The sequence below is a fragment of the Haemaphysalis longicornis genome, unplaced genomic scaffold (assembly GCF_048455015.1).
Source record: "Haemaphysalis longicornis isolate Haplotype H1 unplaced genomic scaffold, Haemaphysalis longicornis Haplotype H1 scaffold_2, whole genome shotgun sequence".
NCBI lineage: Eukaryota > Metazoa > Arthropoda > Arachnida > Ixodida > Ixodidae > Haemaphysalis > Haemaphysalis longicornis.
In genome coordinates this window covers 234,084,717-234,228,895 of record NW_027526295.1, presented here as the reverse complement: position 1 = coordinate 234,228,895, position 144,179 = coordinate 234,084,717, and positions in this window count along the sequence as shown.

Below are 144,179 nucleotides of genomic sequence, written 5' to 3'. Positions count from 1 at the left end.
CGCGCACCGCGAGCGCAGCAAGGTGCTTTTTGCGGGACCAGTAGATTACCCTTAAGTCATATTCCTGCAGCCGCATATCGCAGCGTCCGAGGCGTCCTGAGAGATTTTTAGTGATTGCAACCAGCATAGAGCCTGGTGGTCTATCCGCACTGCAAAGTGACCCTTTTAGAGGTATGGTCGACATTTATGAAGCGCCCCCACAACAGCGAGGTACTGTTGCTCTGAGATCGTGTAGTTCCCAGCTTTACTGAGGGAGGGGGTGGCGTACGAAACAACCCTTTTTCAGTGTTGGTCATCGAACTGCAAGAGAACAGCACCATTGCCATGACTGGCGTCCGTGTAAAGAATAGCCGGGCGGGACTCATGAAAGTGGCACAAGACTGGACCAAAATTATTGTTTTCTTCAAGTCATGAAAGACGTCCTCACACTCCTCTGACCACGCAAAGGGTGATCCAGTGTGCAAAAGCTTGTTGAGAGGTGCAGCAACAGTAGAGAAGTTCCGGAGAAAGCACCGGAAGTACGAGGCCATACCCAGAAAACTGCGCAGATTCTTTTGCTTCAATGGCCGGTGAAACTCGGTGACCGCAGCAATCTTGTCACGCTCGAGCAGAATTCCGTCCTTGCTCACTACGTGCCCCAAAACCTCAATATTTCGACTAGCTAAATGGCATTTATTAGTGTTGAGCTGGTGGCCTGCATTGGCAAGATACCTGAGCATTTCATCCAGGCGCTTCACGGACTCAGGGAAATTCGAGGGAAATATTACAACGTCATCGAGATAACATAAGCAATTTTTCCCCTTAAGCCCTCGGATAACAGTATCAATCGTTCTCTTGGACGTAGCCGGGGCGTTTCAAAGCCCAACGGAAGCACGTTGAAGTTGTAAAATTTTCCGGGAGTGGCGAACGCCGTCTTTTCCTTATCAGCCTCATGCATGTGGATTTGACCATACCCTGAGCGCAGATGGCTTGAAAAATATTCAGCGCTTTGTAAGCAACCCAGGGAATCATGAATACGTGGCATCGGCCATACACCTTTTCGTAAATATTGTCCAATTCATGGTAGTTGGCACAAAATTCCCCCGAACCGTCCTTTTTCCGCACTGAACGACGGGAGACGACCAGGGACTGGTGGAGGGGCGAATAATTTTCCGTTCAAGCATCTCGGCGACATTTTCACTAATCACTTTCCGTTCTGAAGCGGATACGCGGTAAGGGCGGCAGTAAATGGTTCGAGACCCATTGGTTCAATACGCTGCGTTGCCACAGATGTTTGGCCTAGGGAGGTACAGTGGGCGTTGAATAAAGAATTGTGCTTGTGCAGAAGCTCCAGTAACGAGTCGGTCTCACCAGAGGAGAGGTCAGAACTGGTTGTGGCGGTAAGGACGGAGTCACCAGGTTTAGAATCCAAACAACTTGAAGGAGATCACATGACACAGAGAAGAAAAACCCGCCTTGCTTCAGAGTCGGCAACGACTGTGCTTGTTGTGCGTTGATGTAGAACGATTGGTTCACAAGTGGTGTTAACGGCGATCAGAAAAGCAGTTCAATTTGAAAAGCACGCAAGACTTGTGGCCATTATGAGATCTTTGGGTAGAAAGCGAGGATAGGGAATGATGAGGGCGTCCCCATCAAAAAACCGATCGCAAGTAACGGAGATTATTCTTTCGCATATAGAGTTGAGGACGTAATACGAGGTTGCTAGCAAGTGTGGCTTTGGGGCCTCAGACAGGCTTGAGTGATGTTTTTCCGTTATTTGTATGACGGGGTCGTCAGAAGAGATAATGGCGGATGCTCCAGCCTAAATGAGTTGATGGGCACAATGCGATACGACCGCGCACAGTACGTGGTACCGAATTCCATCCATAAAACACGCACTGTGCAATATCCGGCTGGTTTGATGGCACCTTAGATACCGCTGCATTAAGGGGGTCCAACGTACGGAGTTTTTATTTTTCCCTGCTATGAACATAAATCCTCTTCACTAACTGAAATACTGGCTCTTGTGTCAACATGCGCATCCCCGGTAGTACCTTATACTTCAACTGATAAAGTGTTCGACAGTCTTTCCGGGCGAGTTTCTGGCTTTCCCAATACTGCCGTTTTCCCTACAAAACTGCAGGAGCTTGTTTTCAGGGTTCTGGTCAGTAGCTTGAGAGGCTAAACTCAGAGGCGACAACAAACGACGGGACGGCGAGGGCGATCGGCTGCGTACTTGACGATCAACAGAGAGGAGGATCAAGCAAGGCAGAGGGCGACGATGGGTGCCACGCAGGCGAGCATATCCGGGGCACTGATATCCGCAGGGAAAGTGGGTGTAGCCGCGTTCAAACGGGACGTAACGTCTTCGCTGGTATTGCTGACTCCGACGGCAGAAACGAAAAATGGGCCCCGAATTCCACCACAGAAGCATACGGGGCCATCGCTTATTAAACATTGTCGGCCGGGCTGCATGGAAGAGTAATAGGCAAGCGGAGGAGCAGCAGCGGCGATCGCTATAATATGGGCCTGTGTTGGCGGTGTTTCCGCGTTGAAAGGGGGTCTTGCCGCAATAGCCAAGTAGGACGGCGTGAAGATGGCGGCGAAATGAGAGGACGTGGGTACATATCCTCTCACCGACGTGAACTCCTTCCTGGCAATGTCACGCTGACCAGGCGGGCTAGGGTTGAAGTAATCACGTGGTGAATGAGGCGAGTCATGGTGTTTCAGCTCTTCCCGGATGAAAGTGCCTATCAGAGTACGCGGGTCCGAGTCCCATCGTACCTGAGCGGCCCAAGTCTCCTGGGGCAGACAAGTGAACTCGACGCGAGCTCGACGCACGTCGCTAACGGTGGCAGGATTCGGAACAGCCAGAGTTTTGAAGGCAAAAGGTGGGGTGCTTTCAGAATGCGGCGCATCCTATTATGCTCGGGCATGTTTTCATTCCCGTGGTGGCGCAGAGTGAGGACGTCCTCAATGTAAAAGGCATCGTTTTTGACAGGAGGTTGCAGGCGAGAATCCAGATTTTTTTAGCGCCATCGGAGCGAGCTGATGGGGTGCCAAAAATCTGGCGCAGCTGAGCAGTAAAGGTGGTCCAGTCCTTGAGGTTTTCCTCGTGGTTGAAGAACCACGTTTCTGCTACGGGATCCAGGGAGAATGCCGCATTTTGCAGCTTGAAAACATCGTTCCGCCTGTTAAATCTGCTCATGTGATTATACTGGTTGAGGCGATCCTCGGCGTATTCGCAGCGAAGACAAGCGAAAACAGAAGGGTCGCGCTGGCGGCTTGGGAGCATAAATGCGGAGGGCGAGGAAGCGGTGGGTTCCGACCTGCTTTCTCTTTGCATCGGTGGATTTTGTAGCTGGATACGTCTACCGGAATAAAGCTTATTGGGTGTAACTTCTAGCAAAAGAGGACGGGACCGAGCGGCAACTCTACCACTTGAGGGACGCACCAAAGGCAGGACGGCAGACGCCTCGGAGACGGTGGACAAAGGGTGTTAATTCGGAGCGGAGCAGAGAGCACAAACCCAAGGAATTATGACGTGGATGCTTAGCAGGAGCAGATGAGGTATAACATGACGGCGAGAATGGTTATTATAAAAAGATGAAGTGCCAGAAGATGTACGCACAGGGTAACAGATTGTTGCTCACAATATATACAAGTTTTGTCCCAGAATACTTGCCCTAAAAATGCCGCCCCAACGATCGCTTTATTGTCCCTTGCCACTATAGTATCTTTGGTGTTCTCGACATTTGAAGAATAAAGCTCAAGTTCACAAGCAACAGGTAAATTACTTCAGCATTACCGTGTATTTTCGAGTACAAACTGAATATATGAGATGTATGCAGAGAGATTATGAGTCCTCCCGATTGTGTTCCAAGCACGAAAGCTGCAATTAAACTTTGTTGTTGTAAGGACAAGATTTTGTTTTTCGCTGCTACAACATTGCATTGTGCGGTCAAGACGTTACTTTTCATGATGTGAGGGCGAGATACACCTTTTTCAAGTAACCATGCCCTGCTCAATTTTTTTTTCTCTTAGCCTTTTAAGTACGCCTAAATTCTGCCTGCATGCCTATTAGCTTGCTTATTTCAGAGTTGCTTATTTGTCAGAGTGCCCGCCTCATCCAGCTTCTTTCGATAGAGACGCTAATAATCCTTCATTCATTGGTTGTTCATACCTCAGTCATTTTAATCCACTCAAGACCTTAGAAGGAAATTAGAAACCCTGCTATTAGGAAATCTGGTGTTTTCGGCTTTCTTTATGTATTTCTATGACACATTTTCTTGGCGTTTGCATTCCCCGTAATAAGGAAATGGACGTAAAGTGCGCCGCTTCATACTACGGCTTCTGCGCGAAATTTAGGGTGACCGAGACGTGGTGTTGGCGGAACAGTATCGGTTTTATCTATTCTCTTCGTTGTACCCCATCAGGCAAGCATAGTCCTCGGGTAAAAAAAAAATACGGCGTAATTTCCACGTCGTTCGAACCAGCTGTTCAGCGGAAATTCATTTTTTTTTCGGGGAGGGGGGGTTGCAATTAGAGATGCGCTGCCTGTGGTAGTGGAGGAACTGAAATTCTTTGTGCCCGTTGCTTAATTTAGAGGTGCGTGTGGCGTTCTTGCACAATGAACAAATGTCAGTCATTTTCGGAAATTTTCGCGCGAGGTTTTCTCTATAGTGCCCTCCACATTTCGGGAAAAGACGTTGCGCGAGGGTGCTATGCTTGTGGTAAGAATAATTCAATGGAGACGGCGGCCTGAAAACTAAAGCGAGAACGGGATCCGAATACGCCGGTTGGTGGGGTGCGAATGATTTTAAATCTAACGAAAGAATTTTAGCACCTGCGTTTCGCATTTCGTAATGTATCCAGACGATTCATTGTACGTCGTATGAGGTAGGTTTTCCAACGGCCACCTCGAGATCATATTTTATCAGGCTCAAAATTGTTATCTGCGTGTCAAATGACAGCTTGAATACAATTTGTCTTGATAATGTCTGTGCGTGGCGGCTCACATCACTATTATCAACGTAGATTTAAAGGAGAAGAGGAAAGAAGAGGAGGAGGAGGAATAGGTGGTGATTGTTGGGTTTGAAAATCTTGCCCATTTGTGAGGATGTCAACTGGTCTTGGTATGGCTGGAATGAGTTCGGAAATGCAAACGTCGGTACGCTTACTTGACCCAGAAGGAGGGACAGACTGGGGAGCGCACGCAGACGGGAAACGTTCTTCTTAAAGGCGATAGTAGTTCTTGGGCTACTTGAACGCGATCATTTTGATCTGTCTGTCTGTCTGTCTGTCTGTCTGTCTGTCCGTCTGTCCGTCTGTCTGTCTGTCTGTCTGTCTGTCTGTCTGTCTGTCTCTCTGTCTGTCCGTCCGTCCGTCCGTCCGTCCGTCCGTCCATCCGTCCGTCTGTCTGTCTGTCTGTCTGTCTGTCTGTCTGTCTGTCTGTCTGTCTGTCTGTCTGTCTGTCTGTCTGTCTGTCCCTTGATTCAGCCACCCGGCCAAAGTGAAAGATATGGTGCACAATTGGTTTATATACGTATTATACCGGTGTCGCTTAGGTATCATAACCGCAATTTTAGGGCTAGGCGTTGCTGAGAACAAAAACGTCAGGGCGCTAAAATGGTTTTTAGAATCACTGGTCCTTGCGTAGACGCTATGCGTGAAAGGTTGTGTAGTAAGGGTTAAGAAAGGGACGGGTGAAGTGAAGACTGAGACTGGAGGCCCCGGTTCCCAGCTGCTACCTCTTCTTTCTCTAACTACTCCATTATCTTCTTCTACAGCAAGCTTGGTCTAGCTAGAGTCCTTGTAAGCAGTGCAGTGGAGCTAAACATGCTCGATTGGGTCTTCCGGTGCACATTTTTATTGCACTTGAAATCAGGTGATAGTCAAAATCAAAAACGGTAACAGTTGGTTTACGCTGCATTGGGTCGGAGTCGATGAAATAATGCTTCAAGGTGACGGGGGAGCCGATGAGAAAGTCTTGGTAACAACTGAGTTTTAAGGGCGTAGATAAATTTAAGGTGGTGAGTAGGATGTGACCAGATTCCGTTTCTCTCTGTAAGGGCATAGCGTGTGGCCAAGGTGGAAGCATCGTGTTTGGTAAAAATATCCTTCGTACATTTCGGCAGGTGTTGCCTGCAGAGGCACAGCCATATCTAAACGACTCGCAGTGTTCATAGTTGTCAACAGTGTTGAGTCAAAACAAAACATTACGCTTATCTGGGGCAAGAAATCAACACATAAGGGATATTCGCAGTTTTCTTTATTAAAAATACACGGACGGTTGATGTAATTCAGTATACGTCCAGAAAAATATAAAAACGGTCGCCCGCATTTCCCTGGCGGCATTTTAAACTTCAAACGGCAACAGTAACGATAGGTTCCACTAGATAGTTTTCACATTCCGCTTCGAATGCACGTACCTCGATTCACGAGCGAGTGCCTCGAGTGCCTCGAATTAGGATAGCTCGATTCGCGAGCGCCTCCGCTGTACGGCAGCGCTGGCATCGAGGCTTTCGGCGTGGAGCAGTGGTACGCGGCAAATTTAAACTGGCTTGAGCAAACCTCTAGCGTGCTTATCTGGCGAGGAGCGAGACAGGAAAGGAACAGCATGGCAAGTGAGTGGGAAAGAGGAGGTAGACAATTACTTGGCAAGGGCGCCATGTGACTATCGTCTTTCGTCGAAATTTGAAAGGAAGGGAGCAGATACGCGGCCAAGTTTTTAGGGGAAAAGCCCCTCAGGGGCTTGTGTTGTCGGCGTCTCCTGTCGTTGTCGTCATTTCATGTAGTCACGCTACTAAAACCCCGGAACACTCGTTTTCCAACGCCCCTTACCAGAACGTAACGCATATTGAAGGAACACACCGGGACATTCATTTTACAACGCCACGCGCTAGAACGTTTCATTTCCGCGGGCAAAAACGGGTACTAAAAGAAGAAACCGGGGCACTCGTTTCCCGATGCCTCGCTGTAGAACGCTTCGTGCTTCAAAAACACGAGACATTTAGAGCAAAGGAGTATACCCCTACCCCCGACAGTTCCATCTCCGTTGGTAAAAATGCCAAGGCGCCAAAAATACACGTGCACACTGCATGCTTCGCCCTTCCCCAGGTTTCGCGTTAGTGGAGATGGCCCGGTTTTTTGTTGTTGTTGTTGTTGTTGTTCTGTTGGAAGCATCTTGTGCCAGCGTTTTTATTTTAGTGTTCTCTTCTATCTCAGCTCTCTGCAACAATGTTTAACCCCCCCCCCCCCTTTTTTTGTCTAGTAGCCGGGTAATCCAGCCCTAAAATAGATGCCTTATTTCTTGAAGGTGGCCGCTGTGCACTGGAACTTGCAATAGCATTTGAATTGCAAAATACGTTATAGGCGCTTTTCTTAACGCCATCCTGGTGTAGTTGGGACGCATCGTACATAGGCAAGACAACCAAAAGGTCGTCACGCGCACAACACACACGACGTAAAATTCGAAATCTGTACCTCTTCTGTTTGGACACCCTCAACGCTTTTGCGGTGATGAACCAGACTTCAGCTTTTATCATCGTCCGCTTTCTAGACTCGATGAGAACAAGCGGTTTAGGTATGAAAGAAAGTAATGACGTCCCCTAAAAAGATACATAGAAGCAAAAAAAAAGAATAACTGCAATGACTCTAATGTGTATTGTAAATCCAGCATCAGCTGAAGGTCACACAGATATCTACGATCGTATAATGTACGGCGTAGATGCGGGTGTGTGGTTTGGATGTTAGAATTTCCTGAAAGCTGCCTCTCTCCCCACTTTCTAGTGACAGAAAGTAAAAAACGGACTTCATGTTGCTAATATCAAGATGTCCTCGGCCATGGTGCAAAGAGAACAAAGATAAAGAAATAAAAAAACCACGAAAAAACGAAAAGAAAGGGGTGTTTCTTACGGGCACGTATAAGATATAACAAAAAAAGGCAATGTGGGCTCGTTTTCGCCCACGCCCACACGGACTGAGTCAGTTAAGGCGTGCTGCTCACAGGGATCCGAGCGCTGTTTGCAATTCGTCAGAGGGACATCCGCATCTAAGGCAGGCGCCGCTTGTGCCGGGCGCCGAACCGGAAACGTTCCCGGCCCACTCGACAAACGGTATTAGACTAGTCTGCAGCACCACACGTGCCCATCCGATCCCATCCTTCCTAATTTGTTCCCGCCGAATCAATAACTAATTTTCGGTCACTCTTCGTCTATTCAAGCTGTTTTCTACCCTCTTTCCCTCTTCTTCCCCCCTTTCCCTTTCACATGTTAAGACTAAAAGCCGGGCTCTGAGCACGGCAGGTATGACAACCAATTAGCACGCGACACGGCTAAACCCTAAGCCATTAAGACTGATTGTCGGCCAACGCATTCGCTAGCGAGAGTTGCTGGTTGATTGGACTTTTTGTGGGTTTCGTTGAACAAATTCCCCGATCACACGGCACCACCGCTGGCTGGAACGTGGCGCTTGATTCGTACGCCCGCAATTGCTTCAATGACTGCACATGTCCAGCACCGCCCGCTGATGGCCTGAGAAAACAAGATGGAGTGGGGTTATAATACCTGAAAGTGAAGCCGATGAAAAAAATCCCGGGCCATCTTCACTAACGTGAAACCTGGAAGTGGCGAAGCTAGCAGTGTATAAGTGTATTCTTGGCAACTTGGAATTTTAGCTTCCGTAGATGAAACCGTTGGGGATAGAGGTATACCGCTTTTCTGTAACATTCTCGTGTGTTTGAAGCACAAAGCATCCTAGCGCGAAGCGTACACGAGTGAGTGTCCCGGGTTTGTTTTAGTACGCGTTACGAAGTGTTCCAGCACGAGACGTAAACGAGTGTCCCGCTCTTTTTTAGTACGCGTTAAGAAGCGTTCCAGCGCGAGGCGTAAATGAGTGTCCCAGTGTTTTTTTAGTACGCGTTACATTCTAGCGCGAGGCGTAAACGTGTGTCCCGGTGATTTAGTTCCGTGACTACATGAGACGACGCTTAGGACGACTACAGGAGACGCCAACAGCCCGAGCCCCTAAGGGCGCTTCGCCCCTTAAAAAATTTTGCCTTAAGCATTGAAAAAAAAAAAAAAAGACGTGAATAAACAAGTTACGAGTCCGCCAAATTTTCTCCTATGTTGACAAAATGCGTGAGCATCACATATATAGTTTAACCGCCGCGGTTTCTCACTGGCTAAAGCGTGTGCTGCCGATCCTAAAAAGGCGGGATTGATTCCTGGCCGCAGCGGCCGCTTTTCTGATCGAGGCGAAAAGCGGCAACGCCCGTGGGTTCCAGCCTTCGGTGCGCGTTAAAGATACCCGCGTGGTCTAAATTAATCTGGTGCCCTCCACTACGGCGCGCCTCATAGCTCGGGTGCAGCTTCGGCGGGTTAAACATCACGATCAATTGATCAGTTATATAGGTGAGTTATAAAAGCATTTGTGCTGGTTCGCATGTTGCGTCGCCGTCATGGGGAATTGTGAATCGGTCATTTTAATCGGGCGGCTGCTCTCGTGGTCACTGACCAATAACCCTGAATGGATATTTGTGAGAATTGGGAGAATTGTAGGTTGGCACGTTGACATCGCAGTCAACTGAAAATTGGTGAATCGGCTGCGAGCTTCTGATGGCTACCCATCGTCATTGGTCAATCCAACTATGTTGGGATACTGTAGGCCTTTATTCAGCAGTAACATTGGGTGACCTTAGCGTTGAGTCTAATTGCGGAACAGGTAACGTCAAACTTACAGTACGTGAAGGTACGGGTATCCGTTGACGGCGTTAGACCTCAAAACGTGACGTTAAGTCTAACGTAGGGCATCGCATACGCTATGGGGATGTAGGGCTGCCGCACACTCCCGTTCGTAGCAAGTGGACAATTTCGGTCAGAGGTGGGCAACCGGCTACAGGCACCCAGTGGAAATTTTGATGACTCGTTCTGGCATCGTGCCATCAACAGTGATGAGTGATGCGCGAGTGATTCTCCCTCATTAAAAGAGCACCACAAGACGAGGGTGCAGGGTTAGGGATGCGCTGTCGTCCTTTTCGTTTACACACTTGTTTCTTAAGTTTAGGCGCTTTCTACTTCTGCTATGCAGCACCAACCAGCCCTCACTCATACCTTATTACCGTTACGTATAAAGCACTTACCTGTTCGCTCTTTGCCTCGCGCGTGCCTTTTCGTCTTTTCAATAACGCAAGCAACAATGCGCCATCGTGTTTTGTTATTCATAATTGCTCACTCCCCTTTTTCAAAATTTTAGGCACTTTTCTACCATCAATATGCAGCAACAGTTAGCCTCCACTGATTTATTGTATGCAAGGTCCCACCCGTTATGCGTGTCACTGGTCAGTTTTACGTCAAAGCACCGTTAACCTTCGTTACGTCGTCGAGGCCAACATCCAGCTGACGATTGCATTAGGGAAGCATTGAGAGAAAAGTTGGGAGGGATTGCCGCTGGCAACAAACGCCCGGGATAACTTTCGTGCCAATTTTTCAGGTTGAAAGGCAAGCTGCCATTCCGAAAGGCACAAAAGCGGCCGTGCTTTTATGCCTCCTCCAAGACATATACGGAACTTTGTACACATTTCATCGGTGCTATAGCTGGCATATTGATCTTATATCTTCTTTGTCAACTGTCAAACACCGAAAATAAAGAAACAGCAAAGGTGTTGGAATTATCGACGCAAGAAAAAAACCCATGATTTTTACGCAAAAACCAAGGGCTGCAGTGACCTGTAAGGTGATGCCGTCCGGCCAGACAGAGCGTCAAAAGGGTCGCGTCAGGAAAAGCTGTTTTAGCAAGTGGCACTTACAAACAAACAAATGCCACAGCGACGACTGGGCCTTTTAATCTGGATGGCACGTGGCGATGAGAACGAATCGATTCGGACCGTGTATTTGTGCCGCTCTTGCAGTTTCTTTTTCTTTTCAATTGGCCTTTTTTTCTTCTCTGACGACGCTTTGCGTATTTCCTGTCCCCTTCTCCATTTCTTTTGCAGTTAGAACGGACATACACAGAGAAAACTTATTACGGTTTGAATAAGTGTTCTCGGACATAACGTTGGGTCTCAGATGAAAAAGCTCCGGCTTCGTCTCTTTAAACCATAAACAAGCTTCCCAAAATTTGCCCATTCTTTTTTTTTTATGTCAGTTCCTTCGCCCTTTCACATTCGACTTTGAAATGACTCGAATTTGAATTTTTCGCCACCATCTAGGAGCTTGTTGGTCTAATGGGCGTTCTAACACGCGGTCTGTGGGGCTTAGGTCGGTGTCGCTGTTCGAGTATAGCGAAGAGAAGCTTTGCAAACGACCATACTGAACCCAGCCAGTTAAACTGATTTCTCTTTAAGACGACAGTCTTTCTTTTTTGCTCTAATTAAACGCGAAAATTTTGGTCTGTCTGCCTGTCCGTCGATTTAGCCATGCGGCCAAAAAATAAAATATTTTGAATCGAGAAGTTTATTTAGGAAAAACATTTCACAAACACTAAATCTGGCGCCATACTTCATACTTGTCCCCATTGTTCAGCAAAAAAAAAAATCATTAGGCATATTCGAGGCAAAACATCAAATGATAATTTGATGTTTTGATCAAATAAGGCAAATGATATTTTCAGCGTGGTTTTATTTGAAAATACATTTGCGCATGATACTCGCGATAGCAAATAAAAAAATACGAGTTTAAAACGACGTTTTAACCAAAACTACAAAAAGAGCTCTCACCTGAGCCTAGATCTCGTGGCGGCATTCCAAGTCCAACAGTAACGACATGTTCCAATAGATGGCGTGCAAGAAGGGGAACGCGGGACAACTGAATTGACTTGAGAGCCTCCACAGTGTTTATCGTGGAAGGAGCGGGGCACGAGGAGGAGAGCGTAAGAGGAGGGCGTGGACAGAAGAGATGCACTTAGGCGGCAGGGACGGACGAAGACTCGTCTTTCGACGACATTCGAAGCGAAGTGAGCAGATACGCGGCCGATTTTCTTTTACTTTAAAATACTTTACAAGTTAGTTCATGGTATTCAGCCATTTCGGGTTGTTGCGAAAAGTGGGATCGTGATAGCAAAGTCAAAGATCTATTTTATTCGGAAGGTCGTACGCAGTGGCTAAGATTACCGATGTTTATAACGGAGTTTAAGCCGAAACTCTGTTTATTCATTTGCTAGAAAAGATTATTAAAATAGTACGGCGTACCGAAACACAGTAATACGGCGTACCGAAGTAGACCACATCCACGGAATGTTTCGGTACTTTGCGTGAAAAATAAACACAGAAGAATAAGGTGGAAGCAACTGATTCATAAATGAACAAACTAAGAATATTATAAAAATTCCAACTTTAAATTTTACTCTAAATGAAACTTACGCTACCGTAGAAGGCAGAGAGCCATCCAAAAATGTCTCTCCATCAATGAGAAAACAACATAAATTAGCAGATTGAATCCGTTCACTCAAGAACGTGACCCCTCCCTGTTACCACAGGAGGCGAGTGGCACTGTCGGAGCTTAGGGTGAAAGCGGTGAAGTCCCTGAACCCAAAGGTAGAAATCGTGTGGACGGCCACCCACGCCTCCATTCAGGGCAATGATTTTGGGCTCCAGCATGCCCGAGAAGTATCCCACCCGCTTGAGGAGAACGTGGAGGAGCCGTGCCCACTCGTAACAAGCCAGCGCAAATTGTCTATCATTACAAGTTAAATAGGAAGTTATTTTATCTCGCTCGCCGAAAACTAACGAAGATGCAGGGGACGACCCCCGCACTCATTCTGTCAGCACAATTCCCGCACCCCACTCGTACAGAGTTCATATTTGCCGAACAGTATTCAGCACAATGCAAATACTGCCAAGTGCCGGGTACACTCCGATGCAAGAGAGCACGTGGAGGGCACAATTTTACCTCGCCGCCTCTTTATGACCTTCCTGCTCCCCCCCCCCCCCCTTCCAAATGGCAACGGGGTGACCTCCATCGCTGCCTGCTCGACCCTTTCAGCTAAGCTTGTTCTCGTCGGAAGGACGTACGGAGCGAAGGAAGCATTCTGTTAGGCTGGAGCAGGGTGACACGAACCAAGGTTGATGATGACGGGATGAAGATTTATGGATGTGTGGTCATATTAGACCGAGCCCGAGGCAATGTACCACCTGCTTGCTTCGTCGACTTCTATTACGATAAAGGCGCGGGGCGTCACTGTTCATTACTTTAACAATATTGATTCCCGTCAATGAGGTCCAGTGGTCACGAGGTGTTGTTATGTAGGTGCTCAACAAAAGTTTCTTCTCTCTTTCTCTCGCGCCGGACAATCGGTGGGCTCATTCATAACGGACTTCTCTGTTCCCCTTAGTATAGGTACGAACTGAACTAGCTGTTCTTCCTTCAGATAATCAAATTTGAGAACTTCGCCAATGCGCCATTTGCTCGTCCACTCCTGCGCTTTCATATTCCCGCGGTTCTCATTTTCTTCGATTCTGGATATGGTTGACGAGTTTCTTTTCAAGAGTCTCGCCCTCCTGTGCTAATGCTGACTTTGTAATTATCTTACAAAGTCATTCACTTTACTTACGCTATTTTCCCCCTCTCTGTACAACGCCGCGAATTAGTTCTCAAGGGTTAGTCTGTACCGTTTTAAAGACGATGAAGCTTTCGGGGTCACTTCAACGCAAAAATGTTCGTCAGTCTGTCGGTGCGTGTCCCCGCGATACGTATGTGGTGCGGGTTGGGCTGTTATTTTATTCTATAGCCCTTTACCTTTGTCGGTGCGTGTATGTATGCCTGTCTGTCCCTCGATTCAACTACCCGGCCAAAAGTTGAAATGAATTGTTGAACGAGCAATTTACACACGCAAATCTTTTCCATACCATTAAATCTGAAAATGCACTTCATGCGTGTCAACATTGCAAGCAAAAAAAAGGCACATTTAGGCAAAACACCAATATATAGGTGATATTTCTAGTATGCTTTCAACTAAAAATACACGATTGCTTAATTTTTTCGAGAGAAAAAAAAATATTCGTGGAAAACAATGTTTTGGCCCCAAAATAACAAAATCGCTCGCGCTCGACGCGACACGCGGCGGAATTCTAAGAAGTCCAACAGGTAACGAAAGGTTCTAGTAGATGTAGCGCGAATGGTGTGACGCGGTGAAATTGAAATGAATTCATCAAACCTCCACCTTGTTTGTCGTAGGAGAAACGAGACGGGAGGGCAAGGGCGTGAAAAGCTGGCGAGGAGCCAAAAGAGGCATTACGTGCAGGGGTGGCAAAAGACTATCGTTTTTCGACGACATTTGCAGCGAAGGGAGCAGATACGGTGTCAATCATTTGCCCTGCAGACTCAAGATGACTAATGGGAATGCCGTTTCCCAAGCCACTATGGCGAAAGCTGTTCGTTTTAAACAACAATGAAGAACGGTGCTTCAAAAAACTGAAGCTTAAACGTGAGGTGAGATGTGGGCACGGTAAGGAAAGCTGATCGTGGCGGCTGCAAAACTGGTAACCGAGAATCGCCGCAACACGAACCCGGATAAACATAATTAATTCACCAGTTTTAAAAGCGCGGATAATGGTTCGACGGCGAAAGCTCTCACGTAAGGATACGCTCAAACCGCGATAACGTTTTTTGAACGAAGTAAAGAAGCAGAAAGGAGGAAAGTGTTTAGATTTTAAAAAGTATTGGAACGAAAAGAGGAGTCTGTTTTCAGAACAGCGTTTACCCGGAACCACAAGAGCGCGAAAACGGCGCCGCATCGGAGGCAGGCAGTGAAGTAGTTTTTTTGGTACTTGACGGGTCGACCACAGGGGCGTATTAATAAGGGAAAGAGAGAACGAGAAGGATATGAAGTTGAAGCAGCAGCAAAGCGGGGTAGAAGCAGATACCGTCAATGTAACGAAAGTGTGAAAGGAAAGCGCATATTTCGTGTAGAGCATGGCACTTGTCCTCGCTTTCCCCTTGTATAAGAACTCATCCCCCATAGCTGGCTTCAAGTTGTGCCTATACGCGAAGTGGTTTTCCAGCATGAGCCCTGATATCCATGTAATGTATCCCGATCATCGTTTTTGGTGGTAGGTGCTTACAACTTTGGCTTCCACAAGGAGTCAGAAGCCAAGCAGCCTAACCGCACCTTTTACTTTCTGAGAATGTAGCGAATAAATTATGTTTGCTTGATAATAAAATCCATACACGAGGTAAGGCATACGCAGCACAGGCTGTTGGGATCATTTAGGAAATGGCGGCCGCCATGCTACGTACAGGCCAAGCAATGACTTTGTTAACCAATACGGAACTGTATTAGTCTATTATACGCACAGAACGTAGCAATAATACGGGGGAGTGCACATTCTAACAACGAGTAGTAGGAAGCCATTAGCTGAGCTATTCATAAGACATACATGCGAGTAGCGAAGCAGGAGAAAATTGTTTTCTCAAAATTTGTGGCGCTTTCGTCGTAGCAGAGGCTTAATCAGACTTCAGATTTCCGTGTCGGAAAACAGTTTTATTTTGACTTTGAATTTTGACTTTTGAAATTGGACTTTTGAGCGTCTTCAGTAAATTATTCTACATTCACCGCAAAAGCGAAATGCTTTATCGATGCCCATACCCTTAATGATTGGCGTATCATGTTCGTACTTTTGCTTGCATAACGGGACACGTGCGGAGCACGCCGTTGCTCGATTGCTTCCTATGGGAAGGTCTGAGACGAGAGCCTCTGTTGTGTGCAGCAAGGCCCCAGGCGGGTCCCGACCGATACGGTCGGCTCCACAAGAAACGCACGCCGCGGGGTCCGCTTGCGATAGATTGCCCTACGGCATAACAGGGACGTTTAAAGGCACAACATTGCACCAGTTGCATGCACAAAGCCAAAAAGAGACCGGAACTGGTGTCCCCTTATCCAACGCTTAAGATCGGGGGGTCTCCCAGGATGGAGTCCAGTGCCTCGGAGGTGTTGAATTCTGGCGTTCCTAAGACTACCCGTCCTTCTTCCGCGCTGTCGCTATTAATGACCGCAAGTCTTTCCAAAAACACTTTTCTTGCAACAATTTCATACGGGCTCGGTGCCAACAGATTGATGGTGGATTCTTAGAATGGCATTCGCCCTCTCTTCTATGTTTTTGCCCAGTGCGTGCTATTGTAGCCGTTGCAATGTCTTCGCAACATATACAGCCAAACGCCGCTACAACGGACGATTGTATTATAAAATAGCATGCACAACAAAGCATCCAATATGGCCTGACCAGATTCCTATGCGTCCTGTGTATTGTGGGGTGTAGCCCGAAAGAACCCATTCCCGTTTGACCCCTTCCTGTTAGAACCCATTCCCGAAACGCCCTTCCCGCTTGACCCAACCCGTGTGCGCCCGTTCCCGAAACGACCTTCTCGTTTGGGCGCTTCCTGCTTCAGCCCGTTCCCAAAACGCCCTTCCCGTTACAACCCGCTCCCAAAGCGCCCTTCTCATTTGAACCCGCATCGTTCCAACCCATTTGAATTTTTGAAAATATGCGTTACCGTCTTCGAAACTGTTCCCCAAAATGTGCTTACAAGCAACGGGTCATGTACTAAAAACTTGTATGCACCAAATTTTCCGGAATCGACCGATATTTCCAGCCGATAAAAGTTTCCGAATGCCTTAGGCCGGTCCTGCCCTCTTGACACAAAACTTGTAGCGGCGAAAGTGTACTATAAGGATATCCAATATCTTGAGGAATGCACGCATTGGATTTTTCTGCAGTTGGTGTTCGTACGTGCGGCTGAAATGTACTTATCAGCCGCTCTTATGCTCATTGTTTGGAGCGTAGCTTTGTCTTCGGGTTCGTGAGATCTACAGATGAAAGATGTCCGTAGGAGAGACTTTAAAAAAGGCAAAAACATGTGCAGAAATCTGAGAATTGGCTACAAATGCCTTTCCTAAGTGAGTAATGGGCAGATGTTTTTATTTATTTACTGATACTTTACGGCCTGGTCGGGCTCATGCAGGAGTGCACATAAAAGCACATCAGGATTGGTTGGCGTAGTTTAAAAACGCCCCACAGAAATAAGTAAAAGACATAACTATGTAATAGACGCAAAGGGGTCCGAGCAAGGATATTCATTCGTAATGTATTCCAATTTTAAAATACGACGATTCAACCAGAACACATATTTACAATACGTGGGGAAAAATCTTCTAACGATACCGAGTTCACTGTTTGTTCAGTTAACTTATTCCAGTAAGAAATTGCACGAGGAAACAAAGAGAACTTTGGAATGGTAATTCAGCTGATTGGCTGCCTAATAGTCTTACTATGATGTCTTCTTGCTGAACGTCTGAAAGGCCCTTGGGGGTAGTATTCCCGCGACAATTTTAAGTTTCTGTAGTAAAGAAAATTTAGGCTAGAGACGACCCTGCGCTGTTTCAGTTTTTGAAGGTTTGCCCTATTATGCAAATTAAGTACGCTAGAGTGACGGAAATAAACAGAATCAATAAAACGCAAAGCTAAGTTTATAATTTTCGCCGCTTCTCATAACTGCGATTTTTTATAGCCAGATGTATGTATCCAGATACTTAGGGTTACTTAATTTTTATACGTCTTTTTATTTTTTATAGTTTTCTTCTCTTTCTTTTCGACATTGATGTACAGTCGGTAAAACGCTTGTCTATAACAGCGATTTCAACTTCAACCAGCTACATCCGAAAACCGCCGAAACATACTCGTTCCAAACATGTCGGAGGCAAAAGCGAAGGGCCAAGTCTTCAGAATTCCGCAGTAGTTTTATTCAAATCCCGCTCCGGTTGGGCAGGATAGGGCTGAAAGTACGAAAGCTCTGTTATAGACAAGCCTTTTACCGGCTGTACACTTGCTCTATTATAACAATTAAATGTGTTAGTCCGCCAAATACGATTTCTTTCAAAGTGTGTTTTTGAAGTGTGTTTCAAAGGGTGTTTTTGCGATTTTTTATTTCTGCTTCCGCGGCACTTTTCTGGGCTTTTTGATTTTATCATTTTTTGGTTTGTTAATGTAAAAGACTTGTTTGTTAATTTAAAAGATTTGTTTATTAATTTGTTAATTGTTAATTTGTTTGTTAGGCTTTGTTAATTTAAAAGATTTTTTAATTGGTATGACCAATTGTAACCAAATGTCGTCGTCTCTAGATTCAAAAAGTGAAGCCCAGGTTTGAAAAGCAGTCAAGGACTCTGGATGTACTGAGCATGCTATCGCAGCGGCTGTGAACAAACGGAAATAAATGAAAAACATTGCAATATGAAAATGTTTTTTATAACGTTTCATAAACTGGGTACGTTATTCCGGGAACGAGCTAAATAGGAAAATACGAATCGGGAAGGTTCTTTCGCCCCGGGTTGAAATGGGAAGGAACAAACGGGAAGGTTTAAATGGGAACGGGTTCAAACGGGAACGGGCCAAGTGGGAAAGGGCGAAACGGGAAGGTCGTTTTGCGCCGGGTTGAAACGGGACGGAACAAGCGGGAAGGGTGAAATGGGAATGGGTTCAAACGGGAACCTCCCGTATTGTGAACGCCACTACAGCGAAGACACCCCCAACAAATTTACCTTTTAAAGACGATAGTCTTTCTTGGGCTACTTAAACCCAGAAATTTTGGTCTGTCTGTATGTCTGTCTGTCTATCTGTCTGTGACTCGATTCAGCCACCCGGCCAAAATAAAATTGATATTGCGCAATAGTCTTATATACTCACATCCACATGTAAGCGTCTAAGCCCGGTTTATATGTTCCTACTTCTCAACTTTGTTGAAAAAGAACAAGACATTACGCAAATATAAGACAGGAAATTAGTACACAAGGGATATTTACAGTGTTCCTTTATTTAAAAAAAATATGGATGCTTGGTTTTTCGATAGCAAATGATATTCTACATCTACTGCCGAAAACCGCCGCCTCCTGGCGGCATATGAAAAATCAGGCGGCAGCAGCAACGAAAGGTTCCACTAGCTAGGTTCCACTAGCTAGGTTCCACGTTCTGCTTGGAAAGCACGTCAAGCACGGCCACGCGGCTCTATAAATCTTCTAGTCGGCCGCCTCCATTCACGCGCGTCTCCGCCGTACTGCAGCGCTGGCATCGAGGAACCCGGCCTGTAGCAGTGGAACGCGGTAAATTCAAATCGCCTTATGCAAACCTATAGCGTGTTTTCCTTGAAATCAGCGCGACGGTACAGGAACAGCATGAGAGGTGAGCGGGGAAGCAAAGGGTGGAATTTCCTTGGCAAATGTCTACAGATTATGTATCGCCTTTTGATGACACTTGCAACGAAATAAGCAGATACGCGGCCAATTTTTAACTTAGAAACTCATGCGTTCGCAATCACTAAAATTGTTGTTTGATGACGAATACGCTTAGCCGCACACGTGGTAACGCGCATCTCATAGGTAAGCCGGCCACGTTGAGTCATCTGGTGTTACCACGGAGCTCCAGAAATCGATAAACGCGTACAGTGCGTATGACGACGCAGCATCGGTTCTGACGGCTTACGATTACGTCTCAGTGGACGACCAGGTCCTGGTTTGCTGTGACCTGACAATTGACGACATCGTGGAGGGCATCAAAGAGAAAAAGGACGGCACAAATGATCAGGCGAGCACTCATGAAGAGCATGCAGAGGAGTCAAGCGTTATGACTACCCGAAAGGCAGTAGCGGCATTTGACGCACTGCAGGTACATATCTCGTCCCTCCATGACCTCGCGCCACAGCACGCCGCGAAACTCGACGGCATCAGGTCGGTGGTGGTTGAGCATTCAGTACGTAAAACTAGTGTGCAGAAGAAAATTGGTGACTTGAGGTCGCCGCCGTGGCTCTGTGGTTAAAATTGGTGACTTTTTTTCGGCTATTGCAGTTGAAATCTGATGATTCTCTCAGCTTGATTATCTGCTTTTAAGGGGTCAGTGAAGTGTTCGACGCATATAACGAAGTGATGTGTATAAAGGACAATTATCTCGGTTGGACATGCTTCGTTTTACAGGCGTTTGATGGTATAGCGTTACGGCAACGTAGCATGCTCGTGGTTATCGACACAATTCACTATATACAGGGTGGTACGATGATAATTGGAACACTTTAAAAATTGTTCCTGGGTGAACCGCCGCTCTAGTCGCGGTCAAACTTCACACGAAGCTCGCATTTTTTAGTCTATTATGTTTAACACCGGGAACAACTATGATACTTACCTGTTTATTCTGACCAAAAAAAAAAACGATTTTCGCCTAAGGGAAAATGGCGGCCGATTTGGACGTGCGAGCCAGTGTACGCTGACCTTTGAAGGATGGCGCCACCTGGGGTATGCAGAGCGAAGCCTGCGATCTCGATTCCCTCTCCTTCAACGGCAGGAAGAAGCCAGATGCGGTAGCAGACGATCAGAAAATGTGGAAGCAGGTGAGAAAACAAATGCAACGTTTAGTGGGAACGATGAACCGTGGGAATATTTTATTGTGGCTGGTATCAGCTGTTATGCAACTATATCTGATCATCGTAAACTAGGTACGAAAGAGATTTTTTTATCATCTGCTGCCTCATTTGGCTCCTTCCTACCGCAAATCGCTATCGTCCGCTTCGCTTTGCGTACCCCAGATGGCGCCGTCGTTCCAAGATCGGCTTGCACTGGCTCGCAAGTCAAAATCGGCCGCCATTTTCTCATAGGTGAAAGTAATTTTAATTTTTTTTTTTCGAAATAAACAGGTAAGTACCGTCGTTGTTCCCGGTGTCAAACAAAATAGACCACAAAATGCGAGAGTGAGTGAGTGAGTGAGTGAGTGAGTGAGTGAGTGAGTGAGTGAGTGAGTGAGTGAGTGAGTGAGTGAGTGAGTGAGTGAGTGAGTGAGTGAGTGAGAAACGTTTCATTGAGCCAGTGAGGTGTGAGTGGTTTCCTATTCCAGGAAGCCATGTGATGACCCGGCAGCCTCTGATGTGTGAGGTTTGAGCGAGAACAGAGCGGCGATTCGCTCAGGAAAAAAGTTTGAGGCGTTATAATTTTCGTCTTACCATCCTGTATAAGTTTGTGCAACAGATTTGTTTTATCTCAAGCACCTCCGTAACCAAAAAGTCACCTGCAAAATATCCTCCCGTTTACACGAGTAGACGTCGGCATTACTTTTTCTTCCCTGGTCTTGGAGATTGATCACACGCACGCCCACAGATATGTTCACAGTTAGCGTATGTATGTATGTATGTATGTATGTATGTATGTATGTATGTATGTATGTATGTATGTATGTATGTATGTATGTATGTATGTATGTATGTATGTATGTATGTATGTATGTATGTGTGCATGTATGTATGCAAGCATGCATGTAGGTATGTATGTATGCATGTATGTATATTTCTTCTTTCTTTATTACATGGCGAAAATATAGGAGAGGTTGACGCCTTATATGAGCGCCGGCTACTCCTCCTCGTGTAAGGTAATGTTCTTAGAAGACATTTCGATACACGCAAACTCACTGCCCAGTTCGGTAAAGGTGGGTTATTCGGATCAAGTTCTTGCAATGTTCATGGAGTCAAGTAGACCGCACACCATACACTGCAAACACAAATTTGTCCTCGGTGTCCCTTAATGGAAGTCAGTCATTATGCTCGTCACTTGATGCGGGTCAGGGGAAATTCACATAAAACAACAGATCACAAATCACACAGTCGATCACAAACAGATCACACACTAGAGAAGTGACGATATACAGTACAGAATGGAGAAGGGAAAAAAACTGCACAACGACAAACGCAATAAAAAGTAAAGGTGGCTAGTCATGTTTGTAAAGTCTAAGGGGCATTAATACCGAAGGTAGAGTTACATTTCAGACTAATAAACTTCTAATAAAGTCCCAATAAAGCAGCCTCTAGAAAGAGTTTAAGTGCAAAAAACGAACACCGTCGCTGACTCGGTGTTGGACATGGTCCGAGAACTTTGGCGAGCTTAAACGGCCGATTGCCTAAAGACATGAGCACACATTTAAAGTGCCTCCTCGCATCGTCATGACGGGGACATTCTAAAATGACATGACTAATCGTTTCATCAGGATGACCACATAAACAGCTTGCACTTGCCGATTTTGTGGAGAAACTTCTTTGTGTAAGCAGAGCCAGTACGCAGGCGGTGTATAAGCGTCTCTAAGACTTTGGGAATTTGGAATCGCAATAAGGGATCAACCTCGAAGAACAGGCTGCTATGTGACCGTCCGTCAAGCCACGTAGTATGACAAAGGCTGTCCCAAGCTCTTGTTAGAATATGTCGCAAGTCTTAAATGTATAGGGGCAATATGCCTGTGGTTGCAAATTAATGCGCTTGGCGAGCACCCACATCTGCCTCTGCATTGCCGGGAATATTACAGTGGCCAGGAATCCATTGAAACACAATATGGTGCACCTCAGCGGCTCTAGTGAATGCTTTTAAACTTTCATGTGATAACCAATCATTGAAAGCACTGCTAGTATGTTTCATAGATGCTAGTGCTGCTTGGAAGTCAGAAAGAATTAACCGATTTTGAGGAAGTGCCACAGTGCAGATAAACCGCCGGGCCAAGAGAACAGCGTAAAGTTATGCCGTAGTTAAGAAAGTGTAATGGGACAGTATAATGTAGTATTTTTATTGCAGTCTCGGTATTACAAATGCAAACGTAGAGGAGATTTGGAGGCAACACCCATCTGTTTAGACATGTGTGAAGCCAGGGTAGTGCGTTTATATTTGACAGAGACAGTTGCTGCGCGGTGACAGCAGGTAAGCACCCTTTTCGGAATCGACCCTGCACAGACAACTGAATAGTAGAACTTGAAAGAAGCCATGGAGAATACGCAGAGTTACCTGGCCAAACCTGGTACACAGGTAAAATGCTTTTATTGGCCTCAAGCGTCCTGTGCATCCTACAACCTTTCCTTTCTAAAAGAGCTTGTTTAAGATGATGGCGGGAATGCTGGGTTGATATTCGAAAAAAAGTGCTGACACGTTTCTACACTTCGCATCACTGGGAGAGGGGAGGCTGATGAGGTTCAAGAATTATAAGAGGACTTGACGATAGTCTAGGAACGCCTAAACAAACAAGCAGACTCCTAGCCAACAGCTCTTGAAGTCTTTCCTTAGCAATGTTGGAAATGTGCCCGTAAGCCTACGAAGAATATTAATACTTCCATTGACATTTCTTTCAAGCACCTTGATGTGTGGAGCCCACGAAGTTCCCGATCTAATGTAACGCCAAGGAAGCGATGTTCTTTTACAGTTTTAATTCGTTGACCTTCAAGGAAGCGAATGAAAGTTTTTAGTTGCTTTCTCGTGAAAGGCAACACGGCTGTTTTTGCGTATGATAATGTCATCTCACACTCTTTTAGGAAGTTTCGCACGCTAGTTAAACCTTCCTGTAAGATGGATTGAAGGACGAGAGCATTGGCACCCTACGCCCATATGCAGACATCGTCGGCGTAAATGGAAGGCTGCAAGTCTGTTGGCAATCTGCGCGGTAATTTGACCAAGACACAATTAAACAGGAAAGAACTGAGGACACTACCCTGTGGTACTCCCTGTGAAGGAACGTGCTCGGTACTACGACCATTAGTTGTTTCCATAAAAACTCTTCCGTCAGTAAGGAATTCTTTTATCCATCTCAGTGCTCGCCCGTGTATGCCCATCTGCAACATACTGTGCAGAATATGAATGTGACTAGCAGTGTCAAACGCACGCTTTATGTCCAAAAAACCACAATTTTTATATTGCCACGACTCCGCCCATGCTCGACCCATGTCACAATGTCAAGTACTGCGTCAATCGAGGAACGATTCCTTCGAAATTCCGACATTAATTCAGGGAACACTTGCGTCACATCACCATGTATGTATTTATGTATGTATGTACGCATGTATGTATGTATGTATGTATGTATGTATGTATGTATGTATGTATGTATGTATGTATGTATGTATGTATGTATGTATGTATGTATGTATGTATGTATGTATGTATGTATGTATGTATGTATGTATGTATGTATGTATTGTAAAGGGGAATAGCAGTCACAATGGTAGTTGATCGTGTGGGTTTATTTGAGGCGTAGCGTAAGGCAACGGGCCGAGCGTAGGTCCAGCCGGTATCAGCACGTGAGCGTGAACGTCCGAGTCGGGCCTTCGTCGTCTTCATGATAATCCTCAGGGCATACCCGATCGGGCAAATGGCGCTTCGGCATCTAATATTGTTGTGCAGCGTGAACTCTTCTCGTTACAATTGCCCCCGGTGCAAAAGGAGCCATCCTGGCTACTCAAGGGCCCGACAAAACTAGAGGGTCGTAGTATGGCTTTAACCGATCCACGTGGACAATTTCACGCCCTCGGCGGCGATTATCTGTAGTTTGTGCAACTGGTTCCACAAGGTAATTGACGGGCGAAGTCCGCTCAATGACTCTGTACGGGCCATGGTACTTGGTGGTAAGTTTTGGCGAGAGACCGGGTGTTGAGCAGGGCACCCAAAGCCACACAAGGGAGCCGGGATCAAAACTGCGATCTTTGACCCATTCGTCGTGACGATGCTTTTGGCGCTGCTAATCGGTCGATGTAAACGAACGGGCCAGTCGACGGCATTCCTCGGCGCGACGAGCAAGGTATGAAATCGGCGTAAATTCTGTTGCGTCGGGCTTGTAGGGGAGGATCGTGTCGATTGTGCAGGACGGCTCTCGTCCATACAACAAGAAAAACGGCGAGAATCCCGTGGTCGTCTGCGTTGCCGTATTGTAAGCAAATGTTACAAACGGGAGTGCGAGGTCCCACTTCGATTGGTTGGCAGACACGTACATGGAGAGCATGTCACCAAGGGTGCGATTGAAGCGTTCCGTGATCCCGTTCGTTTGTGGATGGTATGATGTCGTAGTCCGATGAACGACGTGGCACTCAGAGAGCAGTGCTTCAATAACCTCAGACAAGAAAACCCGCCCTCGGTCACTGAGAAGCTCCTGAGGTGCCCCGTGTCGAAGAACAAAGCGGCGAAGCAGGAAAGACGCTACGTCGCGAGCCGTGGCGGCCGGAAGAGCATCTGTTTCGGCGTACCGAGTAAGGTGATCCACGGCGACAATGATCCATCGGTTTCCGGCTGCAGTAGACGGAAGTGGGCCATACAGGTCGATGCCCACACGTTCGAATGGCTTTGCTGGGCATGGTAGTGGCTGCAAAGGACCGGCGAGGCGGGGCGGCGGCGATTTTCGGCGTTGACATTCAGAGCAAGAGCGCACGTACTTGCGCACGAAGGTATACATGCCACGCCAGTAGTATCGCAGGCGAAGACGCTCATAGGTCTTTAGTACGCCAGCATGACCGCAACTTGGATCAGCGTGAAATGAGGTGCATATGTCGCTGCGCAAATGACGGGGTATCACCAGCAGCCACTTTCGGCCGTCGGAGCAGTAGTTGCGGCGGTAGAGTAGCTCGTCACGGAGGGCAAAGTGAGAAACCTGCCGGCGTAGGGCCCGAGATCCCCCGGCAGGCGATGTACCGGAGAGCATCTCAATAAGAGAAGTAATCCACGGGTCCTTGCGTTGCTCGGTTGACATGTTGCTGACTGCAAGAGGCGACAGACGTAAGTCACTGCCACTTGAGGCAAGGCAGGAAACTTCAGCAGGCACTGGTGAGCGTGAAAGAGCATCAGCGTCAGAGTGCTTGCGACCTGAACGGTAAATGACCCGGATGTCGTATTCTTGCAGTCGAAGAGCCCACCGACCAAGACGACCCGATGGATCCTTGAGGGAGGAGAGCCAACAGAGCGCATGATGATCGGTGACGACATCGAATGGGCGACCATATAAGTACGGGCGGAACTTGCCCAGTGCCCAAATTATCGCCAAGCACTCCTTCTCTGTTACAGAGTAGTTCGACTCGGCTTTCGTCAGCGTACGGCTCGCGTATGCTACGACGTACTCGTCAAAACCGGGCTTTCGTTGGGCAAGCACGGCACCGAGGCCGATCCCACTAGCATCAGTGTGGACCTCGGTTGGGGCGGACGGGTCGAAGTGCCGCAGTATCGGCGGGGATGTGAGTAGGCGCCGTAGCGTCGCAAATGCTTCGTCGCAGGAGGGTGACCATGCAGATATGTCACTGGCACCACCGAGGAGCTGAGTTAAAGGCGAAATTATGCTGGCGAAGTTGCGTACGAAGCGTCTAAAATACGAGCAAAGACCGATAAAGCTCCGAAGCGCCTTTATAGAGGTCGGCTTCGGAAATTCGGCTACGGCTCTCAGCTTCGTATCATCTGGGAGGATGCCGTCCTCCGAAACGACGTGTCCCAGGATCGTCAGTTTCCGCGCAGCAAAACGACACTTTTTCAGATTCAGCTGCAGCCCAGCTCTTGCAAGGCAGGTCAAAACTTGCCGCAGGCGGCCGATGTGCGTTTTGAAGTCCGAAGAGAAAACAACGACGTCGTCCAGATAGCAAAGACACGTCTTCCACTTTAGTCCGCTCAAAATACTGTCCATCATTCGCTCGAAGGTGGCAGGAGCATTGCAAAGCCCGAACGGCAATACATTAAATTCATAAAGACCGTCAGGGGTAACAAAAGCAGTTTTCTCTCGATCTGCTTCCGCCATCGGGACCTGCCAGTACCCGGAGCGAAGGTCTAGCGACGAGAAGTATTCTGCTCCCTGTAAACAGTCGAGGGCGTCGTCGATGCGGGGGAGGGGATACACGTCCTTGCGGGTTATGGTGTTCAAACGGCGGTAGTCGACGCAAAACCGAATGTACCCATCCTTCTTTTTCACAAGAACCACGGGTGACGCCCAGGGACTCTTGGAGGGACGAATAATGTCACGCTGAAGCATGTCATTCACGTGGTCTTCAATGGTGCGTCGCTCTGCCGGTGATACACGATACGGCCGTTGTCGAAGCGGGGCATGCGAGCCAGTATCGATGGCGTGGCTCACAACGGACGTACGGCCAAGAGAACTTTGCCCACTATCGAAAGACGAAGAAAACTGGCTCAGAAGTGCAGTAAGCTGCGCTCGTTGGGTGGCGTCCAAATTTTCGTCGATTGAGCGGCAGAAAATCTCGGGACATGTTTCGTCCCGTGTGCATGGCGTAGTAGCGCTCAGCTCGTCGACTTGGAGATGGGGCGCATCATCAAGAAGCTCCGTAACAAGACGGGGATCGACCGGCTCTACAAAGCCGAGTGTTTCGCCTTGTAAAAGGGCGTACGAAGTCGTCGACTGGTTCGTAATCATCATTGCACTCGCGCCATTGCGAATCGTCAAAAGGGCGAGGGGTAGCGGAACACATCTGCGGCGGAAGAAAATGTCGGACGGCGTAAAAAGCACCGTGGCCTCAGGAATAGATGTGCAGCAAAGAGGAACAAGAACGGAAGAACGGGGTTGGACGAGAGTGTCTTCGGCGATGACCACCTTGGCGTTAGGAGCACAGAAAGAATCTTCCAAGAGAGGCGAAAACTCGACTTCGGCAGGTGCACACCGTATGACGGCATGATGGCGCGACAAAAAGTCCCAACCCAGGATGACATCATGAGAGCAAGACGGCAACACGACAAATTCAACGGTGTAGAGAATATTCTGAATAACGACACGGGCCGTGCATGCTGCTATGGGCATAACCTGTTGTGCACTGGCGGTGCGCAAGGATAGTCCGGAAAGTGGCGTCAGAACCTTTCGAATTGAGCGGCATAGGTCGGCGTGAACGACAGAAACAGCAGCCCCAGTGTCGATTAGGGCAGTAGTGGGGATACCTTCAACAAATACATCAATAACATTTTCGGGCGGAACGTGAGGACTTTTAGCTTTCGAGGGCGACGCAGCTCTTGCCTCGGGAACTGCGGCTGTTAGTTTTCCTCCCCAGTGCTGGCAGAGCGGCGCCGCATAGGCGACAGCGAGCGACGACGTGGAGAAGGAGATCGGCGGTTGGTGGACGTAGTAGAGCGGTCAGGCGGCAGCGACGTCAGCGGCGGATCAGAGGCGACTGGATACATTGGCTGCGGAACAATATACGGCTGGGCGTAAGCGGGGTCGTAGTACGGAGCCTGTTGGAAGGTGTTCGGAGGCGGCGTACGACGGCGGCAGTAGCGAGCTACATGTCCAGCGATTCCGCATACAAAGCATATAGGACGATTGTCCTGCGTACGCCACGTGCGCGTGGGAGGAGGGCTACCCACAGCCGTTTGAAGACGACTCGCCGGCACGACATTCGGAATCAGAGTGGTCTGCAACGGACGCAGTGGCACACCAGGCTGGGCTGGTGGAGCAGGCGGGTGCATCACTCGAGGGTTGACCGAAGCAGCAGGCCGCAGAGGTGACCTCCATGCAGCTTCGGCGTACGTTATGGGACCGGCGACCGGCGCCTGGTAGTGGGCAGTTGGTAGCGCCTCAGCGACCTCTTCTTGTACCACGTGCCTCAGTGCAGGAGCTAGAGGGGACGACAGTTCCGTGGTGTACGGCAGGAGGGACACCTGGCGAGCCACCTCTTCCCGAATAAAATCCTTTATCCGGGTGAACAGCGTCGGGTCGTTTGTGTAGGTCGCAGCCAAACTCGACAGGGGCTCGGCTTGAGCGCAAGCTTGCCGAGTTAGGGCCCGTTGCTTTCGAAGCTCGTCAAAGCTCTGACACAAACGTACGACGTCGGCTATCGTTTGGGGATCCTTGGACAGCAGCATCTGGAACGCGTCATCGTCCACTCCTTTAAGGACGTGCCTGACCTTGTCCGTTTCCGTCATCGACGGGTCGACCCGCTTGCACAAGTCAACCACGTCCTCGATGTAGCTGGTGAATGTTTCCCCAGCTTGTTGGCCGCGTACACGCAACTGCTGCTCGGCATGGAGCTGGCGTACAGCTGGGCGGCCGAATGCTGCCACAAAGCGGGTGTTGAAGGCAGACCAGGTAGAAATGTCTGATTCATTGTTCGCGTACCACCGCCGGGCGAGCTTATCGAGGGCGTAAAACACGTTATGCAGCTTAGTCGGATCATTCCATTTGTTGTAGGCACTCACACGCTCATAGGACGACAGCCAGTCTTCGGCATCAGTGTCGTCCTCGCCAGTGAATATGGTTGGGTCCCGCTGTCGCATCGCGCAAGAGCAGATCACGGGTGCGCCCGACGGCGCAGGGTGCTGGCTGGTCTCTCGGTGGTTCATCTCGGGCAGTGTCCGGTTGCGAAGCTCCAGTGTGGAACCGAGACCCTTGACCTCCACCACTTGTAAAGGGGAATAGCAGTCACAATGGTAGTTGATCGTGTGGGTTTATTTGAGGCGTAGCGTAAGGCAACGGGCCGAGCGTAGGTCCAGCCGGTATCAGCACGTGAGCGTGAACGTCCGAGTCGGGCCTTCGTCGTCTTCATGATAATCCTCAGGGCATACCCGATCGGGCAAATGGCGCTTCGGCATCTAATATTGTTGTGCAGCGTTAACTCTTCTCGTTACAGTATGTATGTATGTATGTATGTATGTATGTATGTATGTATGTATGTATGTATGTATGTATGTATGTATGTATGTATGTATGTATGTATGTATGTATGTATGTACGCATGTATGTATGTATGTATGTATGTATGTACGCATGTATGTATGTATGTATGTATGTATGTATGTATGTATGTATGTATGTATGTATGTATGTATGTATGTATGTATGTATGTTTGTTTGTTTGTATGTATGTATGCAGAGATAATTAGAAGAATAAGAATGGGGTGGAGTGCATTTGGCAGGCATTCTCATGTAGTGAATGGCAGCCTACCAATTTCACCTAAAGAAGAAACTGTAGGACAGCTGCATCTTACCGGTACCTACCTACGGTGCAGAAACTTGGAGGCTCACTAAAAGGGTTCAACTTAAATTGAAGACGACTCAGCGAGCAGTGGTACGGAAGATGATAGGTATAACGCTAACGTTAAGGGACAACAAGAGAGTGGAGTGGGTCAGGGAACAAACGCGAGTTAACGACATATCAGTAGAAATGAAGAAGAAATGGGTGTTGGCTGGGCATGTATTGCGAAGTCAAGATAACCGTTGGTCATTAAGGGTAACAGAGCGGATCTCTAGAGAAGGCAAGCATGGCAGGGTGCAGAACAAAGTTAGATGGGGAGATCAGATCAAGAATTTAGCGGATATAAATCGGTCGCAGTTAGCACAGGACCGGAATAATTGGAGATTAAAGAGAGGCCTGTGCCCTGCAGTGGGCATCGATAGGGTGATGAGGATGATGTATGTATGTATGTATGTATGTGTGTGTGTGTATGTATGTATGTATGTATGTATGTATGTATGTATGTATGTATGTATGTATGTATGTATGTGTGTGTGTGTGTACGTATGTATGTATGTATGTATGTATGTATGTATGTATGTATGTATGTATGTATGTATGTATGTATGTATGTAAATATAATCGTATGCGTGTTCACACACACACACGTGGGCGCTTTTATACTTCTAACAGCATTTCGTCCGCGGTAAATCCCTCCCATTTCCCCCTCCTGGCGTTGGACGCCTCTTTTTATGGGAATGCGTTTGCAGCAAAGGAAGCGTAACTCTCCCTTTAGCGGATGCCAGTAGTATTGGAAAACGGATGTAAAAATTACCGTGATTGTAAAAATTACCGTGACTGCGGCTGCTCAACGCTGCTTGTTATCTGTATACAATGCCTACTTGTGCCGAACTTGCTAAAAGAATTAGGCGCTTGAATCCGAGTTTAAAGAGCAATTAGAAACTGCAGTTAAAGAGGTCAAGGCAAAGGCTAAGAACAGACTGGATGACGGAGGCCTTGAAGAGCATGCGAAACTATGTGAGAGCGTTAAGTTCCTCAGTGCTCAGTACGATAGTATGCGTATGAAGCAGGATGAGCTCATTGCAGAAAATAAAGCGCTGGGGGCCCATAACGAGACTCTTGAAACCTGGCTTGCTGAACCTGACCAATATCCTCGACAAAACAATATAGAAATTAAAGGTGTGCCAACGACTAAAGGCGAGGACTGTACTGGCATTCGAAAGTGCATGGGTGATGCAATCGGATGTACTGTTACACCTGTTGACATAGACACACTGCATCGCGTTCCCACGAAATCAGCAGAGAACAACATCATTGCGCGGTTTTGCAGTCGTGACAAAAAAATGACTTGATCCGCAAAGCTCGCAAGGCTCCGCTTCGCACTAGCAACATTGGCTTTTCTGAAGCTTCCAACAAGGCTGTTTACACGAATGACCACCTGACTTCTGAAAATGAGAAGCTATTTTCCAGGGCACTGGCTCTCAAGAAAGAGCACCAGCGGAAATTTCTCTGGACAGAGAACTGTCGCATCCTGGCACGCAAGTCTATATACCAGGGTCTTTCGAATAAATACCGCCTCTGACCTTTCGATTTTCACTTAAGTGACGCCTTACATCCACTGCATCGGCTACTCAGGTTTTCTTTTCTTTTATTTTTATGTCTTCTATCACTGTCTCAAACATTCGCTAATTCATTTTAATGCTCGCAGCATCCGTACGAACTATGACGCGATTACCACTTTTCTTTCTCTACTGCACCAGCAGTTTTTTTTAATCCGCCTTTCGGAAACGTGCCTTTGCGACGCAGACCGTAACATGTATTCTTTTCCGCAGTATCAGGCAGAGTATTGTCACCGATCTTCTGATGCGCATGGTGGGGCTGCAATCTATGTTTCCAGTGGGGTTTCGTACACGCGCAGGTTTTATCTTTCTTTCACCTTACCACTGTGTGAATCTGTGTGGATCTAATGTGGCAAGTCATTCCTAAACAACTGAAAAAAAAAAATCATTGGCAGTGTGTATCAGTCTCCTTCATCTCCTTTTCTGGAATTTCTGTCAAACCTCGATAAATTACAAGTTTTTTTTTTTCGAAAATAAGCAAGTTGTGCTAGCAGGGGACATCAACATGAACTTATTAGATATGGAATCTAGTGTCTACTCGGCTTACACGAACTGCTTCAGTGGCTTCGGCTATGAATCGCTTATTACTGCTCCTACAAGATGTGGACATCAGGGTTCACAATCTCTTTTAGATCATGTCTTATGCAATTTTCCCCCGCCCCTGAGGCTGGCGTAGTTGACACACACATTACAGATCACTTCCCCGTTTACATAGCAATTAATGCTAGACGCCCCAGTGTCGACAGCTATTTTTATACAGCTGTGCTAATCATGGCAAATTTACCGATGCTGTAGCTGCAACTGACTGGTCACTGGTTAATTCTGACAATCTTGATAGTTCTGATCTCGACGCAGATGCTATGCAACAGAAATTTTGCGCTTTATTTTTGAAAACCGTAACATCTAGTACAACTGCTAAATGCAAAAAAGGGTATAAATTTCCCCACAATCCATGGATGAGCAATGGCTTATTGACAAGTGTTCGTAAAAAGGATAACCTTTACAACAAAAACAAAAAGACAGCCTTTTAATGGTTCGCTCGCCTGCCGATACAGGAAATATTGCAATAATTTGACAGTTTTGCTCCGAGAAGCAAAAAAGCGCTATTATGAAAATGAGTTGACTAAACACCGGGGGAACCCTAAAAAACAATGAAACCTTTTAAACAACTTTTTCAACGAATCATCTGGAAGTTCCCCTATATCTGAAATAATATACTATAATGATATTTCTTTGCGACAGCCAACTTCTATGCGAATGCTCTCATCAAATTTTATTTCTAGCATCCCTACTTCACAATCGGTCATTCCAGAATGTTCCTTTTATCGGGTCAATTATTCATTTTTTCTTTTCTCGGTAACCCCTGACAAAGTCTGCTCAGTTCTCTTCGATCTAAAAAATATATGCTCGGGTCTAGACAATATTTCTGCGTATAACTTAAATCTTGTTGCTCGTAATATTTCTGGGATACTTAGTGATATCATTAACCTGATGTTTGAGCAAGGCGTATTTTCTAAACATAAAAAAAATCTAAAATAGTTCCGGCGTTGTAGAAGGGGTACAAAAGAACAATTTCTAATTATCGGCCCATTTACATTCTTTCTTCCCTCAGCAAAGTTATTAAAAAATTGTTCGTTGATCGTTTAAGTAATAACCTAAGCTAATTTAATATACTTCATCCCTGTCAATTTGGCTTTCATTCTGGCAGTTCGACAAGCCTAGCACAAAGTTTCCTTGATTTATTACTTTGAAAAATCAATTGACTTTGGTAAATTTGTTGGATCTGTATTCCTAGATTCCACCAAGGCATTTGACACCATCAATCATGCCACCTTGTTTAACAAATTGGAAGCTTATGGTATACCTGGAGCTCCATTGACTTTTCTGAAAAATTATCTGCATAATAGGGAATACTCGGTGTACGTATCAGGTGGTTATTCTGAAACTAGGCTTATTAATCAAGGTGTGCCCCAGGGATCTATTGTGGGTCCTTTATTATTTACGTAATGATCTTGTAGATATAATTAAATCAACTCACTGCGTGTTATACGCAGATGACACGATTATATTTGCCGCGGATGACTCTCTAACTGCTCTTACTTTACATTTGAATAACACACTTCTAGATATTACTAAATGGTGCTACGAGAACCAACTTATTAACACAGCCAAAAGCCAGTTTATGATTTTTAGGTCTGCTCAAAAATCATTGACTTTTCATCAACCCTTAAACCTAGGTCCTCGCTCGGTATCCGCCTGTGATACTGTTATTTTACTTGGTGTACATTTTGACTGCCATTTGAAGTTTATTCTGCACACTGATCACCTCAGAAAGAAAACTGCCTTCGGAATTCGATCTATAATAAAAGCTCGTCAAATGTTTCATATAAATGTACTTATGTCTCGATGTTTCACCTTCATTCATTCCCATATCATGTACGGTATTGCTGCCTGGGGAAACACGCATGACTGTCATCTATCACCCATTCAGAACATACAAAATCAAGCGATCCGCATTGTCACTAATAGCTCACCTTACTCCAGTGCAGGTGATCTACTCCAAGACAATAAAATCCAACCTGTTCGTAAGTTATTTTTTATAGCATAGCCGCTCTTTTGTTTCAATCGCGAAATGCACAGCTACCGTTTGAGTTTATAGATCCTGTTTTCTTAGGAAACAACAATGTGACCAGATTTGGAACCAACCTTAACTTTTTGCTACCCGCCTCGCGCACAAATTATGGAAAAATGACCTCTGCCTTTGCGGCCAATTCTTTATGGTATGACATGCCTTTTTCTGTTAAATCGATGTCTACTTTGTCATCATTAAAAAAGTCGTTTAAAAGTTTTCTAATAAATCATTAGCTGCCTGTTCATGGGCTTTTTTTTTTGGGGGGGGGGGGGGGGGGCGGAGGGGGGCTTCGGATTTTTGGTTATGCAATTCAAACAATTGTATTTTGATTGACAATGTCCGCCGTTAAACTAGAAGGAATTTTTTTCTTTTTTCGTTTTGTTCTTTTTTTTTTCTTTCTTTGCGTTGGTTTTCGTTGCCTGATGTGTCACTTAGCTTATAATGATTGCTCACCCCAATATATTGTATAATTGACTGCCATTCACCCGTATTCCATGTTGCTTATTTACTTGATTTATTTTATTGTTTGTTGTAATTCATCGAGGGTCCCGTTACAGTTTTTAACTTTGGGACCCTCGTCTGTATAATACTATTACTGTACTACTTTTTTGGAATGAATAATAATAATAAAGCTATTAACCACTGACGGCTTTTACCTTCTCCAATAAAGGACTGACTTGATTCAACGCTTTCAAACACCGCATCCGTGGTCGTTGCAAGCCAGTGGCGTTCCAAGAACGGCCATAACGTTACCGGCGATCTCAGTACCAAGCGCAACAACACCAAAAGAGAGAAATACGGTAGCTAGCTAGGACCTATATGTTCATATACAATAGCGCCGTACTGGTCAGAAATGGGGAAAACAGCGGGGTGATGAAGAGAAACAATAGACACACAAAAAAGGTAGAGACGAGTGGACAGGAAAAGAGGCGCAGGCGAAACATTTTGCGGCTTCGTGACGACTTGAGACACCTCGCTACTGATCACAGCGGCCAGCTGATACTCGGAAGTGGCATTTCTCGGCCAGACGGCCGTACTTTGACGGGCGATGGCTTTCCTTATTATCTTCTGCAACGTTATTTCTTAGCAGTTTCTTGTGTTTTTGTTTCCCCTTGACGTTGCCGGCATGGATTGCTGGTGGCCCCGCCATAGCCCTGCTTCTCAGGAACTCATAAGAGCACTCTTGGCGGCGTACGTTCAGGCAGGCGGTGGCCGATGCTCCATGCGCCAATTGGTTTTACGCTCCTGTCAGAATGAGGTGTGCCTTCGTGTGTTTTCACTCTTCGCTTGGCCTCGCTTGGCTTCGCTTAGAATGTGGCCGCATATAGTGGGCGCCGATGGCCTTCTTTGCCGTATATAGAGTGTCTGTTCTGCGCCCCACTTGGAACACAGCACCATTTGGGAGCTCTACCAAATGACGGGAAGAGCTCGACAAGGAGAAAATAAGGATGCACTGATTTGTCGAGATGCGTGGTCGGTTAGCGACGGAGAGCGTATAAGTTGTGCGACCGCGCCTTTACGCGTACCCTTAATGCCTCGAATGCCACTTTTCTTTTATTTGATAGCAAAGCACTAGGGATAGAAAATGGCTCTTTTGTGTTTTGTTTCTTCTTTCTCAGTTATTCCGCCGACTATCGCAGTGCTACCCCTTAGCAGGCAGTTAACTACAAATACACCCTTCTTGGCTCCCCCTTCTTCCTATCGAGACGATTTTCTGCGTTTGGCTCTGTGCGCCCTACTTTGTGTGCCTTGATATAAAGAAATCTCCAATTACTGTAAAAAATTGCCGCGTATGTGCTCCTTTTGTTGCAAATGTCGTCAACAGACGATAGTTTTTGTAGACCTTTGCCAAGGAAATGCACCCATTTGCTTTCCCGCTCACCTCTCATGCTGTTCCTGTACCGTCGCGCTCATCCCAAGGTAAACACACTATAGGTTTGCATAAGGCAATTTCAATTTACCGCGTTCCACTGCTACAGGCCGGGTTCCTCGATGCCACCACAGCAGTACGGCGGAGACGCGCGTGATTCGAGGCGGCCGATTGCAAGGTTCATAGAACCGCGTGGCCGTGTTCCACGTGCGTTACAAGCAGGACGTGGAACTTAGCTAGTGGAACTTTTCGTTGCTGTTGCCGCGTGATCTTTCATATGCCACCAGGAGGTGGCGCGGGCAACAGCAAGCGGCGGTTTTCCGCAGTAGATGTAGAATATCATTTGCTATCGAAAAACCAAGCATCAATGATTTTTTAAATAAAGGAACATTGTAAATATCCCTTGTGTATTAATTTTCGGTCTTATATTTGCGTAATGTCTTGTTCATGTTCAACAAAGTTGACAAGTATGAACATATAAACCGGGCTTAGACACTCATTTGTCTGTGAGTATATAATACTATTGCGCAGCATACATTTTACTTTGGCCGGGTGGCTGGATCGAGTCACAGACAGACAGACGGACAGACACACAGACAGACCAAAATTTCTGGGTTTAAGTAACCCGAGAAAGACTATCGTCTTTAAAAACCGCTTCCCGTGGCCGGAATTGAACCTGGGTCCCTCGCGTTAAGCCGGCGTCTATCCGACTGCTCCATTTCGACATGGTCGATGCGAACGCCAAGCAGCAGCCGTACACCCCAAACCCGAACGTTGGGCCTACGGACTGCAAACCAGAGAGTTGCTGTGGGTATTCTAGAAAACTGGTGCGAACCTCTAGAGCAGCACATACTCGCAGTGTGCGATCCGACAAGCAAAGAATCCATCACGTGGAACCTTCGCGTTCAACCGTCGTCGTCGTTAGATGGAGGGGTGTACGATTTTTTGTTCCCGCCACGTCCGCTCTAAGTCGTGAATCGGCTGCGGCAAGTCAGTGTATAATAAACAAGACTGCTTATTTTTCAATTTATCCCCATGCTGTGTTTTTGTTGTAACTGCCTTTAACAAAAACCTCACCCCGACTACAAGTCGGCCTGGGACGTCACTTGTCGATAATGGTAGCCTAGCCGGGCTGCCACCTTCATTAGCAATGAGCCTGGCTTTTTACCACAGTCCAAGGACGAGGAGACACTCGATCAAATTTTGTTTGAATAGTATTCGCCAAACTTGCCGAGTACCGACGTCGTGTCGGAGGACTTTCGGCGGGTTGAGGCTTCCGCGTGTGTTTTGTTTTGCATTCCCTGCTTTAGCCGAGGTAAACGACGCGAGAAGGAGAAGCTCCCAGGACTTTCGAGTACAACAAAACGAGTTCGTTCCCTTGAAGTCTGTTATTTTGTTCCCTCCTCCTCTCTCTCCCTTCGTCTCTTTCTTCTCCGCTTTCTCTGTCTTTCTTTCTTTCTCTCATTTTACCTCAGCGCGCAAGCCGGCAATGGTACTTCTGCGTTTGCACAGCCCGCTATTAAAATATGCACGCACGACCCACGTTCCGTCACCCCGCAAGGTCGACCTTTCGGCTGGCTGCACGGCAAGCACATAAGAACGGACGAGTTTATATTCACAGGCAGCCGTCAGCCCTGTTGGGACACTCTACACTGTAACTAAGGGCCTGTAGCGAGCATCATTTTAGGTTTCGTAATGCCGCGAGCGCCAGACCTTGCTTCTCGTTCGTTGGTCGTGCAGGGCCTGCCTTCGGTACTTTTGTACTTTCGCATATTTTCTTCTGCAGAGTTGCGTTGACGTTCCGCTGGCGTCAAACAAGTGTCACTATAATGAGTAACCCTGAAAGATTAAAAACCAGAATAACTAGCAATATAACAAGACCGAAAGAGAGAGAGGAATTTTATTGAAATGAAAAAACACAGATAGGTCGGCCTGGTGGTAGTATATCTGGCGAGCTATTCTTTATGTGGGAAGGGAAAGGGGAGAAAAGAGCGTGGATAGAGGACGAGAGAGATGAAGATGGCGTAGAAATAAATAAATGGCTATGTATAGAAGATGCCTATACCGATACTGTGCATGTGTTAAAGTTAAGCCGGACGGGCGTCAACTACAGTGTCTCTGAGAGGCCGCTGCTGCGCAGAAATGTCACCACAGGTTTAAATGCCTTGTGGGAACGCTTCGCGTCTGGCCAAGGTCCCAGCAGCACTTCCTCTGACACCACACGACAGTCCAAACGGGCCAATGTTCTCGCTAATTGTTCTCGAGGATGCGCATAGCGTGGACAGTGACAGAGAACATGCGAAATAGTCTCTGGTACATGGCATGTCTCACAGTCGGGGTCACTCGTAAAGCCAATGAGGTGCGTGTAGCGACGGGTAAAGGCTACGCGAAGCCGTAGTTGGTGAAACAGCGTGGCGTGGTTTCGCTGAATACCAGGAGGTAACCGAAACTTGCATTCGGGGTCCAGGCGGTGTAGTCTTCTATGACGATTGTCCGGGTGGGACCAGTGACTCGCCGAGGCGTGGCGGAGATTGGTAGACAGAAGGGCGGTCGTGTCCGTCCTTGCGAAGGGCAGACGTACAACATCGGCATTTGCAGAAACCTTCTTTGCCTCCTGGTCAGCCCAATCGTTACCAGCTAGCCCGCAATGGCCTGAGACCCACTGAAGGTGAGGGCATGTCCTTGTTGCAGTGTCAATGAGCCTAATTCGATTACTTCCGCAGCAAGGGCATAATAAGGTCCTTGCCTCATAACTCCGTTGAGGACCTGGAGTGCTGGCTTGAAATCACAAAACAGGGTCCAAGCTTGAGGAGATTAACTGAAGACTAAACGAATCGCCTCCCGTATGGCAACCAACTCAGTGGCAGTAGAAGTTGTCTTGTGGTCTAGTGTGAATCCTCTGGTAACGCATAGGCTTGGAATTACCCCAGTCGCGGTAGACCGGGATGCAGTCACAGAGCCATCAGTATATACATGTACAGTATATACATGTACAACAAGACAGGTGTTGAGAAAAAGAAGGTGGTGCGAAGTTTCGAATAACCTGATGAAAGGTAAATGATGACTGGAGCCAGAAAAAGCATTCAATAAACTAATTTAAGCAGTATTGAGATTTTGTTTTCGTTTATTTCGTAGCCTCGAAGCTTAAAGGAGCCATGAAGAGAAAACACAAATTTGGTTCATTCGAAAGATTGCTTTGTTAGAACCATAACTTCACCACCTATAACGCAAACTTCGCTCAAATAAGCTACATAATTAGAAAAAAGGAAATGACCATGCGACCCACCAGCTCATTTTCCGCAACAGAACCTATGATGTCACTCGAGAATGCTCTGCGATTGGCGGAAGCCGGCAAAAGCAAATGCGTGTTAGGCAGGGCTTACAGTTTGCATAGCGAGCTAAATGCCCGTGAAACATACTGCACATTCTTTTTATGACAAAGAATGGTGGAGTAAACGGTTGAAATTCCGAACGAACACGCAAGCGTGTATGCCATGCGTACGAAACTACGGCCAGGCGAACTCGACATCTCGCCGTCGCCACCGTCGCGCAGACGAATTTTCGGGTACAAGGCTCTTCGGGGCCAACGAACCGTCCCAGCACGCACAGCTGCGACCTTGCTTGGTATCGTAATCCCTTCACAGGAGGTTGGCCGTCATATCGCCAACCAGCAAAGGCAAAAATAGAAACAAGGGGAGTAAGGAACACAGAGCAGCAACGAGATAGTGCGACTCGTCGCACAGGTTTCGGTATGGAGGTCGTGTTGGCTTGCTGCTGTCGTTACGAGCTCGTTTACAGTTTACAACCACTGAAAACTTCAGTTTGTTCGAGTACTTTACAATGAAATTTCGTTACTGTGTTTTGAAATGCCCATGTAGTACGGGCAAATCGTCGAGGGAGTGCGACATCCCCGCCGGTGAGATCTTCTTTCATGTGCTGCCCAACGACGAACCTCGGCGAAGCAAGTGGCTACGTTTTGTGAACTTTGCAAACGGAGGAGAAAGAGAGCTAAAGAAAGCACGAGTGTGCTCGCTTCATTTCCGAGGAAGTGATTACGACAGGGACCCGGACATGCTGGCGCTCGTCGCCGACTTCGTCAAATCGCTGTCAAAGCGCTCTGACCTTGGGGAAAAAATTGCCGTACACACCGCGCATTGACTCTCAAATCTTTCTGGTCGGAGCAGAGAGCTCGAGCGAACGGCTTTCCATACACGACACCGGCCAACTGGCATAAGCGATACTGCTACTGAAATTGAAAATACGGCACATACGTACCAGTCTGTATTCGTCCGTCGCGACGGGGCTGACGAGGCAGCGGTGCCGACGGCTGGGCGTTCGTCTGTTGTGGCTATCGCGGAATGGTCGCTTTCCCGTTTACCGCGTATCCCACAACTCTTGCCGCTCGTGCACTTAGAAGCATTGAGCGTTTTCGTGGTGTGAGGTTGTTAAATGCAAGCCCGAGCTCCTCGGCGAGAGTTTTGTTCTCCGGATCAGGCGATTCCATGACTAGGGCTGCGGGTGCAGTAGGTTTTACTAGTATTTTTAAAATGGCCGCTGTCTCGGTCGACTCCCGCGTGTGGGTGCTATATGGAGTCGACATACTAAGTATCTGTTTCATGGAGCGGTTCGTATGACGCCATTGTTCACGTGACGAAATGTGCAATTTTAGCGGGAGATTTAAAATTTTGGCTTAAATTGCCTTATTTCTCAGTGAATAAAGCATCATTTGCTTCCGGGAAAGCGCTTGGGATACTATGAAACACCTAATCTTTCGAATAAAACAAACTTTTGTTTTCTCTTCATGGCTCCTTTAAAGGATACGTAGCGAGTTCAAGTTATATAAAAAAAGCTAGTTTAGCAACCCGGATGTAGTATAGCAAGAAGCTGTAGGCAGGACCATGAAGCCACCGACGGTAGTGAGTGTCTTGATGCAAATTTAGGCCTGCCACCGTCACATGTTTTCCTGGAGCGTCCTTGATTCGAGGGCATGTGCATAATGGATGGGGAAGGTCTTCCAGAGTCGCCACATCCGAGTAGGTTGGGCATTTCTCATGTCCGCGGTAGTTCGCTTTCCATCTGTGGCTAGAATAAGCGCCACCCCCAACAGGATCCTTCGTAGTACAAACACATCCATCCAGTCGAGGTCGAGAGGGCGAAGAACCATGACCGCACCACATCCTGGTGAGGTCAAGGGGGAGAAGAACTGAAGACGGACTTGTAAAAATACGCGTTTGTCTCTGAAGGTCCTCTTTTGCAGCCATTCGTGCGGTTCATGGGTCACTTGGCAGCACCTTTGATGGCAAGCACCTTTGATGGCATTTTGATGGCATTTTGATGAACAAGCACCTTTGATGGCATTTTGCTCTAGAGCAGGTGGATTCGTTGGCAGATGATGGAAGTCTGCAAAGCCTGTTTGAGATAAACAATCACCTGCGCAGAGTCTGTACGAAAATTTATAATGGGCAAGGCTGCCTGTATTGGATTGCTGGAAACCGCAGAGTGTCGCGTATAGCCTGAAATACTAGCAGGGTTGGGGTGCATGTAGCAGAGGCGTAGGCAGTACAGCCTTCAATGCTGGGATGAGTGGAGCTGGTGCACGCTGTGGCTCCACATGTTCCTGTGAAGGCGGCGTCGGTGTGCAAGAGACAGATCATCTGGTCCCGGGATATTTGAGAGGAGGCAGAGCTGTGCTTCACTCTTCTCAGTCTGCCCTTTCTGCAAATTGCTTGTTTTGTTGGCGCTTATAATCGAATAACGCCAGGCTGGAAGGTCATCCTGAGTTTCCGGAGGAGCCAAGATGCCCGGATTGAAGTTACCGTACACTGCATGGCTGCTTTGCAGACATAACTGCTATGAAAATCAAAGAGCTCGGCATTGAGCTATGATCTCGTCAATCGTATTGAGCTGAGCTTGTTCTTGGAGGGCTGGTACCGGGGTGATGCGAGGGAGACCAGTGATGGCTCACATGGCTCCCCGATTTGTAGCTTCCAGTTTAGCATGTGGGGAAATGGTGAGGCACTGAAACTGGGCATCATAGGCTAATCGAGCTTGGAGCACACTGCACCCCAGCCTCCAAGCGACTGCAGTTCTTGCACCACATGCTTTTGGTGCAATGCGGCGGAATAGACGAATGGTATTCGCCGTCTTTTGCCTCTCGGCTTTCAGCTATCATTTAGCAGTACCAGCCTGCTGAATCTGCAGGCTGTTGCGAACCGCGGTAGTGTGGTCGAAGTTCACCGTGGTTGGTGTCGTGTCGGAGAAGTCATAACGAAGAAGTTGAAGGAGAAGAAAACTTTATGTACAAGTATTTACATCTCGATCTTAGAGAACAGGCAGTGCACTCCTGCGCGCGAGCGATTAAATAGGCGGGTGGGTCCGTTCCCTTTCACCCTTTTTCTCGGCTGACGTCAGGACGCACCAATCACAATTCAAGGCGCTTATTCGCTCTTTCCAGCGACGCTAGTGACGCCGCGCGGAATTTGTCCGAAGCCGGGAGATGGTGATCGGCGGACCGGTCGCTCCGACGGAGGCGGCCGGCGGCATTCGTGCGGGCTCGCAGAAGTGAAAGGAAAATTGTAATTCCACGTATTACTAGTACTCGACAATACCGTATAAATAATGGGAAAATATAGGCTGAACGAGCGTTCATATTCTCTCAACTTTCGTAAAGCTATATATGCTGCATGTAAACGAAAGAGTTTTGGGACTCATCGGTGTCTGCTGCGGAGAAAAATGGAAGTCCTTCGGACGCACGCGTGCGTACGTGGGGCCTTAATTATTCTTTAATGAATTACGGCTGCCCCATCTAATAATTATTTGCGGTGAGGACGCTGATTTTGTAGGCGTCCTGTATAACCTTGTGATAAACTTTTTCGGGTACTATTTACATTCACTGCCGCATAATATGTCAACCGATCTTCGCTTATCTGTTGTTAAATTGGCTCAATTCCACTGCTTCCAAACATAAAAGCAGCAGAGGCTGTCCATTTCGCTTGCTTTTATTTCAATAAAGAAACAACTTAAAATTTTTTGCACACGAAGGCGAGAAGCAAACGTGGGTAGGCGTTTATTGATTAATGACTGAATATCGAAATAAGTGTGTCTAAGCGAGATGTTTTAGAAATGGCAATACTGTAACTGAGTCTGGTAGTTCAAATGCGAGCTCTTAAATGCATTTGGTAGCCCCCGTTTTTGTTTTGGTAATAAGGCACTTAAAATTCTTACCGGCAGTCTAATCAACAGAACGTAATTTCAGCCGTAAATTAGTTTTTAACGTAAATTAGTTATCACAAGCCAGAAGCACACCTGTAAAGTACTGCCTGTAGTTTAACAGTGTACGCTTCAATATCACACGCCAGTGTATGCTACATGCACGCGTAAATACGTGGGCTTACAATATTGTTTTCATACAATGCTAACAGCCTCTTTTTCGCCGTTTGACTACTCAATGTCGTAACTAGGTTTTACTACACCCAAACAAAACACCGCAATACGCACATATCGCCCGCGCATGGTGCGCACGGGCTTCTGCTTATTGTCTACGCACAGAAACGAACACGCCTAAAGTAAAACGTACACTGATGGGCGTAGACTGCAATAATGTCCCAAAACCTAGCGTTGCACATTCTGTAGCAGGTTGTTGGCCCAATAAGGCGGGGTTGTTCTCAAACCACTTCCGTGCGGCCTGAGCCATGTAGAGCGGATTGCCTCGCACACAGCGCTTTTTACACCGCAGCAGACACCCTGAAACGAATCGAATGTTGTCTCGCGATCAGCAACGTATGCATGCATTTATTTTTCAAGAAAGTAGTTGGTTCAAGCGGAGCAATGGGCTTTCAGGCCGCTACTGATGCTGGCACGCATGTTGCTAAGGGGGCCCTATCACCGTCTCGTCCGCCATTGCCGTTTTCCGCAGCGCCACCTGTAGGGGCTGGAAAGAGCGGATAGTAGCGCCCCCCCCCCCCACACACACACACACGCACACACACACACACACGCTCGCGCGCGGGCGCACACACACACGCACGCACGCGCACGCACGCACCACAAAACATGCTCCTCTCTTGCGCAGGTGAGCGTTAGGTTGCCACCGCCGTGGCAATCTGCCTGGGGTCGGAGTCCCTTTGTCCTTTCGATGTTGAACCGCCGAAGAGACTTTTTTGCGTTCCTCTTTCATGATATTCGTCGGGTGGCTCGTTGAAGACATCTCCAGCGTCGTCACACAAGCCACATTATGCACAGGCACGCCACCGGAGCTTGCCGTGCGGGGCGCCAAGCGATGTTATTGTCAGCACCACCCCTGGCTGGTTGGCGCTTGAGGGGGCACGAGGTCGCTGAAAGGGGTATTGTCCAGCAGCAGCATAGTTCGCCATTGTGGACACGCCGGGTCGTCGAACGTGGATTAGGGAAGACTGACGGCAGATTTTTGGTGGTTGTCCCGAGCGCAGCACCGCAACAAGGCCCAGGATGCGGAGCTCTGTTGTTTCTACAAGCTGATGAGGTCTTCTGTGCATAGATGGCGAGCTTCTTTCGGCCAGCTTCGTTGTCTTCTCGGCGGAGGAAGTGGCTCCAACATTCGCTGCATAATACCTGGAAAACTTCTAGGGCCGTGCCAGCATTATTAAAGCGAACCTTTATTGTCCTAACTGACTCGCAAATAAAGATTTATCAATCAATCAATCAATCCTCACTGATGCCGTTCAACGCCAATACGCTTTGTAGGAAAGCCTACTTTCTCTGCGAGTGATGATGATGAATGATCGTAGGTGAAGTAAAAGTAAAAACGCGTCCTGTAGCAGGAATCGAACCTGGGTCCCTCGCGTTATGAAGCCGGCGTCTATCCGATTGGTCCATTTCGATATGGCCGAAGGGAACGCCAACCAGCAGGTGCCGATTCGCTCCGTACACCCCAAACGCAAATGTTAGGGCTACGGAGTGCACATCCGAAAGTTGCTGGGGGTATTCTAGAAAAGTGGTGCGTACCTCAAGAGTAGAGTAGCCCATACTTGCAGTGTGGGATTCGCCAACAAAGGAATCCATCGCGAGAAAGTTTCGCGTTCAATTATCGTCGTCGTTAGATGGAGGGGTGCATGATTTTATTAGCGTCAACATATCTCGCACAATTCTTAAGCAACCTTGTGATTTTACATAAGATCTGGAGGAGCTAACTTAGGTCATAAACGATTGGATGACGTTGCTGTCATTGATACACACGTATAATTAGTGCGGAAAATTAAAGATGTGCAAAAAATAAAAAAAATCACGCCATATCCACGGAATGAATGATGATAAGTGGGGCGAAGCTCGAGAGGGGGAGATCATCGGTAACCGTAACTCTCCCGTGAAAGTTCGCCCATTACATCATTACGAAAGACGTAAGACTGTGTGCGTACATTGTACAAATCAACTTTTATTTTCGGAGTCAATGCTCCCAGGCCCAGACCTGGTGAAAGACCCCGCGCCATGGAGGACTACCCCGCACCTCTACCACAATTTGTCACGTAGGATGGGACACAACGGTAAAGAAAGAACTTTTATTTAGGGCGAACTTGTGCCCGAACAAGACGAGAGGAAACGAGCAAAGGTCCTTGCGTCTCGTTCGATCTCCGAGAACGACTGCCTGCGTTCGTGGCGTGATCTCTTGCGTGATCTCCCCCTCGCCGTGCACGTGCGCTCGCGCCTCCGTTGGCGAACACAGACAAGCTCGCGCTCCCGGTGCCGAGTTTGCGCTGCCGGTTGCAGCCGGTTCTTGCGCGTGCAACGCGGCCCACTTTGCGACATCTCCGAAAGCATGCGGCGGTCACGTACCACGAGACACAAGGGATGGACAGACCCATGACTTAAGGAGCTTCGCCCCTAAAAAAATGTATTGGTGGGTATGAAAAGCTGAAATTATGAGGGGGTGTCAAGAAGAATAGACTGCAATGAGGCAGTTTTCGTGCTTTTGAAATAAACGCGCGAAGTGCACTTAATATGAACTTTGACCATTTTAGGTAAGCGCATGAGAAGTGTGCATCACCGGTCAATATAAGCTGTTTGAAGAGCCCATTAGATGGCAACATCGCAGCGTGATGTGACGCCAACCCGCCGCCTAGCTGCGGCTATAGCTTAGTTCCGTTTAATCCCAGAAATAAGGCAAAACCAACTTTCTGGATCAAGTCCTTTTACCGGTTGGAAAGGTGGGCGGGCACAACACCTTTTATGAAAGAAGCAAACTATCCCGTCATATCTGGTCGTAAAAAAAGAGAATTTGTGTACAAATGTCCCAGTCAGCGTGCTCATTCCCAGTTAGACAACTGTGCTGGAGATCCACTGTAGGAGAATGTTATGGGTATGCAGTCGGGCGAACGTGTGCACTCCATTTAAAGGGACTGTGCAACACTTCCAATAACCGCTTTTACTCTTTCCTTCACGACTGGAAGCATTGTGGAAGCTATATTATTTATCGCGCCAGCACGGAGCGGAACTGCGTGATTTGCTCGTCGCTGTAGACATGCATTCCAGTACTGCTTTGCTTTTGTGGCTTTCTTTGAAAACGTGGCTGTTGAATTCGTTCCCTGCTGCAACTGAAGGCGAGCCGGCTAGGAGCCGCAGCACCGGTGTACTCACGTAATTTCAGCGGTCGAAGAATGCCAAGACTGGGAAAGAGAGGAAAATTGTTTGGGCAAGTTTCTGAGTTACGTGATGGGCATAGAGACAATTTTTGGCTGAGGTACTTTGCAACCCCGTAATCTAAGTTCCCGATGTGTTGGTTGACTACGTTCTGCGAGCACTCAAGATTTTGAAAAAAAAAAACTTTGAAAAAGGTGTCCCAAGGTTCCTTTATAAAAAGTGTGCGTTAAAATTGGTGGCACTGTTTTTTTGGCACGGCCGTCTTTGTAAAAAATTTATTTGTCTTCATGGTCCCTTTAAGAGGAGGTTTTAATGTAATCTTGCGCAGGGTCGTTCGCGTTATCATGCAAAATGGCTGGCACATCCCTATGCAATTACGCTAACTGTTTTACAACTTACTGCTGACCCTTAAAGTTCCAGTTCTTTTGTTGCCCATTCACTTGCTGTTGGACGATTATGTTCTAAAGTATTTTAATAATAACATTCCTAAATTTTCTTGGCTTATTCGGCAAATCTAAGGCATCCATATTGTGTAAAAGTGGAGGCGAGATCGTATCCGCCGGTCTGGCACAAATGTTCGATCAGTTCCCGGCAGACGCAGAAAAGTAGCAGCGAGCATACAATTCGTTCAAGAAAAAACGAGTCCGGGTAAAGTATTTCATGCACAAAACAGATTGAAAAAAAGGCATTGTTGCCTTGCTAATGTCTCCAAGGTTATTATTTTGTTTACAAGCACCCAAGCTAATTCCCTTCTATACAGCATTGCAAGCCACCCGGGATAGCCAAGACTGGAGTTCCGCGATGGTTTCCCGGGAGGCAGGCCCCGGAACAGAATAAATAATAGGTGCTGGTCAATGAAGGTGTTGGGAATCCCGAATTTCCCTCGGGTTTGCTGCTGCGTTGGCTAATTGCATGCATCACTGACCGTGTGCAGTGCGGCACATAAAAACAGCTTTTTTACTCGGAAGTTGCCAATGGCTTGGGTGAAAATGAGCGCATGCACAGGCACAAGCACTCACGCTGAACGAAAAAAAGAAAGCCTGGCAATTACTTGCCTTGCGAGCAGACTGTTTAAGCCCACGCTACTGAGCACAAGATAGGGAGTCTGCTTCCTTCCAAAGCGGCTATTTTTAAATTGGCGGAAAGCTCGAAGCGCCTATGTCTCGAGATTTCCTTGATGGACGCCGCATGTTCGTTTTAATCAGTCCCACGTTTTTCACTGCACCGACGTACACGTATACATTTGGTTAGAGCTCTAGTAAGCGAAACCAAAAACAATATTTTCGCCTGAGAAATATGAAAGTAACATCCGCCCGAGTCGGATAGCATGTAAAGGCTTGCAAACGCTAGTTCTAGCAGTGAAATTTCTCAATTTAACGAAGAAATCAAAGCCCCTTTCGTTACAGAAAGATGGTCGCGACTCTTTCTCCCATGCAACGTGAGTCAATGTTGAAGTCTGAAACACAAATTGCTTCGATATTGTCGGAATGGCGCAATCGGATAGACGTCGCCCTACTAACGCAAGGGCCACAGTTTCGATTCCGACCGCGGGAAGCGATTTTTTCTGGAGGTGCTTGATGTGCCTTCGCTCATCGCCGTCACCATCGTCGTCGTCGTCGTCGTTTTGTGAAAGCTATTGTGTGAAGTTGGCTTTCCCGCAGTGCGTTTTGCGGCGACATCGAACGCCATCAACGAGGCATAGAAAGCTTCGATTCAAAATTCGTGCGATTATTCGAAGGATTCAAGCAGACTTCTGCATGGCTTTTGGATACACTGGTGGAAAATCTAGTATTTCTATGTATTGAATTACGCTGTCACGTTAAGATTTTCCCCACACCCGCTGCGGTGGCTCAGTGGCTAAAATGCTGCCCTGCTGAGCCCAGGGACGCGGGTTCAATTCCCGGCCGCGGCGGCTGCTTTTCAGGTGGAGGCGAAAAACGAAAAACGTCAGTGCGTCGAAATTTCGGCACAGGTTAAAGATCCCCAGGTGGTCAAAATTAATCCTCAACCCTCCGCTACGACGCGCCTCATATCCCAGGTGTAGCTGAAATGTGATAAAAACCCCAAATATGAGATTCCCCCCCCCCCCTTTGTTGTGTTTCTGCTATGGCTCAGAATTAGCGCGTTTTCCAGCTACAATCCTCTTTCCTCCAGTCCTGTAAAGATAATAGAGCGACTGCCTTAAGCAGACCCAAGACAACAACAATGTGTTCGTTAGATGTGGAAATGGCGGGGTTGGAACGTTAAAATTTAAGGTACCAGGCAGGTAAAGCTGCAAATTAAAGTTGCCAGTGACGTATGCCGTCCCGCGAGAAAGCGGTTTGCGTCATAGCCAACTTCATAGCAACACCAGCAATGTGCGGCAACCTGCGTATGAATAACCGGTATAAATAACAGCACGCGACGAAAGGGCACGCGACAGAAGAGCACCGCCATAACAGCACAGCGTCAAAAGAGCACGCGACAATACAGCACGCGTCAGAACAGCACAGCGTCAGAAGGGCACAGCGTCAAAAGCGCACACGACAGAAAAGCACAGCGACAAAATAGCCCAGCGACAAAAGCGACAATTCTAAACAATTGCCCAGTTAGGCATTCTATAAAATCGTGCCCTTCTGTCGCTGTGCTGTTTTGACGCTGTGCTGTTTTGTCGGTGTGCTCTTCCGTCGCGTGCGCTTTTGACGCCGTGCTGTTTCGTCGCGTGCTGTTTTGTCGCATGCCCTTTTGACGCCGTGCTGTTATGTCGGTGCTCTTCTGTCGCGTGCCCTTTCGTCGTGTGCTGTTTTGACGGCGCCCCGAATAACCATTGCGAACGTTGAGGAAATGTGGACAAGGCTGCCCTATTCCAGGCATTCACATCAACTGTCTGGGGCACGTGCGGGGGCCCGAATTTTTGTTCCTGGAAGCCTGTTTCTCTTTCGTCGAGAGTCGTGTGTCTGTATACTAATGTATCAGGTATCTGACGCAGACAAAACAAAATATTGTTGCGGACGTAGCTCTAGAAATATTCACACAGCATTCAGATGAACTGAAGCCCTCTCGATAAATTTGAGCTTGGAGCGTTACCCTCTTTTGAGAAACCAAGGAGTCATCCGATTCCCTCACAAAGGAAGAGCTTGAAAAAAAAGTAACACGTTGGCTGAAAATACAAATAGATGATGTGGCAACAAGCGCAAAACTACAAATCTCGTCTAGAAGCCGCTATTGTGCACCCGGGACATTTGGGACCTGACCCGTTTGTCTCTAATCGCTCACACGCTGCGTTGCATTTCAGAACACGCTCGACTAAAGCCTTTGGAAGTTCCTCACTTCTGGCGAGTTGGGGAAGGGAGGAAAAAAGAACAAAGCACAACGAAACTTCCTTTGTTTACGTCCCGCAGTTCTGCAGAGGTGGCTCTGGCACAGATTGTCGGAGCTGTGTGCGGGCACAACTAAGAGGATTTGGCCGGAAGGGAGAATTCTCGCCGCGCCAAGCGCAGCACTCTAACGCCGCCCCAATTCCGCTCAACGTCGTCGTAAGGTCGTGTCGTGGATGAGCGCAGTAGAGCACCGAAACTACCACCACCGGTAGGATAAACGCGAAAGTCTGGCGTTGCTACGCGAAGGCGTGGTAATAGGCCAGTGCCCAAAAGACAGACATTCGCAAATAAAAGGCAGAGCAATGCAGGCACAGCTACACATTTAATCGTATACGGCGAAAGTATGTTTCCCTGCAATTAGTACCGACTTGGTCCTTGCTGCAAGAAACTCATAGGAAAGAGGTCGCTATACTTTGGAACCAGCTTTATTTATCAGTGAAGCGACATTTTCGTCTGAGGCATCTAATGCGTTCACGACTGTTACAAAAAAGACAACAGACGACCGGTGTACTTGAGTATGTTGCGTAGATATGAAAGGAATTCGTTTTTCTAAAGTAAATGCGAGTGGGGCTGGGGTTATTCCACACAAGCGCTATTCCAACCACGCGCCGCTTGGTTATTTTTGGTTGTGTTCCTTTGTTAAGTTTGCTCAGCCATCACGTACGTCACAGCGGACGTTGTTTACGCTGTTGTTTACGCTGTTGTTCTTATAGACGAGCGCGACGCTCAGCAACACTATCGGTCAGGTATTTGGCCTGCACACACTACTGCAAGACGTTCAAAGCTTTAGGTGCGACACTCAGTAGTGTGTCCAGGAAAGCTATAGGTGCGATATGAAAGGCACAACAACAACAACAACAACAACAACAACAACAATAGGCTGTTTTGCCATAACTGCTCTGCGAATTCTTCGCTTTTTCTGTATGTTACGCTTTCAGTGCCGTCTTCTACTACGCTGTCTCCTCCCAACGTTACAGCGATTCCCAGGAGGCGGGCCCACCGCGTCAAGCGGCTCTCCCAGAGCAGTGAGCGGACTCGGTGGCACAACGGGGTACCGCCATCATCTCCGCCCCAGCCGCCATAATAGAAAACCTCCACTGAAGCGTGCCACACCAGTCTTCATCTGCTATGTCATGCAACATCCCTGCGGACCCTCAATGCCCGCCAGCCTCGAAAAAGCTTGCCGTTGACCCAGCTCCAATGGACTCTGCCAATTCTCCTGACGATTGATTGATTGATTTTAGGGTTTAACGCGCCGACGCAACGCAGGCGATGAGGCGCGCCGTAGTGGAGGGCTCCGGATTAATTTTGACCACCTGGGGATCTTTAACGTGCGCCGAAATCTCGTACACACGGGCGTTTTTGCTTTTCGCCTCCATCAGAAAAGCGGCCGCCGCGGCCGGGAATCGAACCCGCGACCTCGTGGTCAGAAGCGCAACGCCTTAGCCACTGACCCACCGCGGCGGGTCAATTCTCCTGACGACGTGGTTTAAATGGACCAGGTAGCGTTCACTCCTGTCACGTACAAGAAAAAACGAAACGCCGGAATTCCGGTTGTCTTTCAACCTACAGCCGTAGGATGCTCATTCTGGAGAGTCAACCCTAACATTTTCGCAGCGGAGGTAGTGGCAGCCGCCCAGGAAAAAGTCTTGACTCATCATTTGAACAAAGACGGCAACCTTATGGTCACCGTATCGTATCTTGCTGCTGTGATCCGTCTTCAACAGATCTCCAGCCTCGCTGGTATAACCATCGAAACTCGTGTATCTCACTCCTACATGGCGACTTACGGGAGAATCCAAGGTATGCCCCTCGAGTACACGGACGAGGATCTTTTAGGAACTACCTAAGTAGCCAAGATGTAAAATCTGCCCGCAGGAAAGTTTCTTACCGGCCTACTAACGACAGCGTTGTAAGTGAATCACACCGACGATTTGTGATCCTATAGTTTAAATCTGGCTCACCACTGCCAGAACGAGTGTTTCTCGGCTTCTGCAGCTTTCCTGTGACAGAATACATGGGATTTGACAGGCAATGTTTCAAATGCCTGTGGCATGGTCACATCGCCAGGAACTGCAGAGGACCAGTGCGATGTAAAATATGCGCTAGGGATCAATCGCCCAAGGACTGTACCTCCAGGACCCAACCTCACTGCGCGAACTGCGGAGGCCCTCACCCCGCGTCCTATGGAGCTTGACCAAGAAAAAGGCTGCCACTCTTGCTCGCAGAGTCGAGCAAATCCAGGGAAAAGCTCTCAACCGACGTGAACCTCGCCAAACCCTGAGGTTCTGTTTACGTTGGTGACGTCCTCATCGAATAACCCACCGCTTCGAAGTTCACTACCTCCGAATAAGTCCTATGCAAAAGCAGCCCAAGAAAGGACACCACCCAAAACTTCTCAGAACACGCCAGACGCTTTTAAATGATCAACCCCGACGCCGCAGCAACGTCCCCGTAAAGAACATGACAAGACGGCCCACCAGTCTACCCAAGAAGATGTAAGTTTTGTCATTCCTATGCTATTTGCTGCTATCAAGGCCCTGCTTCGAGCTAGCCCCTCTTCTAAAAGTTTTCCTGAGGTCGAGGCGGTCTTGGCTCTGGATCTCCTTGTGTCGTCCTCCTTCGAAACGCCGCAGCGTGGTTTTGAGACACAGCAATGAAGTCTTAATTGGCGACCACCTCTCCAATAGTGTCTTTGAATGCCAACCTCCAGAATTGCACAATATTTCAATGGAATTCCCGTGGCTTGCGCTCAAAACTTGCCGATTTTCATCAGCTCGTAAGACATATCAATGCCGTTTATTGTAAACTCTGAGTCCCACGTTGACCATCAACTGCGTCTCAAAAAAAAGGGCCCATCTCCCCGCGAGGGGGACTCGAGTAAATGCGCCGCATAGGGGGTGGGTGTATTGCGTTAACGTTTAGTGTTTGGGGAGTTGGTGGTAGTGAATGCGTTGTATCAGCAGCTTCTTGACGTAGTTTGAATGAGTCAAGGATATAAGGCGCGTTCGTAGCCTTCCATTCTGTGTCGGCTTTGTGGCGCAGTGGGTAGATCACCCTGTACCTTGCATTCCGCCCGCAGGGTCGTGGGATTGAAACCAGGCCCGTAAGTATTATTTTTTATATAGTGTAGGGGGAGGGGTGCGGACCTGTTGTTGAGAGCGAGGATGGTAGCGTGATGCGGGAGAGGAGGAGTGGGGGAGAGGGCGCGCCTGCGCGCTGAGCTGTTGCGGACGCACGGCGGACGCTACATGTGAGTTAAAGAAATGCTCTGCATTTAAAAATTACTATTTTCTGCATTCGCAAAGCTTGACAGGGGTTAGCTGCCTGCTGATAGGTTTTCGCAAAGATATACAGGCTGCAGCGGTTCTCGTGTCACCTTACGACAGTAAGGAATATGGTTGTGCCTGTCGCGGACGCGAGAGAGAGACGAGCTGAGACATGTGTAAACGCTATGGCGTGCACCCAGAAACTGGGGCCCCGTTTTATTCCACGCTCGTGGCGTTCTAGGCTGCTTGCGCACCGGCGACGCGTGGCCCGCTCTCATTGGTTGTCACTCAGCCCCAGCGCCATCGCCGCTGGAGCGCCGCCACATAGCCCCCTCCCCTTGAGACGGAGTCTGGAGGAGGAATCCGTGTAGGGAGCGGTACAGCAAAATGCACAGTCTTTGCGTTGCGACGTTCACGGGCGGTGGTGCGAACGGAAGGGAGAGTAGTGGTGTTGAGGGCGGAATGGTGGGTGGGGGAGTGGAACGCAGGCAGGGCAGCTTCGGTGAATGCGGGCTTGAGGCGATAGATGGAAACGACGGTGTTGCGGCCGTTGACGCGAACTGTAAACGTCTTGTCAGAGCGTGAAATCACGAGATGAGGGCCGGTACTGTCGACACGGATGAAAACGTATTGGCTGTCCGAAAGGTTTGGATGAATAAAAGTGTGCTTGGTGGAACACGGCCGTGGTGGTTGAGGACGGATATAGCTGAAAGACCTGGTTAAATCGTTTACGTAGGACAGTCCAGGGGACGAAAGGTTGTCTTGCGGCTGGGGAGGAACCAGGAAGTCTGCCGGTAAGCGCAAAGACGTGCCATAGACCATTTGAGAGGCGGCACAACCAAGACCTTCTTTGATGACAGTGCGTAATCCTAGCAGCACAAGAGGAAGCTGAGCTGTCCACTGTTCAGGTGACTCGTGAGCCATCAATGAGGCCTTTAGCTGACGATGAAACCTCTAGACCATGCCGTTTGCTTGAGGATGGTAGGCCGTTGTTTTTAGGTGCGTTACACCGAGTAGGCATGTCAAAAGGTGAAAGAGCGTAGACTCAAATTGGCGGCAACGGTCTGTTATAATTTCCGACGGCACGCCAAAACGGGCGATCCACGTGGACATAAGTGTGGAGGCAACAGTCTCAGCCGTTATATCGTCGATTGGAACCGCCTCCGGCCAGCGAGTAAAACGATCGATCACTGTCAAGATGTAACGGTAGCCCTTAGATGGTGGTAGCGGGCCAACGAGGTCGACGTGAATTGTGGAGAACCTAGAGTCCGGCAAGCGAAAATGGGCCAGAGGTGATGTGGTATGATGAGAGACCTTGCATTGCTGGCAGGCGAGGCAGGGACGAGCCCATGCACGTACGTCAGAATTTATGCCAGGCCAGACGTATTTCTCGGCAACCAAACGCCGTGAAGCACGAACTCCAGGATGAGAGAGATGGTGAATAGAGTTGAAAGCAATGCGCCTGAGAGAAGCAGGAAGGTACGGTCGTCTGCGGCCTGAAATCGCATCAATGTCGCAAACGATGCTGAGTCCCGAATCAGGGCAGATAATGTCCTGGAGTTGCAGAGAGGAACGGTTTGAAGAACGCAGAGTTCGGAGCTCCTCGTCATCTCGTTGGGCTGTAGTGAACTCCTGAGTTCTGAAACCGGAGCGTTGTATGGCCGAAATACGGCTAAGGGCGTCGGCTGGGATGTTGTTAACTCCCTTGACATGCTGAATGTCCGTCGTGAACTCTGCAAGATACGCCAAGTGCCGCGTCTCTCGGGGAGAATATGTAGTCTTCGATGACTTGAAGGCGTTCGTAAGAGGCTTGTGATCGGTGAAGATCACGAAGCTGCGGCCCTCAAGGAAAAAACAGAAATGCTTAACAGCGAGATATGCCGCCAGGAGCTCCCGCCCGAAGGTGGTGTAGCGGTGCTCAGTTGGAGAAAGCTTCTTCGAAAAGAAATCGAGCGGGTGCCAGGTGCCACGGATGTGTTGCTGAAGTACACCTCCAACCGCACAGTGGGAAGCGTCTACCATCAGGCTCGTGGGACTGTTGTGGCGCGGGTGCACAAGGAGCGTAGCAGAAGCCAGGTGCTCCTTGATGGCAGTGAATGCGCGATCGGCAGTTTCAGGCCATTCAAGCTTGCACTCGGTAGACTTGGAAGCTTGAAGGGAAATTTCGAGAGGATGCAAAACGGCCGCACAGTTTGGGATGAACCGTCGGTAATAATTCACCAGTCCTAGGAAACGGCGCTGTTGGCGTAAGGACTCAGGCCGAGGGAAATCGATTATGGCCTTCACTTTGTCTGGTAGGATCGAATTCCATTGTGGTCAACGAGGTGACCGAGAAACTCCAATGACGGCAACCCGAATACACATTTTTCGCTGTTAAGGATGAGGCCATGCTCTGCTAGGCGTTCGAAAACTATCCGCAGATGGTGCAGATGCTCAGATAACGACGAACTGGCGACAAGAACGTCATCTATGTAGGCGAAAACAAAAGTCAAGCCACGGAGGACATCTATGAAGCGTTGAAAAGTCTGAGCTGCGTTGCGCAACCAGAAAGGTATCCGAGTGAATTTGAAGAGGCCGAACGGTGTAATGATGGCAGTTTTCTTGACGTCATCCGGGGCTACAGGGATTTGGTGGTAGGCTTTTTGGAGGTCAAGCTTTGAAAATGTGGTACATCCGCTGAGGTTAGTGGTGAAGTCCTGTATATTAGATAGGGGGTACCTGCCGGGTAAAGTGGCCACGTTCACGGAGCGGTAATCACCGCAGGGTCTCCAGTCACCAGATTTCTTCGGGACCATGTGTAACGACGAGGACCAGTTGCTCGAGGACGGGCGAGCAATGCCAATCTCAACCATGTGATGAAATTCTTGCTCCGCGATTTTACTTTTCTCCGGAGCAAGGCGACGCGCCACGGCATGCGTAGGGAAACCGGTTGTAATGATCTGGTGAACGATGTCATGCTTCACTGGCTTTGTCCAGTCAGGAGGTGCAGTCAAGGAAGGAAACTCATTCAGCAACTCCCGGTACGGAGAAGGTAGGTCGCAAAGAAGCGTAAAGGCGAACGGGAAGACGGTAGACGATAGGCCTGTGACAGAAAGGCCGGTTGCGGCGTCCAGGATTTTTTTTCGGGCCATGTCAACCAGGAGGCGAAAGCTCGAAAGGAAATCGGCTCCTAGAATGGCGTGACTCACGTTGGCCACGAGGAAAATCCAGCGGAACGCACGGGGTAGGCCGATGTTTACCATCAGGGATTTTTTTCTTTACACGGGGATTCTGGACTTGTTGATAGCTTGGAGATGGAACAGTGGTGGTTGAGTGCGGTCTTAGCAATTAGCGGGGAGCACACTCACTTCAGCACCAGTGTCAACTAGAAAACGCTGACCAGTCGTTGCATCTGTGATGTAGAAGAGGCGGCTGTCGCTGGCTGGGGAATCGGTCGGTCGCCGCCGCTAACGATCCCTCTTCGCGTTTCCCGACCAGCCACAAGGACGGGTGCAATGTTGCGCGGCTGCACCGAAGCGGCGATGGTACCAGCACGAGGAATCAGTGTGATGGGGCTGCTGGCGTGTTGTGTACTCCTGACGGTAAAAGTGCGGCGACGAGGGACGGGGAGAACGGTGAAACCGACGAGTGTTGCACCCTTGCGACGAGCGGTAACCAGCAGACGCGACAAGCTCCTCCAGGGTTTGCATGCGCTCTTGTAGAGCGGTGACGTCGTTGGACGCCGGTGAGGGCAAGGTGGTAGCTCCCACGGTGGTATGTTCGGGAGATCGAGCGGATGCCACCGTGGGTGGAGACGAAGGTAATGTGGCGACTTCCATTATCTTGTCGGCCTGCGCGGCCAATTGTGGCAAGGGAAGGTCAGAAGCCGTCGCGAGGATCATTTGCACAGACGAGGGAAGCCGTTGTAGGAAAAGTTCCTTCAGCAAGCGGGAGTCCGTGGCGGAAGGTGTGTCGCCGAAGAGGATTAACAGTTCGCGAAGGAGCTGCGAAGGTCGACGATCACCCAACTCCTCCGCCGAAAGCAGCCGCCGGAAACGCTGCCGTTCCGAAGGCCTCGTGCGGCTCAAGATGGCAGCCTTCAATGTGTCGTAAGGGTTCGTGGTAGGTGGGTTGCGAGGATGTCGCGAACTTGGACCGCGATCTCAATAGGTAGTGACTGTTGGAGATGGTTGAAGCGGGTCTCTTGCGACGTCATGTGGCTCATTCGAAAACTTGCCTCGGCTTGAAGGAACCACACGTCGGGGTGCTCGGCGCTGAAGGTGGGCAAACGGCAAGCCATGGCGTAGATGCCATGTGAAGAGGCAGCGGAGGACGCAGAATTGCCGCCGGTGTCGCGAGGAGGGTTCATTCTGGCTCCTTGACTCCGCTGCAGCGTCCGGGTCACCAATGTCGCGAACGCGACAGAGAGACGAGCTGAGACACGTCTGAACGCTATGCCATGCACCCAGAAACTGGGGCCCCGTTTTATTCCACGCTCGTGGCGTTCGTGGCTGCTTGCGCACCGGCGACGCGTGGCCCGCTCTAATTGGTTGTCACTCAGCCCCAGCGCCATCGCCGCTGGAGCGCCGCCACATGCCAATACCGTTATTGGGACTCAACGGTTTACGTTAATTGCCACTTACCTAGAACCAGGTGCAGCCTTTGATGTTTGCAGGTTTGAAAATGTTATCGCAAGTACATCCCCACCCCATATATTCTGTGGAGACTTTCACGCACACAATGAAATATGGGGCGTACGAACAAATTCTCGTGGAGCGAGGCTTGCGGATCTACTTATAAAAAGGGGTATTGAACCCCTAAATCACGGCAGCATTACTTATCTGAAAAATCCCACACTCAGCAGCTGCATCGATCTTTCGTTTGCCTCCAACAGCTTCATCCCGAAGTTTTCTTGGTATACTGATCTGGAGGCAAGAGGCAGCGATCACTTCCCAATTTTAATGTCCTACCATGACGTGGCTGTGTCTGGACGTAAAATAAAATTAAGCGCACAGATTGGAAAGCTTTCAAAAACCGTGTCGACGAGGAGGTCACCGCCGCAACTTCCGACAAAGACCTCATATTAACGATGTCTAGAAGGCTGAAAGAGTCCTCGAGAGTCGTGAGGAGGCGATTAGATGTTAAAAAAGATGAAGAATATGAACGGCTACGTGCTATCCGTAGGCGCGCTGCGGGGAAGGCTCGCCGTACAAAAGAATTCGAGGATCTGAGGCAGGCTCGCAAAGCTCAAAGACTTGTAAGACGCTACTTGAAAAAGTTAACTCGACAACGGTGGCGCGATTTCTGCGCTGAATTAGATGTGCGCCAGCCTCTCTCCCGGATATGGCGGGTCATAAAGGCATGCGGAACGACAGCCAGCAGCTACATCCATTCATGGCGCTGTCATTACACGATGGAATTTCCCAGAAAGAAGCGGCTGAAGGGTATTGTAGGCTCCTGTCTACGATTTCTAGTCCTCAAGTGTCCCCTCAGCGTGTTCCTGACGCAGCGCCACCAACCTCTCTGCCCACCCTGGACTTTCCATTTTCGATAGGCGAGCTGAACGCGGCCATCTCAGATGTGAAGAAACGGTCTTCTTCAGGTTACGACGGCATAACATATGAAGCAATTTCCCACCTCTCTCATTACTCCCCCTGACGCATTCTGGAGTATTACAACTCAACATGGCAGCGTGGTACTGTACCAGAAGGATGCTAAACAGCCAAAATTACAGCCATCCTAAAACCCGGAAAACACCAACTCGATACGAATCGTTTCGTCCCAGAGCCCTACTAAGATGTATCGAAAAAATAATGGAAACAAATACCTTTCAAAAATGACCTGGTACATCGAAAGCAGGCAGCTTTAACCGCCTGAAATGAATGGCTTTCGTGAAAACCGGTCTGCCGTCGATAGCATCCTTGCTCTTGTGGCGTCACTACAAGAACAATTACACTCTGGGCAAATACCAACTGTTGTCTTTTGAGAGATAAAGGCGGCATTTGATTCGGTTTTTCTTACAGACATTCTTGAGTCCCCTGCTGGTCTTGGTTTTGGTAGGAGGTTGTATTCATGGATATCAAGCTACCTGGAACGACGAGAACTTTTTGTGAGCACACCGGAAAGCACTACTTCGTGTCCCATTATCGAGAAAGGAGTACCTCAAGGAACAATTTTGAGCCCTCTGCTGTCCAACATTGCGCTAATCAACTTAAAGCGTGCCCTTCCTTCTGGCGTGAAAGTTACAATTTACGCCGATGACATTTGCATTTGGAGTGCAGCAAGGTCTCATCGCCATACACAAAAGAGGCTCCAGAAAGCTCTAAAAATATATCTGACTACCTTATGCCCAAGGGTCTCCGTCTCTCGCCTGAAAAAAACGTAGCCATGGCATTCACCCGCAAGCGGATGACTCAATTCCCTTTAATCCTTGGTGGTCATCGGCATGCATTATGTGCGCACCCAAAGGTACCCCGGGATAACTCTGGACAGGAACCTCTCGTTGGCCCCTGAGGTTCACAGACTGCGTACTTGAGTGTCTACAGTGTCGCAAGTTATTGGGTACCTTGCCGGCAGTCGCTGGGGCAGTGACTGTCGATCGATGGTGCTGCTCTGCAAGACTTATGTCTATGGCTTGCTACGTTACAGCCTACCTGTTTTACAGCGGCTGTTGACTTCAAGCAGAAAGAAGCTTGACGGACAAGAAATAATTGTCTGAGCACCTGTCTTGGTCTGCCTAACCGCACTTCGTGCACTGGTACAGTTGCGGAGGCTGATTACTTGCCCTTGGATGTTCTCCGGCTGCAGGAAACAGTTCGAATATACCTGAGACATCGGTTGCATTCACTAACTAATTTCTTGACCCGTAGTGTACAGCGCAACGAAAATTCCAGCTTCGCAGAAACGATAAATCTATAAACATTTCTGTACCCCCTCAAGCACGACAAACCATGCCGTCTGATTTCCCTCCCTGGACTTTCTCACCCCTGTGAATAAACATTAGCATACCTGGTCTCAACTCCAAAAGAAAAACTCTGCCAAAATTTTGCCTCCAGCAACTCGCGCTTGCCCACATCAATGCCCGGTATTTACATATGGCCCACATTTTTACTGACGGCTCAACTACGCCTCACGGTAGTTCATCAGGCGTCTTCAACGTCGACCGGAAAAGCCTTGTCCTACCGGCTGGAACGAACAACCTCATCCACGTCTGCCGAGCTCCATGTACTTAAACAAGCCCTGCGCTACATTCTTCGTCAGCCACCAGCAGAATGGGCTATATTCACGGACTCGAAGGCAGCGTTGCAAACCTTACCGCATGCCAGCTGCTTCAGCCTTCACGAGCACGTATCTCGTGACGTCACGTACCTGCACCATCTCACCTACGTCGGTGGTCACCGAGTGACCCTACAATGAATGCCTGCACATTGCGGCATTCTCGCAGAATGAGGCTACCAGAGTGAATTCCACGTAAGCTTGAAACTCTTTACCACCGGTTGCGTCTCAACGCAGCACTCACGAACTCTTAGCGCCACCGCCTTGGTCTAACTGCAACCCCTATTCCGATAACTGTGGATTGCCAGAAACAGTATAGCACGTCCTACTAGAGTGTCCGGCATACATCTAAGCAAGAAATCACCTCGCAGGAAAGATTGAGTGCCTCAACTACGCATCTATATCTTTGAAAGGTCTCCTTAAGCCCTGGCCCTCTCCATCATCCCATAGACAAATGTTGGTTGTCTTATTTGACTATTTACACGAAATCGGCATCGTAGAGACAATTTAGAACTTTACCTGGGAGATCGTGTAGACTTTTACGTCACGAACCAAAGCTTCGTGTTCACTTTTTCTTTTAATCTCTTCTTTTTCTTCCTTTCATCTGCCCTACTTCTTTTAGGGCCTTTACTCCATTCTCCTGATCCCTGCAGAGTAGCTTGTAGGCGGAAACATGCCGGCGAACCTCTCTGTTTTCATTGAATAAAGAGCTGTCTCTCCCTGTAGGTGCGATACGCTGCACAAGTACCAGGAGATGAAGCCTCGTAAGCCAGCCAGGTATATAAACACGGTAACATACTTTCCATGCTGTAGTCATCTCTGTATCCCGTGCAACTACTCTGGTCTTCATCGGCCCATAAAAGCAGCCGCTGCGCCTAGCATGGCCACTGAATTGAATGAAACTTTATTAACGATACGGGGGGCTTGGGAGCCTAGTTGGGGAAGAGGTAAGAAGGGAAAGGGAGCAGGATGGCCGTCAGAGTCGCACGGTCACGTCTGCCGCTCGCACGAACTCCCACAAGGAAAGGATCGGGCTGGCTGCGTCCGAGTGCGGGGATGGGGTTGTCCATTCCTCCAAAGAGGAAACGCCGGCACCCTTGTGCCTGTTCATCAGCGGTGAAAGGCCGGCGGAGCAGTCCCACAGTAGGTGCCGTAACGTTGGAGACGCACCGGTATTGCACGTGCAGCACGTCGCAGTGGCTGCCTGGTCGCCCTCTTTGTTCTGATCGGTGATGTCCGCCTGTGGGTCACCGCCATGCGTTCTTTTAGGTGCGGAGCACCTTAGGACCTCACAATGTCCATCCACGTCCGTGCGCATAGCATTTACAATCGCAAAAAATCACACAGGCACCGGCATGATTCGAGCCTGTGTCTAGTAGACCAGAGCTAGTGTCAGTCGTCTTACCCATTGTGCTACGAGCGTGAGTTAGTACAAGAGAAAAAAAGTCAGACGACTTACTGCCTCGCCTGTAACGGTGCGGAGTACATGAGGACCTCCCAATGTCCGTCCGCGTCCCTCCGTGCGCACACCCCCATCAAACGAAAATCTGTGCGGAAACTACCTAAAATTGTACATGAACCCTGCAAAACACTCGAAAACTGGCACAAACATAACCTAGCAACGAGAAAACGTGCAAAACCACCGGTGTAGTCAGGTTGTGATCAAGTTGTAATACACAGTGACTGCATCGAACTACGCTAGACGGCGCTAGGCGTAAACATGAGATGGCGCCGCGGAGCACCGCGTATATAAGCAGGTTGCGGAAATCACACACCCTCTTCCCGTCATGGACGGAAACGACCGTAAGAAGCGTCACGCTGCTGCTCAACGTCTACGAAAACGACGAGGTTCCCCGAATACGAAAGCGCGGCAAGCGGAGATAAAGTGACTAAAATCGAATGACGGCCGGGGCGCAAATCGGATGTCACTCGGGGTGCAACTTGGATGTCATTTCGAGTCCCCGTACTCCGCACCCTCGCCATCATCCACGGAGTGGAGATGCTGCCATTTTTTGATGCAGCATGTGCTCGCCACTTTCCCAGAACATATTCCGCAAGGGCACCACCTGTCCTAGCCTTGTAGATTAGCACTTCCGCAACGCGAAGAAGCCCTTTGGGAAGTGGGTGGGGATTGTGCAGCACCTTCGCCCTCAGTTCTCGTCTGGCTTGCACCTTTATCCGCTCGCGTTCCTCCTCCGGGTCAAAAAGCAGTGAGCCTGAAAGACTACGTCAAGGGGGGAAGAGCGGAAACGTACCAGCTTGCTCGCCGCATCATGGGCGGCGCCTTACCGATGCTGCCCGCATGCCCCCGGACCCAGTTCACCCGCACCGTCACGCCGTAGAGCTCGTGAAGGATTGCGCAAGCAACTTTCACGTTGTGCGCCAAGGTGCCGGCTCTATGTGTCATCGTCAGAATTTTGAGGGCGTAAAAGAGTCGGTAAAAACGGTGAAGGTTTGTCCTCGCACAGAAAGCGGGCTGGTCCTTGCCCATTCAGTCAACTTCTTTAGTGCATAAAAGATGGCCTGCAGTTCAAGTGACCTCACAGGTTGCTTTTGGCAGTATTGAAAGGCCTGGGCATCCCGATGCTGTCCTCGGACGGCAGCGACCGCTCGCGTTAAGGTATCTGGATCCCAGGCGGCGTCCGTGAAGATGGCGTTGTCCTGAAGTCATCCCTTTCAGCTAGGGCGGTTCCTTGGGCCGTGTGATCGCCTTTCGTGCGTCGGCGCGTGACTGGCTTCGTGACACGAACCTGGACGTCGACCCAGAAAGCGATCGCGCGGAGCACTTCTATGTGTTCACCCAGCTGTTCCCCGTCCAGCTTGCCATTAAATTAGTCGCATGCCGGGTTGAGGGGCAACGGTGGACTGAACGCGTGCTTGGAACTCCCGCCGGTAGCGGAGGAGAGTTTTGCCTATATATAGCACAGCCCAGCGTTTGTGGTCGTGCGATAATCTTTCGCTCCTCGACTTTGATTTTGAGCTCTCGGGAGCGAAGCAACAATAATGAGCCGTTCCACTCGGGGAACGTGAATGACCAACGAAACGTAAAGTGGCAGAGGACATAAAAGTGGCACAGAATTTGGGTAAAATGTACGAGCAAATTCCGTTTCTCTTGGGCGTTAACAGCGGCCTTAGGTTCGAACGGCACATACATACACGTACACACTTTCACTTTTACTACTGACTGGAAAACCGTGCCTATTGATATTTAATCCCATCCAAACGCATATGCAAGTGCTCTGTACATCATGTTTTAAACGGGGTGTGACTCAAATTGTGACCGCATGGTAATGGCATTCACACGGAAGCGTTTATTTTTCAACGCCTCGCGCTATAGATTGCCTCATGCTTAACAGACACGTGGAGCCTCAGGAGTTTCCGTTCGCGGACGTGAAAAATACATGAAACCCTTCCCTTAAAGAGCCACGTTGGAAGTCTCGGAGGCGTATAAAATGAATGGATCCCTGATGCATATGCAGATTTTGTGCAGGGATACCTAAGCTTGGAGGTCCTGGAGCTACGGAGTCTTCCCTGCGAGGAGATAAAAGCAACAATCGTGACTTGTGGTGTAACGTTGTCTTGGTAGGCGGTTCCATATCCTGTTGGGAAATCAAATATAAGTCGGATACTCGCAAGCAGTGTATAACGTTACGGCAATGGACGCTTTTTCGGCAACACGTATTTTACCTCTTTGCGGATCCAGGATATTTAATACGCTTTTGCGTTATTGTATTAAAAAAGATAACCTTTCTCCGTCTACTTAAACGCACAGATTTTGGTATGTCTGTCTGTCTGTCTGTCTGTCTGCCTGTCTGTCTGTCTGTCTGTCTGTCTGTCACTCGATTCACCCACCCGGCCACAGGGAAACAGAAGCTGCGCAATAGTCTTATATACCCACAGCCAAATCTAAACGTCTAATTCCAGTGACAATGTTCCCACTTGCAAACATTTTTGAACAAGAACAAGACATTACACAAATATGAGACACGAAATCATTACATAAGTGATATTAGCAGTGTTCTTTTATTAAAGAATTCATGGATGCTTGGTTTTGCGATAGCAAATGAAATACTATAACAACCGGAGATAACCTTCGCCTGATGTGCCCGTGCTCTTGGCGACAAAAGAAGAAATCAAACGGAAACAGTAACGAAAGGTTCCACTAGATAAGTTCCTCGTTCCGTTTGGAATACTCGTGGAGTAGGGCAACGTGCTTTTATAAACGTTGTAGTAGGGTGCCTCGATTCACACGGGTCTCCGGCGTACTGCAGCGCTGGAATCGAGGCACCCTACTTGGAGCAGTGGAACGCGGTAAATTTAAAATGATTTCAGGAAACCTCTAGCGTGTTATCTTGGGAGAAACGAGACGGGAGCGGAACAGCGTGAGATGTGAGCGGGAAAGACAAGGGAGGCATTTACTTGGCAGGGGTTCCAGTCAACAATCTTCTTTCGTCGACATTAGCAACGAAAGGAGCAGATACGCGACCACTTTTTATTCGTTTTACCATTTCTTTGCACACACACATGCCCGCGCATGTGTGTGTGTGTGTGTGTGTGTGTGTGTGTGTGTGTGTGTGTGTGTGTGTGTGTGTGTGTGTGCGTGTGTGTGTGTGTGTGTGTGTGTGTGTGTGTGCGTGCGCGTGGTCGTGCGTGCGTGCGTGTGTGTGTGCATATGCGTGTGCGTGCGCGTAGGCGAGTGCGTGCGTGTGTGCGTGTTGTTTCGTTCGGTGCAGCCAAGAAGAAAAAGCATAGACAGGCTTTCGTTTTTTCCTTGTATAAATCTGATCGCACGTACATTTCCAGTAATAAATAAGATACGCCTTTGTTACGAACGTTTGCTCTAGGCGTAGGGAATTCAAGGAAAGCGTTTAGCATGTTAAATCCAAATTATTTGGCGGCTTTGTCCGACATCGCAGCCGGAAGTAATGCTCATGCTTGCTCTTTAGGCCTGCATTGTTCTTTTTTTTTTGCTTTTGGCTGTGCTACCCTGAATGCATCGTTTACTGACCGCTACTCCGAATTTCTCGCCGAAAATTAAAACTAACCGATGCAGCATTGGCGGAACAACACCGATATTTTGGTAAGCTCAGCATCAGTATTTTTCCCTTCGTTTTCCCAATTTTACGTGTTCTCTCGGGGTGGTAGATTCTGCCCACATACACGTAAAGAACCACACCAAGCCTGAAGGTTCCCTAGCGTGGTAGTTGTTATCGCCAATCAGCCTTCACTGACAGCGTCACTCCAAGCTAGACCGAAAAAAAGCGAAGCCCGAACTGACGCCGTAGCTCCAGGGATTAACGAGCTCCTGTCCTGGCATCTTTCAAGCGAGAAATTGAGTGTCACGATGTGATTGAGTGCCAGGAGTTATTTTCTTTTTTATCTTAAAATGTGACACCTAGGACATCGGCCGCTTACGACTTCCCCCTCATGAAGGTAGTGGAGAAGCTCGTAGACAAACAAGCATCGGCTGCCAATACTTATTTAGATGTCTTGTATCATTCGCAATTCGAAAAGCTTTACCGCTGTGAATAGCACCTAGGTTGGCTTTGACGGTCACCAGAACTTAAACATCTGGCTGTTATTTCATGTCACACAAGCAACGGTTTCTGAGAAAGTTTCCTCTTGAGTGATTGTCGGCGAAGAATTTCGCAGCCGACACATTTTCTCTAATCTTAGTCTGCTGAATTGCCGACGCGATCCCACCTGAAGTTTTTCTTCCTGCTTACTGCGTTATTAGAATTGATTTTTTGACATCTGCACCCCTGATACACGGAGTACAATTAAGAGAATTATTTCTTGGACGGTGTACGTGCGTATATAGGTATAATGCATTTTAAACCGAAAGCTTTCTAAGTGATGCACTTTCCCACAGACCGGTTCGTCGACCGGAAAGCTCTGATAAGATCTCTGGACGCACGGTGTGTGCGTTAAACCAGGCTTCCATTGGGTCAAAATGGTTGGTTGAAAATCGCGAAAAAGATAAGGTTCCAGATAAGACAGCACCCGCATCGATCATAAATAAGGAGTACAATATTATACCTTTGTCTTATAAACCACGCAATGGTATACATTACGTCGGTCGTAGGTGCGTTTCCTCAGTGCGTGAAAAATCTTCGCATGGGTTTTCCTAGTTTTTGAGAACTGGCCCTTGAAGGTTTGACGAGCGATTGGATGCACTTTCAGCAAAAGATGGACACACTTTTAGCAAAGGTTCCTACGTACGTGTGACGCAGTTTTGATGTTAAAAAGCTTTCGCTCTTCTCTAAACTTATGGTGAAGTTTTTTTTGCTAATGCGGTCACTATATATCCCGCGTATCTGAAATTAGAAACGCACGAATCCTTTTGCAACCATGCTATTGAATAAATTTTATTGAAGACAATGTAATACTCGGTGTGGTACAGGCGAAGCAACCTATAAACTCTCTTTAAGATACGTGTATGAGATAACGAGTTGCAGTTGTTTACAGTGGTGGAATTTATTTTTTTTCCTGGAAACCGCTGGAGGATGGGCACCTGAGGTGGTCTAACAGCCACCAGTGTGACGAGCGTCATTTGTAACCACAAGAGTTCCTTGTTAACAAGTTATATGGCTAGCTACCAGCATATTTGCACACAGCAGCCAAAGCAATCATGTGTAATTTTCGAAGATACGAATGCCATTATGCCGCCGCTTTGTTTTTTTGACAGAATCACCATTACCGCAAACATGAGTTTCTTTGCTCTTAACGCATCTTTGCGATTTACACACAGCAAAGAAGTCAGATTTAGCTATAAACTATACTTTTTTACAAACAGGAATTGGATTTGGTAAGCATTGCTTGATTTTGTAATCCTTTAGAAGTTTGTTGGACTCAACGCAGATGATTTTCTCTAAAAGAACAGTCGTGCATAAGTCATGACAACGCGCCCAACCACGAAATGTTCTGAAGTGCTTCAACGCAAATTGTCTGTCAGCCCATTGTTTTCCGTACCAGCCATAATTTATATTACCTTTGCAGATTTCCTTCCCAACGTTAGTCGACGTTCTTTGTAGCCTCCTTGCTGATTAATTTGTGTTTGGATTGCTCGAATATTTATTGCTGCTTGAGCAGCCAGAATATATTTTCTCGGTGCCGTGCCACTGTGATAAAGTAATAGTGAGGTTTTTGTCTTGATTCTTTTATCGGGGTGTAAGTACATGCTCGTAAAAAGTGCCTTGAAATATTGACTTTCTCTTGGCAAGGATGGAGCACCTACCTCATCCAGGACCCAAGAAAAAATGAAAAACCATTTTTTCCCTAGGTTGCCTCTGCATTTAACTATGCACAATGCTTGCAGTAATAATCGGCTACTCCTATAAATAATCCCTTACTTTTCAAACAGTTCGGTACAAGAATATCCTTCGTATTGAAATTGTTTCCATGAGACCAAAATATTTGTTTTCCCACGCAATGTTTGCGAACATGGTTTGAGTGTTGTAGTTTTTATTTTTGTGATAGCCCTTGGCTGATATGCTTTTTGAGGTCCGTTAAAGGAGCCATGAAGAGAAAACACAAGTTTGGTTCATTCAAAAGATTGTCTCGTTAGAATCATACTGACACCACTTTTAACGTAAACTTCGCTCAAATAAGCTACATAATTAGGAAAAACGGGAATGGTCATGCGACCCACCAGCTCATTTCCCGCAACAGAACCTATGATGTCACATGAGCTAACCTCTGCTATTGGCGGAGGCTGGCAGAAGCAGACGCAAATTAGGTAGAGCTTACAAACTAGACGAACGAGCGATTTGCGCTTAAATTTAGGGCACATTCTTTACAAAGCAATAAGAATGATGGGACAAACAGTGGAAGTTACGAAAGCACATGTAAACATAGAAGTACTGATGCGTTCTGCTGTTCGTACTGCGCACAGCATGCTTGGTTTAGCTGCACAGCACTACGGGGCTTGGGGTTGTCTCAGACGACACTGGCCGATTGACGCAAGCAACGGTGTCTTACGTGACCCCATTTGTCGAGCGAGCACTGTTTCAGGGAACGAATATTTTCTCTCAGAACAAAAACAAGCCAGGTTTAAATGCGGGCAAAAACGAACCAAACGCTTGCCACGGTATGGTGGCGCCATCTAGGTTACGGAACGTAAAGAAACGCGGGAACAAACCAACACCACTGTACAGGGAGGAGACAACCTTTGAACGGTCCCGTGCCGCCGCAATTGGGCCAACGGGCTCAACGCGTTATTCTTTTCGTTTCCCACGAGACCTAGCAACGCGAAACAGACAATATGATTCAAACTTCTTCAGTAAGCCGCGTTGCGGCGATAATTTTAGCGCGGTTTTGACACAATGACTTGCTTCGGCGGCGAGCGAGCAACCGAAAATGGCGGCGCCAGCGTATACGTGTCTCTACCCTGTACGGCGGATGCGTGAATGAAGGTATTCTAATCTGCAGAGCGGTCGGTTCCTGTGGTGTCATTTGGGACCACGAAAACGCACGATTGAGCGGGAAAATCAAAATTTTAACCTAAATTGTTTAATTTCTCAGTGAATAAAGCACCGTTTGTATCCGTACAAGCGCTGGGGGTACTATAAAACACGAAATCTTTCGAATAAAACCAATTTGCATTTTCTCTTCATGGCTCCTTTAAAAAGTAAACAACAGATAAAATACATTGCGATAGAGCATCTAGAAAATACAATTTTATTTTATACGTGTCGAGGAGCTTTGTTTTCCGGGGGTTGTTACAGGACTAACACCTTAGTTTGAGTTCAACAGCGGTTGGATGATGCAAAGTACGCTGCAAACAAATAAAAGGCCGCCGGTAGCTCCAATCGACCGGCATCTCGCGGGCCCTGCGCCGCAATTCTTGAGGCTCAGGAAGCATCTTGCAAACGCTCATGAATTACGCTTCCGAACATGCATGGTCGGCGTCATTTCAATCCAGGCGTCAAATAAAATTGGTTGTTCCCTCTATAAGAAGTCCCCGTACTGCGTCTTTACCACAGTGCTCCAGAACGACCAATCGAAGTGCCTAGTGTGCACATTGCGCGAATGACGAGGGCAAGCATTAAATTTGAGTGAAACGGGCACCTCCACAGGGACATTGTGCAATGAAAAACGCTACTCGTACCTTGCGTGTTCGTGCGCACATACTCTTTTTTATTAAATCGTATGTTGTGCTTCATCATTCGCCGAATTTGTCCACTTGATCTCTTCAACTGGTCCGTCTGGAGCGCTGTGGTGACGACGACCTACCGGAACTTCGTAGAATGTCGGGCCCCGGGATTTAAATGATGGCCTGTAGAGACGAGAAACGAAACGTAGCACCACCCTATGACTGCTCTATAAACTCCCTGAATGAGTTCTACATAATTCTGTGTGGAAGTTTTGTAACCAAAGCTTTTTCTTTCCTAAATTTAGGCCTGGTAGCAAGAAAGTGCTCCTCCGGCTTTTCACATGTTAGGTGACTCGGAAGCACACATGGACATTTATCTAAAGTAAAAAGGATAAACGAAGCGTTAACAAACTCGCTGCTGCTGCTGATGATGATGATTGCTTGTGTTATCCCCTTTGTAACGATGTAATGACGTGTCATCTTACCAAAAAAACTAATATATTTATGTTTTGTACTCCTCGTTTAATACTAGCTCTGCTCTTAGGGCAAGCACAAAATACTTATTTTTTGTGCTGCAGGTGTTATCTGTCCTATAGGCAATATTCCCCTCTGCTTTTCGTCTACCAGCATTGTAATCTTCTTTTCGTCACCTCGACAGCCTTGATGTACCACATCTGTGCTACCCTTAAATCCTATGGCTTCTGGAAGCCGAATATTTCCCTCGTGTACATTTCGGTGGATGATGATGATGATGATGATGATGATGATGATGATGTTAGGATTTCTTGGCGCAAGGGCATCAAGGAAAAAGAGTGCCACTACTATGATGAGGATTATTCGAGTGGGAATATGAAGTACAGAATATATAATAGAAGATATATAAAATTTCTGTTAAAAGAAAAAAAGGGCAACATTATTAAAATGGGTGTGGAGCGCCAAGTAAAAACCATTGTCACAATGACATAAATTTTCTACGCGTGCCCCATGCCACCGTTTTTGCGGCTGCAAGGAGGGACCCTACCGGGATCAAGCGTGCTATGTGGCTGGGCTCACGGGTGATATGATACATAGTTTTAAAATTTTACATCTGAGAGGTACTTAAAAGCACGGTTAACAGAAAAAAATGGCACGTCTGATAAAAACGGCAATGAGTGTTGAGGTATCATGCGTGTCTACAATTCTGAAAAAATTGCGTTTTCTTTGTGGTTCAAGTATTTTGCATTCCACTAGTACGTGAATGACTGATAACGGCCATCCACACCTCGAGCAGCGTGCCTGTTCTGTTTTTTTTTAATAGGTACGCATGTGTAGCATGAGTATGGCCTATGTGCAGTCTACAGAGAGTAACCTCTGTGATTCTGTCCCGTTTCTCAGCGATCGATCTACCTAATTTGGGTTATACCATGTGCAATTTGTTTGCTGCTTGCCCATTCCAATCTTCCTGCCATTGCTCGCGGAGACTCTTTCGCACGTACGCTTTAAGATCTTCGTAGGGGACGCTTTGAATATCCAGGTCACTCCGGAGAGCAGAAGCTACAGCATTCCTGTCTGTTTGCTCATTTCCGGCTTTGCCGCAGTGACCTGTGACCCAACAGATCTTGATTTCAAGTTTTTGTTTGTGTGCTGAGCACAGCAGTTTTAGCAGTTGATTAAAGACTGGATGTTTTTGTAACTTTCCTGACGCAAAGCCTGCACTGCACTTTGATAATCACTGAATATCACGGACTTTTAGACAGTGCTCTGAATTATATATTCTACAGCCATTACATGACCGTGTGTTTCAGCAGTGAAGGCTGGTGTAGCTTTCGGCATAGTCTTTGACATAGAAAAGTTTGGACCGTTTGCAGCACATGATACTGCAGCTGTGAACTTCGAGGCATCTGTGTAGAACTCAGGATCTCTGTATTTGTTTTGGAGGTGCAAAAAGTGCTGCTAATTATTTCTCTCTGAGCTGTTTGTTTATCAACCTCCATAAAAAGAAAATCACAAGAGATAGGGCATAGATCCCATGGAGGAACAGAGTCAGCAAAGGTGGTTTCCTGGACGTCAGCGAAAGATATTTCGAGGTCTGAAGCCACTGCACTTACTGTCAAAAGAAATGGCTCGGCCATTGCAGGTTGGTTTTTAAAAACCTTGAAAGCCTGGTTGCTTAGGGTGCTGTTGTTTGGATGCACTGTCAAAGATGCTACCTAGAGAGGATAATTCAGCCCAGTGTACTTCCGCTGGGTATCGACAGCCCACTCTTTCGCTTCAACATACAGGCTTAAGACAGGGCTTGTCCGGAAAGCACCGGTAGCCAGACGGAGGCCAAGGTGGTAGACTGGGTCTAACATCTTTAGTGCTGTTCTTGCAGCAGACTGATAAACAAGGCAACCATAGATGCGTGACCTCACAAAGCTGTGGAACAAGGCCAATAGACACTTCGTGTCAGTACCAATGACTAGTGTGCGAGGAAGTTCAGAATCTTCAGTGCGTCCAAGCATTTCATTCGTAGGCTCTTGAGATGTGGTAAGAATGAGAGTTTGTCATCAGGCACGACAACCAAGAACTTTCGCTGCATTTTTACAGCACCATGTGCTATACTGAGAGGAATGACGGGATTAGGGCGAATACCACGCAGCCTAGAGAAAACGACGCATGTGCTTTTGTCCGAATTAAAACAGAAACCATTCCCATCTGCCCATCTCGCAAGTCTGTTTACACCAAGTTGAATCTGCCTCTCACATATGGACATACTGCTTGACTTAAAAACAAAATGTACATCGTCTACATAAAGTGAGTAGGAAATTGAAGGAGGAAGTGCACTTCCTACAGAATTCATCTTCATAATGAAGAGAGTGCCGCTGAGCACGCCACCCCGTTGTACTCAATTTCTTAGATGAACTTTTTCGATAAGACATTTCCAACTCCAACCTGAAAGCTACGCTCCGAGAGGTAGTGTCTTAAGCACGTCAGCATGTTCCCACCAACAACAATACGCTGCAGATCCCGAAGAATACTATAATGCCATGCTGTCTCATAGGCTTTCTGCAGATCAAAGAAAATGGGTAAACAATGCTGCTTGTGTACAAACGCATCTCTGATATAGGATTCAAGAGCTACCAGATGGCCCGTTGTGGATCTCCCAGAGCGAAACCCCGCATTGCGATTGTTTATAATACCATTGTACTCAAGGAAGTACATGACACGGCGGTTAATCATTTTTTCCAAGACTTTCCATAAGCAACTGGCCAAAGCGACTGGCTTAATCTTGATGCAGGTGCTGGGTCTTTCCCCTCCTTTAGAATTGGCAGCACAGTAGCTTCTTCCATGCTTTTGGAAACTGTCCTTCGTGCCACATCTTGTTAAACAACCGCAGAAGTGCTTCAAGTGGGGCATGGTAAAGGTGCTTAATCATGCTATATGTTATTCGGTCTGCACCTCGTGCTGATTCCCTGCAATTGGCAAGGGCAGCTTTCAGGTCCTGCATGGTAAAGGTGCAATTATACCCGACATCAGATTGCTTTTTGTCACGTATGATCTCTTGTTCTAACTTTTTGTGTCTCAGGAGAGAGAGAGAGAGAGAGAGAGAGAATAAATGTTTATTGAAAAGGAGAAGAGGTCGGCCTGAGAAATTGATCTTGGGCCTGCTACTTCCCTCTGGGGGAAGGGTACTGGGGACAGAAAGAGAAAGGAATGAATACGGAAGGTATAGGAATTGACAATAAAAGCGACAAATGAACTATGTACAAGCAGTAAAACCAATAAACGTCTCACGTACAACGGGGCGCTGAATCGGATGACTACAGTTCACTTTTCAGGCCATGACTATCATCCATGAAAAAAAAAGAAACTGCTCAGACATTCTTTCGCAGTCTGTTCAATTTTGCCGCAACCTAGAGGCGAGAATCCAAAGAGGAGTCACCAAGAAATGTAAGCAGGGCTTTAACGGCTAGGCTTTGCTTCCCATTGTCAGCCCACGTGCCCAAAATCGTTTGTTCGGACAGAGCGCGAGTGTCCAAGCGAAGTAAAGTTGTCTCAAGGTTCATTCGCTCACTTGAGTACTTTGGACAAGCGCTAATCAAATGTTCGATAGTCTCAGGACAACCGCACAGAAAGCAGTCTGGGCTGTCCCCTCGTTCGATTGTGGGAAGACACTTCCGAGTTAATGCTACTCCAAGACGCAGCCTGTGTAACAATGTCTCTTGACTTCGGCGAAGACGAGGAACATGACTTACCCAGAACTTGTGCTCTGGATCGAGCTTGTGAAGGCGTTCATGTCGATTCTGCGGGTCCGACGAAGGCAAGGCTGCAGTTTGTTTACGTGCTCCGTAGAGTATCCTGTTAGCATCCGGCCTTGTGATCGGTATAGACAGGAGAGTTTCATTGTGGTGTGCCTGCTGTGCTTCTGCATCCGCCAACTCATTTCCACCGATGCCACAGTGACTTGGTATCCACTGAAACACCACCGTGTGGCCCTTTTCATTCAACTTTTTAAACAGGATAGCGACATCAGTAGTCAGCTGATCGTACGCGCCTCGCTTCATTGGGTACATCAGTACCTGCAGCGCTGGTTTGCAGTCACAAAAGATAATCCACTTCTGTGGCCTTTCACAAGAAATGGTGCGGAGCGCTTCGCGTAAATTGACCAGTTCTGCTGCGGTAGACGGCGTCCAGTAAGCTATCTTGAAACGTTGGGTCAGGTCCTTCCCAGGCATAACCACTGCCGTTGCCAACGAAGACGCCGTGACCGAGCCGTCAACAAAAACATGCGACGCCTCTCCGTACATTTCACTGATGTAAAATTGCGAAAGTTGTCTTAAGACCGAAGACGCCATGTGGGATTTTTGACCGATTCCAGGAATTGACAACCGCACCTGTAGATCAGGTACAACCCATAGAGGCACTTCTGATATTTTGGCGTCTGCAAATCTGAAGGGCATCAAATATTGCTGCGCCGAAATACTTCAGGGGTAGTTTGAATTCGGCTGCTCCCTGAAAACACTCGACAGTGGATGGCACTCATGTCTTGTCACGTGTCGGAGGTGCACACGAAGAGGTTCTTCAGCAAGGTAGACTTGAATTGGGCAGACTCGCGCTTCTGCGATCGTTCTTCGTGTAGATGTGCATCGAGGCAACCCCAACCAGATTCGTAGGGCTTGTACCTGTTCACTTTGAAGCACGCGTAATGACGATCACCGAAGGTTACACAGTATAGGGCCACTGTATTGCAAATAGCCAATAAAGAGCGCCTGGTAAAGGCGCAACAGCGATGAAACTGATGGTCCCAATGATTTCCATGCCATATGTTGAAGTACGCGGGTGAAACTTTGTAATTTCCTTCTTAGTGCCGAGACATGTTTTGACCATGACAGATCTCTACCAGTTGTCATGCCGAGAAATTTATGATGCGTATCACGTGGTATAACAACTCCTTCGATCTTTACCGGGTAGCATATCATGGGTTTCGGGAAATGCCAATGTTGTAATTTTTGATGTTGAAATTTGAAGTCCTTGGCGGCGTAGGTACGTCAAAGTGGCAGATACTGCTTTCTGAAGCTGTGCTTGCACGTGAAGTCGTGTTACACCTGAAGTCCAAATACAGATATCATCCGCGTAGGCAGATACTGACACTTTTTTAGGGAGCACTTTAGTGATTCCTATGAGAGCCAGGGTAAATAGCGTAAGGCTGAGGACTCCCCCTTCTGGCTCGCCGCGCGTGACGGGGTGATCGGATGTCACGCCATCAAGTGTGGACATAAAAACCATCCTTCCGCAGAGATAGCTCGCTATACACTGATGTAACCGTCCTCCAATACCAATGGACTCAAGGGCATCCAGAATGGCATCATAGGAGACATTATCAAACGCTCCCTTAATGTCCAGGAACACGGCAGCTGTAAGACGACGGCAATGTTTCTCATTCTCGACGGTAGTGACAAGGTCAATAACGGAGTCTATTGAAGAACGACCTTTGCGAAAGCCTATCATGGCGTCTGGGTACAAGCCACACTTCTCCAGAAACCATTCCAGACGAGCGAGGACCATACGCTCCATCACTTTGCTTACACAGCTAGCCAATGCCACTGGCCTGTAGGACGAAATGTCTCGTGGAGACTTGCCAGGCTTCAGGACAGTCACTAAACGACTTCTTTTCCGGTGATTTGGGACAGACCCAGAACACCAATAGAAGTTGTAGAGGTCCAACAGAGCTTTGTTTCCTTGCGTGCCGAGATGGCAAAGTGCACGGTACGTTATTCCATCAGGCCCAGGAGCTGTAGAACGATCCGAAGCAGAGAGCGCTACAATGAGCTCGTGGAGCGTAAAAGGCACGTCTAGGCGGCTATACGCAGTTGGAGGAGCACAGCGATGTAATGGAGCCATGCCTGCAGCATTTTCCCTTGCCACTTGAATGCAGTAGTCTTCTGCAACATATGTGTCCATGCGGTTCTGGTATACGGCCAGAGCTCGGAATTGATGCTGCGCGCACTTATCGCTACGGCGGCGCCGTCCTCGCCTTCCGCCGCCAGGTGAGGGCACGGGCCACGCGCGCTTCTCCGTTCCCCCTTCAAACAAAAACAGCGCTCAAGACGGGACAGAAAGAAGGAGCGCTGTTTTTGTTTGAAGTATGAACCAACGAGCCCAAACACTCCAATTGCTTCCGTTCCCCCCTCGCCTATCTCTCCCCGCCATCTGGCGCTGCTCCAATCAGGGCCTTGCTGAAGTGGCTGTGGTTTGACCTCTATCTCTCAAGGTCAAAACTGGTCACCGCGCGAATACTGCCCGAGGTAGCGTACTGTAGCTTTCGTTACAAAAAATTCCCGCGTATCTGCTCGCTTCGTTGCAAATGTCGTCGAAAGTCGACCCGTGGCTACCGCATAGGGGGGTTCCCGTTTGAACCCATTCTCATTTCGCCCTTCCCGCTTGTTCTCTCCCGTTTCAACCCGGGCCGAAACGACCTTCCTGTTTCCCCTTTCCCACTTGGCCCATTCCCATTTGAACCCATTCACATTTCAACCTTCCCGTTTGTTCCTTTCCATTTAAAACGGGGGCGAAAGAACCTTCCCGTTTCCTATTTTCCTACTTAGCCCGTTCCCGGAATAACGTACCCAGTTTATGAAACGTTATAAAAACATTTTCATATTGTTTTTCATTTATTCCCGTTTTTCACAGCCGCTGCGATAGCATGCTCAGTACATCCAGAGTCCTTGACTGCTTTTCAAACCTGGGCTTCATTTTTTGGAATCTAGAGACGATGACATTTGGTTACAATTCGTCATACAATAAACAAATCTTTTAAATTAACAAACAAATCTCTTAAATTAACAAACCAAAAAACGATAAAATCAAAAAGCCCAGAAAAGTGCCGCGAAAACAAATAAGAAATCGCGAAAACACCCTCACTTAGAAAGAAATCATATTTGGTGGACTAACACATTTAATCGTTATAATAGCGCAAGTGTACTTCAATGTCGAAAAGAAACAGATTAAAACTATAAAAGATAAAAATATGTATAAAAATAAAGTAACCCTATGTATCTGGATACATATGCCACATCGGGCTATAAAAAATCGCAGTCATGAGAAGCGGCGAAAATATAAACTTAGCTTTGCATTTTATTGATTCTGTTTATTCCCGTCACTCTAGCGTACTCAATTTGCATAATAGGGCAAACCTTCAGAAACTTAAGCAGCGCAGGGTCGTCTCTAGCCTAAATTTTCTTTACTACAGAAACTTAAAATTGTCGCGGGAATACTACCTCCAAGGGCCTTTCAGACGTTCAGCGAGAAGACATCATAGTAAGACTATTAGGCAGCCAATCAGCTGAATTACTATTCTAAAGTTCTCTTTGTTTCCTCGTGCAATTTCTTACTGGAATAAGTTAACTGAACGCACAGTGAACTCAGTATCGTTAGAAGAATTTTCCCCACGTATTGTAAATATGTGTTCTGGTGGAATCGTCGTACTTTAAAATTGGAATACATTACGAATGCATATCCTTGTTCAACCCCTTTGCGTCTATTACATATTTATGTCTTTTACTTATTTGTGTGGGGCGTTTTTAAACTACGCCAATCAATACTGATGTGTTTTTATGTTCACTCCTGCATGAGCCCGACCAGGCCGTAAAGTAGCGGTAAATAAATAAAAATATCTGCCCATTAGTCACGTAGTGAAGGCATTAGTAGCCAATTCTCAGGTTTCTGCGCATGTTTTTGCCTTTTTTAAAGTATCTTTTACGGACATCTTTGATCTATAGATCTCTCGAACCCAAAGACGAAGCTACGCTCCAAACAATGAGCATAAAAGCGGCCGATAAATAAATTTCAGCCTCACGTACGAACACCAACTGCAGAAAAATCCAATGTGTGCATTACTCAAGATATTGGGTATCTTTATGTACACTTTCGCCGCTACAAATTTTTTGTCAAGAGGGCAGTATCGGCCTAACACATTCGGAAACTTTTATCGGCCGGAAATATCGGTCGGTTCCGGAAAATTTTGTGCATACAAGTTTTAGTGCATGACCCGTTACTTGTAAGCACATTTTGGGGGAGAGTTTCGAAGACGGTAACGCATATTTTCAGAAATTCAAATGGGTTGCAACGATGCGGGTTCAAATCAGAAGGGCGCTTTGGGAGCGGATTGTAACGGGAAGGATGTTTTGGGAACGGGCTGAAACAGGAAGTGCCCAAACGGGAAGGTCGTTTCGGGAACGGGCGCACACGGGACGGGTCAAGCGGGAAGGGCGTTTCGGGATTGGGTTTAAACAGGAAGGGGTCAAACGGGAATGGGTTCTTTCGGGCTACATCTGCCGCATAACTGCTTCTCCTTCCTCCCCCGGCCACCTCTCGGGGAGGTTCCCGTTTGAACCCATTCCCATTTCATCCTTCCCGCTTGTTCCCTCCCGTTTCAACCCGGCGCAAAACGATCTTCCCCTTTCGCCCTTTCCCATTTCGCCTGTTCATATTTGAACCCGTTCCCATTTTAACCTTATCGTTTGTTCCGTGCCGCTTCAACCTGGTACAAAACGCCCTTCCCGTTTCGTGTTTTCCCATTTAGCCCCTTCCCGGAATAACGAACCCAGCTTCGACTCGGGTGACCCGGACCGAGGCGTGCGATTTTTGAAATTATACTTACGCCCGACTGTATTTTAACCTCATAAAAAAAACGTTACGGCTATCGGAGCCAAAGTATGCAGATGCCCTATTAACCTGCAACCTTTTCGCAATGGTCCGTTTTACGATACGCGGCGCCAATTAAAAAACAACACGTATGTTGCTGCGTTACGTCAGACCCCTTACAGCGTTGGTGAATTACGTACAGCTGAAGCCACACCCTCCCGTCTGCTTCTGCGTTGATCAAGTGGTCTGGAACGTGTTGCTCGCATGCGCACTCCGCGGCAGCGGTGACAGTTCCAGCCCCTACGGTTGCATATACGAATGCACATGCACACCACATACAAAAAAAGAAAGGACGAGAATTGACAAAATAGAACCTTTCCGCGGTCGCAGTGGCAGTTTGTAGCGTCCGGACCTCATGCCGACAATGAAGTTGGGTGTTTTAACAAATGCAACTATTAACTTATTAGGGGTAGTACAGAGATACTGTTTTATTTCTACGCAGGAAAAATATCTTGCGAAATTTAATTACCATATCTAACAAACTACAGAAAAAAACGTATTTTATGAAAGCGGAACTATTATGGACCAAGACATAGGTACGGTCAATTTTAAAGTGTGGCCAAGGGTCACTGTAAAAGAATAACCATTACGTCTAAACCTGAAATTTTTTCATGGAGGAAATGATTCGCACAAATGTTTCTTCCAGGCGTTAAGAACATCCCAAGCTGTATTCTATTGCGTGTACCTTTTACGGAAAATACATGGGTGGGCACGCAGTACACGGAAAAGCAAAAGCAAACATTTAGGTAGTTATCCGTCCTTAATAGAGAGTTTTAGCATATCGTTACCGTGTTTGCGTCAACATTTACCGTGTTACCGGTTAGCACACCGTTTGCGGTTTGTGTATTCCGGCCGCCGAGGCGCAAGTAGCGACATCTGATGAATTAGTTTCAAAGCAAGTCACGCATAATTTTGTTGCTGTAGTTCACAATAACTGTTGTTCCTTTGAGAATACTGTAGCCATCGCCTGTAGAGCTATAAAAAGAAACCGTGTCGGTGGCGCCATCTACCGAGTAGAGGTAGAGTCAACACCAACTTGCAGCCAAATGAAAAACACAAGAAAAAGACACCAACACACCAGGCGCAAACACGAAAAAGGTAAACAAAACTTAACTATATGCCTTCTTAACATTCAAGGAAACGATACGCTGAAATGGGAAGAAATCCAAAACCAAATGACGAAACAGCACATTCACCTATATGCATTGGCAGAAACCCATCTGAGGGAACAAGAGGAACCAAATTTGGCAGAATAATTCAAATGGCACGGTCAAAACAGGACCAAGGGAGAAAAGAGAGGAGGGGGAGTCGGCTTTATATGCCGTACCCCAAACCTAGAGCACGCCCCCAACAAATGTAAGGAACACACATGGGTAAAAATATATCTGGCAGATTGCTGCCTACATGTATGTGTTATTTACATGGATACAAGCCAAGAAGACCCACAGTGGAACGACGACATCTAGGACTGTATCGTGAAAGATATCGAAGATGAGCGCCACGGCCAGCCTGTGCTCCTGCTCGGAGACTTTAACTGTCATATAGCAGAACTAGAAGGTAAAGACAAGAATGCCTCAGGCTTTCGTAACTTAATTGAACGCTGCAACCTACGAATTGCCAATTTGGTTGAAGCGAGCCAAGGAACGTACACGTGGTCAAGAAATACTCAAAAAACAGCTATTGACTACGCCCTCTATAACAACCTTGCAGTCCAACACAATATAAATATTACGTCACTACATATAGACGAGGAGAAGCTAGAGAGTTGCGGTAGTGACCACAACCGGATAAAGATCTGCCTAGAAGCAGATCGACCTCGACAAACAGAGAAGAAATGCAACCGCACAGGGACAACAACTGCACACTGGAAAACACAAGATAAGGATGCACTGACAGCCTTTGCATCCCAGCTAGAAACAGAACTGGACGAATATTGCACATATGAGGATTTTATTGAAAAATGCATCAAGACAGCAGAGGCAACCATTGGACGAAAGAAGAAGCACTTGTTCCACAGAGCCACTCCATGGTTCGATATGAAGGTCAAAAAGCAAATAGCAGAAAGAAAAAGACTCTCCAAAAAACACCGTCATATACAGCAACATGACGCAACAGCTAAGGAAGTAGCCTGGAAGGACTACATAGAACAAAAAGAAAAAAGTAAAACGATTGGTTGCAGAAAAAAATCGACGAGATCCAGAAAAAACAAGAGATCAACATCACGCAAGAGCGCAAACACCTGAGCAAAAGATTCTGGTAGTACATCCGTTCCTTAGGCCCCAAAGAAACAACACAGAAAGCGACAAGCCTAAAAACAGCAACCAGTATTGTTCTTCAATGCGAAGACAAAATAGAAGCATATATGATAGAGTTCTTCAACAACCTTCAAAAAGAGGTGCAGAGAGAGGAGCGCCCACAAGCGGATAGGTCTCACACAATGCAAAACAGACCAGGAGAATCTCTGCTCCAAGAAATCTCACCTGCAGAGCTGACGCCATATCAGCTACCTAAAAAATCAGAAAGCGGCCGGCCTGGATGAAATTCCCAATGAATTCAAACAAGCAATGCAATCAAAAGCACGCGAAGCACTCCTTCACTACTTAAACAAACCTCTGGAAACCCTGCAGGTGCCACAAAAATTGAAGAAGGCACGGATAAAACTTCTACACAAGGGCAAAGGAAAACCCATTGATGAACTTGAGTCGTACCGACCAATAGCTGTTCTCAGCACAGTGCTGAAGCTCTTATGCAGCGTAATAAATTGCAGAATTCAAAAATATTGTGAGGACAACGGCAAGTTAGCAGATGCCCAAATTGGTTTTCGCCCTAACCGAAGAACAAGTGACCACATCTTCACGTTAACCCAAGCCATAGAAATGAAACATAAATACAAATCACAACTATTCCTGGCATTTCTTGACATGGAAAAGGCATACGACACTGTGCCCCATGCAAAGCTGTGGGACAAACTTGAAAAACTAAACCTAGAAGATGGGCTGATTGAACTAATAAAGGAGATGTGCAAAGACTGCACTGCCATATACGAATTGGACGAATACAAGTCACAGGAAGTCAATATTGTCGCGACAGCGACAGAGAGGAGTGAAGACACACGTCTGCACGCTACAGCGCCGTGGACCCAAACTGGGGTCCCCGCTTTATTCCACGCTCGTGCCCAGCGCGCACCGCCAGCGCGTGGTCAGCACTCGCCACTCGTGGCTCAGCCCCAGCGTCATCGTTCCTGGAGCGTGCCCGTTTGCGGCCGCAGACGACGCAAGCTGCTGGGGCGCCGCCACATAGCCCCCCCCTCTTCAGACGGAGTGTCGGCAAAACGGACAGTCTTTGCGCTGGGATGTTCACGGGTGGGGCTGCGAACGGAGGGGAGAGTGGTGGTGTTCAGGGTGGAGTGGTGGATGGTGGTGTCGAAGGCAGGCGGTTCGGCCTCGGTGAAAGCGGGCTTGAGGCGATCGATGGAAACGACAGTGTCGCGGCCGTTAACGCGAACTGTAAACGTCTTTTCGCCGCGTGAAATGACGAGATGAGGGCCGGTGTAGGGCGGTTGAAGTGGCCGGCGGGCACTGTCGACACGGATGAAAACGTATTGGCTGACAGAAAGACTTGGGTGAATAAAAGTGGGTTTTGCGGAACACGGCCGTGGCGGTTGGGGACGGATATAGCTGAAAAACCGGGTTAAATCCTTTACGTAGGATGGGCCAGGAGAGGAAGGGTTGTCTTGAGGCTGTGGAGGGACCAGGAAGTCTGCCGGTAATCGCAAAGACGTGCCGTAGACCATTTGGGATGCGGCACAACCAAGATCATCTTTGATGACAGTGCGCAATCCTAGCAGCACAAGAGGAAGGTGATCAGCCCACTGCTCAGGTGATTCGTGAGCCATCAGCGAGGCCTTGAGCTGACGATGAAACCTCTCGACCATGCCGTTGGCTTGAGGATGATAGGCCGTTGTTTTTAGGTGAGTAACACCGAGTAGGCATGTCAAGCGGCGAAAGAGTGTGGACTCAAATTGGCGGCCACGGTCTGTGATAATCTCCGACGGCACGCCAAAACGGGCGATCCACGTCGACATAAGCGTAGAAGCAACAGTCTCAGCCGTAATATCGCCGATTGGAGAAGCCTCCGGCCAGCGGGTAAAACGGTCGATCACTGTCAAGATGTAGCGGCAGCCCTTAGATGGTGGTAGTGGGCCAACAAGGTCCACGTGAATTGTGGAAAACCTTGAGTCCGGTAGTGGGAAAGTAGCCAGAGGCGATGTGGTATGCCGAGAGACCTTGCATTGTTGGCAGGCGAGGCAGGAACGGGCCCAGGCGCGTACGTCAGTATTCATGCCCGGCCAGACGTATCTCTCGGCAATCAAGCGCCGTGAGGCACGAACTCCAGGATGAGAGAGACGGTGGATAGAGTTGAAGGCAATGCGCCTGAGAGACGCAGGAAGGTACGGCCGTCTGCGGCCTGAGACCGGGTCAATGTCGCAAACGATGGTGATTCCCGAATCAGGGCATAGAATGTCCTCGAGTTGCAGAGAGGAGCTGTTTGAAGAACGTAGAGTTCGGAGCTCCTCGTCATCGCTTTGGGCTTGGGCCAACTCCTGAGAAGTGAAACCGGAGCGCTGTATGGCGGAAATACGGCTAAGGGCGTCGGCTGGAATGTTGTTAACTCCCTTGACATGCCGAATGTCCGTCGTGAACTCTGCAAGATACGCCAAGTGTCGCGTCTCTCGGGGAGAATATGTAGTCTTCGATGACTTGAAAGCGTTCGTAAGAGGCTTGTGATCGGTGAAGATCACGAAGCTGCGGCCTTCGAGGAAAAAGCGGAAATGCTTCACAGCGAGGTATGCCGCCAGGAGTTCCCGTCCGAAAGTGCTGTACCGTTGCTCAGTGGGAGAAAGCTTCTTCGAAAAAAAACCGAGCGGGTGCCAGCTGCCGCGGATGTGCTGCTGAAGTACACCTCCAATCGCACAGTGGGAAGCATCTACCATCAGGCTTGTGGGAGCGTTGTGGCGCGGGTGCACGAGGAGGGTAGAAGAGGCCAGGCGCTCCTTGATGGTAGTGAATGCGCGATCAGCGGCTTCAGACCATTCAAGACTGCACTCGGGAGACTTGGGAGTTTGAAGGAAAGTTTCGAGAGGTTGAACAATGGCCGCACATTCCGGGATGAACCGTCGGTAATAATTCACCAGCCCTAGGAAACGGCGCAGTTGGCGCAAGGACTCAGGTCGGGGAAAGTCGACTATGGCCTTCACTTTGTCTGGCAGAGGGCGAATTCCATTGCAGTCAACGAAATGACCGAGAAACTCCAACGACGGCAACCCGAACGCACACTTGTCGCTATTAAGGATGAGGCCATGCTCTGCTAGGCGTTCGAAAACTATCCGCAGATGGTGCAGGTGCTCAGATAGCGATGAACTGGCTACAAGAACGTCATCTATGTAGGCGAAAACAAAAGGTAGACCACGGAGGACGACGTCTATGAAGCGCTGAAAAGTCTGAGCTGCGTTGCGTAACCCGAAAGGCATCCGAGTGAATTCGAAGAGGCCAAACGGTGTAATGATGGCAGTTTTCTTGACGTCATCCGGGGCTACGGGGATTTGGTGGTAGGCTTTTTGGAGGTCAAGCTTTGAAAAGATGGTACATCCACTGAGGTTATTGGTGAAGTCCTGTATATTAGGTAGGGGGTACCTGTCGGGTACAGTGGCCACGTTCAAGGAGCGGTAATCACCACAGGGTCGCCAGTCTCCTGATTTCTTCGGGACCATGTGTAACGACGAGGACCAGTTGCTCGATGACGGGCGAGCAATGCCGATTTCAACCATGTGGTGAAATTCCTGTTCCGCGATTTTATGTTTCTCTGGAGCCAGTCGACGCGCCACGGCGTGTGTAGGTGGACCGGTGGTGATGATTTGATGAACGACGTCGTGCTTCACTGGCTTTGTCCAGTCTGGAGGGGCAGTCAGAGAAGGAAACTCGTTCAGCAATTCCCGGTACGGAGAAGGTAGGTCGCAAAGAAGCGTGAATGCGAACGGATGGACTGGAGACGATTTGCCGATGACAGAAAGGCCGGTTGTGGCGTCCAGGATTCTTTTTCGGGCCATGTCAACCAGGAGGCCGAAGTGCGAAAGGAAATCGGCTCCTAGAATGGCGTGACTCACGTTGGCCACGAGGAAAATCCAGCGGAACGCACGGCGTAGGCCGATGTTTACCATCAGGGATTTTTTTCGGTACACGGGAATGCTGGACTTGTTAATAGCTTGGAGATGACACAGTGGTGCTTGAGTGCGGTCACAGGAATTAGCGGGGAGCACACTCACTTCAGCACCAGTGTCAACTAGGAAACGTTGACCACTGGTTGCATCTGTGATGTAGAAAAGGCGACTGTCGCTGGCTTGGGAATCGGTCGCCGCCGTTAACGATCCCTCGTCCCGTTTCCCGGCCAGCCGCAAGGACGGGTGCAACGTTGCGCCGCTGCACCGAAGCGGCGATGGTACCAGCACAATGAGTCAGGGTGTTGAGGTGGCTGGCGCGTTGTGCCTTCCTGGCGAAATACTTGCGGAGACGGGGTACGGCGAGAAGGGCAAAACCGGCGAGCTCGAGGGTTGCGAGGCGGCGGCGAGCTGTAACCAGCCGAGGCGACAAGCTCCTCCAAGTTTTGCATGCGCTCTCGGAGCGCGGCGAGGTCGTCGGATAGCGGTGAGGGCAAAGGAGTAGCAGGCGCCGCCACGGTGGTATGGCCGGAAGATTGAGCGGATGCCACCGTGGACAAAGGCGGATGCAACGTGGCGACTTCCATTATCTTGTCAGCATGCGCGGCCAACGCGGATAAGGGAAGGTCAGAAGCAGTCGCGAGGATCATCTGCACAGAAGAGGGGAGCCGTCGCAGGAAAAGTTCCTTCAACAAACGGGAGTCCGTGGCAGAAGGTGCGTCGCCGAGCAGGGTTTGCAGTTCGTGAAGGAGCTGCGAAGGTCGACGGTCACCCAACTCCTCTGCAGAAAGCAGCCCCTGGAAACGCTGCCGTTCCGAAGGGCTCGTGCGGCTCAAGATGGCAGCCTTCAACGTGTCGTAAGGGTTCGTGGTAGGCGGGTTGGCAAGGATGTCACGAACCTCAACCGCGATCTCAATAGGCAGTGACTGTAGTAGATGGTTGAAGCGGGTCTCTTGCGACGTGATGTGACTCACTCGGAAACTTGCCTCGGCTTGAAGGAACCACACGTCGGGGTGCTTAGCGCTGAAGGAGGGCAAACGGCAAGCGACGGCGGAGATGCCAGGTGAAGAGGCAGCGGAGGACACAGAAGGACCGCTGGCGTCGCGGGGAGGGTCCATTCTGAGTACGTGGCTCCGCTGCAACGTCCGGGTCACCAATGTCGCGACAGCGACAGAGAGGAGTGAAGACACACGTCTGCACGCTACAGCGCCGTGGACCCAAACTGGGGTCCCCGCTTTATTCCACGCTCGTGCCCAGCGCGCACCGCCAGCGCGTGGTCAGCACTCGCCACTCGTGGCTCAGCCCCAGCGTCATCGTTCCTGGAGCGTGCCCGTTTGCGGCCGCAGACGACGCAAGCTGCTGGGGCGCCGCCACAATATCAACATCGGACTAAAGCAAGGCTGCCCATTATCCCCAACGCTTTTCAACATCTATATTAACGAACTCTTAAACACCCTTGAAAAGGAGGGAGCAGGACCAACGACCATCACGAAAGACGGAGAGGAAGAATATAATAAAATAGCATGCCTCGCCTTTGCCGATGACATTGTTCTTCTAGCAGAATCCGCAACAGACCTACAAGACCTGCTCAACATCTGCTCAAAGATAGCAACAAAACACCAGTTGAAATTTAACACAGCAAAAACGCAGTGGATGGGCATAAATGTAAATAACGAGGAGATCAAAGGTCCATTCACGCTCCAAAATAAAAAGCTAGACCGGACAAATTCATACAAGTACCTGGGCATCACCATCGGCAGTCAAGCGAACTACCTCGAACAGCAGCAGAAGGACACTGTGAAAAAAATCAAATTGAAAGGGCTAACATGGCACCTCGCAAGACATTCATACAACCCCTACACTGTAGGGCGCACACTGTGGAAGGCACTCGGAGTACCAGCCATAACATACGCAGATGATGTGCTGGCCTATTCCAGACCAACGCTGAAATGCATGGAGCAACACCAAAACGAGCTGGGCTGGTGGCTGCTTGGAGGCAAGTGTGCGACCCCAAACGCCGCCATCACAGGCGAAATGGGCTGGTCCCCCTACGAAGTCAGAGAGGCGAGGGCAAAACTACACTATGCTGGCAGGATCAAATTCATGGCGACCACAAACTACTGCAAACGCATATACATGCACCTTCGATACAGAAATCTGAAAACTGAGTGGATAAAAAGACTCACCAGCTTCGAAATGAAATACAGCCAAAATTCGACAAAACATGAAGCTAAATCTGAACAAAAGTGGCAACAAATCGTCAATAAATAGCTAGCAAGCGCGAGCAAATTAACCTGGCGCGTAGCGGTCTCCAGAAAGCAAAGCCTCGCCGAGTACCTCAAACAAAGGGAAGAACCAGCGCCGATGCCATATTACCGTGGCGACAGAGACAGTGCCCTGCTGTTCCAGGCACGAACGGGATCCCTGCTCACGCAGCATAGGCGACACGAGCTATTCGGCGCGGACCCAACGTGTCGGCTGCGCGGAGCGCAGAGCGAGACAATACAGCATGTGATCCAGGAATGTACAAAACTAAACGACGAACACCAGGAAGCGACGACCTTAGACGATAGCCTGGCATTCAAGGGCGCCTCCGAAAAAACAAAAGAGCAGCAAGCATCGCACACCAAACAACGACTGCGTCGCTGGGAGCAGTACTGCCGAAGTTTAGAAAAGGTCCCCACTCGGCTTATTTCCTGCCCAGATCAAATGGGGAGCTTAGTGGACCGACCCTCCGGACCTACCGATGGCCTCACTTATCTGCTACAACCGGACCGGCCTTGGTGGGACCAGGTGGGACCGGCTTTCCACGCGTGTGTGCGAGCACGCGCGTGCTCGGTGTGTACGTGTGTAATGTGTGTACTGTGTACTCTGACACCCGTGGTGCCTCCTGACGGTGCAAAAGAAAACTACTGTGCCAGGAGAAGCTCTGGTGGGGCTGGTGCAAATACTCGATCCCAAACACCACACCACGGGTGGCAACAATTTCTTAACAATTTCTCCGTATGTGCAAACATATGTTCGAACTTCCTGTGGCGCTAGATGCGCCTGCCCTGTGTCAAAAGGGATCAGGACCTTAAAAGAGCGTACCCACTGACTGAGGACCACATCCCCGCCAAGGAGGAGAAATCAACGATGCATAGTTAACTGCTGCTTAAGAGTAGTTAACTAGTAGTGAGCTAGAGGCTCCTTTTGGGGGATTTTGATATACCTACGGTTCTTAATGATTAAAATAGTGGTCAACCATATTTAGTAATTATGCAGGTTGATTGTTATGGCGGCTTGTCCAGACCCCGAGGTGCTTAGCACCCTCTGCTGTATCGCTGTTCAGACCGCCGCTCTACAGCTGCTGGAGACTGAGGGCAGGGAGTTGAGTCAGTTGTTCATGGGAGGTGGCGGCCATCTACTACACCAGGGTGGCCAGATCCTTCTCTAGGGAGGTAGTGCTGTTTGTGTGTCTAAGAGACTTCCTAGCATGGTTGAACCTTTTTAGCGTGGCCTCTTAAGTATCAGGGATGATGCGGCACAGAGCCAGACGGAAAAAGGGAGACAAATCGAGAAAAGCTTCCCCGCGGACGATGTTGCCGCACACGCCTGCAATGATATTGAGGCAGCGTTTCTTGCTTTTGCTTTTTTTACGCTTAGTTCTGAAGGCATAAACTGGGACCCAAGCGTGCGGATGAAAGACCCACTGACGTCTGGTCATTGGAAAAGTGAACCAGTGCTGTGCTCAAGTGTATAGCTACGATAAATGGCTAGTTTGAAGCTCAGCTGGCAAAAAGGGCCGCTGAAGGTATATTAGCGTCCTACCTCGCCATTTGAACATAATTCTAGGCCGAAAAACTGTTTATTGGGACAACGCTGGCCTTTTCGCAGGGCTGCGCTAAGGTTAGTGAACCCTGTGCTCTTGTAAGACAGCAAGCCTTGGGACCGTAACAGAGATTCAAAAACTATATTTCCGTATTTTCAACATACCTATATCGACAGCCCTTGCTAGTGCGGTCACAGCAACTTATTTATGCACCTAGGGGTTGTCGAGTTATTCAAACTTTCAGTAGTAATACTCAGAGACAGGAAACGAGCTACCTGAATCAGACAAGAAATAGAGTAGAAGTATCATAGTTCAAATGAAGACAAAGAAATGAACTTGGGCTGGCCATGCAGCGAGGCGAACCGACAACAGGCGGACAATTACTATAACAGAGTGGATACCAAGAGATGGGTCTAGAAGAAGGGGACGGTCAGTAACCTGTTGGAAGGATAAAATAGGGAAATTCGGGGGTAACTTGTGGACTAGAGCAGCGCAGGACAGGAGCATTAAGTTGGAGGTCAATGTGAGAGGTCTTCGTCCTGCAGTGTACCGGAGTAGAGTGACGATGATGATGGTGGTAATGCTACTGCTGATGATGACAATGATGCTAATGACAAAGAGTACATTCTGCACTAACAACGAAAACGTCGAGACGCCATTTGTAACGACACGCGTGTGTGCACAATACGCATGCGGGCGTGGACGGCGACGGTGGAACAGGCTGCTCGTTAACAACATCCAAGTTCTCCCCGAGGGGGACCACACGAACGTGAAATTTCACCGATCAGCGCTGGCACCGTCCAGCATCCCCACCGCCTTGCCAGTCTCCTCACAGCTCTGCTGCTCCTGCGGGCCACTCGAATTCTAAGCATGATAAACCGAGTCAGCTCTCTCTTCAGCCACTGTAGTGGCAGTGCGCCTTTCATCCAGCGGCCGTGGTAGTGGCGTGTTTGTTAACTGTCCCGCTGGCTGTCATTACGGGCTCATAGTTGTGGATGCTATACAATACCTATACATACACTTCCGCCAGAATCGTCTGTTTCGCCATAATCGTGCTTTTTTAATTTTATTTTACTCCCATGGCTTCCAGACAGATTGCAGCCTTAGCGGACTGCAGGTGGAAGTGCGGGGAACAACGTAAGGGAGGCGTCTTCCCCCTGGCTGGGCGCAGCGAGAACTAAAAAGGCCGCGTAAATCTTTCAAGTTTCTGTCGAGTTTGGGAGTGAAGCATGGGCGTGACTCGAATGCGATCGCATGCCGCTCAGCGTCATCCCGACGCAGACGCAAGCGGTGCACTGCGTGAGCAGCGGCGGCGGCTACAATCGCGACGTGCCCCGAATGCGGCGGCGAAGCTTTATCGCTGGCCATCGCCCCCTCGTCTAGTTTCTCCACCGATTTCCGACTTTGGCGGGCCGCTTTCGCTTCCACCGCTGTATCAGCTGGGTGGAAAGTTTGGTCTGGGAGCACGGCAGCCTGATTCTGCTTGCCCGCCCACCCGGCCTTCTACTTGTTGGCCGATCCACTCCTTGATTGATGTCGAACATCGTCAACGGCCCGTCTATCCGCCGCCCCTCTCTTTTCCACGTCTTCGAGTGCCCTGCTCGTTCAACACCGAGCACAGAACAAGGCCCCAAGGCCCTCTGCATTTCCTAATCAGCAGGCCGGCGTTACAACATAAGGTTTTTCTCTTTATTGGCATGCATAAGAATAGGCGCTAGAGGAGTGTTTGTGTAGTACGAAGTACTTTTAGGAGAAAGTCACGTCGATAGGAACACTCCCTCGTGCCTTGTTACCTGTGTGGTGTCGGCTCCGTGCGAGTGCTTTTACCGGTTGAGCCCACACTTGCTACGGGTTCACTGAGTTCACGGTGCAGGTTGGGTCCAAATTGCGAGAGCACTTTCGTCTGGGGTCTCTGCTGGTCCTTCACCTCCGTTTTAGTTGCGTCCTTCCCCATCGCTGAAGGTAATCTCGGCCGAGGTTTTAGTTCAGTTTTATCAAACCTTGGGGTTCGGTGAAATGTGGTTTCCTCAAAGGCCACCTTTGCGAAAGCGTCGAGGAAGGCTAGAGAGGAGATCCTTAAGGCTGCAGCTGCTTTCCTTTGTTTTTCGGCGATTTATAAGCTTCTGATTTAGGAGGGAGTTATATTGGGATAATTTCTACTAATGTCCAGGTTACTTATGAAACATGTCTTGCTGACATATTTACAGCCGCGGGTGAGTTGTGTGTAGCCTCTTATGTGCGTAAGTTTTCCTCCCGCAGTAGCAGTGGGAAACGCTAATGCATGCCCACTCCTTAGATGACCCCTGCACGCGCACGCACACACACTCACGCACACAGACACACACACACAGATACACACACGCACACCCACACACACAGGAATGCACGTACGCACTTATTTTTAAATATTAAAAAGGAACAGGAAAGGTAACGACGGTGCGAATATGCCCCCGCATTGTGAAAACTGTGCCGCCAAATATAGGTAGGATTATTTTTCACCCTGAGGACGAAATTCAGGCTCCTTGCAGACCGGACGCTCCGTGGCATCTCATGAGCGACTATATAGAGTGGTTAAATATGTTCAGAGTAAAAACCAAAAACGGCACACAAAAAAATAGAGAGGACAGGCGCTAACTTTTAATCACCGTCGGAACCGGCAAATATAGAAACAACTGGAGCATGCGCAGCATGAGGCACAGTAGCGTATCACAAGTACGCATATGTGTCAATCAACCGAAACGCTCGAAAAAAGATTTCTCCGAGTTAAAAAGGACCACCGACGGATCACTGATACAATTATCGCCTTTTTGCTTGTTATAAAAAGTTCAGTTGAAAGTTACCGCCTGTCCTGTCTCCTTTTTTGTGTACCGTCTTCGCTTTTTTGCGCTGAACAGATTTAAGAATCATGAATGAACTAGCCCCCAACAAGTTTTGTTAAATTTATAGAGTGCCTTTGCTTCTTTCTCTGACATGCTGTTGTTCATTTTAAATTCGCCTCCTGAGTTTAACCATACTAATCTCCATCTGTTCTTATACATTTCTTGTGCTCTATGAACCAATTATGCTGAGCAAAAAATTTCTAATAGTTGGGTTCATTTCAGTGCTGTATTTGAGCAAAGAGAGGTGAAAATACAGTGAATAAATACGGGGCATACAGCCCGGGATTCCTTCGCCGTCTGCACATGGTAACCAAGCCGTGATCTTGATTTTCTTTTTCGTTGTGTTTTTGTTGTGACAATGTTGAAAGCAAGCTTCTGGAGTTTAATTCGGTCTGTTTGAAAACGTCACCTAGTCCGCAATGGACCACCGTGCGGGTTCTTCTGCAGCTCTCTTCGTGAAGCAACTTTTCATGTCTGCAACCTTCGTTCAGTATGCTTCTGCCATGTGGACCCTCGCATTTAGGTGAGAATTATTTACTGGCATAACATGAAATAACCGCACAAGTTTGAGCCCACTCTTTCCGCGCTTGTTATTTTATTACCCTTTCTCCTTTTTCAGGTAATTAACGAACAGAAAGTAACACAAAACTTAGAAGTTTGGTTCGAGCGCATGCTGTGAGCCTTAAACATTTTCTAACTCCGTTATCCTTTACGCTCAACGAGAAGGCGCAAGGAACGAGTAAAAACAGATGTCGATAGGTGAAACATGCAGTACAGGAGATGAATGGCAATTCGTTGGCCTCAATAACCTAAGCGATGAAAAAAAGGATGGTTCAGCCGCGGAGGAGACATTTTTTCTACACGAAGGTGTCGCGCCTAACTGCATTCTCAACGCAAATCACTACATGTATACGGGCGAGAACATTTCCCTGGTAATTAGGTACCTAAGTTTTTATAACGGTTTCAGGGTTTTTTATGTACTTCAATATTTTGGGGGTGAATGAGACTGAAAATCTTGCATTTTCAGTCACAAATCAGTGCCCGTTAAAGGACCGTGAACAGTTTTATTTGGATCACAATACAGCGCTGGTGACTCTAGCATGCCAGCAGATTGAGTTTGTAAAGTAGTGTTATAGCTGGGAAAACGAGGGGGGCTACTCTTTTCTAAGCATGGGCTCTGCTGTCAAGAAGGCCTCACAACAAAACTGTCTGTGCTTTGGACAGATAGCTGGGTCGGTAAAACTAAACTGATTTTCGAGGCATGCTGTGAGTGGCACCTTCGCCCCAACCTTTCTGTCCACCATTCGTCTACCAATGTACCCTGCGTCAACGCCAACCTACTCAGGAAGGCCTGGTAACACGCATTCTAATGCACACGTTATAGAAAAAATAAATGCAGTTCCACTCAACGTGAAAGCTGTGGGAACTGCGGAGCAGTGATTGGCCAGTGTTTCCCTTCTGTTATACGCCTCGAGCGCGGCCTGTAGGGGCGCCACTGAAATCCTCCTAGCGGCCCATTTCGAAAGCAGGCGCGGGAGTCCGCGTCCCGCTCCCCAGTGCCGCCGTTGTTTCTGCGGCACGTCCACGACTGAGATTTACCGTGTGCGGGTGTTTGAAATCCATGTTTATGTGGAGCAGTCACTCTGTTCGCAAATGAGGTGTGTTTTCGAGAGTGTAAATGTTTCTGACGCGATCTTAGTGTGGTTTATTCGGTCTGTATAAGCGCCAGTAGTGTGTCACAGGCCAGCGTCGCGGAACCGCGGTGTGATGCAGCCGATTGTAGTTGCACTGACCTGAATTTACTAGCAGTGTCTCTGTAACCACCGGTTCCTCAGATGTTCATGCTACGGCTATACACACGATTTAAATCGGTTTTGTGCGCTTACATAATCAGCGGGGCATTCATACCTGACAGCACGCCAGTTACGTTTGCCAATATTATACTTCAGATATTGATCACCACCATTTACAAGCCAGACTGTGTTAATTTATGGAATATTCAACAAAAGTACGATGGACAATGCATAATTATACTCGAGGATCAGCACACGACAAAGTCTTCTTGTCGTGAGGTGAGCGCCCGCAAACGTTCATCTGCTCCTCTGCAGCAGCGCGGAGACGGACTTAGAATATAATCCGCGTCCGCGACTAATGCTTCCTCGAAATATCGTCATATGCCACAGCGAGCCACCATAATAAAGCAGAAACTGAAATCAGAGGGCCTTATCACATACCACTCTCTTCCAACGACACCTTTCAACGCTTTTTGAACAGTCTACCCTGTATACTTCCAAAAATGCGGCCGCCGTACGATCAGCTGTTCGTTGAAGTAGAAAAACATAGGAATGTGAACGCGAGATTCGTGTGCGGGATGACTAAACCGTTCATTGCTTGATTCCGCTCCGCATTTGTACATAACGTCTCCCTCCCCTCACCCCGCCCCCCCCCCCCCCCCCCCCCCCAACGATGTCTCGCGAAATAGCTGTGCATTTCGCGTATAGTTGGTCTAGTGAACCCTACCTGGCTTAAGTTTCGAAGAACGTCTTTAGCATGTCAGAAGCTGCACTGTTTTTTTTTATTTCCGTTAGAGAATTATGTTTCTGAATTCCGCACTTGCACAGCATTTATTTTTTTGTGGTTTCATTAACTTGCCGTGGTGTGTGGGCACATATTTAACGACGCACAGCTAGGCTTGGAATATACTTAACATTTTCGCATGGTTTATATGTTTATAAAAGGCATAAGTTATCGTCCGGGATTGGGTAATCACGTCCCCGAAACATATTTTTCTGCGACGTATATATTCGAAACGAAGCCGCATTCGTTGTCGACGCTGCAAAATGAAGCCAAACATTCATTGTGCCAGTATCAGGTCTAAACGAGGCCACAGTAGAATTCATTTGTGCCTGATGTTTTGGAGGTGACAGGGGTGATATGTTGCTACCGTCGCCGACGCCCGGAAGAGCGCCGACGAAGCGCGCAGCACCGCGTCCACCGCGTCTCCGGGTAGCTCTTGCAGGTGATCGCGTACTCTATGAAGACACAGCTGCTTTTTAAGTGACCTAAACGTACTCTTTGCCTATAGACGTCACCATAACAAGTTTTTTTCAGGGTGGTGAAAGGCGAAAAGAAGCGCAACAGAACCTAAACACTGCACGCGGCCCCATCAGCCACGCAGCGCAAATCCCGTCAACGCCGCGGAGAAGCGGCGGTAGGCGGCGCAGCGATCGCGAAGCTCGTAGGGTGCCTTGATGCTCGCGGCGGGGGCGCGCGCATCGAGGCACTCTAGAAACTCGAGGCGTATACCTGTGAGCACCTTGTGATTGTCTTCTGTATTTGTGTTTTGCTTGTATTTTTCTGTAGTTTACTTTACTTTTTCTGTGTCTTGTTTTTTATTGTGTTTAGGTTTTCTTTGTCTGGTTTTCTTTCCTTTATCTGTTCTGTTCTTTCCTTTGCGTGCAGCTTGCCTCTGACCTTTAACCGAATTAGGGTTAGCTTGGTTTTCCTGCCGTTTCGCGCAGGATTCACTTTCCTTCGCTATTGCTTAGCTCGACTGCTGCTTCACGGAAATGGGAATTTTCCTCTCTCCGTCGACGCTTTAATTCTGCGTCACGTTGTCGCACAGACGAGTATGCCCTCCGGCGTCGCTGTCTTTCGCGAGCAAGAGCCCGCTGTGCTCCAACCGTGCCAATTGTTGAGCGTCCATGGCGGGAAAGACCGGCTCTTTGTTCGCAGGGCCTATTCTGAGAAGCTGCGCTGCCCTCTCTTGACCAGTTTCGGTATCAGCCTGAGTGCGTGACGCCCACCAACACTGGAAGGGCGGTATCCCGGGTCCCTAGAGTGCTCCGCACTTGAAAGAATTACTGCGCCAACGTGACTCTTGAACTTTGTTGACCTCCATTATCTGCTTATGATTTGTACACAGTGAAGCTGTAGATGTTTGGCAATTCCCGTTTATGGTGAACAGGAGGACTTCGGGAGAAGTGAGGTTGAGGCAATCATGTTGGGCAACTTCCATACTACCGTGTTAAGCCCGTACTACATGGAGCGATTTCGCCTGCGAATTCGCTGATGCGGCGCCGCTCGTGCGGCAAAACCACCTTTTTTCGTTGCTGCGGCAAAGTGCCAACGGCGTGTGCGGCGTAGAGGGGCCGGACCTGCGGCCAATAGGAGCACAGCTCGGCACCAGTTGCACGCTTGGAAACCAGATGGCGTTGCTTGTATGAGCGCGACAAAAGCGCGGGCACACCAAAACGTTTGTCTTTTCTGCTGTGTGTGTGTATATTGATAAAGAATTGGCGATTCTTATATAAAACCACAAATAAACTTATATTTACCGCAAACCAGGCAGAATCAACTTGCCAAGAAAGTAAAATGAAACCACCCTTGTTAAAATCCTAACAACCTTTGCTGGTGGCAAACTTAATTCAGTCTGCAAACAAGGCGCATCTGAAATGCGAAAATCGCGGCGTTCGCCGGCCCCATGTAGACGACAATTCCAGGCATTGCGAACTTCGCAAGTGCGAATGTTCTTTCCAGCGGATTCGCAGGCGAAATTCGCTCCATGTAGAACGGGCTTTAGGCAGTGTTAGACCGCTAACGTGGCTCAATAATCCGGGGGAGTACTGTCTCAGTAGGTGCGACAGAAAATTACCAATCGAAGTGTAAATGCAAAATGCAAATTAAATACCTCCGCCGCTGCTTCCAAAGGCCGTCCATACTGCCTCTCCAGGTTTTTAGTTGAACCACTGCGAAAACGGCTGCAATAGCCGCGCGTTGGTAAGATAGGATAAAACAGTGTCAATTCACTAAGAGTTATTACAAACAGTTATGAATACGGAGGTCCCAAGGCTTCGTTCGGCCATGGGACCTCCGTCTGCAGTACAACCGATATGTAAATATGTATACGTCACTGAATAAAAATTGAAATGAATTCAATTGAAAAAATAAAAATCTGAAGCATAGGCTTCTCCGCTTCGATGGTCATTCTTTCCCTTAAGATAAAAGTGCCTGCCCATTTTTATAGCACTTTTTGATGTTTAGAAACTTAATTGAGTTTGGTCATACAATTTTGCAACAAAAGCTACTCAAGTTACCGCATGAATGAATAGCGATATATATATATATATATATATATATATATATATAAAAGGCTGTTAGCTGTTATAGATTAAATGTACCTCGGATACGCTCTTTCGGTTCTTTCGATTCACTGAAAGCAGAAGGAGTCAAGCACCAAGGTTCAGGAGAAGTTTAGTGACATCTCATTTATTCCGTGGTAGGTATATTGAAAAAAATTGCGCCGGAGGTTTTCTGGTCACGCCAAACACTTCCGTGCAATGTAAATGTCGCGGATGGCTTATTTTTATTTCCGTAAAAGGTATACGCCCCGCAGAGGTTTCCAATTTTTGCACAGTACAGACGTGTCTGATGAAAACAGACGTACCTCGCTTACTGAATACGGAAGTGCCCGCCAAAAGGACCGTATCATTCTGCCAACACCAACACCTACGATAAAAAGAACCAGAGACTACACAATGATACGATGTGGCGATTGTGAAATTTGAAGTTAGCTCAATTTTATTAACAGTGCTACGTATATCGCAACCCAGTGAAAAGAAAAATCGTAACCATATTCGAGCTGATTTTCAGGTGTGCTTTCACATCCTTGGGCACCATTGTTGGCTGTGCAATCTTGCTGCTAAAGCAGTTGTTTTTTGTGTTCTTAAGCGGACATGTTAACGCCAGTCTCAAGCAGTCCCATTCCTGCTTACCCTCGCTTTTTACATCATTGCGGCCGTTGTTGTTCGATTGCGCGATAAGCTGTGTTGTCCATCATTGCCAATTTCACGTCCTCAGCCTTACGGACTTATATAAAGGCAGGAAGAAGCGAGTGCGGAAAAAGAGGAAGCTACCTTTACCATGCAAGACGAACGCTTGTTGCAAACTCCCACTGCTAAAAAAGAACACGAGTCTTTACTCCATTAACCCCAAAGCACGTTTCCGTGCATTTCTAACTTCGTTACCTGCCTTTGCCGCAGCGCTAGGCAGCCCTTGCTGCCCCAAAGTGTATTCCACGACCCGTTAAACTCATGTTTAATTAAATATTCCCTAAACCCAAACTTTTACTCATCTTCTCCAGCGAACAAGGCCGAGTGCTGTATAAACTTTCCTTTCGAGGCGAATTCAGTCTGTAAGTTATTTATTGAAATGCGGGGAACTCTTTTTCTGAGAATTCAAGGGACGTCCAGGTAACTCGTTTAAAGGTGGACAATGAAGGCTAGGTATTAGAGCGTATGGAATAACGAGAAAAATTCAAGGTTTTCTATTAAGGTTTCAAATACTTTCTGTTCATCACACTGGCAGAGCTTGTTCGGTGCCCTGTTTTTAACAACGCCGGTTTCCAGCCTCCTGCGCAAGCCCCAAATTGTCAAGGCAGCCTGATGAAGTCAGAAAAGTCGTTCTTCTTCTTGTGACCATGGATTTTTTTCATGACAGGAGAATTTGGAGGACGAGGTTGTTTATTAAAATTCTTGGTAACAGCAGATTCTATTTACCGGCCTAGTGCATTCGTTGAGACCCTGAATGTAACGATCCGCAAAAAAGTTTCTATAACAGTCGCAGCATTCGTACTCGTTGGCCATTGATACGGGGGAAGAATAAGCCCAGTGGTCATTCATAAGCTGCACGAGAACGTGAGGCATGGAAATAGATGTCCCTCAGCTTTATTACTGAGTAGTTTTCTTAAAATATTATCATGTTTTCAGAAAGCCTAAAAACCACACGCAATTCTGCAAGAACTGATCATGAGCACGGAACATTAAAGTTTAAGAAATGCGAAGCTCTGGGCATTAAACTTGACTGTGCGCATGCAGAAATTGAACTTCCATACTCAACAGGCAAGCTGATGCATGGATTCAACATATTATTGGCCAGGTGCAACCAGCTTTGCATATGCTTGTAAGGAATCTCGTTCGTTCCCGATGTGGCCGTGTATTTATGCGAACTCAGGAGTGGTTAACTTTCTGTCTTTCTCTTACTCAGACCATAGCAACGGTACTTGAATGACCCATCCTGCTCATTGGGCGCAGTTTTCTCGCGTTATAGTGCGCCCACTTCAATATATTTTCGTAACTTGTCTACAGCAACATCTATGGCTGAACAAGATCACGAAAAAGATATTTTTCTTTTGTAATTTACTTCAGCCGCCGATAGTTCGCTTATAACCTTAAAGGTGGATTTTTTTTTTTCCTTCACGAGGACACTCGGGCCGGTCATCGGGTTTTCGAGGTCTCTAGGATAACGGCGCCGCCGAACTTTTTCGTACTTTCGCCCACTCCTTTTGAAAGACCTGTCCGGTCCGTCGGGCTCCATCTTGCGTCATTACGTGGCGCTTCGGCACGGCCTTCTGGATCTGCAAGGCTGCAATTTATCCTGTTTCTCGAAAGACAGAAACAGGTTCACGCCAATGAAACTGAGTAACTCGGCAATGCGACGTCGTTTGGCCCTAACATTAAGTTCGAGACAGAGGGACGTGTCTTGCCGCCTGTTAAGTTCGGGCTCCACATGTAATTAATTAAGGCCGCCGGGGGCTCAGGTATCCGCGTCGCCTCCGCTGGTGGCTGCTTTCCCGTGTCCCTTTCATGTAGCCGCACAGACGCCAAGTTCGGAGACGCGGAGAGCGTGTGTTGTGCCCGTCCTTTTGTGTGTCAAAGGACGGGGGCGATTAGCCTGGGTATCTCTGTCGCGTCGGAGGTGGCTGGGTCATTCGGCATAACAAGCTGACGGGAAGCCAGATTATCGTATCTCTTAGTGTTGAAAGCGCGCGTGGTGTAAGTTTGGAAATCTTCGACTCCGGCGGCGGCGTGGGTCGTTGACGGGTCAATCGCCTCGGAGACCACCGAGTGGGCCTGAAGCGTGTCTTCCGGTGGGACTGGCGGCAGGCCGCGGCGCCCTTCGTCTGGGAGGGAATTAGCAACCATCATTGCCCCGCGCGTCGCGGGACAATGGGGGCGTCGCGGGAGGCGCCGCGCGGAGGGAGGTCAGCCGCGCGAGGACCGCTCCGGGCCCTCGGCTTGGCTGTTGTTTGTGCAGATGCCGCCCGCTGAACGTAATGGATGGTTCACTTTAGGCCGCAGATGTCCTGTATTTTCTGGCCGGGTGTAACAGCGTGCGTAGGAAACGCACTTTGAGTGCATAAGAGAGAGAGGGTTGGGTCACGTGACCGCAGGTGGGGACACATGTGTTATTGGCTGGTTCTTGTGGCCAATCAATGGGTTTCTATTAATTGTTTAAAGGGTTTTTCTCTCTTTCTTGTACGCCCTTTTTTTGGAGGCGGGGTTTTTGTTATCAAAACCGGAGTGTTGGGTTTTCTGGGAGGTCGGTCGAGAGGGATCTAAGAGTATAGATCTTGGCCGAACAGGCTGCTGCGGGCAGAGTGTCAAAGTAACCGGCATTCTGACCCGATGTAAATACTTGGAGCTTTGTAAATAATGTAAATAAACCAAATATCTAGCAAGACAGGCAGTTCTCATCCCTCACCTTCTTCAAGCATCGGACGTCGGTCATCAGGGCGAGCCGAGATCGTCATCTCGGCCCCGGGCCCCAAAAGAACCTCACTATTTCGCCCCCATCCCTCACCAGGAAGATCCGGAGCGAACTTCAACTGGCGCAGTCGAGCAGGATGACCACGACAGCGTGCTGAAGTTGGTGGGGAACTCCTGAGAGACTCCTGCAACACAACGTTCGGCCTTGGACCAACGACGGGCCAGGCCAGACTCCAAGTTTCAACGAGGCGACACCTCAGCGGGAGGCCTCGTGGGCTGCGGCCCAGGGCGGCAGAAGCCGGCGGTTTCAACGAGGCGACACCTCAGCGGGAGGCCTCGTGGGCTCCGGCCCAGGGCGGCGGAAGCTTCATCAACGGGGCGACACCTCAGCGGGAGGCCTCGTGGGCTCTGGCCCAGGGCGGCGTAAGCCGCGGTTCAACGGGGCGACACCTCAGCGGGAGGCCTCGTGGGCTCCGGCCCAGGGCGGAGTAAGCCGCGAATCAACGAGGCGACACCTCAACGGGAAGCCTCGGGAGCTCTGGCTTAAAACGAGAAGGGAGACGCTCCGGAGACCTTGCGGCGGACGCCATGACGACGGGTCGCCGAGCGTGACATCGACGCCGAGGCGCCGACGACAGAGACTGCCGCAACGCAGTCAGCGCATTGAATCCAGGTAGGCCCCTATTCTGTTTCCTCCGGGAGCCCCATGGTAGCAACCACCCGTGCAGGATCAGAGAAGGCAGGAGCGAATAGGAGAATGGATGACGAAAATCCTGGTGGGGCATCGAACACTGAGGACCCCAGGAATGCTGTATTTACGGATGAGGATAATGCCGTAACGCTGCAACAAACGGCAGACAATGCCGCAGTGCCAAGGGAGACGGCTACACCCGCACCGGCGGATGTGCAACAGCTAACAATCAAGGTATTGGAGCTGCAACTTGAGCTCGAAAGGTTGAAACAACGGGGCAGTGGCGAGCGCGAGTGTGATACCAGGTTTAAATTGGGTCGGTATGCCGAAGAAATGAGAGCGGTTCTCGCCTCAATGCCAGACTCAGACGATCTAGTGCCCGCCTGGTTCAGGAGCGCGGAAAATATGCTGAAGAACCGGGTTATTCCTGACGACGCGCGCGGGCCGATCATTGTGCCTTTCTTAAATGAAAGGTGCCGAATGCTGATAGCGAACAAACCCGGTAGCGGGGTGCTATCGTTTGAGGAGGTGCGGGACTACGTGTTGGCAGAACTTAAGCTCACTCCAGACGAGTACAGGAGAAGGTTTTATGCTTGCCGGAAAGGCACGGAGACGTGGGGTCAATTTGTGACGAAGCTAGAGACCACCCTAGACTATTATCTCCGCAGCCGTAAAATAAAAACGATAGATGAGTTGAAGGAACTTCTGGTAGCAGATCGCGCCAAAATGCTCATGAGCGAGCAGGTTCGGACGTACGTGCTGCAGCAGGAAAGGGGGGATTGGCTCAGGCCAAAGGATGCTGCGAGGCTAGCAGAGAAGTACGAGGATAGCAAGTTGGGTCACCATTTGCCGAACCAAAACCCGCCAGTAGGAGACAAAAAGGGGGGTGCGAAGCAGAAAGACGTGATGGACAAACCACCGAGAAGCGATCAGAGAGCCCCACCCAAATGCTTCACCTGCGGTCGCCTGGGACACTTCCGGTCCAATTGCCCGCAAGCAAATTCGAGGGGATTCCAACCTCAAGAGCCATCAAAGACGCCTCAGGACAGACTCACGGCAGCTAAGGCCACGTGTTGGCGGGCAGCAGAGAGTGACGAATCAGTTGCAGAGGCGGTTGGAACTTCGCGATTGACTTGGGCCGACCTAGTTTCCGAAGAACGAGCGTTTAAAGCCTGCTTGGATTCGGGGCCTGATATCACCATTTTGAGGAGAAACGTAGTTCCCCAGGGCGCCGAGGGACGTGGGAAAGTGCGTCTTAGGGCGCGTTTGGGCACACAGTTTCCGCGGACCTCATGTATGTGCCGCTTAGTCTGCCAGACCGAGAAGGGAGTATTCATCCCAAACTCATGACGCTCTGCGCAGTAACGGACGAGTTGGCCGGAGGTGTTGAGGCTCTTCTGACGCCACACACCCTTGAGGAACTCAAGAGAGTGGAAAATGAGGCCGTAGAACTAGCGCGACGCTTGGGTGAAATGGAGAAGGAACAGCTCGCGGAGCGCAGCGCACTAGAGGGACCTAGGGAGCAGGATTCTCTAACGAACGCAGAACGGAACGACGGGCAGCAGAAATGCTTTGTAGGTGCGGCACAGTCGAGCGAAGTTGTCGAAGCGGTGCACATTCGCCAAGAAGGGGCAGCGAGAGCCGAAACGTTCGCAGAGAAACGAAGGACAGACACGTCGTTAGAAAGCGCTTGGTCGCAAGCCCAAGCCGGGACTCATGGGATGTTTATCGAGGGGGGTTCACTTTTTCATCGTGAAACTCTCGACGGGAAGGCGTGTAAACAGCTGGTACTCCCGGAGGCACGCCGTAAGGAAGTGCTCACGCTTGCGCACGACGCGCCGATCGGCGGGCACGTCTCCGAGAAAAAGACGAAACAGCGCGTTCGCAGCGCTTTCTTTTGGCCAACACTGGCGGGGGATGTTAGAAAGCACTGTCAGTCATGCCATACTTGCCAAGTCTTTTCAAAGACTAGGGTGACGGATCGAGTTCCTATCACACCCCTTACGCTACCTGGGGAACCGTTCCAGGTAATTTACCTAGATTGCATTGGGCCCCTTGAGCCGGCCTCGTCCCAGGGACATAGATACGCGCTATGCGTGATCGACTTGTGTACTCGGTGGCCGGAGGTTGTGCCACTTCGGGCCCTGACAGCCAAGGCAACCTGTCAAGCACTGCTCGACATTTTCTCGCGTTTTGGCATTCCCGAGTTAGTATGTTGCGATCAGGGTTCGAACTTCACGGCGGGAGTGACGAAGGAGCTATCGGAGCGACTCGGAGTACAAGTGCGTTTTTTCTACGCCGGAGCACCCTCAGAGCAACGGACTCGTGGAGCGTTGGAATGGAACTTTTAAGGCCATGCTTAGGCACGTAATGCACGACCATGAACGTGACTGGGTTCGCTTTATACCGTGTATCCTTTGGGCTTACCGGGAATTGCCTCACGAGATAACGGGGGTGTCACCGTTTGAGCTTATGTACGGGCGTGTTCCACAGGGACCGTTAAGCATACTTCAAAAGACTTGGACGGGTGCATGGGAGCCACCGACAGGGCTCAACAAATCCGCGGTCAACTATCTGGCAGAGTTGCTCGAGCGGATGGGAGAAGCGGCGCGAGTAGTCGACCTAAGGGCGGAACAGATGCAACAATCGTACGCCGAAAAGTACAACCTAAGGGCACGCCCTAAAGACTTCGAAGTGGGGGAGGAAGTCTTAGTCCTAGAAACAGGACAAGTGGGGAAAATGCAGCCGAGGTGGTTAGGGCCTGCTAAGATCAAGCAGAGGATAAGGACAAACAGCTGCATTGTGCAATTCCCTAACGACGCAGAAAAGTGGGTGCATGCGAACCGACTGAGGAGGTACTACCTCCGCGCGAAGAATGTTGGGGTAGTGTTCGAGTCGGACAAGGCGTTCGGAGAATTCGAGACCACCCCAGAGAGCAGAAATGCTGAGCGCAGCGTATCAGTTCGGCTGCAGGAAAATTCTCATTTGACGGCCGGGCAGTCGCGAGAGCTCACTCGACTAGTGCGATGCTACGAAGCCACATTCTCGGGGAAGCCTGGGAAATGTAATGTCGGAGAACACAAAATTGTTCTCGTCGAAGGAGCGAAGCCCTCTAAGGCCTACCCGTATCGAGTGCCAATAACACTGAGAAGAGAGGTCGAACGCCAGGTCCAAGAGCTTAGAGAGTGGGGGCTGATATACCCGATCGAAAGTAGCGCTGGCCACCCTGTCGTCTGTGTGTCAAAAAGTGACGGTACGATACGAATGTATATCGATTACCGCCAACTAAACGCCGTCACTGAGGCAGACAGCTTTCCCATGGGTAACATGACAGAGCTGCTTTATGATGTCGCTAAGGCAAAATATATCACTCTACTAGACATGACGCGAGGCTACTGGCAAATAGCCGTCGAACCAGCATCACAGAAGTACACAGCTTTCGCTACCACTAGTGGGTTGTACGCGTGGCGGGTCATGCCCTACGGGTTGCGTAACTCGGCTGCCACCTTTCAGAGGATAATGAATGAAGTCCTGCGACCCCACAAAGGCTATGCCTCCGCGTACATCGACGACGTAGCGGTGTATTCGGAGACATGGGAGGCGCATATGAGGCATTTGGAGGCGGTGCTGACGACCATTGAGTCAGTTGGACTGACCGTTAATCCGGATAAATGTAAGTTCGCCCAGCCGAGCGTAAAATACCTCGGCCATGTTGTCGGTTCGGGCAAGCACTCACCGGACCCTGAAAGAGTAAATGCGATAGCCGGCCTGAAGACGCCGGTGACCAAAAAGGAGCTCCGCAGTGCTCTAGGACTTTTCAATTATTACAGAGACTACGTTCCGGCCTATTCAGAGGTGGTTCGCCCTCTAACTGACCTCACGAACCGGCGTGTACCGAACATACTACCGTGGAGCGCGGAGGCCAATCAGGCGTTCGACAGAGTGAGGGCCATCCTCAGTGACCTGCCAACACTTAGCGCGCCCCACCTCGACAAGGGCTCTGTTTTGATTGACAACCGACGCGTCGGAAAGGGGTGTGGGGGCCTGCTTAGCGTAGGAAACCGACGGGCAGGAAAGACCAATTGCCTTTCTGAGCAAAAAGCTGACACCACAGCAGGCGAAATGGTCAGCGATAGAACGAGAGGCGTTCGCGGTGGTATGGGCACTAGGGCGTCTTGACACCTGGCTCTTTGGCTCTAATAAGGTCAAGGTGGTGACTGACCACAACCCATTAACGTATTTGACGCGGTCAACATCATCTAGCGCTCGTCTCACTCGCTGGGCCCTGGCACTACAAAAGTATGACCTAGAGTTCTCGCATATAAAGGGGTCACTCAATAAGTGCGCTGATGCCCTATCGAGACTTGAGACTGAAAATGGGTAGAGTGCGGTGGGAGGAACCACTGGCGCCCCCCCCCCCCTGTTCTAAAGCGCACTTCTGCCTTGCTGGGTGGTGGCATTTTATGGCAAACCAAGGAATGTACAGTATGGGGTCCTGCCTGAGATTGTGACGTAAAAGACACTGTGCATGGTCGGGCATGTTCGCAAATTGAAAAAAAAAAGTGTTTTTTTTATTTTGCGGGTCTGGGAAGAGGTGGGAGCATGTCGTTCTTTGTAAATGGGAGATGCCACACGTGATGGCCAGCGTTCGGATGAGTGTATTGTACTGTTGTGCGGGGGGGGGGGGGGGGTACGGCCAGGCCAGGGCACTAAGCATGCCGTGGTGTATCCGTTTCTGGTGCAGTTTGCCGGCGCGTTGTGCTGGTTAGGTTGGTGTGTGCCGGGGTAATTTTGGATTGTTGTATTGTGTTGTATGTTGTATTGTACTCGCGTTGTAGTGTACTCGTGTAACGGCTTGAGTGTTTTTTTTTTAGTTCTGGCTCTGCAGTAAGACAACGTGCAGGAGAGTTAATGTTGCACGAACAGCTAGTGTACGGACAACATTCTTAGTGCGGAGGTGTTAAGTTCGGGCTCCGCATGTAATTAATTAAGGCCGCGGGGGGCTCAGGTATCCGCGTCGCCTCCGCTGGTGGCTGCTTTCCCGTGTCCCTTTCATGTAGCCGCACGGACGCCAAGTTCGGAGACGTGGAGAGCGTGTGTTGTGCCCGTCCTTTTGTGTGTCAAAGGACGGGGGCGATTAGCCTGGGTATCTCTGTCGCGTCGGAGGTGGCTGGGTCATTCGGCATAACAAGCTGACGGGAAGCCAGATTATCGTATCTCTTAGTGTTGAAAGCGCGCGTGGTGTAAGTTTGGAAATCTTCGACTCCGGCGGCGGCGTGGGTCGTTGACGGGTCAATCGCCTCGGAGACCACCGAGTGGGCCTGAAGCGTGTCTTCCGGTGGGACTGGCGGCAGGCCGCGGCGCCCTTCGTCTGGGAGGGAATTAGCAACCATCATTGCCCCGCGCGTCGCGGGACAATGGGAGCGTCGCGGGAGGCGCCGCGCGGAGGGAGGTCAGCCGCGCGAGGACCGCTCCGGGCCCTCGGCTTGGCTGTTGTTTGTGCAGATGCCGCCCGCTGAACGTAATGGATGGTTCACTTTAGGCCGCAGATGTCCTGTATTTTCTGGCCGGGTGTAACAGCGTGCGTAGGAAACGCACTTTGAGTGCATAAGAGAGAGAGGGTTGGGTCACGTGACCGCAGGTGGGGACACATGTGTTATTGGCTGGTTCTTGTGGCCAATCAATGGGTTTCTATTAATTGTTTAAAGGGTTTTTCTCTCTTTCTTGTACGCCCTTTTTTTGGAGGCGGGGTTTTTGTTATCAAAACCGGAGTGTTGGGTTTTCTGGGAGGTCGGTCGAGAGGGATCTAAGAGTATAGATCTTGGCCGAACAGGCTGCTGCGGGCAGAGTGTCAAAGTAACCGGCATTCTGACCCGATGTAAATACTTGGAGCTTTGTAAATAATGTAAATAAACCAAATATCTAGCAAGACAGGCAGTTCTCATCTGTCACCTTCTTCAAGCATCGGACGTCGGTCATCAGGGCGAGCCGAGATCGTCATCTCGGCCCCGGGCCCCAAAAGAACCTCACTGTTTCGCCCCCATCCCTCATCAGGAAGATCCGGAGCGAAATTCAACTCCGCCTTAGTTGCTTCAAGGAACGCAACAATGGTTTCCTTGCTACGATGATGGTAATCTTGAATTATCATTGAGCGGAACTTGACTTCTGTCTCGATGTGAGCACACAATGCCGCTTGTCCCTAGTCTTTGAATGCTCCCCGCAATACCGTCAGGATCAATTAAAGCTTACGGATAGTGTGCTGTAGGCTTGGGTTGAAACAGGTAGGGAAGAGGGGAGGAAGCTCACGTGACCATATGCGATGCGCGGTGAAGCACGTCCTTCGCGGATTTGTTCGGGTGTTTTTGAATAATCGTTGTAGAAAGCTATTAACGTCGCTTGTACTGAACCACTGAATGCTAGCGCCATTTATGGTTCAGAAATACGACCATCTCCCATTTCTGAAAATAGACATGTAGTGCTGCCTCCGCAGCAAGTCCATATCTGGTGCGGTACCTCAGGGTGGGGTGTAGGGCCACGGAAGAAGAAGCCACTGGGAAAAATGACGGCATCGAAAGAACCTTGGCAGTGGCATAAAAAGGGCCATATCCAGTAACGCGAAACCTGGGGAGGGTCTAAGCATGCACTGTGTGTCGGTGTTTCCCACAGCATAATCGCTGTAATTCGGCTTGCCCTGTGTTGTAATTGCCCTACCCTGCTTCGACCTTGTCTCTCGCAGTTCAGCGTCCATCGCAGAAAAAGAGCATTTTTGGAGCTAACGGGCGCCGTTTTCTTTCTCTTGCTGCACGGCGCGAGGAGCCGGTGGGAGCAGCAATTGCGCGCTTGCTGAACTGGTGGCGCCCTCTCTTGCAGTGAACCGGATTTAAGCAATTCTTTGAGAGACAGACTGGCCGTAAGTTCTATTCGAGTCACACGCCGCAGCATGCTGAGAAGTATGCTTCTCAGAAGAAAGCCTGGCTTTTGAAACCAATTACAGACAGATTTTAACGAATTTCTGTTATTAACGCAGATAAATCTTGACATTTTCTTGATTTAAAATTATTCTAAATTGTGTTAGTTTATTCCGAATCGGTTTATTCATTATAAACTCGTTTTTTACCATCGTCTGACAACTTGATTTACCCTGACGGCAGTTGACGACAACGACAGGAGACGCCGAGACATTACCTTCAGTCTATGACCTGCAGGCTTGTAAGCGACAGCTGATGTAGGGCCGGAAGACTGCTACGGAAGAGGCCGATAAAAAGGGCTTTATATAGGCAAAAGAGTGAGGATACAGGGCAGCCCAGCGAATTTCCCCCAAGCATACGCAGAATGTGCACAAAAGACAGAAGCCGCTCTTTCAGTCGCCGAGTATGGAGAGCCCATGACATTGAACGGTCAAACGTGACACCGAGAAACTTATGGGACTTGACATAATGTATTGGAGTACCTTCTACGGTGTATGTATAACGAAAAGCATCACGCCGCGTGAATGCTATCGCAGCACACTTCTCAGGGGATAATGTGAAACCACAACATCTGAGATATTTTCTCATCTTCAGAATTGCCTTCTGGAGTGTGGCGCGAATGTTTCGACGGTTCCTGCCTGAAGCCCCGATACAAATGTCGTCTGCGTCGAGCGAAATGTTGACATCTGTGGGCACGACTGTTTGGAGGCGTATGAGACGCATGCTAAAAAGCGTCGGGCTCAAGACGCATCCCTGAGGGACATCTTGCGTGAAAGGATGTTTGGCCATTTCCCCATTCCTGGTGACCATGTAGAAGTACCGGTCTTGCAAGTAGTCACGTAGCCACTGGAACATGTATCCTCGAAGCCCTATGCATGTCATCTCGTTTCGGATGGCATCGTGTGTGACGCTGTCGAATGCTGCCTTGATGCCCGAGAAGACAGCTGTACTGATGTTTCCAGCTGCTTTTTGTCGGGTGATATCTGACACCAAGGAAATGATGTTGTCTACGATTCTACGTCCTCTCCTGAGCCAAAACATTTGCAATGGATAAATGACTCAATTCTCCAGGTCCCATACAAGACGTACCAGCACCATCTTCTCCATTACCTTGCCAATACAACTTAGTGCAATTGTCCGATGAGTTTCTATGCCTTACCGCTTTGCCTGCTTTGAGAATCGCCATGATCGGGGCAATCTTCCAGCAGGCCTCAAGACGGCCTCTCTCTCAGGATTGCTTGTAGCAGGAGAGAAACTGCTGGGAGGCTTGGGGCCCCAGTGGCGTAAAGCCAAATACGCGGTTCTATCAGCGCCCAGAGAGGAGGGCAAGTTGAGATTTCCCAGCGCCGTGGTAAGCTCTTCAATGGTGAAGGGTCCATCCATCAGCATCGCGTTACTGGTGGAATAGCAGATCACGTTGCTGGGTGGAGTGGTGATTTTAGTGCAGAATTTATCTGCAACGCTCACTTCACTAACGTCCTTCTGAAGGGCCACGGCTGTAGAACGGCTGAAATGGGCTTGGTGGAGTTCTCAATGTGCGACACGTTTGCCATAAACGCGTGAGTGGTTTGCGTGGATTCATTCGAGAGCAGAACTGACTCTAGCGCTGTTTAACGAGCTTGCTAATGTGTTTTTGGACATGTTTCTGCGCCCGTCTAGCTGCTCGAATATTATCCGGAGACGTCGTTTTTCATGCTCGCCGCGCGTCTCTCCTGTGAAGTGCACGAAGTCGCTCGCACTCGATGTTTATTGCTGATGCCTCCTTGGGGGCAAAGAGCGTCTTTTGGGTGCAGCCCTCGCGTTCGAAGCAGCGTCAGCAAACTGCTCATGCGTTTTAACAGTGGCACTGCTGTCCTTCGCAAAATGTCTGAACTTCTCTCAATTCAGGCCGTGCACCCTGATTTGTGGTGGACCTCCCTAGACTCCCTTGATGACTGTACATGTGGGAAAATGGTCACTGCCAAAACTTTTTACGTCAGTGTACCAGAAAGCAGTTGTCAGCCGGGAGATAGATATCATCATACCATCCAAGGCACTCGATGTTTTTCCACGGACAAATGTGGCGCTGCCCTGTTTAAGATGTGCAGTCCAGTGTTGGTAGCGACGTTTAGAGGGCGGTTTCACTGAGATGATGTGGTTCTGCTGCCCCAAGCCGGGTGGTTTGCATTGAAGTCACCCGCCAGAATATGAGGTGGTGGCGTGTTGGCCAGAATAAAATGCAAACGCTTGGTGTCGAAACGCACTCGAGGAGGTATGTAGCCGATTGATGACTGCGAATTTTACGGCATTGTGTTGCACCGTAGCCGCGACGTCCTCGTTAGAAGAGTCCTGAGGTACACTGTGGACTACAGATGTGAGGTCATTGCGAATTGCTAGTACGCCCCTGCTTCGGTTTACGTCGGCTGTGGATTCTATAGGAGCGAATAGCCAGAAATTCTAACCTGCTGATCGTAGGTTTGATCCCGATATGGCGATAACAGGGAAACGGTGTTTGCTGACAAACTGCCGGAGGTCAGATAATTGTGAGTGTAGCCCACAGGCATTCCACTGAAGTATGGTCGCCTTATTAAGTGGGGGCTCGCATGTTGACAGTAGCGTATCTTGCCGGGTGCGCAAGTCAGTTTGAGTTGCGAATAGCTGTAGCATATATATAGGTTACTTGATTAAGGTTACCCGATAAAACGTTACATGCATATTAAATTCACCCAGTAATTATGAAGCTTAACTTCAAACGACGCCAAGGGGACCCGGTCTCTCTATGCGTCTATTTGCGCGTGTGCTTTCTCTTCTCCCTCCCCCTCCTTTTTTGTGCTCTGGACACCTCAGACACCAATGACCTCAATAGCCCTGACTTTCAATGTACCGTAAACTTAAATAGACCCGATGTTTTTTATCAATTTTTTATCGTCGCATGGCTTCTAGTGGGAAACTTTCCGCCGAGTATGACCTCCTTTGAGCCAGGCTGAGCCGTCATTTATGATTATAAAGCAGACCCTGAGGCTGTTTCCGCTCCGCCTGTACATTTGCAAAGCCAGTGACTACAGCGTACTTTGTATTCAGACGTTCCTGAATTACGGTCTTGTTCTAAAGATCAACTTTACGAAGGGCCGTCGATATATGGCGAGCAAAGCAGGCCGCGTTTATGCCTTCGCTAGGTGCCGCATACTGAGCAGTCTCCTGCGTTACTGCGCACCCGCTGTACCCCGTGCATGAAAGCCCATTGAAGCGTGAGCGCCCTCTCCGCTATTTCTCCCTTCATTGCCAGGCACCATGGTTACGGCTTGTTGGACCGACCTTGTTTAGCATGCACTGCAAACAGTCTGTGCTCGTGAAGTCTGAGCAGCGCACAACGGTGCACTGGCCGCCCTTCTTCGCGTGAATCTGGGCGCACAGGGCACGCCTTCGAGCGCTGCGGACGCGTACGCCTCAATTAACGTGATTACTGTCCGGTCTTCGCACGAAGATGCTGCGTGACAATTGCTGTATGGTAATTTCGGTCACAGTCAGCTAACAAGGCAGTTAGCCGCTTGCTCGCGCCACAAACCTTCACTACAAACGCAAATATTTATGGGATGGAATAATTATACAGCCTGGCGTAGTTTGCGCAGCCGGTGACTTCAGCTTCCACATCCTTAAATGTTGACCTCTACCTGTTCTAGTTTTGCTTTTGCTTCATTCGGTTGGAAAATAACTGTCAAAAGCCCAATAGACGTCGTTATCATAATGGATGCTGAATGATTAGCACCGCTGCAGGCAGCGACAAATTAATTGCAACTTGCGCATGCGCAACCCCGCGTCTCCGCACAAATATCTGCACTGGTTATGCACGATTTAGTAATTCGGGTTGACTGGAGAAGTACGGCGGTAGGGCTCCATTATTACGGTCGAATCATGCCATCATTCATTTGTTTTCGCGGAAATAAAAGTTCCAGAACTTGCGTGCTTGAGGATCTGCGCATGTTTTCGTTTTGCCTGTTGCTTGCGATGCATGTCGCCTCACGTGCCTATATATTCAAGGCTTGAGTAGGATAACGCATCATCATCATCATCATCATCATCATGCTGAGTCCATGTTTTTCCCTCAAATTTTTGTACCTCATCTCGCCAACGAGTTCTCGGCCGACCCTTAGTGCGTTTGCGGTCTGTTGGCAGCCAGTCTCTCAGCCAGCCAGGTCTGCCTGGCAGCCAGGATAACGCATACTCACAGAGGGGAGTGTTGTAGGTTACCCCGTCGCATGTAACTTTGTCGTAGACTGTGTGTAATAGCTCTTTCGTATGGAACCGCGCGCGGGGCATAAAAAGCCCATCCACAGAATGCCATTGTTCAGGCAATATGTGCTACTGACCACAACTGAAGTGTAGACAATTTCTGTCTATCCAAGCAGGAGCAGATGTTGCCTAGTATTTTAACGGGACGAATATTAGTTATATTTCCGACTTTCTCATGTGTTATTTGAGATCCCGAAGAAACCCTTCATATGCTTCAAACATGTGCATACGCAATCAAGTGTTTCAGCTATCCCATCGCATCTTTAAAAAAAAAGATCTTCAGAAATACAAAGAATTATCTGCTAATTCTAGCGTTCTGATGCCGCCTGTCTGTAGTGTGAGTTTTTTCCAAACACATTTTCTGTTTTTTTTTAATCCTGTCGGATCGATTATCTCCATTTACGCTATTATAACGATTACAGGTTAAGCTTTGCGAAATCTGCATTATTGTGGTAATCCGATGCGTTATAGTTTTTGCCATTTTCCGTAATTTTTTAATATTTTTCCTATTTTTAGTTTTTCAAAATATTTGGCAGGCCGATTACTCCATTTACGTCATTCCGAACTTTCGCGAAATCTGCATTGTTGTGGAAATGCCTGGCGTTACATGGTTCGCCATTTTCGGTAATTATTTTATATTTTTCCTATTTTTTTAGCTTTTCAAAATTTCGTTCGACCAGTTATGTTCATTAGGATATTATAAGGATTACAGGTGGAACATTCGAGAAATCTGCCTTATTGTGAAAATGCCATGCGGTATACATTTTGACATTTTCGGTATGTTTTAAATATTTTCCTTGTTTTTTTAGTTTTTCAGTATTTCGTCCGAGCAATTATCTCCATGTAGGTTGTTGCAACTTTTGCATTTGGAACTTTCGAGAAATCTGCATTATTGTGGAAATGCAGGGCTCTTACACGGTCGCAATTTTCCGTAATTGTTTTTATTTTTCTCATTTTTTTAAGTTTTTCAATGTTTCGTTTGACCAATTATCTCAATTTACGCTATTATAACAATTACAGGTGGAAATTTCGGCGAAATCTGCATTATTGTGGAAATGCAGGGTGTTACACGGTTCGCCATTTTACGTAAGTTTTTTATATTTTTCTTATTTTTTAGTTTTCTAAAATTTCGTGCGAACAATTATCACCATTTACGCCATTATAGCGCTTAGAGTGGAACTGCCGCGATATCTGCATTTTTGTGGAAATGCAGGGCGTTACACAATGCCGGCTGTGGGAGTACTCTGTAAAGAGTGCTACGCACTAAAAGGGTGAAATAGGTACACTGTCTTTGTCCGCACCGATTTCACCGACAAAAATTGCTACCCGCCAGCTGCCCCGCGCCACTTTTTTTATTGCAATAGTATGGCTGTTGGCATTACTACTATGTCACAAGTATACATTAACTCCTGTTTCGTGAAGAAACGCAAGGAGGGAGCGGTGGTGGGGTCCCTTATCCAACGGTTAAGGTCATGTGGTCTGCCAGGGTGGAGGCCTGTGCCCCGGAGGTGTCGTCTTCTGGCCGCTTCCAATGAAGGGCACGCCCACAGCAAATGTTCTGTGTCAGCATCTTCGGCAGGCGCCGTGCAAAAGGGGCAGTTTTGTGCGAACGGGGCATCGTAGCGTAGTGGCCACTCCCGGGTAACAGCGGGAGAGAGTGCTACACCAACACGAAGTCTTCGCAGCAAGACCTCCTCCCAGAGAGCGAGTCTGCTAGGGAGGTCCGTTCCACGCGGTGGAATTAGAGCTCGTGTGGCGCGACGAAGATCTTCTTTCATTTGGAGAGACTGTCCTGGGGTGTCCAGTGTCAGTAAAGGCAATGGTCGTGGAACAAATGCAGTGGGGCAGGCACCTTCCGCCGCAATGTGAGCGGGAAGCGTATTTCGCCGAACCCACGAGAGCCGCAGAGGGCAGGGGTACGTATCCAGTATGTCATGAATGTCCCTCGAGATAGCTGAGTTCTTATTTACTCGACGTAAATCACGTATGGCCACCGTGGAGTCTGTATAAATTTGTAAAGTAGTACTTACAGAGGCTTTATTAAGACCAGGAGTTAGAGCTTGCAAGCCGTCCCGGATGGCCGTAAGCTCGGCCAGCATAGCCGGCAGGGTGCGGCGTGTTTCGTAGAAGCACGTTTGACAGGCTTCTGGGTGGGAAGGATATTGTAGTGTTGTGGTCACCACTTCGTACTTGGCCCCAGCATCCACAAATGCCTGCATTATCTGGGGTTGAGACTCAGCCGCCAGTTCTTGTGCGACCGTGAAAAGCGTGTCATAATGTCCGTTGAATTGATTGTACAGTCGCGTTAGTGGCCTGTTGTCGGTCACCTGGTGGTATAGGTGGTATTCGTTTAAAATTTAAGCGGCCAATTACTTCGCTTGGGAAAACTGGAAACGGCCACAGAAATGGCCGATGCGCCAAGGACATGGCGCGGCTTGGGCCACTGCGCCCGCACGCTGAAGAAAAAAAGAACACCGGCTTGCGTCGCCTGCTTCATTTCAACCCGATTCTCAACGGTGGGGTCAACAGAGATGTTATTAATCGCACTCACATTGGACTCGAGGAATTATTTGGTGTTCAGTGGGGTAGAGTGCAACAGAGTCATGTGCTTAGCACGGACAAGTGCCGCCATCCCGCGGAGCCCGATGTAACCGGTGACGGCGCACTCACACGGTTGCCTGCATGCGCGCCTCGCCAGTGAATACATAGTTTCATGCACGTCACGTCCGTTACTTGAGGCTTCCGGCGGCGCCATACTGGGGAACCTGGTTAACCCATGTTTACCTGCGTACTGGCGTGTTGCAACCTCCTCGATACGCAGGTGGGCGTCGTAAGCTGCAGTTATGACGATCTGTGCAGTTTTTGGGTGCCAAAGCAGAAGTAAATCGTCAGCGAAACCGACGAACATGAAACCAGGTCTAAGAATGTTCCGTTTGCCGAAGGTGATTGCAAATCAGTGCGAGCGAACGAAGCTGCTCTCCGAAGAGCGCCAGCATGTGTGGCTTTCCCGTATAAACCGCAAGGACCTGAAGAATCTGGACCACATTCGTGTCTGCGGTCGTCAATTCATTTCAGGTAAGATTTCTTCGAGCAAAGGATGTTGCGAGCGATCATAGCAAAATGCGGGAAGTCACACGAGACCTCCCGCCGCTCGCTGCTTCCGAGGCAGCCAGGCGCGGATTCACTGTGAGTCCGTCCCTGGCTGCCAAATTGTGCTTTGGGCAGAAGGCCTTGTTCACATTTCATTTGTATTCACATTGTTTTGTTATGCCTTTTTTTAAGTATAAATATCAGCGTAGACTGTGCTAGGCGCGGCTTTTGGGTTTGACTAAAGTGATACCTTTAGAGTGTGGCGAGTTTCAAGACACGTCCTTTGGTTTGCAGGTAAACCTTCGGGTTTAATGGATGGGGAAAACCCCGACTGGGCGTCCACCCAGCATCTCGGCTACTAACGCGGAGAGCGGCCAGCAGCGAAGCTGTCTGCTCGCTATCAGCGCAACAAACAGCGTGGACGAGCAACGGCCAGCACCGTTGCTGCGAGAACGACCACCAGCCTGTCGGCTTGCAATGACCCAGCCCAGCCAAACTGCAGTGATGTTGATACCGAGTCGCCAGCTGTGCCTAGCGTCTCTGAGCATCTTGCAGGAGTTTTATGTATCATTTTGGATTTAGAAACATCCCCGTTTTATTTTAGTGAGTGCAGTACTGTTTTGCTTCTTCACTGGACCCAATAATTTTGTCTTCTCTCCCTGCTATTCTACGGTTCTGCTCCATATTTATGTACAAAAAATACATTGTTGCAATTCCTGGAGGTGCTTTCGTTCAGACCGACCTGATAATGCACGACTTAGAGAAAGCCAAAATCAACTGCCAGAGGCTCGTCTCCAAACTGGAAGCATCCAAACAAGAATGGGAGAAACTGCAAACAGCATTGCAAGCCATCAACGCTGGAAGCCAGCAGCTCTAATTGAACATCCTGTCACTGGAAAAGCAGAAGCAGCAGCTTGAAGTGACGGAAAACTCACTGCGCAACAATGATCCGAAAGTATTGTTTTATACTGGAATCGCAAACGTTGCTTTGCTGGTGGCTATTTTTAAGTTGATTTAGGTTGTTGTGAAGCACACGTCCCAGAATGGTCTGGCCAAATTTCAAGAATTTATTATTCTTTTGTTAAGGTTAAAATGGAACTTCCCTCTCCAGGATCTTGCTTTCAGGTTTGGTATCTCCGTCTCTACTGTAAGCAGGATCCTGGAGACATTGGCGGATCCAGAGGGGGGGTCCGGATGTCCTGACCCCTCCCTTAATTTTTTAATTTAAACCTCCAAGAAGATGACCACTCAGGTCGCAGAAAAAGGGGAATTGATGACTTGTATTCCTTGTGTTTTTGCTTTGCCGAAATTTCAGTGAATAAATAAGGCTACTCCTCCTCCTCCTCCTGTTCATCATCATCATCATCATCATCATCATCATCACTGCTAGGAGCTGACCCCGCTCTTAGAAAAAGCCTGGATCCGCCCCTGCCTGGAGAAGTGGTTGCGTGCTTCATTCTGGAGGCTGCTCTCACAGATTGTGGGGCCATCTAGATGCGATATTCAGGCCGCAGGCATTGTACACTGATTTTCTTCAGAAAGGAAATGGAAGGTGTTTCGGTGCTAGTGAAGCACATGCTTTCATGACGAAGGCAGTGATGCCCCCATCCCGGTACGAGTACCACATTGTGCATTTTGACTGCTCTCGTGTGCTGCTTTCAACATGCTGTACCCTATCTTGGCTGATGATCAGTTGTTCCAGAAACTTCTCGGCACGGCGAATGAGGGAACCGAGATCTTCAGAAAACGCTTCTTGGCATGACAAGTTGCGAAGCAGCTGCGGTTCCTTGTTTCGTGGTGCCTGAAACAGTGCACTGTAGTGTGGGTGCACCATAAGAATTGCCGGCTTTATGCCGGAGGCAGGAGCTCTCGAGTAAAAAAGGTTTAGTTCCTCTTCTATAGGTACATGAGGCATAGGCAGTACGACTTGTGGCAGGCTTTCACACCTATCTTGGCCATTGGCCTCGGGCTGCATTTGGTCCATCTGTTTTTTCTTCCTTTTTGAGGAAGAAAAGTTGATTTCTCTGAGGCGCTTGAATTCCACACGAGGGTTAAAGGCTGGAAGCCACATATTACTGCGTTCCCTGCTCGTCCTGGCATCCCGGATTCTTAGTGCAGTCTCAACAGCGAACAGCATTGCTCCTACATGAGAGCAAGCGTCACCTTGACCTGCCACCCTCGTGCAGTGGGCTGTGATGACTGTTCCATTGGCGATGGCTAAGATCCATGCTTTCAGTGGTAGATCTCTAAGTCGCTGTGAATGGTTGACCTAAAAAAATTAAAATAAGAAAGTTTGAAGCATAGTCAGAGTGATAGTTTTTTTGCAGACAGAGTTTGTCCACCCAGAGGTGTGCACGGCTAAACATAAAAGTGGCTACCCTTGCGCTAGTGCGCCTGCTAGCCCACCACTGGGTGTACTATTTACATGGCATGTTTAAAAAGCCAAAATGCAACACGAATAAAGCAGTCAGATGGTTACTTCATCGCAAATCGACCGCACTGCACGCCGATGAGACGTGCTGCCACATTAGGATTGTTTGGCGGTGCTGACAACACAAATGACTGAATGCTGGCGCGATGATGCGGCGACAGTCTGCCGACACCGGCTTGCGCGCAGCACCGCTTATAGTTTTTGCAACTCTCGTGAAGGTACAGCTTCTAATGCAAGAACGAAAAAGGCACGCATTTTCAGTGTTCTTACCTCACTCAACACGATGACACGTTTCCACGGCAGCTTCGTTGCTGCCAAGCACTTCACAAAACCACTCGTGAAGAAGCTGTGCGCCTCCAGGGACTTGAACATTCTCATATCCTCCTGAGTTGCATAGTTTGTGGCGAGGACGAGGTAGTTATAGATGCCTGGGTACACAGTGGATGGTAGCAGCTACGCATCCGCGACGGCATCTTTCCCAATGCGCAGCTCGTACGGGTCAACGCCCTCGCACATTTCAATATTTGATTTGTAACGCGCACGTGCAGGGCCCACCAGGTTTGCGAAGTACGATAGGTGAAAACCAGCCATCACGCTGCCCAGGCGACTATCACGTGCAGCCTGAGCGCAAAAACAGCAGCAAGACGTTCGAAAGTTCTTGCCGGTTGCACTGCCGCATTAATATGCAAGCACTCCAACATGGCGGACCACACCGGAAACAAAAAAAAAAACGCGGACGTGAAGTCATAGGAAAACTATGTATACAAGCACGGTATAGCCAATGTGGCCTGGTAGCGACGCAGGCTAGAGATGTGGGTAGTGAACGACCCATGTAGTTTCCTAACGCCGCTGCCTCAGCAACAAAGTGAAGTTTATGCATGCAGGCGGACCGACGCTTATGGACAAGCTCATCCAAGGTGATAACTTGAGCTTCAGCCTGAAGAGCAGGGATCGGTGTTATCCTAGGAGGCAAGAAATTGGACGCGTTGCGGCGCGGTTAATTGCCTCAAGTCGAGTCCACTTTGCCTGGTTAAGGTGTTGGAATTGGGCCTGGTAAACAAGCCCAGGCTGGAGTACAGACCGTACCAATAGACGGGCCATTTTGGAACAGGAGCAACCAGACTTCTGTGAGATGCGTCGGATGAGGTGGGGAACGCCAGTTAAAGTAGAAAATAAATGTCTTGCATGCGGTTTGACATCTCCTGTATCAACCATCAATTTCATGTGTGGTCAGTGGGCTCAGAAAACAGGAAGCGATTTTCAGTTCTCATCGCTTCACTGTCACGCTGATCTTACAGTGCCTGCAGATATGACATAAAAAATCATTGATTGACGTCGCCAGCCAGGCCTAGCTCCTGCTAATCTCCAAGACCACTCACCACGCACAATGGCATCCTCACCATCTTCCAATAAAATGCTTTTTCAACCGCATTTATGGTGCTCTCGTTACCACTACAGCCTAAATACGCTTTCTCTCACAAAACAAAAACAAGATTCTCAGATTTTTGACGTGTGCCACGACGAAATAACACCAATAAATTACCCAAGGGTCGTGTAATGGACGTGGTACCTTGCATCCCATGTATTCCGATACTTGTTCTTACCTATTTTACTTATAGGCGAGTCGGGTGGTGTAGCAGATCGGCGGCACTAAGCCGCCAAGACAGATATCGCGCTGGGGACCCGTGGGACCGGAGCAGTTACCATGAGTCTCTCGGCTGCGGGATAAAAGCCGACCGCGTCGTCTTCCTCGGAGCTCATAAACCACCTCTGACGGGTCGTTCGTCACTCACTTTGGGCTGGCCAGAGGCCGCAGCTTACGCTCCCGTCGATCGATGCGCCGGAGTGCGTCGCCCTTGGAACGGTGAACGAGCAAATGGGCGAAACTCGAACGGACAATACACAACGAAGGAGTTACCATTACGCGCCGAAGATGTATAGTCCACGACAAGCACTCACGCCATAAAAGGGAATCTGCAATTTATTTCTCCCTGAGTAATACGATGAATGTGCGGGGTGCGGATCTTTATACTTCGATCGTGTAAGAGCGCGTCGCATCACCTTAAACTTATCGTTTGCAACAAGATTTGGATTATTTAAAGAACAGTCGTTCTCCGGCGCATTTATACGCTTTTTTTACGCTCGTAGGATTTGGTAAGTAGGGAGGACAATGCGCATTAAAGCAGGGGCAAGTTTATTTCAGCCGAGCCTTTGCGGCGGGATCTCATTTATTCCCACCTGCCTAATACCATCTATAGAAAAAATACGGACTTTTTTGCGTCAACCTTGTTGATCGACCGTATTTCATCGTGCTAAACGTTCTGTGACGCAGAGTTAAAATCAATTAAAAATCAGCCGTTCGTCAGACCATTCCTACGTTGTTTTACGCCGGTAGGATATTGGACTAGGGGACGTTGCGCAGCGGTAGTGATGTTTCCCCGCGAAGGTATCGCGTTGTCTTAAAATCCCTCCGATATAACCATTTGTTCTCTGCGTTAGTCGATCGACGTGGAAAAAAAGGATGGGATTAGTAATCCGCTTCCTAAGCCTCGTATCTCCACGGCCGCTGCCTGCACGCTGCAAGTGTCGCACGCAGCCTGCGCCCTTCGAAGGCGTACAAGGAGGGGCTTCCGATTGAGCCTGTTTCTCGTATACCTGGCGTTACAGCGCAGAGCTTGGGGATTTATTTTGTGAAGCTAAAACTTACCTCGGCTTCCTGTCACCGGCGATGTCCATTAATTAAGAGTTATATGCTGACTGCTGTATACGGAATATAAAGTACGGTCTCTAGTTCCTCTAAACTGCACCGCCACAGCATGTTGCGTTGACGCGAAATCTCTAACCAAAGTAAATCTCTTTGTATTTAGGTCCGCATGAATGCAAATTTTCTGTGGTTCAAAAGAACCACAGGAAATTACGGGTCAGTTTCCTTAAGGAGACCAAGGAACCACCGACGCATTCATCGAGACCCTGAGCTGTACGTGCACCTTTTGTTCGTATCCAAGTACATTGTTCCTTGAAACCAACCAGGTTGGTAGATTAAAAACACAATGCTGTACATAGTCTTCTTTTTGTTTCTTTGCGGGCATGGCATGGCCGATGGTGAATTAGGCTGATTTCGTTTGATTCAGGTGGCAGCAATGCTTGTTCTACCAGCTGCGCTTTATTTTTTTCATATCTTTCGAAGCGGGTTACCGACCGATGTTTCGAGGCAGTTGTTGCTGTTGTTTTCGTACACTGAAAAATGTCCACATAAGGGGCCATTCCTGCAATGCTATAACAGACTAAGTTTTACCTGTCAAAAGGGCTTGAGTTCGGGCTAGTTGGTGTTCCATAACTACTTCTTCAGCGCCAAAAACTACAGGGACATAGAATGAGACCGGGACACGCGCTAACTTCCAACTCAATTTTATTGAGCAAGCGTGAAATATATACATGAAAAATAGTCGATAGGAGATACAGAAAAGAATTACACACAAGAGATAACAGATAAACTCGGTGCTGTTCCACGCGTGTCAGGCACTACCATGACCAGTTCTTTTTCAAGAACACTGCTTCCTTTACTGACAAGGCTATCGACGTTGTGCTGACGCATTCGAAATCACCTAATTGCATCTCAGCCGCTTCAACTATTTCACGCGTGCGTTGATCAGAATCATGAAACAACATGACTTAATTTGAAAACTAGGGTTCGCATCCCTGGCATTCAGCACAGTGATTTGAGAGGTTCCCATTTTTTCTTTTTAGTACGTTATTCTGGTGTTCACGTAGCCCTGAGTTGATGCATCTGCCAGTCTGTCCTACATATACTCTACCACAAGCCAAGGGCACACGGTACACTACGCCGCCATCACATTCGACATACTTGTTGTTATGTCCAACATTGCAGCCACTGTTTTCTTGCCTTACCGGACACGTTTCTTTACACGGCCTTGCGAGTTTAAGTGGTGCGGACATGACAACCCAAACCCCGGCCTTCTGCCCTATTTTCTTCAGCCTATGTGCAACACCATGCAGGTACGGTATCACGGCCGTCTTACGCCGCTCACTACCATCCTGTACACTGGTCTCGGCCCCTTTTTCTGGTAGCCCTTCACGCCTGCGGACAGCCTCACAGACTGCCACAATGATGTGCTCAGGGTACCCAGATTCTCTTAGCCGAGAAACCTGCGCCTCCACAGCGCTGTGCACTTGGTGAACGCAGGACTTTTTGAGGGCGTTGCTGAAACACATCGTCGCTACTGAGCGTTTCACCAGTTTGGTGTGCGCAGAGTCAAAAGGCAATAGGGGCTTCTGGCTTGCGGGAGGCGTAACGCCAGCAAACCTGGTCACATGAAAACGTGAGGCGTATGTCTAAGAACTTTAGGGCGTTTTTTTCCGGTGTTTCGTGCGTTATTTGAAGGGGACTAAGGCAATCTTTGAACACTGCCAGCGTCAACGCTACATCGTCTTCAAAGCAAGACGCACCCTCTGAAGTAAAACCAAAAAGTCATCAACAAACCTGTATACCTTAATGACATTTGTGGACTGCAATCTATCCACCAACAAGCGGTCAAGATGGCCCAGGAGAAGATCACTCAGCGCAGGTGCGACACACGACCCTATACACACACCCTCTTTCTGTATGAAAATTTTGTCGTTCCAGGAAACGTACGTGGACTGCAGATACATTAACAGCAAATCAAGAAACCCTTGCATTGATACTCCACTTTCATTTTGACAGGCTATGTCACCAAACTCAAAAATACACTCCTCAACACACCCTATAACCCGGTCATGCGGTAGGGAATAATAAATGTCCTTTACATCTACAGAGAACCCATTTAACGCAGAGTGGGAGTGCTCTGCCACGAAGTCACAAACTTCTTCTGAGTTTATCGTACGAAAGGGATCCCCAGCATCCAGCAGCCCAAGGTGTTTCTGTAGAAACAGACCCACACATTTTTGCCAGGTGTGCCGTTCTGAGACTATAACACGAAACGGCATCCCCTCTTTGTGTGTTTTTACCGCAAAAACATATCTAGCCCTAGCTTGGTGCATTTTTCAAGTTGTTTGGACAACACCGACAGGTTCAATTCTTCACACAACTTCTTAGCCTTCGTCTTAACATCCTCTAGGGAAACATCATCTCTTGGAATCATTACAGCGCCAATTGCTTTGATTGCCTTCTCAAAGAAAAGACCATGCGAAAAAACCCCGAACCCACCTTCTTTGTCAGACGGAACGACGCACAAATTGTGGCGTTTCAGATACTCTCCTACGCCTTTAACAGGTACCCGTTGACGGACAGGTTCCCGGTGCAGCAGTACGTCAACGCCTTCCGAGATACATCTGTCCTTCTCACTTTCAGGTGCCGCACTAGCCACTCTTCGTACAAGCGAGAGCAGCTTGGGACCCGAGAGCACTGGTTCCACTGCACACTTTGGTCCGAGGTTGAGCACACGTTGAACGTGGTGGGGTAGGTCGATATCCTCTGAAGTGTGGATGGCACTACTCGACGCATGTGTCTTCTTGGGGCGATGCCTGCGGAGTACGGCAAGAGACGGCATCCAAAGGCTTTCTGCAGTCTGGTCTACCTGTGTGCAGTAATCACGCCACCGTTTCTTCTTTACAGGCGTGGGAACTTGCTGGCTGTGCACACTATTGTACAGGCAATCCCTGTAGTAGTTTTTGGCGCTTAAGAAGTAGTTTTACCTGTCAGAAGAAACAAAAAATCAGTCAACTGATCTCTTATTCAGACCGCAAGAGGACTTGGCGTGCCGACCACGAGAAATTTGCGCCCGCACTCTGAAGGATACCAGACTGCCCCATGCACCCACAATGCAGAACGTACCCGTGGTGCAGTATTGTAAAACGCTTCATATGCGGGAACGTATGATGCGTTCACTCCATATACCATTGTTGTCGCATCCAAACCTCCTGTAAATTTACTTTGCTTGATGGTCCACCTAATGCTCTCGCAAGTTAATAACGCGGCTACAGAAACGAATACAGCTTCAGGCGCTCACTAAGATGCCACGTTAGCATAATGTAGGGGGCAACACGCGGAGCAATGATGTGTGCTTGAGTGCGCCAAGCCTCTTTGAGGCTTCCGCGTCCCACCACTTTACGTGGGATGATAAGTAGCCGCAGAATGCTTGTGTGCATTCGCTTCACCGCCAGGCATTATTCATATGGGTTAAAAAAACTTCTAATCGCAAATACGGGGCAAATTTTAAGCATTATTTGACCCGTTTTGTCCTTTAAGCAGTTAGCCATTTTGTGTGCCGTTCGGCGGCCATTTCGTGGACCATTGACACCGGAGTTTTGACCAACATGATAACTGATCCTTTCGCATTAGGAATGCACTCGCAATATAAAGCATCTCATCTGCGGTGATGCAAACAGGCACTCTGGGATCAATACCCCTCCCCTTTTTTTCTCCTTTCTGAATTCCTATTGATCTTATTATTGAAAGGACTTTTCCGCCCCCTTCGCAGTAGGGACGAAACTGATTACGTTGTTGTTTTGTAATTGTTAGTCTTTCACGTTTGCATGACAGCGTGCATGTTCTGCGCTGACGCAAACAACAGCGCTTTTTTACGTTGTGTGATGCAGCGCGGATCGTTAAAATCAGGTTAACTAGTTCGTTTCTAGCGTTGCTGGATATCGAAGGATATTTTGCAAGCGGGAAGAGTTACAAAGGTTCCAATCTTTTAGGTAGGTATAAAAGGTGGAATGGCTGCAGATTAAATTAATGTATAAAAACGTGTGTGTTTCCTAACGTCCGAGTAAATAAAAATTTATTGTGCGATTTAAAGAAGTGAGCGTGCCCTAATCTACGTATAAACAATTGAAGATGTCTGCAATGACTGGAGTCTTAACAAAATGTTAACATAATATAAATACAAGTGCTGGGGCCGGAAGCGTGCTCGCGCGGCCCCGGTAAAGGGCTCGCGCTGCCGGCCGCAAGAAGGCCCTAGGGTGTGCTGACTCGGCCTTTAATTAGTCACTTCACCCTATAGTTGTGAGCAATTCGGAATTTTCACCCGCTGTCAATACGCGTACTCCTACCGAAGGAGTATGCGTTACAGAAAATGGCTTCGTAATTCATAGAAGCTATCCTGAGACAAAATGGTCCTCCCAAGTTTTATTAAGCTAATTAATGCAGAAGAATGCCAAAGCACAAATTATCACCAATCGTATTTTGTTTCTTGCACTCGGTGCGGTGGCGCTCCGGTCATTCTTGTCTTGTGCTTTGGAGTTGTTTGGCTTCGCCACCCAATTTCCGTCACAGCGTGGATTGGGGAGCACTTTTTTTTAATCTATATACGCTGTTCGTTCATATTAGATGCTGCACTCTCATGAGCATTTTCCTCCACCACGGATTTGTTCACGCGGATAGGCTTCACATACTTCTGTGCTTTCAGGGGCGAAGCACCTTAGGGGCTCGGGCTGTCGGCGCCTCATGTCGTCATCGTCGTATTCGTTAGTCGCCGTATTCTCATGTGGTCACGATACTAAAACACCAGGACACTCGTTTTCCGACGCCTCGCGCTAGAACGCCTCATCTCCATGGGCAAAAACGCGTACTAAGTGAACACACCGAGACATTCGTTTTTCGTCCCAGCTTGCTTGCTTGCTTCTATTTCGCACCGCACTAGCTTTAACTTCACAATACGCGGTTCACCGTTTCGAATTTCCCTTCTCCCCCGCCTTTGTAATTGGAATATCGCGTATACCAGCTCGCGCAGTGGGGCAAGAAAGACACTTAAAATCTTTGAATACACTTATACAGTGCATGCATCGCACTATAGCCCAGATCACGGCACAGTGTCAGCAAAAAAACACGCTTATACTGAACCACCTAGACCACCTGAGCAGCCAGACAACACCGTCCCTAGCAGGTCATCTCGGAAAAAAAACCGTACCATCGACTGACCACGACAGACACGGCAGACAAGGACCTCTCTACGCCCCTCCATGGGTGGTAAGGATGCAAGAACATCCAAATAACATAATCTGGCAATGGAATTCAATGAGCATAAAAAACAAGGTTGGCCTACTCCAGCAGTACACTGAATCAGTGTCCACTTCACAAGACGTCATTGCGCTTCAGGAAACCAACGCACACGCTAAGCTTCCAGCATATAGCACACATGAAGACTCAACCGGGCTTAATTCTTGCATGCTAATCAAGAAATCTATCACTGCCATACACCACGCAGTAACACAAGCAGAATAAACCGGCATCCTCACAGAGCTCATCCCGAGGAAGGCACCCAAGGGAAAAAGCCTGCTTGTCCTCATTGTCTACTGCCGACCAAAAAATAAAGCAACACTGCATTGACCGCATAGCGCAACAAAGCAACTACCGCCGAGGACTCAAACCTTCTCAATCTCCCTGGGGACTTCAGCGCGGCCCACCCCATACGGGGATACCGATATGCGAACAAGACAGGCAATGTGCTCCTCCGCTGCGTGGGTGAGGAGGGTTTAGTGGTACTTACGGAATGCAGTACGTCTACGCGATTGGGCAACAGTCTAACTCGTGGCACGTGCCCGGATTTGACTTTTACTAAAAACGTCAACCACGCCACATGGATGAACCTAGACGAAAATCTCTATAGTGACCACCCAATCGTCTCAGGCACCCTTCACGGGGAAGAATATCGCGTATCCAGGAGGGAAGTTCGAATAACCAACTGGGATAAGTGCCACGAGCGTAGGGATGAGCTGCCTTGCCCCAAGATCGAGGACATCAACACCTTGACGCAAGCGCTACGAGCTGATGTAAAAGCCACAACGCAACAGCTCAATACCACTTCAGAGGTTCCGCGTATAGACACGAAACTACTCCACTTATGGGAAGCTCGCCGTTCACTCATACGCAGATGGAAGAGGCAAAAGCACAATCGCAAACTCGAATTCTGAATTGCAGCCGTCACTCAGGATGCGGCCAAATACGCCGCTGACCTTTGCAAACATAATTGGCTCATGATCTGCGACAGCGTGTCTGGTACTCTCACCGCATCTAAGACATGCCGACTACTCAGATATTTGATTAACCCTTCTAAAAGTAAAGGCGAAAACACCAAGACAAGGAAAAACATTTTTCCAACCTTCCAAGGCACCACGGACGACCTCTTCAAAATGCTTCAGCAAAGTTACCTGCCTCTATCTCCGGCATACTCAGCTCCAGACTACTCGCTCGATCCAAACCTACACCCAATTTCATTGTTGTCCTGCATAGGAAAGCTACTCAAGCACGTCATCCTCGCTCACCTACAACAATACATAGAAGATACTTGCCAAAGCCGTACGCCCATGTATGGATTCAGACCAAGTCTCAGTGCTCAAGACATCCTTCTTTAGCTCAAAGAGAAAATCATGAATAAGGCCAATAATCACACGCCTAAAGCAATTCTCGCCCTTGATTTAAGAGGGCGTTTGAAAATGTAAACCATCAAACGACCCTAAACAATCTCTATAACCTCCACTGCGGAGCAGGAAATACAGCTACATCAGGGTTTTTACCAACCGACAAGCAGTCCTGAAAGTTGGTGACTCGCAATCACTCCCCATTCACGTTGGAGGCCGAGGCACACCACATGGCGCAGTTCTTTCCCCACTGCTATTTAACATCGCCCTCATCGGCCTTCCCAAACTATTAGATGACATCCCTGATCTTCGCCTTGGCTTGTATGCCGATGATATAACGTTACGGACGGGCGCAGGGTCAGTAGGGGAAAGGCAAGATCGTATTCAGCAGGCTGCTGTCATCGTACAAGCTTACGCAACCTAGTGTAGTTTATGCTGCTCTCAACAGAAATCTGAGCTTCTCCATGTCCGGAAACACCAAAGTAGGAACCAACAGGACCGACGCTTTCAAATTACACTTGACGGAGCTGCGATCACGCCTTCCCCACACATAAAGATATCGGGGATGACCTTACAAGAATACTTTTCCAACTCTACACTTCGTCGCGACCTCACTCAAACAACAGGAATAATTGTTCACATGCTCCGCCGAATCGTCACGAAGGCTAGACGGATGAAGGAAGCAGACACACTACGGCTTGTCCAAGCTTTCATCATCTCTAGCATCTATTACAGCATCCCGTATGCGATCCTCTCCAAACGCGACGTAAAGAAACCTGATACACTTATTCAGAATGCATATAAACAAGCACTTGGTCTCCCCATCATCACGGCCAAGGACAGACTCCTGAAACATGGAGTATATAAAACGGTGGAGGAGCTCATAGAGGCTCATCTGGTAAACCAGCACCACCGCCTATCGACCACAAGAACAGGACGCGAACTGCTTGGTCGCCTAGGATACTATACCCCAGAAGAACAAGGCAATTATGCAATGAACACACCCCCAACCATGCGGCAAAACATCTATGTGGCTCCCATCCCGCGGAATATGCACCCTCAGTTTCAGCAAGGAAGACGTGCTGCGAGAGCGCAAGCACTAGATGTAATTCATAGATCCAAACACAAAACTGTGTACACGGACGCTGCGGACTACGCTCGCAAGGATATGATGGCAGCTGTTATCACCACATGCACCGAGCACATCGCCAGTGTCACACGTACGGGAATGAACATTGCCCAAGCAGAAGCAGCCATCGCTCTTGCCATTGCCCACACCTCAGCCAATACATTCATGACTGACTCACAAGCAGCATGCTGGAGCTTCCTACGCGGAAGAATATCAAGACCAGCTGCAAGAATCCTTCTAAAGGGACCCCCTTAACGCAAGATACGTCTAGTTTGGGCCCCCTGCCCACTCGCCCCTTTGCGACAATGTCATGGCCCACACCGCAGCCTGAGAATTAGCCTACCGGGCACCGCGAGACGAGTCGCTTGAAGCGGCTCATCCTCTAGTAACATACCAAAGCATCACACAGCACTACAAGCTGGGAAGGCAACAGTATCCTCCTGCCCACCCGTCACTAACCGAAAAACAGGGGCACAAACTCCGGCTTTACCTACCGACGCGTCACTAACCAAAAACCACGGGCACAAACTCGGGCTTTTACAAACAAATACGTTCCCACACCTATCCAACTTGACGCCATCAATTCCGCCCTCTACAGCGCCACCTGCTCACACTGCGGTGAGATCTGTACCCTCTACCACATGGTTTTGGCCTGCAGGAAAAACCCTAGTGTCCACCCAACCCCCAACCCTTCTAATGAGCAGAGGGAGAGAGAACTGGCCAGCTCCAACAGTGAAACTCTGCTTTGGCTGATGGAACGAGCGTAGACGGTGCTCCAACGGGATCCTGAAATGAGGAATCCGACCACGTGCTCTCTATCTCTCTCTTCCTTTTTTATGCAAAATCAAGTTTACTCTCTTTCTCTCTCTCTCTCTCGCCCCTCACCAGGTTTTATGTTAGTGGAGAAGGTCCAATTTTTTTTCTTCATCTAATGGCTTTGAACGGCTTTCTTCATCACCGTGTATATAAACTCGTTCCATCTGTGACCTTACTTACTCGTCTGCCCGGATTGACAGCTCATGTTCATCATGTTTCAACGGGACATGATGTCCTCGTGAACGGCGCTGAAGATGGCACGCAGGGATTTGGCAGTGGGCTTCGTGCCCCGCTTCGTAATCTTCTCCCAGATGTTCGTCTTGTGATTGCGATGGTACAACAACGTCCGTCTCGCTATGCGCGGACCCCACTTCGCCATGATCCACGCCTCAAAATCGATTAAAGAAAAGGAACCTGTTCCCACCAACGTTTGCCACCAGTTTCCAACCTTTGTTCAATTGTCATGATGTATTTTTTAACTGCTTAGCGGCCACAATGTTGTCTTCGTCTTTGATTGCTCGATGAACGCGTGAGGCCTCTTTCAAGTCTAACGTATATTTTATTCGCATTACCCCGGGCGGTACGCTTCTTTTAGAATTTGAATAAGAAATACAATTAGTACAACCCTTGCAAACGTGTTAACACAATTCGCCCATTTGAACGGCCGCTGATGGCGGTGTAAATCTTAGTTACTTACTCGTGTTTGGTTTCTTTTCTTTCCCTTTAAAGGACGTTGCGGACGTTTTATGCAACCCACTGCGAGCGCGCGGAGGCTGTAGCCGGACTAGAACATTCGATCAATGTCTCGCCGCTCTGAAACCAATTGTGCAGGCGTGTAGCGAAGCCCTAAATAGCCCCCATTGAGGCGATCTCCCGCAGCCACCACAGTGTCTCCCTGCCAGTCACGAATCCCCGGCGACGTCCACGCTTCAGTGTTGCGAATACGTTTGTTCGCTGCCGCAGCGCTGTCGGGGGTAATGTGGATAGGGCTGTTCCTCTGTAAATGCATACGAGGCATTCTGGTAAATACGAACTTTTACTTTAATTCACCATTTTAGGGACAATTAAGCGGTTGTCCCTTTGTACGGGTACACCCGTACTGGACGGACAAACGCAAGCCTCGCGCGTATACACCTATACCACAAGGCGTATACTACAAGTCGTGCAGTGATGTATTTTCAATACATTGTGTGATTGCTGGCGTTATTTATAAGAAAAATTTGCAATCTCAAGCATAAAATCACAGACATTAAGATAACCGCTTCGTATCTCTCGAAGGTGGTGTTGAACTCGTTACTGGTTCTCCCATGATGAAAATGCAGGTTACTTCCGGGCATGAATATTTCCTCCCTTTTTGATATTTTTTGTCTAAGCCTATGGGGACCTAGGATTCAGTAAACCTCGCCCTAAGAGTGCCGCAACCGAAGATCGCGCGCATGCTTTATAACCCTTTCGGCTCTGGTGTCGCGATTTGACGAAACCACACGAACTACGTATTGAGAACGAAACCAAAACTGCTAGTGTTCTGAGAGACAGTTCTTAAGGATGCCGCTTACGACAGACATCACCATTGTGGCGCTTTCGAGTGTACGCTATGAAAAAGGAAAAGCTCCAGTGGACACAGACAACGGGCGGGTAGAGAAACTGAAATCCTGGTTTCCCGAAACGTCCACAAAGCTCTAAATAGTTGCAATACCAGATTTTTCTTTCTGTAGGATCAAGGTGTCCTAGCTTTAAGAAAAACAAGAAATTTTTTTTCCATCTGAAAGAAAAATGTTAATTGCCTATGACCTAATTAATTCTCGAGCCTGTAAATTGATAAATACTTGCACTACTAGCTCATTTTTTTGTTTCTATGCTTCTGAAGTCCAACACTTCACGAAAACACACAGAAAAACCTTTCTTGCTCGAAATAAACATTTCAGGGCTGTAATGGTCTTAAATCTTTCGGAAGCTAGCAATCCAGCTTTTCGCGGCCGCAGTGTCTGACACTTCCCTCCGAGCTTTGGCACAAAAGCGAGTACGATGGTGTGTTGAACACCGAGAAACACAAAGGATCCTTTTCCTTGTTTCTAAAAGGTGAAGAAGTTTCCGAGAAAGAAGCCCCGTTCAAGAAATTTTTAGCCTTCGAGAAGAATTCAATGCGCAGCAGTACCGGTTTCAATGTCTTGAAAGAAAAAAAGGGAGACATGATAAAAAAAAAAACACTGCGTCCCTTAGTATCTTTCATAGCATTGTACAGGCTAATACATGAAGGTGGCAGGACAAGACCTAAACTCGTTGATAGAAAAGGCATCGTGTTAATGAGAGCAAAGGAATTGTGAAAAAAATCACCAGAGGGAGAATTACAGAACAGATAAAGTTATTGAAATCGATCTCTCTTTCCAAGTGCCGGTAACGTACATGAAGAATATATAGTACGCCGAATCTCATGCATCAGTGATGCTCTTCTATTGCGGTCGTAACTGAAAGCATGGACATGGTCGTGATAGTTAACGTAGTCTAGTATCGTGGTTGTGCACAGCCCCAACCGGGAGCATTGGACAGGTCTACGTCCTTCAATAGTAGAGCACTGAGACCTAGACCCATGGCTCAGGGGTTGCGTGGTTCAAGGTTTAGGGGCTGCATTTCAGAAATAACGGAAATATTCTTTGTTGATTCATGAATGTCATACCAGCAATTGTTTACGTTCTGTCTGAATTACTTTTTTTAAATTTTCTGAAGTACACTGCACCAAGCGACCGCCGCTACCAGTCACAGTATCGTGGGCCCTGTTCGCTGTATTGTTTTTCATTCCGTTTGTTTTCATTTCCTTTTAGTCTTGCCTACCTTCCTTACCCTGTTCACATTATAAAACCGAACGGTGCCCGGTTGGCCGATATTTTATTCTTACCCTGCTCGCCCCTACGGCTTCATTGTTCTATGTCCGTCCGTCCCTACGATGCCTCAAAGCAAGGATGAAAGGATGAAATACGGGAAAAGGGATGTGCTGTTTCTGCCTTCTCTTCCTTCATTGCTCAATTTCTCGTCCACTTCACCACCCACTTCGCCTCAGGGAATCGGAATACTTTTTCGCGGTTTCACAGATGTCTTAATTACGGCGGTGCTTGGGAAAATTCACCACAAATTTTATTTGTATTGTCATGCGTAGACGAACACGATCTCTTGCAAACGTCCTCTTTAGACTAGCGCAACCCAGCTTCATTTATTCGAAGCTGTAATACTGGCGTTTTCATTATCACGGCTTCAATTATGCAGCAACGTCTATGTACAGGGAAGGCAGTGTTCCTTCTTTGCAGTTCATTGTCGGTGCCTTTTCCAGGTATTTCGTTTTGTGCTTAGTCATCACCCATTCATTGTTTTTCGCAACACGCGTGCCCTCAAATATCAGCATGAATCGGCGACAAGTGTTCGCTTTTATAAAAATTGAAATGTCCTCCTTTCCCTCGGCGCGTTCCTGGAGCTAGCGGAACCTTGTGTTCAGTTTGTAAGATGCAATAGCATGCCACTATTCGCACTCTTGCAAAGGCAGCATCAGTTTTGTAGCTCGCGCCGATCACGCAGATTCCTAGTTTCATTCACGACGGCTTTTGCACTCTCAAAGTAACATTTCTCGATAGCTAACTCAGCTTAATACGCGTGGACGCGAAATGGCGTTCATGTCACGCATGCCTTGCCGTTATTAGTACACCCTCTCGCCTCGTCCTTTCTTTCGTCTACAGATTAAATCAAACCATAAATCCCCGCACCAAACATCTTTTGCTCTCTGTCTCCCTCGCAGCGAGTAATACCGGACTGCGAAAGGACGAGGGTGGTCAGCTACAGCCGATTGCTCAAATAGAAAGCCGGCTGCTTCGGGAATCACCAATGTCCGGTGGTGTCTCCTGATAGCGAGGCCACTCACAAATGAATCGCTCCGGATCCCAGCGTCCCGCAGTTCGGAAGTGCCATCGCCAGAGCCAGCTAGATTGTGAGTGCATGTTCAGCAGCGACGCCTACAGAAGAGCTGCTGCCCACGAGGGCCCCAGTTTGCCGAGCACTGCTTAGGCTGATCGATCACGTAATGTGCAGAATAAGGAGGCTGGCGACGGAGACGAGGACCGAGGTAGAAATGGAAGAAATCAAAGACACGCGCTCAGCCAAGCAAAGGGCGAAAACGAGCGCGCGAAGATGCCAGGAGCGAAAGGCAAGCAAGGCGTTGTTGCCGCGGCTTCTGCCTTATTTGTATTTTATGGCCTGGCTGTTTTTTACTCGCCTTTTGGTTGTTTCTTGACATCGTCTGGCTGCGCGTCACGGCGCATGGTCGGAAGGCGGAGAGGCATGATCCATAGCTGAGAGGTCAGGCGTGCATTTGTCAGCCGCTGTGTCTCTTTCGTGTCGCCCAGCCGAGAGGAAAGAAAGGAGCTGTGCGAAGAGACTGTGGGCGGGAGGGGAATGCGTGCGACTGGAGCGGAGGAGGAGGAGGAGGAGGAGGAGGAGGAGGAGGAGGAGGAGGAGGAGAAATACGAGGAGGAAGGTGCTGGGGAGAGTAACCGAGGCTTTGTCACCTTTTAGCTTGGAACCATCTCGTAAGGGGTGGCAAAGAGGGAGTCCCCTGGAAGGAGGAACAGGTAGATATACGGTTAGGTGCGGAAAGAAATCTAGGTGCGCTAGAAATCTTTGAAGCTCCTGCGTTTCTGCGAAAACAAAATGATTAATGTGATTGCGCGTTTTTATTTTTGGGAGAGTGCGGAGTATGAAGAGTTTTGAGTAATTAAGAGGATGATTTCAGCCATCTGGACAATGGCGCCAAGGACGGTGGCTTTCGAGACGCTTTCGCAATGTCCTTCTCCCGTGTCGTTTACTTTTGCTGAAATGGAAGAAAACGCCAAATAAATACACAATACAAAGCGGCGTGGCTTATGTGGGAACTTTAAAGGGATTTCTTTTATGTCCGCTGTTTTTATGTCTGATCAGTTTCAGGGTTCCGGATTGGAAGGATGCTGATTTAACTTAGTCTGCATTGAGCTGCGGTTGTTGCGGCTCAATGCAAAACGCCACAGGACTTCCGCACACGGAATTACTCGACACCTCAGCGTTCGTGAGAGTCTGTATCACTTAACGCGACATGGTGATGAGGTTGTTCCTTCACCAAGGACACGCTCCCCAGCCGTCCAGTTTGTCTCCACTATTAATAAACGCGGTTCTCGCTAGTGCTTCATCCTTCCTGCCCTATCATTTGGTCCACCAGGAAGGTATAAGATAGAGGAGGAAGCGAATGTCTTAGCCTTCCAGACACATAATTAATTCGTCGAAGAAAGATGGTCCCAGCAACCAAATTTGTATTAGGCAAAATAGTCAGGTTATAGAAAATGTTTGCGCCGTAATATAGTATTTTATGACCTACGTTCCACTCGTTGGGCCCAAGGTGAACTATTTGCCCAGAGTTTATTTCGCAAAATGTTCGAAATATTCCGTGCTACCATCAGTTTGATAATATTTTTAGATGCGACTGCATCTCATTTACTCGCCTTGTCCTTCCATACGGCGTTGTTTTCCGTCCACACCCCTCCCCCTACACTATAAAAAAATAAGTTAGCGGCGCCCGGTTTCGATACCACGACCCTGTGGGCGGAACGCGAGGTACATGGTGCTCTTCCCACTGCGCCACAAAACCTAGACAGAATCAAATGCTACGAACGCGCGTTATATCCTTGACTCATTCAAACTACGTCAAGATGCTACTGATACAACGCATGATGGGGCAACGATTAACACTTGCAATAAAAGAAAAGAAGCTCGCACTTACAGCAACAATGATGGAGTAAAGGTCGTTGCGACAGCGAAGCCCCAAGCACACCACTTAGAGAGATTGACCAAGATTGGCCAATAAAACATAATAATAATCATAAAACATAATAATCATACGCGTTCCCGACACGTTTCACGCGATTTCAGAATCAATCCAACGGAAACACCAAGTAAACCCCACGATGCGTCGCATCTACACAGGGTTCCCCTCGCGGGGAGGTGGGCACAATTTTTTTTGGTTTACTTTTAAAACTTGGCACCAAAACGTGAAGTGTTTTTGTGTCTCTATATCAGCGGCGTTCTTACATCAGTAGTCCTTTACCGACTGCAATGGCTCTTACAAAATATCTGAAGTCCGGCTAGTCAAGTTAGCTTGATTTGTATTCTTGACGCTCTCGGAAGAAGTTATGGAACTTTCCCTTTCAAGATTAGCGTGCTTGCGGTGCTGCAGTGCTGATTCAATACATGCGCCGGGGCGACTTTGAATAACAACTCTCTTGCAACTTGTCGCTAACTATCTTTCAAAGCGGTATAACGTTTGGAGCATGGACCGTCAATAGACACACCGCGGGTGGGGGATAGGTGTGCGACATTGAACAGGTACACGCGATTTACTGCACATGATTGAAATTTAATAGTCTCCCAGTAGCTGCCGGGGGGGAAACTGAAAATTTGATAAAAATCTGCGGCACGGCGGGAGGGGGGGGAGGCCGGTAATTTCACTAATGGCGTTGGCTCCTTTGTGTACCTTGCCGCGCAGTCAGGAGAGCTGATGAGACCAAACGGGAGGACGAGGTAAATAGTTGCGCTACGCAGGGCGCTGATAATGACAGCCCTGAACGAACGCAAAACGTGGCTGATTATTTCGCCTGGGCGCTAAACTGCCGAAAAACCGGTAAGACGCGATAAATAGGAGAAAAAGGGAAAGAAAAACTATAGTTCCCACCATAATTGAAAATTTGGAACTCAAAAAAGAAACGTAGCAAAGCTGCCCGCTTCGGCCCCCGTTTCCCAGTTCGCTCCGCCACACTGCGCCACGTCCTTCAATCACTTCAGTGCTTGTGTGGCTTTCGCTTCAAAACAAGCTGCCCTCCTGGGAATAAAGTTTGGTAAGTTAAAAAATGAATAGTTCGTTTTCCTTTTGCGTGAAGGATGGGATCTCGCCTATCGATCTAAAACGCTTCTTGTGCCGCTGGCTGAGATGAATCGTTTTGTTTATGCATTCGAGCGTTGAAACCCAACGCTTTCCACGTCGGTCCTCCCTATTCCAGCGCGAGTTCTGTGTGCGCGAACGCACTTTCTTATTTTACTGTCTTTGATCTATTTTGTTTTTATTGGTGGCTGAAGGTGGCAGCGGTGAGGTCTCTGCACTTCAAGATTGAACTGACAGTGATGAAAATTGATTTAAAAGATTGACTTAACCGGCTTTTTTTTTTTTTTTTTTTGGAAGTCGCTTAATAAGATGAGGGCGCGGCGTTTTCGCCATGCCTGCCAGCTCGGGGCACGATCTAGTCAGACGCAGGTGCGGAGTTTCGAAGATTGACGCTTAGCCCTTTTTTTTTACGCAGCGCTTTACTAGTTTCGATAAAACTCTTTTGCATGCCCTCCTGCCCGTTTGAAGACTTTTGCGCGAAGGAACGGGCGTGCCCCGTCTTCTTGAGGAGCGAGTAAATCCCGAAGCGGTCGTCCGTTGTCTCTGTTTGCATGAAATGTACGTAAGTTACATAAGCTGACATCGTCCAAACGTCTGCTCAAAAGCTCCCCAATAGACTGTCGTGTCGTGAGTGTCGTGATCAAGAAAGGTGTAGTTTCCCTGAAAGTTCTGCTAATTGCTCCTCAGCCCTGGTACTTCTATGCGAAGCATATCTTGGCAAACCCCGGGAGATCTTCGGGCGTCGCCCTTTCGGCGTCGGCTTTTCGTTGAAGCCATGTTCAGCACAGTTGCAGAAATTTCTTTGCGCCATAACGAACATCGTGAACACGAGGTGTATATATACAGGCAATGCCCTTCCAAACTATTGGCACTGGTGGCACAGACATACATGCCATTATCGTTCAGCGAAAGGTGAATCTTGAGATTGATTGAATAAACTTTTTTAAGCCTGCATAACGGCGTTTTTACGCGCCGCGACGCGGGCCTCGGCGTAGTCCTGGTGGCTACTCATCCCAGACGTGAGCTGGCCGCTGCCGACTCGCGAGACTCGTGCCTTTCGAGCGCCCGCAGGACCTCCTGGACGGCCCAGTGTTGATGTTCGTAGGTGTAGCTCCTTGCGGCTTCTGCAAGCTATGGCGATATCGTTCTTGACTTCGCTTCCACAGGGTTCATGACACAGTCCCATAAGATGTGTTTCTGGTCTGCAGTCTCCCTGATGCAGAGCTGGCACTTGTCGGTCGGGTGCGCCTCCGGATACATTCGGTGCATCAGAGCCGGGATGGGTAGGGACCCGGTTTGAAACCGCCTCCGCCCTGCTCAACCCTGGGTCCGGAGGTGGGATGATCCTACGATCCAGGCGGCAGGCTTTGGTGATTTCACCATAGTCTGTCATTCAGTCCTTAGCACCGAACCACGTTGGACGGTCAGTTGCTGGGGAGTGGTTGGTGAGCGCTCGCGCCTCCGCGTGCGCCGTTTCGTTGTGGTTTGCGTTCTTACTCGACGCGTCTTTGCCCACATGCGCCGGCATCCACTTGACTCGAACAGTTCTTGGGCCTTCTAGACGTGCATTGCGTAGCACCTGCAAAGCTTCTTTGTAGATGCGTCCCTTGGCGTAGTTCCGAACTGCCGTTCGTGAGTCGCTGATCACCGACTGGCAACCTGCGTCGTTAATGGCCAGGGCGATAGCCAACTCCTCTGCGCGTTCTGCATCGGTGCACTTGACGCTTGCCGCCGTCACAGTGTCTCCGGTGGTTGCCTTTATGACAACGGCAGCGAAGGCTTCATGTTGATCATCCGCCGCGTCTACATAGCGAGCGTGCTTATCTTGGGCGTATAAGTCGGCGAGGGCTCTAGCCCTTGCCGTCCTCCTGCCCTTGTTGTAGTCGGGGTGCATGTTTTTCGGTAGAAGATTTACCCTGATCCGGCGACTTTCTCATCCGGAATGCTGAGTTTTTGTCACCTCCGCTGTAGACTACAGATCCTAGTTCCTCTAGGATCTTTCTCCCAGTCTTCGTGGTAGACAGACGCTCGAGCTGGGCTGTACGTTGTGCTTCCGCTATCTCCTCGACCATGTTATTCACTCCTAACTTGTAGAAGAGCGGTGTGCTTGCAGATTCAAACAGGCCTAGCGCGGACCTATAGGTCCTCCTAATGATGGCGTTTATCTTATTACGCTCGTGCTGTAACCAGTTGTGGTATGCCGCGACATATGTGATGTGGCTGATCACAAAGGAGTGGACTAGTCTGAGCAGACTGTCCTCCTTCATGCCAGCTTTCCGTGATGTGACTCGTCGGATGAGCCTCATTGCGTCCGCGGTCTTGGCTGTGATGCGTGCGATAATGTCGCCGTTTCTTCGGTACCGTTCGATGATCATGCCTGACCAGACCGCGTAGTTATGCTGATCGTGCCTTGTTGTCTGTCCGTGATGCGACCCCTCCGTGGTGGTATAACTAGGAGTTCTGATTTGCTTGGAGAGCAAGCAAGACCTGACCCATCCAGATGTTCTTCAATGCCATCGACTGCTTCTTGCAGTTTGGTCTGAATGTGACCGTCGCTACCCCTGTTTATCCAGAGTGTAATATCATAGGCATAGATTGTGTGCCGGATCACCACTTTGGCGAGTCTCTTGGCTACTCCTATCATTACTAGATTGAATAGTAATGGCGATATCACGGACCCTTGCGGAGTGCCAGAGCTGCCGAGCTTCTTATCGTCGAGTTGAAAATGATCTGCTCTTACCTGATCGGTCATACCCGTCAGGAAGTCCTGGATGTAGTCATAACTCCGTTCACCCATGTTGAGCTTAGAAACTTGCGACAGTATCGCAGAGTGCTTGGCGTTATCGAAAGCACTCTGGAGATCAAGCCCTATGATCGCCTTATTATCTCTTGAGGCACCGCAGCCGTCAATGATTTCGTGCTTCAACTGAAGCATCGCATCTTGGGTACTTGGGAACATTTGACGCAGTTCACAATTAGACCATGAAAAATTAATGTGGTATTATTGATAAAAATGCATTCACGTTAGATTGGTTATCACCAGAACAAATTTAAAAAGGCAGGGTAAAAAAATGTTCCGCATACATGCTAGATAAAAGCAGAACAAAAACATAACAAACAAAAACGCTCTTCCTCCTCAGGTTGTCATCTCCCGCCGTAAGGAACACCACATAAAACAAAACGAAGAAAAAGACGCTGTGTCGTCCTGCTCTCTGCTGCAGCGGAGCCAATGAGTACGTTCGGGTGGTTAAAACCGAGTTAAGCAAACCAATGTAAACCGATTGGGATGATTAAAACCCAACACATTCAGGTGGTTAAAGCTCCACCCACTCAACTTTTTAGAACAAGAGAGAGAGATAGAGATAGAGAGAGAGAGAGAGAGAGAGAGAGAGAGAGAGAGAGAGAGAGAGAGAGAGAGAGAGAGAGAGAGAGAGAGAGAGAGAGAGAGAGAGAGAGAGAGAGAGAGAGAACCTCACTGCAGCTGCCCGCATTGAGCCGGGTTGGTGACATGGCCGAGGCAGTGCAGCCCTGCAATCCCCATTGCCCACCCGCTGTCGGCAATGGCTACGTCACCCCCTTCGTCGGTTAAAGTAACTATATGGCCGGTACCCCAATTGACTGCATACTGTTCGGCCATGCGTCGTTGTTCGCTTGAACCAAGGATGCCTTGACGGGAGATGAAGTTCATTGTGATAAACCCATCCTAGTCGTATCATACAGATTAGGCTTTTTACGGCACAAATGACGTACTGAATTCCATTTGGGCTACCGGGCGGATACATGAAACATTTTTAGAACCTCCCTTGGTAATTTGCATAAAGAGAGAGAGAGATTGTAACAGACTGCGGGCTAGTTGGTGCATGGTGCTACTTGGAAATAACAGCGCTAAGAAGGAGATGAACAAAATGGCAGCATCTCCACTCCGTGGATGATTGGCGAGGGTGCGGAGTACGCGGACTCAAAATGAAATCCAAGCTGCACCCGGAGTGACATCCGATTTGCGCCCCGACCGTCATTCGATTTGAGCCGTGAGTTGCCCTTGATTATTTTCTAAATAAAACTGCAACTCACGGCTCAAATCTAATTTCGCTTGATTTTTCGCTTGATCGTGGTGGGCGCACAGATGAACGCGGACGGACATTGGGAGGTCGTAAGGTACTCCGCACCGTTACAGGCGAGGGAGTAAGCCGTTTCACTCTCGGGTACGAGAGAGAGAGAGAGAGCGATCTTTAATGAAGTCTGGCGATGTTAGCTGGGCTAAAATGCCTAACTTGCTACGCCAGTTGATGACGGGATGAAGATGATGGCGATGATGTTCAAGAAGTTGATGCGTACAGGTACCCAGTCGCTGTAAATAACTCTCGGGTACGAACTCATGGTCGTAGCCTAGTGGGTAAGACGACTGACACTAACTCTGTCTAGTCTACTAGACACAGGCTTGAATCCTCCCGGTGCCTGTGTGATTTTTTGTGACTGTAAATGCTATGGGCACGGACGCGGACGGACACTGTGCGGTCCTAAGGTGCTCCGCACCTAAAAGGAAAGACAGACACAAACCAGGCAGCGTTCCTTGGGTGCATCAAAAGTGTTTTGTGATTATGGTAATAGAGCTGCCAAAGTGTAGCACCGATTTTTGCGCAGACACTTCCCTTGCGATGTGTTCTTTTCAAGGTCAGTTCGCTTGCTTAGAATTTTAACAGCACGCTAAAGCGGGTGTCGTGTAGAAGGCTTTCGCAAAATCTCTGTGCTGAGGGAGAACTTGCATTCATGATGTTTGTTTCATTTGCTGCCACGACATGGCAGCAGGCCCTTCCACACCCGGAATTATCCGCAACCAAGACGCAGTGTGGAGCTAAATAAGTTAATCGGCGCGAATAAAGCGCTTCTTCTGTAGGAACGTTACTTTTCATTAGCATATGGCATTCACATTTGCATACACATTTGCATTTGCATACGCGCATGCTTTGTTTATTCGTACCTATAGGTAATCCCGTTGTGTGGACACGCAGTTTTGTCCCCCGCTAGTCAGCGCCTTGGTTCCTCGCACTTGAACCGTCCGTAAAGCCTCCTCTTTGCCACCGGTCAACATCCGCCCGTCGTCTTCAAAAGGATTTTTCGCGTCCCTCTTTTCAGACCCGACGGGCTCCAGACAAAACAAAGGCGCCGATAGAGAGCCCCGAATCCAGTCTGTCTAGCGGCTGTGCTCAAAGACCTAATGAGCTGGGAAGATGCGTCCTTTGGAGCAGCCAAGGGTTCTTCCACTCTAGCCGACGCAGTTTCCGTCAAGTCCGTTAAGGCTTGTAGCCCCCACAATGGACTTGGCGTGCGAAGCAATCAACAGGCGCACTGGGACGACCAATTAGGGAAAAGAGAACGGGATGCAGTCCTTTTGTTCTACTCGCAATGTTTCTTTCAATGCACTCTTTGTTATTGCTTCTTTCAAATCCCTTCGCTTCTCTTCGCCTTCTCGAGACAATGGTAGCAAATGACGATTGACGCCTCTCGTAGCCGCGTGCGGTGACTCAACGCCTTGTCACTTCTTCCCCGACAATCTGGTCCGAGCGGACCGGCGGCGCTTAATTAGCCTGTTGATTAATCCCGCTGGAGCGCTCATGGAGCCCGCAAGCTGCTTTCAGCTACTGTCGCCACCTACCACGGAGCGGTTGCCTGAAAGAGGGCTTTGTCGCTGCACTCGTGACGGGCGTGCGGAGAAGCGAAGTCTCAAGAGGAATTAACAGGAGTAGATGGAGCTCGCTCCATTCAAATATAGGCGGGGATGTAGGAAAGAGAGACCGTGCAGATTTTTCTTTAGTTATTTAAGGAAGCACTTCGTTTGTAGGAACAATCTTGAGCCAACATCAGAATATAACGAAACATATACCAGCTAAACTACATCGTCGACAGATGTAGCAAAGGGCTCGATCGCGAAATACATACAAAAAAGGAATTTTTTTAATATGCTGTGTTGCGCTTTACATCGTAGCATCTAAGTAAAAAAAATGGTAAGCTTGTAATCAGGAGATTGTGAGATTCAGAGTCACCTAGTTTTTAAACAGGAAGCTTAAGCCTATAGCTGCTTACGCGTGATCTACTTTTACAATACATACTTCGCTCTGACCTCCCATCACAAATACAGTTTTAGCCCTGGACGAGGTACCGTGGCATTCGGTATAAATTACACTAGGCTTTCCAGGCATAAAGTCAGCGCGGACCATCACTGTACTTCCTCCATCTCTGCTTCTTCTTTTTTTTTTTTATTTAGGGGCTGCAAACACGTGTAATCGATTCTCCATTAAAAGGATCACTGTAGCTTTGACGGCCTTTGCCTTGGAAGGCCATTACCATGACAAGGGCGGGAACGAAAGGCGCTGCTGCTGTGGGGCAGCTAGTGACACGAGAGGGCGCTCCAAACACGCCATCCTGGAATTAACCAATCATGGGTTACAGACTCGCTGGTCGCGATGAATTTTTTTGAAAGAGGGGAATGGGGCTGATTTACTTGTACTTAGTTTGTTCTTCATTTTGTTCATTCTTCGTCCCTGAAACGTCACTCTCTTGTCCCGGTATCATACACACAGACATAAACTATTTAGTTGTAATCCCTTGAGAGCACCTGGGGATTTAATCATTTATGCAAACTCTTTACAAGAGAGCCCACCAGCATTTGTGAAATACTTCAAAAGGGCTTGAAAAAACAAAACATGGAAAGTACGAAAAGGAAAGGAGTGCGTTGGCACGAGTGTATATTATGGTAAAGCAGTGTGGGCTCATCCACTAAACTTTCCTATTGTTGTCGAAAAAGAGATCTCCCTCGATTTATTCAGTAAATGAATGAAAAGAACGGACCAGTAACAAAATATAATACAAGATTTTGCCATCGTTTAGGTTAGGGACTAAACACGCCATTATAAGGAACCCCATGGCTTAACCCGTTAGTGTACAAAGGAAGCTGATGTGTCCCAGTATCAAGCACAAAATGCAGCAATATATTGTTGCGATGATACCAGGACCACCGCTTTTTTTGTGGCATGCACCACCTTTCGTAAATGTTAATGACCTTGTACAGTCTCCTTGCTGGGGATGCGTGCAATGTGCGATATGATATAAAATATGTGCGATATAACATATTTCTTGAGAGCAACATGTTCTCTTGTTAGAAAACCCGCTCTAACAACAACATGACAATACCAGCTTTACATTGCGCTGCCTGCAAGTGCTAATCTGTATGCAAATCGTTTCACTCAACACTCAGCCTGTGGATCAGTGTCATTAATGAGCGCGGAGAGCGTACTGATACCTTTGGGACAAAATAGGGCTATTTCAGACGCGGTGAATCCTTGTGCTTGGTAAATTCTCTGAAGTGAGTTCCGGTCGATGCGGACTTGCATCCCTGCGAGATGGCAAGTATATAGTGAACGTTTTCGCTTGCTCTTGGTGCCATGACAGCTGGGGTGTCGGGGCTTCATGCCTGAAGTATGGATGGATGGAAAGGACTTTATTGTGTAAATCCTGCAGTAGGTAAAGCCCGGTTGACGGGCCGACCTCAACGTGGCCGTGCGTTGCATCCTCTTGGGCAGCCCTACTCGACAGGAACCCCTTTGCGGAGTCCGTGCCTTTCGAGCGCCTTGAGAACCTGCTGGATGGCCCACTCTTGATCCGACTTGTTGGTTGAGGTGATGGCGATTTGGAGATCTGCGGGGTATTCTGTGAAGCTGACGCCGTCTTGTATGGCTGCACAGTCCCATAGGATGTGCCAGCGATTGGCCGTACCTTGTTTGCAGATGTCGCACTGTGCGCTCGGATAATCGTCGGGGTACATGTGATGGAGGAGCGCCGGTGTGAGGACCGACGCAGTTTGGAGGCGTCGTAGGTGTACGGCTTCTTCCCTGCTTAGAGATTTGTGGGGTGAGGGGTATAGCTGGCGAGCAGCCCTCATGTTCTTGAGGATTTCTCCGTATCCACTCGGTGAGTCTGCAGCCGCCGTCCACCATTCCCACTCCGGACGGGCACTTGCGGTGGGGGCGCGGTGGGTGAGAGCGCGCGCTTCCCTGTGGGCCGTCTCATTGTGGTTCGGTGCATACGGTGAACAATTTCCCGCATGGGCGGGGATCCATCTTAGTTCCTTGCGTAGGCCTGGCGAGATTGCTGTTCGCTCTACAATGCGGGCGGCTTGGGGGTTGATGCGTCCTCTTGCGAAGTTGCGGAGGGCTTGTTGTGAATCACTGAGGATAGTGTCGCAGTCCGGTTCGGTCATGGCGAGGGCGATAGCCAACTCTTCGGCCGCAGTGGCGTTGTTGCAGCATGCGCTGGCGGCTTGGGTAGCTTGGCCCGTGCAGGCGTTGATCGCAACCATCACGTAACGGCCGTTGCCGTACTCGGCCGCATCGACGTAGCGGGCGCGGGAGTCGTCCCCATATTGCTCCACGAGGAACTTGGCCCTGGCTTGACGGCGTTCTTGGTTGTGGTCAG